Genomic DNA, 144,179 nt, shown 5'->3' on the forward strand with positions numbered 1-144,179 from the left:
GAGTATGTAATATATGAGCACATTTTTATGAAATTCTAGAAAAGAGGGAAATAATCTATAATGATAGAAAATAGTCTATAATGTTCAGTCTCATAAACAATTTTTTTTTAAAAAGGCAAAGTAAAACCACAATGGGGTATGGTTTTTTGACCTACAGGATAGCAAAAGTATGTGCTTTGAGCAAAGCACAAATCTAGATCAGAGGTCACAGGTGGAGTTTGGGAACTGACTGCAAAGGGCCATGAGGAAATATTTTGTGGTGACAGAAATGGTCTATCTTTCGAAATCCAACAAGATGTATACTTAAAATAGGGATTTTTTGTGTGTAAATTACACCTCCACCAGGGGAATTGGGAGTTATTGTTTAATAAGTACAGAGCTGCAGTTGGCGAAGGTGAAAATTTCTTCTTTTGCATGGTCACGATGGATGGGGCATAGCACGAATTAAAATGGAACAATGTAAATGTAGTTAATGCCATAGAACTGTACGTTTAAAAAGGGTTAAAATGGTAAATTTTGTATTATGTATGTTTACCACACAAAAAATATACCTCAAAAATGTGATTGTATAAAAATGAAAGAGAGTTTCCAAAATAGAAGTTTGAAAAAAAATGAAGTACAGTGTCTAGAAATAAATGTATAATGTTTGGAAATATTTACAGAGGGTGTGCTAGATGCTAGCAAGATGTTAGATGCTGTTGGGCTGTGAAGATAAAAATGTCAGCCATAGAGCACAAGGAGAATTGGAATGAAAAGCCGGAGTTCTTGCTCAGTGGTTAGAGCACTGGCCCCTGCACTGAAGGGTCCAGGTCCAGAGTTCCCGGTCAAGGGCACGTACCTGGGTTGCGGGTTCGATCTGGCCCCGGTTGGGGGTTGTGCAAGAGGCAACAAATTAATGTGTCTCTCTCACATCGATCTCTCTCTCTTTCTCTCTTCCCCACTGCCTCCCATCCACTCTCTCTAAAAGTCAATGGAAAAAATATCGTCATGTGAGGATCACCACCACCACCACAAAGCCGGAGCTCTAGCTCCTGTGTGGTGCAAGGTGTGGCCCAGTCATGTCGCTCTGCCTCTTAGAGCTTCAGCTGCCCCACCAGCAACATGTTGGGGATGAATTAGCTTGCACCCAAGGTCCCTCCCAGTTCTAACACTCCCGAGTGCATTTGTAATAATTATTTGTCTTAAAGAAGTCGTGCCACTTTTTTTTTTTTCCAGTTAACTTTTACTGTGCGTTCATGCTTTCTGTCCAGGCTTTCTCCGCCCCCCTCTGCTCCCCCACCCCCGCTCCCCTCCTCTCCTTACCCTTCCCTTCCCCCTTTTCTTGTGTTCCTCCTTCCCTTTCTCTGTTTTTTTTTTCTTTCTTGTGACTCAAAGGCCTGTGCATCAACACTCCCCAAACCTGCTGTACCAAAGGTCACAGTGACCTGCTTCCTCATTGCCTATTCCAAAGCACTCTTTTTTTTTTGTAAATCCTCACCTGAGGATATTTTTTCCATTGCTTTTGAGAGAGAGTGAAAGGGAAGGGGGGAGAGAGAGAGAGAAACAGCGATGTGAGAGAGACACATCAATTGGTTGCTTCCCACAGGCAAAATCGAACCCAGGACCCTTCAGGACACAGCCCGACACTCTAACCACTGAGCCAAACCGGCTAGGGCCCACAGCACTCTTAAATATTTATTTTACCTTAACTTTTGGCCAAAGTTAACACTGTTAAACCTTCCAGTCTAGTGGAACTTGCAGCTCCTTGCTTCTGAGGCACTCATCTATCTGTCTTATCCCACCTCGGGGACTGCACTGTCCCAGCCTCTTCTTTTTCTCTTCACCCCTTCCAGGGATCAGAAAACGTTTTCTGTAAAGGGCCAGGCAGGAAATATTTCAGGCCTCATGGGCCTTATGGTGCCCATGACATGTTCTTTGTTCTTTGTTTCCTTGTATGTTGCTGTTGTCTTAAACCCTTTCAAAGGCAAAAGCCATTCTCAGACGAGGGCTTCTGTTCTATGCAGTTTTCCCCTCTCAGACTGAGGGTTCTCCCTGGGCCACTCCACCCAAGGCCAGCACCCCAACACCCACTGTAACCCAACAGCCTAAATCTTACCATTTACAACAGCATGAATGCACCTAGAGGGTATTATGCTAAGTGAAATAAGTCAGCCAGAGAAAGATAAATACCATATGATTTCATTTATATTTGGAATCTAAAGAGCAAAACAAACAGGCTCATAGACACAGAACCAACTGATCATTGCCAGAGGGAAGAGGGGTTGGGGGGGGGGGCTGGGTGAAGGAATTAAGAACTACAAATGGGCAGTTACAAAATAATCCTGGGGGTGTACAGTACAGCATAGGAAACGTAGTCAATAATATTGTAATAACTATGCATGGTGCCAGGTGAGTGCTTGAAAGATCAGGGGACTACTTGGTTAAGTTTTTGATTGTCTAACCACTATGCTGTACACCTCAAATTAATACAAAATAATATTAAATGTAAACTGTAATTGAAAAATAAAATTAAAAAAAAAGAATTCAGCTGATCCAACAGGAGGCAGAGAAGAGAGATGGGAAGAAACCAACTCCTTGAAGACATTATGAAGTTGCCAGTTCACACCAATCCCAGTATTGTCTAGCTACCAAATCACAGCAGACCTCTGACCTTCCAGTAGTTGAGCAAGAGTTCCCCTTCTGTACTTAAGCTCATTTGAGTTAAGCTTTTCATTACTTACTAGGTAAAGACCTAAATGATACATATTTAAATTTAAAAAGTGAACTTCTCCCCACTTCCACATTAAAGAAATAACCACTGTAAACAGTTTGCCACGTGTCCTTTTTTACATACACACATGTATAGTTTTGTGGTTTTTTTAAAATATCTTTATTGATTTCAGAGAGGAAGGGAGAGAGAGATAGAAACATCAATGATGAGAGAGTCATTGATCAGCTGCCTCCTACAAACCCCTAGCTGGGGATGGAACCCGCAACCTGAGCATGTGCTCTGACCTGGAATCGAACCCTGATCACCCGGATCCTAGGTCGATGCTCAACCGCTGAGCCACACCCAGCCGGGTCACACATGTATAGTTTTTTTGGTGTGTGTTTTTTAATCAATTACACTACTCATGATTTTTACAACTTGCTTTTCCCCACTCAATTATATAGTATGGATAGTTTCTCTATCAGTACAAACAAAAGTACCTACTTGTGGCATAGTATCCCATGATATGGCTGTCACTTAGTTACCAAACCATCCTTCTAATTTTAGAATTTTAGACTTAGCCTCTATAGCATAATAATTCTATATGTATGTATGTAGCCTTGTGCACATGTGTGAGACATGTTAAAGGGAGTGATTATGTGTATGGGCTCGGGAATCAGACTGCCTGGATTTAAATCCTGGCTTCACTAATTACTGGCTGTGAAAACTAACTTCCCTAAGCCTCAGTTTCTCCTTCTGGAAAATGGAGGTAATTACAGGCCCACACTCAACAGGCCATCTTGTGAAAGAAACTAAGCGGTCCATGTACTGCAGCTGGCATAAGTACAGGCACATCGTAAGCGTTTAGTTAAGGTTAGCTTTGTCCTTACTGAAATCAATTTCTGGAATTGGCCTTTCTGGGTACAAGCATATTTACCTTTTAAATTTCGATAGATGCTGCCACTGACGTCCAGAAATAAACCAAGTTACCCTTTGCCCTGGAGTGCCCTTTGACTCCTACCTTGACCAACACTGGATTTTTGACAATCCAGGAGGCAAAAAAGTTACTCATTGCTGTTTTATTACCATTAATACTTGGATCACTGGCTTGCCATTTATTTGTTTGTTGTTTGTTTTTATTGTTGAGGGTATTACTGATGTCCCCCACTTGCCCCCCTTCCCCCTCTGCCCAGCTCCCACCCCACCCCAGGCCTTCACCCCACTATTCCCGGGGTCCATGGGCTGTGCCACAGGCGAGTCTGCACTTTCTGGCGAGCCGAGCCCTCTGATTGGCGGTGGACCACCTGTGTCGCTAATCCATCAACTGCTGCGCCTCTTCTTTGCCTCTTTCCCTTTTGAGTTTTGGAGATTTCCTCAGTGGTGTTTGTGTGCATTTAGGATCCTAACCCTTAGTCTAATATATACGATGTAAATGTTTTATTCTAGCCTGTCCTGCGTCTTTTAACTTTTTAAACTACCTTTTGTATTTTAGAGGTTTATATATTTTTAATGTAGTCAAATCTCTTTTTTTTTCTTTTTTCTTGTGGCTTCTGGGTTGTGGGTGTTTTTTTAACGATAGTTTCTGATCTACATTTGGCTTTTCTATTTTGAGCAGGGTTGCTGCTGAGTTTGGGGCATACCATGAGATTGTTTTCTGGAATAGTCTGGGCCTCCCGGACATGATTATAGGCTACTAACTTCTTGGTCTGAAAAAGGTTTATACTGCCCTGCCTGGGGTCTTGAAGCCATATCCACAGCGCCCCCTCCTGGGCACCACGGGACACCCAACATAGAACAGGCCTGAGCTGAGGAAGGGGTGGGTCTCTGGCCCTCAGTTTAGTATGTATTGAGTGGGGTGTTTAGCAGTGGGGTACAGGAATGATACAGAATATAGAAATCATATAGCTCCTGCCCTGGAGGTGCTTGGAGAAAACCAGCACAGAAACAGATAAATTCAGCTTTTCTCCTATGCCTGGTTACCAGTCTACCCTATCTTCACAAAACATTTAAATACAGGTAGTGATATTGAGTAGATTACTTGACCTAATATTACAGAATTATACTTTTAAAAAATGGGCCTAAGGAATTATGACCTAAGATTCCACAACAACCGAAGAATTACCTGCTAAATGAGACTAATAAAAATAGCCTGGTGTCGATGGAAGCCACTTGAGCAGGGTCAGTTCCTTGGATTCTCACCTGGGCTGTGCCAGGAACAAACCTCGTGATCCAGGGTGCTCCCTAAAGCTTCACACTTTGTCTTTTCCTAGTTGGCTCTCAGGATCCTTGGGTGAGGGGAATTTGGTAAGAGGAGGGCAAGGGAGGGCAGGGACACACAAGGATTGTTTTATTGTTGTTTTGTTTTGATTTTTAAATATCACATTGAAAAAAATCCTGGCTTTTAGATTATACTCATATTTGGTTTACAAAGTACTTTGTCATCTGCCCTTGCACCCCCTCCTGTTTCTGTCCCAAGAACAGCCCTGTGTTCTCTGGTCTCTGCAAAGCTTTCACATGTGCTTCCCTGGCTTTCGGCTCTGGCCTTCCTCCCACCACTTCTTCACACACTGTTATGGGGTACATTGTGTCCCTCAAAATTCATATGTTGAAGTCTTAACCCCCCAGTACCTCAGAATGTGGCCTTATTTGGGGAAAGGGTGTTGTGGATGTAATTAGATCAATTAGAATGAGGTCATACTGGAGTAGGGTGGGTCCCTAATCCAGTAGGACTAGTAATCTTACAAAAGGGAGACATCTGGACACAGAAACACAAGTCAAGAAATGCCAGAGATTGCCTGTGAACCACATAAAGCCAGGAAAGAGGCGTGGAACAGATTCACCCCACAGCCTTCAGAGGGAACAAATCCTACCAACACTTTAATTTGGAACTTCTGGCCTCCAGAATTTATAGAGACAATAAATTCCTGTTGTTTAAGCCACTCAGACTGTGACACTTTGTTACGGCAGCGCTCTGAAACTAATACATTTCAGGACTGCTCCCAGGCATCACCTAGAGGCCTTTCTTAGCCCCCGCCCCGCAATCTAGATAACTTTTTATAAGTAACTGATTTAGATGTGGTTGACATAAAGTTACATTTTGTAGACATTCAATTACTCATGTATTTGATATTGTCATTTTCTTTTCATATTTTGGACTTAATGTTTTTTTTCAGGACTCAAACATTTTTATAGTTCCTGGAAAAGTTTGTGGGTCTTAAGTTCCTGCCTATGGTGCTGAATGAATCAATCCCTCCTTAACATCCTGAACTTAATTCTGTTGCAGGACCTAGCACGGTGGGTGTGTGGGTGTAACCCACACGTCCTTGTAAATTCCTTGAGGGCCAGTCTCTACCATATTTCTCTTTGCCTGCCACCCAGCATGACATCTAACACACAGCTGGTTGTTCAGTAGACTCATTTAATGAACAAATGAGCAATTTTTTACAAATTCCACTTTTTAAAAGTACTAAGTGTGGTAACAATGAATATTTCTACTTTCAAGCTTATAAGAAAAGAATAACTACACATGAAATAAGGGAAAACCTAGGGCACATTTTTCACATGTGAGGAACTTTATACTATGAGGACTTTATGAGGACAAACCCACATCTCACAGCATGAGGACAAAACCACTGTCCTGTTGCTGATTCTAAAGGGCAGAGGCTAAGTGTTGGTGAGTAATCTAACCGGACTCCCATCTCTCTTGGCCTTTCCCCAAGGCCTTGGTTCAAGGAGGTGAATCTCGCATTGGGTTCCACTTAAGGGGTTAGATAAACGCTAGAGCGAAAAGACCAGGGAGTAGAAAAACACCAACATCCCAGGGGTGGGAATGGGTGGCCTCTGGAAAGAAGAGACACGCGGGGAAGGAGAAGGCAAAGTGGAAAGAGAAGGTTGTCCGTGTGATGATGATGCTGTGGATGAGATCACAGCAGGCGAGCAACCAAGCACATGCTGAGAGTTTACCGTTGCCTAAAACAACAGTGAGCACCGGCTGGCGTCGTCTCCTTCCACCCTCCTGACGGCTCTGGGATGCAGCTACCGTTCTCCCTGCTATACTGGTCAAGAAGCTCGGATTTAAAGAAGTTTCACTGAGGTCAAGGTGAAGGTCTTACAACCAGTGATGGCAGAGCTGGGACTTGGAGTTTGTGTGGCCCCAGAGCCACACACCTAAGTACCACCACCTCTCCAGCAAGTTGTATTTGTGTGTCTGTCACTACATTATGGGCCCCTGAAGGCAGAAATGTTATGTCCATTTGTGTTATGGTAGGTTTTCTGACTTTTTGAATGGAAGGATATGATAATTGCTTACCAAATCAATTGATTTTGATTGAGGAAAGCGCATCACACCCTCCAAATTCAGTTCTCTTGTTGTTCATCACAGTATTTATTTGAGGGCAATAATTCTTTGAATCAAGACCTATTCTGTTAAAGTTATCAAGCACCAGCAGTGCTTAATCTTTACTGGGCACAGTTCCACTAGCTCTGTGTATATTAACTCATGTGATCCTCTCAGGGACCTTCCAAGCAGAGCAGGGGCCCACAGTGATGCAGGTTGTGACCGGTGCCTCCAGTATTTTGTGGTTGTCAAATCCTGCCCAACCACAGGTGGTGGCTCTGCTGGTAATCCTTAATGTGCCCATTTTACAGATGGAGAAGCTGAGGCATAGAGATGTTCAGTGAAACAGTTTAATCAAACTCATGATAACTACATAATACTGTTCAAAACATGGTAAGATAAAACCTCATGAATTCAGCCCAGTTGCAAGATTGTGTGTGGAAAGGTGGTAGAATTTACGCTACTTGAAAAGTATATGAATTACAGAGCTACTCCTAAGGAAATTAGTTCTAGTACATTAAACTACACTTAACCATCGGTTAAGTACTACCAGGGTGTGTATCAAAAGCACTGCCATGTTTATTTAATGAATGTTATGTCTTATTTGCAATCAGGAATAATTAATGTACAAAAATCCTTAAAATTAAAAAAGGGGCTGGCTTTATTTAGACAGTTAAGTATTGACTAAGCTGTCAATTTACTTACTAAATAATTTCTTCCTAAGTCACCCAAAGTCTTCACCATATTTCAAATGAATGTATTACAACTCATAATTGAGTTTAACTTATTAAGGTTTTAGTATGTCATTAAAGACTGAGTTAGAAAAGTCTGAGGCAGGAGCTTCAAGAGAAAAACATTTTTAAACTTCTGATAGAGTAACTCTTAAGCCAATGGTAAAACAGGACATACACCCAGTTCATGGTCAATTCAATACAGATTTTTGGGGTCTAGCTTCTAGAATAAACTGCTCAGTTTTAAAAAACAGTCCACAGAATTTCAAGTAAAGTTTTCCTGTGCATATATTAATATTTGATACTGTCCTTATCAATCTGGCTTTCAGTATTGCACAGTGGTTTGGGCTTCAGTCTTCCCAGCCTCCCATGTGCTCAAGAATCTGCTGAGGATCTTATTACCCTGCAGATTCTGATCAAGTAGGTCTGAGGCGGGGCCAGAGAATCTACAGATCTAAAATGCTCCAGGTGACGCGGGCGCTGCAGCGTTCAGAACCCAGTCTTTGGGAGCCGGATAGCTGGAGCTAAATCAAAATTCTAGCTCCACTGCTTATTAGATCAGTGTCCTTGGGCAAGTAATTTAACCGATTAGTTTCCTCATCTGCAAAATGGGGTAATGTTAATAGTACGTACATAAGGGTGTTGTGAAATAAGATTCATTAATAAATGTAAAGCAATTCAAGCAGAAAAATAAAACCAACTGGCAGTGGACGACACGTATTTACTCACTTTATCCCCTTAAGGGTCCATCCTGAGCATCCGTATCAGTAGAATAAAACCTGCTCCCCTCTTTCTCACAGCTACAGAGCAATCCACAATTGGATATATCTTGATTTGCTTCATTCCAATGGACGTTTTTATTTTTTATATTGTGGTAAAATATTCGTAACATAAACTTCATCATTTCCACCGTTTCGGTGACATTACATACATTTACCCTGTTGTGCAACCACAACTACTCATTTCAAAAATTCTTCCATCATCCCAAACTGAAACCCTCTACCCATTAAAGCGTAACTCCCCCTATTCCCAGGCCCCGGTGCCCTCTATTCTACTTCGTGTCCCTATGAATTTGCCTATTCTTGGTTCCTTGTGTAAGGGGGATCACACCGTGTGTCCTTTCATGGCTCTGGTGGATTTCGAAGGACATGCTTTCTCAACGGCCTTCCTGCACAATCCACACCCTGCATCCTGAATCTGTGGAGCTGACGGTTGTCCCTTTCCATGGCCCAGGCAGAAATGAGGCCGGAGCTGCTGACGTTCTGTGATGCACAACCTCTGTAGGCTCCTGACTCTGTAATGAACAAAAACCAGTCACTTTCATTCCCTGAGTGCTCACCCTGGCCCGGCCCTGTAGTGGGTGCTGCAGCGTATTCTGTGACGTTGGACAAATGACCCCCATTTTGCAGATGCAGAAACTGAAGATCAGACAGGCTAAATGACCCGCCTGCGGTCAGTTTGGGGCAGAAGTGGGTTATAGTTAGGCGTGGCCCCAAAGCCCCTGCTACTGGCGAATGAAAAAGCAATTGTTCCCAAAGAATTTTCCAACAACCCTCAGATGGTTGGGACTTAAACGAAGCAAACCGGGTAACCGACGATTCAGAAATGTCCCCAACATAATTGGGGTGTTTGCTAAACAAAAGAATTCTCCACAGAACCTGTCTTGAGCCAAAGCTTCTCGTTTTTTTACCGTCTCTCAGATAGGGGATGTTTTACAGCATGTGTGTTTGAGTAGATCTATACCACCTGCTGTTACCCAGCCTCCTTTTTTGACGGGTCTCTCCCTCATCACGAGAGGACTGATAGTTAAGCAGACACAGGACTGGGAGAAACTCAAGAAACAATTCCTTACAGAGCTGACCGTCTCCTAAAGCCCTGCGGCCTGTCCCTCGAGCGCCCCACAGGCAGCCACTGCGCTGACGGGCAGAACAGTCCACATGCTCCATTGGCATCGTCAGATGCTCCCTGGCCAACCAAGTGGGCACGTGGGGGGTGTGTGTGTGTGTGTGTGTGTGTGTGTACACATGTGTATCCAATTACTTCCTAGAACTCCACTCAAATGTTCTACTTTTTAAAAAGCAACACAGATTTCTTAATTTGTTGGGGGGGGGAGCCCCTAAAAATGGCTAGCACTGTCACATCTGAAAATCCCATTTCTTTCTCCTGCGAGATGCCTTTGTCTCCTGTTTTTGCCAAGAGGCAAGAGCACTGTTTACGTTCTGCGTCACTCCCCTCACGTGCTCCAGTTCGGGTTCCTCCTCGGGGCTCACGTGTTGTGCTGGCAGCCCCCACGCATTCTTCCCCGCTCCCCCCCCTTAAAGGAGCCATGTTCAGGCGGCGGAGCTGCAGCTGCCACCCCGGCGGTGGTGGGACGGGTGCACTGCAGGTTGTGACTGTGGGATGTTACGCTTTGGGCCTGTTCCCATGAGCTGGAGTTTAGACCAGGGTGATTAGGGAAAGCTTATTGATAACATCACTTAAAAGACGACAGACGGCCCAGAGCCACTATCTTATCGATCACTCATCGTGAACAAAACAAGAAAAAACAATAACGAGAGTCTCCACAAGGACTCTTGGAAGGTGTACTAGTCAGAAAGTCAAGATTTTCCAGGTCTGATGTTTTTTAGTGACTTGGGTCAAACTGGTTAACAATTCTGTGATGCTGACTAACATCCACCCCCTACACAGTTACTGGGAATTTTATGATAAGACAAACAAACTTCTGAGTTGTTGTTACAAATAAGTCTGAAATTCAAATCAATCGTAGCCCCGTCTGCTGGAATAGCTTCGAAGGATCCATGAGAAACAACTCCCTTAAACCCCATGTCTGTGACACAATAAAAGACTGAGGGTACGTCTCATGCTGGGAAATTACTCTTTTCTTATTGAGGCAAAAGATGCTGCCTTTCTTAACTCAGACTCTGTATCAGACGATGATCTTAATCTTTGATCCTACTCTTTCAGTGGTTTGTCAATATAACCGGGTGTCCACATTCAGCGAGACTCCTCTAAAGTATGGGGCTTGTATTGTGTACAGGGTCCAGAAAAATCGGGGTATAGATAGATAAAGCTATTCCTCCAGTTTGATTGGCATGTCACTGACCAACCATTTGGGGTAGGTGAAATATGATGATGTGGCTTCTGGGGCCCATGTATCCTGGAGAGGTTGTGGTCACTGTAGTAACTGTGCTAGATTATAATTCAGTACACATTTACTGAACATTTCAATGCTATGCTTGCCTTCCGTCAAGAGTGAACTAAACAAGAGAACAAGAGACGAAATTGCTAGTTGGCCACCCTCCTGAAAAGGTTACCTCTCCTGCTCAATATCACGTCCCCACGCAGAGTGGCTGGTTTCAATCACTCAACGGGCATGTGAGAGACACAGGAAAAGATATAAAATATATATTCTTGAATGCTATCCCAAGGATATGTTTTTGTTGATTTTTTTCTTTTAGAGAGAGAGGAAGAGAGAGAGAGAGAGAGAAACATTGATCGGTTGCCTCCCACACTTGCCTGAACCAGGGATCAAACCCACAACCTGGGTATGTGCCCAGACTGGGAATCGAACCCACAAACTTTTGGTGTGTGGCATGATGCTCCAAACCATCGAGGCACCTGGCCAGGGTATGAAGCACATCTTTAAGGAACTTGCTGTCTAGTTCAGGAGAGAAGATATGCGTTCATAGGAGAACTAGAATCAAGCGCCAGAAGGTGGCCCCAGAGATGTGAATATGGGTTGGAACTTAAAGCGGGAAGAAATGGGTGGGTTAGGGTTAGACAGGGTCTTCTGTGGAAGAAAGAACCCCGCGAGCTGGCCCTTGAATGAAGCGAGAAATCAAACTAATGTCAAGAACAGAAAAGCGGGCATTTCAGACTGGACGATGGAAGAGCCCTAGCCAAGCTCAGAGGTCGAAAGAAGACTGTGCCCGCCTGTTTCCCTTCGTCTTTCCTTAATGTTTTCTGCTGCTTCACACATTAGAGCCCCTCCAACTTCAGCTAATAGGCTGCACATTGATAGAATAGCCACTTGCATTTTATGCCATCTGTTCAGGGAATGTTTTGTACCTATTCTCCCATCTTTGGGGAGAGGGGAGGAGAATTCTATTTAAAGTGGAAAAATGGAATCTTTAAAGAGAAGCTCCCTCTTTTCCTTCCTTTCCCTCCCTCCCTTTCCAGATGATTTAGCCCTAAGGCGTGAGAGGGGGTTAGCTGCCTGCGGTGTGTCAAAACCCCAGCGAGGTGAGGGCCCAGGGTCCAGGAGGGCGAGGGGCACCCACATTCAGGGCAGCCCCGCATGTGTCAGCGTCTGAGCGTGAAGACGAGGCATCCTCCTGACCGCGGCCTGACCGGGATGTCGGAGCCTGAGCAGACACGAAAGCATCTACAGGAGGGGAGGGGTGGCTGCGAAGATAAGAAATTGATCTAATAAATAAACATATGAGGCTTTTCACTGTCAGAGAAGGGGGCTACAAACACAAAAAGGGAGAAGACAAATGCACACTGCGGTCGGTGTTGGGCTGCAATTCGATGTAGCAGCACAAACCACGATTTTCAAAATAGAAAGATCAGAGATGATGGGTAACACAGAGGATGGACATGTAAACAGAGATGTAGCTACGTGTATATGTATTGCAGCAGACAGACGCGGAGGTGGCCCCCAACGACTCACTTTGGGAGCCTGGGTGTCCCCTGCCTCTGCCACTTGGAAAGGTGGGGCTAGGATGGCCCCCAATGACCCACACCTCCTCGCACTCACGCCCTTGTGTGATTCCCTCCCCTCGAGTGTGGCAGGATGTATGACTTGCTTCTGAATAATAGGATACAAAGCAAAGACAGTGGGGCGTCATTTCTGTGTTATGTTACATAAGATTGTAAGTCTGTCCTGCTTGGAGACGCTCTCCCTTGCCGGCTTGGGTGAAGCCAGCTGCTGCGTTGTGAGTTGCCCTCTGGCGAGGCCCACGTGGCAAGGAACTGAGGGCAACCTCCAGTCAAGAGCCAGTGAGAAACGGAGCCCTCAGTCCAACAAATCCACAAGGAACTGAATTCTGCCACCACATGAGCTTGGAAATGAGTCTTGTCCCAGCTGAGCCTGGAGATAAAAACCACAGCCCCAGATGAACTTTGTGAGACCCTGAAGCAGAGGAGCCAGCTGAGACATGCCAGGACTCTGGACCTCAAAAGCCATAAGAAAATAAATGTGTGTTGTCTGAAGCTGCTACATTTGTGGTGATTTGTTACCCAGCAATATATGTAGTATATACACACCTCAGCTCTCACCGAGAAGGCTTACGGGCAGCAATACTCCAAAAGCAATAAGCACACTCTGTACCCAGGTCTGGGCTTCAAATGTCATTTTGAACTAAAAGGAACCACGGCTCCTTAAAGAAATGACTGATTCCAGGGCTGCAGCATGGTGAATACAAGATGGATCTAGAACATTTTGTTGTGCCAGAAAGCAAGAAAGTGCTCGAAAAATGATGGGGACATATCAGAAGATCATAGAGACCCAGCTTGAAAGGGCTCCCACAGGCCAAATTTGGGATAATTTGAGCATTAAAATAGATGATTATAGTAGTGGGTTATGAATTTATGGAATAAAACAGGAAGCCACGAGTCCGTAGAGATATAAATAAATCATCAAATGAATAAACTGAAAGGTTGATAGGAAATGAGGTATTTAGATCATTGCAAAATACTTCTCCACAAAAGATTTATTAATTACAAAGAGGAAAAGGAGTAGCTTCCTAGTGGATTAGCCTGGCAGATGCCGCCTTTCCTAAATGATCGAGGTCAATGTCGTCATTCACGAGAGAGGCTGCAATCACGCAGCACCTGATAGGATGCACTGCGAACACGGAGACATTTATGTCACTTCCTGCCCAAGATGCATAACTTGAATCTACTCATGAGAAAATGTCAGACAAAGCCAAATTGGGGCCCTCTAAAAAACAGCTGGCCCATGACCTTCAAGTGTCAGGGTCCTGGAAGCCAAGGGGAGATGAGGAACTGTACCGTGGCGATGGAAACATGACAGCCACATGGGATATGTGGTTTTGAACTAGATCCTTTGGCTGTAAACAATGTTACTGGGGCGATTTGCAAAATTTGAGTAGGGTGTGAAGATTAGGTGGTAATAATGCATCAGTGTTCCTTTCCCGATCATGATGGTCATACTTTGGTTCCATAGAAGACTATCTTTTTAGGAATCCCACACCTAAGTATTAGAATGTGATGGGCATTATGTTGGCAACTTGTTCTCAAATGGCTCGGTAAAATAAAAAGTCTTTGTACTTGTTTCCAGCTTTCCTGTAACTTTGTGATTGTTTCAAAATAAAATAAAGTAATTAAAAAACGAAGAAATTTGAGTCCAGTGTTTCTCAGAGTAGTCCCCAGACTGGAAGCATCAGCGCCACCCAGGAATTTGTGAAAATGTAAATTCTTGGGTCCCATCCTGGATCTATCCTTCAGGTGAATCTGAAGCACTCTTAAAGTTTGAGAACCATTGTACTAGTCCATTTATTCAAAATATAAAATTCGAAAAGCTTTTTCTTAGCTGAGTGTACCTCTCACTGTTGAACGCAAGTTATTATTGGTCTTTTTGAATCGCTACCTCTATTTCCATTGATGATCCATTATAAAGCTGACAAAGTTGATACTAAGTAAAGAAAGTGGAATAATAGATTTTAAAACTGTTTCTAAAAAAGAAGAAAGGAACTGCTTTTTATGGAGAGCGTGTCATAGGCCAGCTTTCATGCTAGCTTCTTTCCAGTAGAAAAGAAAATCCATAGATTTTCAGGATATCCTACAGAAATTTAGAAAGTTAAAATGACCAGACTTCCCCACCTTAATTCACAGAATATTCTAGTTTTTTAGAAATCTATTCACCACTCATTCAACAAACATCTATTGATCGCCTACTGTGTACCCCACAGGGGGCAAAGCAGTGAAAGTTATACTGTAGCAGATTCATGCACACAGTATTTGTTGGTTATGACATAAACCTTCATAGTACATATACTGTTGGTAAAATAACAGCTTTATTGATATATAATTCACACACCACATAATTCATCCATTTAAAGTATACAGTTGAATGGTTTTTAGTATATTCAAAAGTTGCTCAACCATCATCACAATAAATTTTAGAACATTTTCATCACTTTGAAAAGAACCCCTTTACTATTAGCAGTCACTCCCCACTCCCTCCCCTCCTCAGCTCCTGGTATTTTCTGTCTCTATGGATTGGCCTACTCTGAACATTTCGTATTAATGGAATCATAAAAGTTCATCCCTGTTGCAGCTGTATCAGTATTTCATTTCTTTCTGTTGCAGAATGCTATTCCATTGTATGGATAGACTACATTTTATTCATCCATTCACCCATTGGTAGGCACTGGGATCGTTTCCACCTTTGGACTATTACTAATAATGCTTCTATGTGTATTAGTGTACAGGTTTTTCCGTGGGCCTGTTTCCATTCCTCTTGGGAATATTCTGAGGAGTAGGATTGGTGAGTCATATGGTAAATCTATGTTTACTTTTCTGAGGAGCCACCGTACTGTTTTTCACAGTGGCTGCCCCACTTTGCATTCCCACCCGCAATGTGTGAAGATTCCGACGTCTCCACATCCTGGTCAACACGCTATTCATACGTGTAATCTTGGCATCATAATAAAACTGTGGAAAGCAATATTCTTAGAATGAAAACCACAGGGATCGAGCATTATGAAATTAGCTTGTTTGTAGCATCAAGCAGTATTTAAGGAGTGCCTACAAGATGTAGGGCACTAGAATAGGAAATAGGCTTTAAGGTGTTTCTCATGGTTGTGTTAAAAAACGGGGCACCTAAGACTCAGATTGCCCTGGCAGGCCAGGAAGTATCTCAAGATCTCTAGATCTGGTCCTATAGGCACAGCAGTATGACTGGAAAAAAAAAAAATCTGCTGCTTCTAACCACCCACTGTGGGCAGAGGCAAATAGTAACAGTTTGGGGATCCTGGGTGAGCCACGCAGAGATGTAAGACAGCAGAGCACACTGAGGACATCTGTGATTGACCTGAATTTCCAGCTCTGAGTTTAGACCAGTCTCTAGGCCACTAACTGGTCCATTAGCCATATCTGAGCCACAGAAGTGTTTTGTTTGGCCCGTATAATATTTCAGACATCCCGATCTGAATTCTTTTCCACTCTCCAGGCTTTTACAGCTCCCACAGCTCCCTGTTGTTTTATAATACCTAACCTGGTTCGCTCTTTTCCATTACCTGTCTGGCTCCTAGAGGTATCTGAATGTGCACGTCCGGCTCAGGATGGTGGCTGAGTCATATGCCTGAAGCTTGGGCAATTAAGTACTTCATTAACATCATCAATAAGCAAATAGTCAGGTATCTACACTGCATAGTTAACAAGAAGCTGTTATTAAGCAGATAATTGTGCAACACGCTACACAGAGAACAATAAACAGATGTGACCTGTACGTACTGTAACCTTGCAGCTAAAGTAAACCACACTGACACATACTCGAGCAGTCAGCAGGCTGGACAAAGACGCGCGGGCTGCGAAGATAAACAGGGGGAGTCGGCTCTGAGCGCAGCGGCACAGCCCAGCTTATGACTGCCCCTGCCCACATGATCTCTTTACAAAAGACACTCTTCCCAGATTATGCCCATGGAAATTTGCAAGCACTTGCTGCTTATATCTCCATAACATGATTTACAAGATTGTGAAATTCCAACACTCTTCAATAATGCAGACAGGCCCTCCTTTCTTTGAGAGTCCTCCCACGGCAGAGGCACTCACTGAAACGAGCAGCTGTGGGATCAGGAGTGCCGCCTGAAGCAGGGCCCATGCACCCCCCATGCCCTTGGTGTCTGAGCAGTTCCCTCTACCTGCCCGTGCACCCAGCTCGGGCCACACCTTCTTCCAGGGAACTGTTCTTGCCTGAAGGGAGCTCCTGCCCCAGAGACACCCAGATATTATGTCCCCCAGGGAGGCAGGTGGTCTAAGGCTAGTGAGTGACTAACACAGGTGATAGAAGTCCTGGACTCCTGCCTAAGCTGAGGCAATTCTGCAGAGCCGTCCACTGCGGAGCTCCCCGCAGGTCAGGCTGAAGTCAGGCGTCACTGGGCCCTCCTCTACCTGGCTGCTTCTCCTGCACTAGCCTGCTCCCCTTAGTCACTTAAGGATTTCACTTGGGAGGACACTTTCTTTCTTCCTTCCTATCTTTTAATTTAATTTTTTTTAAGAGAGGGGGAGAGGGGGAGGAGGGGAGAGAGAGAGAGAAACAGCGATGTGAGAGAGAAACATCAATCGGTTGCCTCTCACTCACCTGGCCCCGGGATGGAACCCGCAACCTGGATACGTGCCCTGACTGGGAATCAAACCCAAGACCTTTTGACGTATGGGACAATGCTCCATCCAACCAAGACACAGCGGCCAGGGCAGGAAGATGTTCTTTCAAAAACATAAATCACTTGTGCAGAAGCCCCATCTCAGGCTCTGCTGCTACGAAACCTGATGTGAGATACCTAACCCAGTTTACAAGGTTATCCGTATGGGGTCAGATTATTAAAGCATAATACACTTAACATTAGGCATGTAATGGTTAAAAAGTAACAGCCCTGAGCTGTGGCAGCCAAGGTGACCCTGTAATAATGTCCTTAAGGCAGTTTTATGGCATTTATGGCCTCTGTTCAGTGGAAGAGCAGTTTCAGTTCATACCCCAATCATAAAATTATTTTTCCATCAAACCAGAGTGTTTATAAGCCCTTCCTTTGCTGAACTGTGGCCAGAACCCAGAGAGAAAGAGAGAGAGAAAGGAGGGAGGGAGGGAGGGAGGGAGGGAGGGAGGGAGGGAGGGAGGGAGGGAGGGAGGGAGGGAGGGAGGGAGGGAAAGAATATTAACGGAAATTATGAAGACAAGTAGTAAACCTAGATTTGATGTATGCAATTTATATGACTCAAAAGCTCTGAATCTTACAAAAAAGTACATTCAGATAAAAAGCATTGCAATTTTATGAGGGAGATGTGTTCACGTCTTGCTCTTGCTCCCACAATACATACACAGTATGCCTAACTTTAACAACTTTGTACAACTTTCGCTCCACAATTTAAAAATGTTTGACGGGTATGTGCACATTAGTATTCTGCGGCTGCCATAACAAATTACCACTAATTTGATGGTTTACAACAATAAAAGTTTATTCTCTCACCGTTCTGGAGATGAGAGGTCTGAGATCAAGGTGCTGACAGCGCTGCACTGCCTCCAGTTCTGTGGGGCGGAATCCATTCTTTGCCTCTTCCAGCTTCTGGTGGCTGTCCGCACTCCTTGGCTTGTGGCTGCATCTCTCTCTGCTCCACCTTTACATGGTCTTCTCTGTGTGCGCCTTCTCAACTGTCTGTCCCAAATCTCCCTCTGCCTCTTTTATAACGGGTGGGGAACGTCCGGCCCGCAGGCCATATGTGGCCCATGAAATCATTTGGTCTGGCCCTGCGGAAGCCTCACCAAAGAGAAGCAGTTCCAGCCATCACATTAGGGGTGAGTTAATTGTCTGACCAAATATAGCAGGCTAACTTTTAAGTTGATAATTTTGTATGATCCTCGAATGATGTTATAAATATCCAAATGGCTCTTGGCAGAAAAAAAAGGTTCCCCATCCCTGCTTTATAAGGTCACTTGCCACTGGCTTTAGGGAACACTGGGACAATTCAGGGTTACCTCATTTTGAGATCCTTAATTTAATTGCACTTAATCTTTCCAAATAAGGTCACATTCACAGGTTCACAGGTAGATATTTGGGGAGTCACTTTTGGGTCTACCACATTTGTGTGCTTATACAGCCACACCAAGATAGAGGGATGCACACATTTGAAGAATCTGATCGGGGAAGTATTTGTACAATTATACTCACATTGAATACCCAATCTTGACTCTTTTAAAAAATATATATATATATCTTTATTGATTTTAGAGAGAGGAAGGGAGAGGGAGGGAGATAGAAACATTATCAATGATGAGTTATCATTGATCGGCTCCCTCCTGCACACCCCAGGATGGGGAGCGAGCCTGAAACCCAGGCATGTGCCCTGACCGGGAATTGAACCACGATCGCCTGGGTCCTAGGTCAATGCTCAATTGCTGAGCCACGCCAAGCCGGGCCAGTCTTGACTCTTTAGAAGAGGGCTGGGGAACCTTTTTTCTGCCAAAGGCCATTTGGATATTTATAACATCATTTGAGGGCCATACAAAATTATCAACTTAAAAATCAGCCTGCTATATTTGGTCAAACATTTAATTAACTCACCCCTAATGTGATGGCTGGAACTGCTTCTCTTTGGTAAGGCCTTGGCAGGGCAGACAAATGATTTCGGCCCATGGGCTGGACATTCCTCAGTCCTGCTTTAGAAGGCAGCCAGAGGTTCTTGTCATAATTTTGGTTCATAATTTTGCCAAGCACAATTTAATCCCATGTGTGATGAGGTTAGTGCATTCATGGAAATATGCACTTAGTTGCTGAGTAGCCTAACCAACCAACCACTACCCCCATTTCAGTGTGGTTTTGTTCTCTAACCGTATAGATTTTCATTACACTTATGGAATATTAGGGGGTGGCATACTATGCTATAGAAATGTTTTAGGTCTCTTAAGAATGCCAAAGCTCAATTATCTATGAGAAGATTTCTAATGGACAGTGGCATACGGCACATTAGGGGAGGGAGGGGGAGGAAGGGGGATAGAGAAGGAAGGGGGAGAGGGAGAGAGAGAGACAGAGAGATGGGAGGGAGGGAGGGAGGGAGGGAGGGAAGGAGGGAGGGAGGGAGGGAGGGAGGGAGGGAGGGAGGGAGGGAGGGAGGGAGGGAGGGAGGGAAACATCAATGATGAGGGATTGAGAATGTTGGTGATATTAGGAGACAGAACAGGAATTCCATAGCCAATGCCACTCCTTTAAATAATTGATATCTATTTCTAAGTTAAATACTTGTAAGATAAAAGAATTGCAGATGAAAACAGAAAAATATTAAGAAGTCTGAAACAGCTGCTTTTTAAAATACAGGTATTCTGATATCTTTGAAATATGACAATTTGAAAAAGCCTCATATTGCTGGGCATATTTTTCCTTGCATATCTTGAAAGACACTTAAGAAAAACAAACAAAAATGTTTAAAATATTAATAACCAAGCATAAAACGATATAGCCATGATAAAATAATGAATTGTTTCACTAAATTACTTTTAAAATATTTATTTAGATTGCAAACTAGGCCTTACACCTTGAGGACCATCATGATATATGTATGTCTCCATGCTGTAAACTAGGTACAAAGAAACTTAAATTGAACAACCAATTCATTTGACTTATAACAATGGGTTAGACTGGGAGAATTACTTTTTTGGGAATATTAGAAAAATAGCCATGGGTCTTTTGTCTCTATTATAGCACGTTTCACACTCTACCCTGAAAAATTGGCCGTGTAAATAATGTTCTTTCCCACAAAACTATACACTCCTTGACGGCAAGGACCTTAGGTCCCTCTTTATTTTAAATGTCCACCTGCTGCCTAGCACTGTATATTGCATACAGTAGGCACTCAGTAAATCATGACCGAAATGCAGCCTATGTCTCAGGAATACGGGGCTAACCCCCGGTGCACAGGCAAACTGTGCAGCCACAGTGACATCTGGCCCTTTGGGGAATTACTCACCATCATCTTTGAAAGACACATCTTTTTTTCTTTCTTTTCCATTTTCATCTTTTATCTTCCTTTTTCTTGTCTCTTCCCTAACTTTGTTGCTATAGACTGAAAGTTTGTGTCCCCCTCATATTCCTGTGTAGTAGCCTAATCCCCATTGCGATGGTGTCAGGAGGTGGGCTTTTGGGAGGCCATTAGGCCATGATGATAGAGGTCCCCTGAATGGGATTAGTGCCCTTGTAAAGAGACCCCAGTGAGAAGACGGCCATCTATGAACCAGGGAGCAGGTGCTCCCAGACACTGAATCTGCTGGTGCCTGACGTGATCTTGGACTTCCTAAGCCTCCCGATCTGTGAGAAATAAATGTTTGTTGTTTATAAACCACCCAGTCTATGGTATTTTGTTACAACAATCCAAATAAACTAAAACGACCAGGACTTTGACTGCCTGGACGCTAGAGAATGCACTGAACCCATGGCCATCTCCCAGGCCAGCAGGTGGCATTGCGTGGAGCTCGGGACATCCTGGGGCAGCTTTGGCACCCATGACTCCATCGAGAGCCTTGCCATGCCTGCCCTACAACACCGAGGGGCACAGCGCAGAGGAAGTGAGTTTCTGCCATCGGATCCTTGTTGTTACTCCATTTTGAATGCACTTTTCATATTGCTGTAAGAAAACAAGAAAGAGGGAACATAAAAATCAGTCTGAAAGAAAAACGTGACTTTTGACAAATGAGTTATAGTGGACTAGAAAAAGGAGAAGGGAAATTTAAGAGGAAAATCAGGAGATAGCAGACTAATTTGTCAAATAATCGTTAGCTCAGATTCTTTGAGCCAAAATTGCAATTTTTGTTCAAATTCTTTTAGAACATGTTGATAAAACACTGCCTTCTAAGTGTAGTAACTTTTGTTTTTTCACATACATTTTATTAATGAACATTAAACTGTAGCCACTTTATTTACACATGAATATGGAATAATGCACGTATGTTATCCCATGTGATTCTACATAGTCTTTTCACTCTGAATCCTAAGCCCCAGAAATACTATCTCTTGGTTTTGTGGTTACAGCCAATACCACCTTCCCAGCCAGCCGGGCCAAGACAATATGGGAAGTCCTTCCCTCATTAGACTTTGTCTACCTGGCCTTGGACTCTTTGAAGCCTTTGTCTCTCTAAGTCCTTGCTAGTATTCAAAGGATGGCCCATGAACCAGCAGCAGTGGCATCACCTGGAAGCCCGTTAGAAATGCAGAATCTCGGGTCCCGTTCGGCAAGTCCCCGCTTTCAGGTTTTAGAAGCACTGCTCTGATTCATGTGTACCAATCTTGCCTCTCCAACTCTACTCTGTTCACGACAGGAATTAGGTTCCATACTGCCTTTTTCGTCTTGGTAATCCCTCTTCCCTCTTTTGCTTATTCCATGCCCAGAACCTAACACAGGGTTCCATACATAATAGGTGCTTAATAAATGCTGACAGAGCACTACCCCCAATTTGGACTTTATCCTGCTGTAGTTGCTTAGCATTGTTTGGCTGTTTGCCATCCATTTCAATTTACCACCCAGTAGCTGCCAAAATATCCTGACTCCATTCACATATGGCAGAGGCTTGTCTGGGACTCCAGGGTGCAGCACGCATTGTTGGAAATAAAATAAATTTACTGACTCCTGGGATTTTTTTTGGTGGGGTTTCATTGTCAGTGACTTGGTCTTGTCATTTAGTGTTGAGAACAGTTTATACGGAATAGTGATAAAATGGTCTAGAACAGGGGCTACAAAGTATAGCCTGTAGGCCAAATCTAGCCTGCTGCCTTTTCTTGTGATAAAGTTTTACTGGAATGCAGCCACATCCATTGGTTTATGGATCGTCTATGGCTACTTTTCATCCACAGTGGCAAAGTCACGTAGTTGTGACAGGCACCATATGGCCTGTAGAGCCTAAAATATTTCCTACTGACCCATTGTCAAAAAAGTTTGCTAGTCTCAGGCCTAGAGCTATATTTGATGTGTGTGTGGCAAGTGCAGTCTCCCTGGATTCACTGGAAGTTGCACCTACCCAGTGATAGACAGCTTTCAGAGACGGCCATAAGATCCTGCCTTCTGGTTTTCATGCCCTTGTAAAATCTTTTTCCCTAAATGTGGGCTGGTTGTCCAGCCTTCTGGCCAATTCTGAGAACCATACACTATCTTTCAAATAAGGTCCTGCTGCTTAAGAGATCTAGAATAGCATCCTTTTGTTGGCTACTGAGAACCTCAGCAGATAGATATATATCAGTATTACAGCAACACATGGTAAAGACTGAAAACATAGGTGTAAAAAGAGTGCAAAGGTCAAGGCTAATGGATTTTTACCACTTATGTCTCTATGTACAAATTTAATATTTCATAATAAAAACTTACTTTTAATTATGTATTGCAATTGTCCATTATAAAACTGTTTGGGATTTTCCTTCAAGTCTTTTTAGTAACAATTTTGGCGATGTATAATTATTGTGTAGCCTTGTTTCATGTAGCACATCCCAATCACTTTTCCATGTCTTCAGAACCATTTTTAAAGTGGCCATAATAGCATTTATTTCAGCCTGTGCCTGTGTAAGAGGCCTGGCGGGAGTGGGTCTGCAATTGAGTTCAATCTCCACTGACTAAGTCAAGAGGAAAAAGTGTCTTTTTTAAATTTGTTGGCCTCATTTTTTTGGCAGTGTCCCTGCCCAGAGGGGATGCATTAAAAAAAAATTGAGCAAATATGCTATATGTGCTCCTGCAGTCCTAAACCCACTGAAAGAGGTATATGATGCTTTCTTCAACTAGCCCCTCCATGCTGAGCATTTAGTTTGCATCCGTAATATAACCATCAGTACTTCCTGTTGAACATTTTTAGGCCTCCGAATTTTAGATGTTACTAGGTTTTGATTTTTTAGTGAGAATAAGTTAATAGGCATGAACATCTTCATGTTTCTTTATAAATACCACCAAATATATAGCTTTCTAAAATGACATTATCAATGTTCTCTGCCACCTTCATAGCATCTTCCCCAAAGCTGAAATCATTAATTTATTGAGATTGCTTGTTAGGAGAAAACCGGTGACTTCTATAAATAGCTTCCGACGAAATGTCAGATAGTTTTATTTTCTCAACCATTCCCAGCATACATAAAGTTCTAAATAGTTTTCCAAGTGTGCTGACAGAAAAATAAAAAAAAAAGTGCACCTTCACTAATAAAACCTTGATGAGAACTTTGAGAAAGTTAGGATGAGGCGTGGAGCCCATTTATTCAACTGTGGCTAGTCAACATTTAAATAGAGATTGGCTTACATTGTTACTGCAATAGAAATGAAAGTTCTAGAGCAAGTTAAATACTTGTTTTCAAGTGCATTGGCTTGAAAAAGTCATCAGACAATAGGTTGGAATTATCGAATATTTTTATCAAAGAACAGGGCACCTAGTTTTCTGGGTAACTGAGGGAGAAATTAGACTGCATGACTATCACTTCTGGCCAGATGCTGAGGGCCTTCCGCTAACCCACTATTTACCTGCCCCTCATCAAAACCTCATAAACACTGCTCCATTCAGCAAACCGGTCCTTGCTTATTTGGTCAAACAATTACCATCCTAGTATCTTTGGAAGCAAACGAGGTACCAGGATTTATGTCACGCAGTTCACACGTGTACAGTTTAACTTTGCCCGCTAAGGAAAGGATGGCATAAAGGGAAGTAGTGAAAACAAAACAGCAAGGCTAGGGTGGCGCAGGGAGCAACACTTGGCAACTTGTACCGAATTAGCGGACAAAGCAAAGCACTCTACTGGGAACTGCAAAGTAGGAAGTCCTATTTTTGACTCTGCTGACCTCAGTAAATATTTCCTAGTTTTAAAAATGAGCATAATTCTTCGCTACCTAGAGGCCTGTTATGAAAATTAATGAGTCTATAAAATGTTTTGACGTCTCTAGAAGCCCTTCCTAACTTACACGCTATAACCTTGTCTTCTGACTGCTTTCTTTGAAAACGCGCCAGGCTTTTTTAGTAGACCTGTTACACCTTCTACCACTATTAAGTTCATTTTAAGTCCTCGTAAAATTAAGTCCTACAATGCTCATTATTGCTGGAGACTCTGCCTTCAGAAACGGCCTCCACTCCCCCCACGGTAACGTGAAGGTGCCGAATGCCGTGAAGCGCGGAGTCGGTTCACAAAGGGGGAGGCGGCCGCCGGGAGCCCGTCCTGGGAGCCCGTGGGCGCTCCGCAGACCGCTCACCTCGCGAACCACGCGGGCTCCCGCGGCCCGGGCGCCCGGGGGGTGCTCGCGGGCCGTGCCCACGGCGCCCAGCGGGGCTCGATTACTCTCGCCTGGGCGAGCAGCCGCGCCGCCGCTCCAGCGGGAGCCCCACGGCGGGGAGGTGGGGCGACGACAACAAAAAGAAGTAAAGTAGGAGGAGATACTCCCGGGGAGGGCCCGGGCGCGCGGGCGGGGCCGGCGGCGGGCTCGCGGAGGAGGCCCCCGCGCCCGGAGCCCCGCGCCTCGTCCGCGAGCGGCCAGCGGGCCGGGGAGGGGGCCCCGCCGCCCGGGCCGCGCGCCCGCCCCGCCGCCCGGGCCCGCGCGCCCCACTCCCGCGGCCTGCTCCCGGCCGCCCGCGCTTCCCCGCCCCTCGCGCCGCTCGCGCGCTCGGTGCCCGCCCCCTCGCCCAGCGCCGCCCGCGCGCAGCGTCTCGCGCCGGCCCGGCCCGCCCGCCGGGAAACAGCCGCGAGAGCAGCGGCCGCAGCGGCCGCTCCCGCGTCTCCGCCGCCCGCGCTCCCGCCTCGCCCTCGCCCTCGGCGCCTCGGCCCGGCCCGCGCCCCGGCCAACGTTCTCTCGGGGCCTGCCCGGGCCCGCCGCCCGCTCCCCGTCTCCGAGCCCCCCCAACCGTCGCGCTCTCCCTCGGCGCGCGGCCCGCCGCCTGCTTCCGGGGCGGGCGGACTGGGCGCCTGGTGCCGGCGGCCGCAGCGACAGCGCCCCCGGGAAGCGGAGGAGGAAGGAGAGAAGAGGTGGAGGTGGCCGCAGGCTGAGTCGCGGCCGGGATGTCCGGGCAGCCGCCGCCGCCGCCGCCGCCGCAGCAGCAACAACAACAGCAGCAGCAGCAGCAGCTGCCGCCGCCACCACCGGCGGCCGTGGCCCCGGTCTCCGGAGTCGTTCTGCCAGCGCCCCCGGCCGTCAGCGCCGGCTCCTCTCCGGCCGGCTCGCCCGGTGGCGGCGCGGGCGGCGGCGGCGGCTTAGGGGCCGCGGCGGCCGCCCTGCTCCTCCACCCGCCGCCGCCGCCGCCGCCGCCCCCGGCCACCGCGGCCCCGCCGCCGCCGCCGCCGCCCCCGCCGCCCGCCTCGGCCGCCGCCCCCGCCAGCGCGCCCCCCGCGCCCCCGGGTCTCGCTGCGGGCCCGGGCTCGACCGGAGGCGCCCCAGCCCTGGCGGGCAGCAGCGCCGCGGCCCCCTTCCCGCACGGGGACTCGGCCCTGAACGAGCAGGAGAAGGAGCTGCAGCGCCGGCTGAAGCGCCTCTACCCGGCGGTGGACGAGCAGGAGACGCCGCTGCCTCGCTCCTGGAGCCCGAAGGACAAGTTCAGCTACATCGGCCTCTCTCAGAACAACCTGCGGGTGCACTACAAAGGTACTGGGCGTGTGTCCTGCGGTGGGAGTGGGGCCACTGACCCGGAGTGCCCAGCCGCCGCCGCCGCCGCCGACTCTCGACCCGCCCCCGACCCCCTGCCTCCCGGGGCTGGGCGCCCTCGGAGACGACTCGCCGCCCGCGCCGCTTCTCCGAGGGCGGGACGGGGGTCGCGGTGAAAGGCGCGAGGGCGAGGGGCCCGGTGCGTGGAGAAGGAAGGTGAGTGCTGCTCCCGGGCGCAGTGGAGCGGGCGATCCCGGGCTAGGCGTAGGACACCTTGAGGGAATCCAGCATGACAGGACGCAGCTCGCCTTCTGATTTCCCCGGAAGATAAATCTTAGGGCTTGGATGGAGGAATCCACGGGCTCGGAGTTGGGTTACATTGTTCTCCAGGTGGCGGTGGGTCAGGCGTGCGTTCTCTCCTTACGCTGGGGGAAGAGAGGCCCGATTCCGAGGTGTAATTTCTAATTAAGGGAGAGCGGGGATAGGTAGGGGGAGGAGTAATCAGTGGAGGATTTGGTCCAAAATTAGGCCAGAGATTGTCTAGGGGGACAAAAGGACAAGGGGCCCAAGTTTGCCATCCGTGTCTCTTGCTAAAGACCCAACTGGGAGGGTAAGAGAGGTGAAACCTCAGGAGTCCGTGTTTTCTTCCGGGAGCAGAAATCTACCGCTACTGATTGGAAATGCCCTATATTTACGTGTTGGCATTATACGAAGTCTGGTTGAAAACGGGGGTTTTTAAAAATGTGATTTAGTATTCTAAAGAAAATTGGCTTATGTTTTACACCTGCAGGTAAAAAGAAAAAAAAGCCTTAGGCTTGTGCTTGTCTCTCCTTCTTCCCTCATCTATGTTTACTATATTAAAACAAAGCTTTATGCAGATCAGTTTTACATAGAATTATAAATTGCAATGGGAATTTTTGAAATGTAGCCCAAATTAATAGCGTGCATCAAGTTTACTTGGGGGGGGGGCTGGGGGAGAGGAACAATCTAATATATCTGCCTGGAAACAAATCCAGTTTTTTAGGCCCCAAACCTGAATCTGGAGCTTTTACATTAAAAGCAGCCTTATTTTGATTGGCTACAAAGAGAGGGTCTTAATCAGATCTTAGTAACATAGATGTAGAGGGTATAAACAATCGTGGTGGTGAAATTCTTAAGGAATACAGGACTGAAATTTGAGGAGAGCCTTGACAAATAAGTTACTATTTAATCAGAAAGGAGAATGGCGACAAATCTAGGAAATGATTTGGCTGCAGAGAATCACGTACAAAAATAGGCCTTGTTGAATATTCTTTTTATCCACAGACCTCAAGGAAAGCTTTGCATATGCTTCTTAATTTAAATGGCTGAAAATTTCAAAATATTGGGCCTTTGTTTTGTCTTAAGTTAGGACATTTTGTTAATACCCTGTGAAGACTATTATTTAATTTGGTGTTTTAATTTGTGTGAACAGTGCTATGTTAGGAAATGTTTACTTCTGATCTGGCCACCAGAAAGCTTTTTGTTGGACTCGACAAAACTTTTTAAATTTAAGGTCGGTGGTTAATAATTAGCTTATAAAAATCAGAAGCAGAAGATATGGAAGATTATAGAACAAAGAGTCCTAGCTTTCCTGAGTTCTGCAATCATTTCTGATTTTAGGCATGTTACAAAACAGGGCCTCAGTTTCTTCCTCTGCCTGATGAGGGAGTTGAGCTGGATGGTTGAGAAGGAAATTTCCAGCTCTAAATTTCCATATCTAAGATTCATGATTACAACTTACTTAGCCCTGTAACATGGCTTGATTAGTTTTACTTTTACATGAAATTGATGATTTAGGTCAGAGAAAAAGTACATACTTGTGTGAAATTGTTTGGCGTTTGGAATATTTATGACACTGCTGTCTCAATTATTTTTCCTGTTGGCCTCTATTACTTTTTGTTGTGTAATACCAAGATTCACTTTCTGGAAACTTCACTCTTACAAACATAAACCATTATTTCCGGAAGAGCAGATTTTGTTGTTAGTTATCCTCTTGCCTTTTCTGTCCCTTTCTTCTATTTCCCCTTTGTCTCTCCCTTCCCCTGTGATGCAAACACAGTTCTTTTCTCCCTTCTACTGCCTCTTCCTCTTGTCTTGTTTAATTTTAATGTGTTGGGTGTTTTTTTCCCGTTTTTCTGTGTGCCTTCTGAGTGGACCACACCAAAAGTGCTGGGCAACTCTGTCCCAGTAATAAGGGAAGGGAGCAAAGGGGAAGTGTAGTAGGTAGTGGGTAATAAAACTTGGAAGTCCCAAAATAAGAAGAGTTAATTTTATTTAACTTATCATTGTGCTGCATTGTCTTCACCTAAGCATTTTGAGACACTTTAACATTTAAAACTGCTGTTCATGGTATTTTTTTATACTACAGGATTTTGAAGGGTTGATGATAATTATTTTCCAGAATGAGAATTTTCCTTACCTTTGAAATAAAAATATCTTGGTCTCTTTTGCTCTGACCACACTTTGTTTTTAAGAGGTTATTCTTCTAAGTTGGAATTACTGTTTTTGGAAGCAGTGTGTGGTTCCTTAAATGACTTGAAGGGATTAATGTTAAACAATGCCAGACAAATAGAAAAAGTTGTTTGGATTGCAGAGGAATAGCAGGGTGTGTATTCTATATGTTAAAACTTTAAAAAACCACACAAGGCCTTTTGCTTAGCAGTCACATACCAACTGTTGAAACAGGCATGTTTCTTTCCTTTTATTTTTACAATTCTTGTCAGCTTTGAGTAAATACAAATATGACAAGTTTAGACTTAGTTATAATGGTAACTTTTTTCCAACTTAACGCATTTCATGAATTTCACAATGAATTTGATTACTATAAATGTTTTCAGTTACAGATTTCATTTTTATATTTGTGAAGTTACCACTCTTTGGATACTTTACAAATCATTTTGGTAGAAGTAGATTTGGACAAGGTGGTGGAATTCTCATTTAAGATTTGAGAAAGTGGGGGCACCTAGAGGTTAGATTTTGCCAGTCATAATTAAGCCAGGATTGATAACTAATTTTCACTGATTCTAAATGTAGTACTCTTTCAACTATACCGAATTGCCTATTTCAGATTGTATGAGACTTAATTATCTCAGCTAGGTAAAGTTTATTGATCTCACGTTTAGAACTTTTTGAAAAATAGTTGACAGTAAAAGTACTTCCTCTGCGGAAAAGTGTTTACCTAGAGCACACTAATGCTGTGGAAAAGTCCAGACACCTTGATTATGCTAATTTAGGCAGCTTAGAAGAAACACAAGATAAGTGTGAGTTGGGAATGGTAGGAAGCAATGAAATAGCGGATTTCGCTTTTAATTAAAGCATTATTAACTGTGTCTAACCAAATAGGTTGAGCTTTTGGTATGCCTAATTCCCCTCCCCCTCAATATCAACAGTCATTAAACCATAAGTTTAATTGCTTATCTGATTTATTTCACTTCTTAAGGTAGAACAGAGATCTCAATAAATATTTGCTTGCCTGCCAATATAAATGTCTTATAAGAATTATGGGGTTTATATAAAATTGTTCCTCAAAATCAAGAAATTTAAAAACCAAACTGAGCTTTTCCCCAAAGGCCCCTTTACCAGATTTTTGGGAAATTTAGGTTTAAAAATACCAGAGGATAATTGAAAGAATCAAGTGAATCTAGTGATCATACTTGCAGTAAAATAGATAATAGAAATGATAATTTATTGAGCAGTTGCTGTAGGGCAGATATTCTATTAAACAATGTGTATATATGCCCTCCTCTCTATTTACATATTCTTTTTTTATTCAACAACCTTTTAGTGAATGTTTGTTTACATTGTGTAAGGTTCTGGGCACTCAAAGGTGCATGAGATACTGTCTTTGAATTCAAAGAGCTCAAAGGACATGAGTATAGTATAAAGGACGTGTTAAAAATGGGCATACTTTGGAGGACAGAAGGAGTCTACCCCGGGCTGGCATTGGAAGGGATGAAGTTGGTGAGTCGGGGACAGCTTTTAGAGGGAATGAGTCTAGTGGTCAGTCTTAAAAGATAAGTATTCTATAGGGGAAGAGGAAGGGCTAGGCATTACAAGTAAAAAAGCATAGAGAATTATTATATATATTTGGGATCTACAAGCATTTTGGGTTATTGGAATTTAAGTGTGTGAAATCAGAGCTGATGCTTGGGTTTCTGATTGTTAGATTCTTGCATTGAACCATGAATCAAATAATGATTGTAAGAAGTATTACAAATAATGATTGTAAGAAGATATATTTGAAGATAAATAAAAATGGGGATCTTAGCCATGTGATCTGACTTCATGGAAATCAGAAGAAACCAAAGAAGCAAGCCTTACAGAAAGAATAGGTCGTCTGGAGTTAAGGTGGCTCCAAGTAATCACAACAGCTGGAGTTCATGGTTTTTCACTTTATTCTCCTGCTCAAGTGACTCAGCTGTTCCTGGTTTTCTTCTCTTTTCTCCCTTGACTGGCTTATTCTTTCCTTCCTATTTCAGATTCCTTAGAGACTTAATCGAGTTGGCCTTGCTAATTGTCAACGTTCTTAGTTGGGCAGAACTTTTCATTATATGCTGTGGCGTGAATTGGTGCTAACCTGTGTTGAATCATCTGTGGGGTGTAAGGGTAGTTATGACATACAAAACGTCCTCCTGGTATAAGGATGGTCTGGGCTCCACTTCTCTCAGTAAGGACAGTGTGTGAGGCAGTTTCTCCTGGAAGATTGGCACAGGCCGTAATTGACCAGAGCTTGGGGGAGATCTAGGTTGTGACTGATTTGGGAGTCAACTCTTGGTGGTAGTTGGAACTCTGGGAGTGGATGAGAGAGTAAGTGCAGTGAGAAGAGCAGTCAGTCAAAGGTGGAACTCTCAGCAGCACTAACGTGAAAGGACTGGATGGATCCCAAAAAGGAATAGTTAAGAGGAACCTGGGCAGAGGAGAGCTTGGTGTCACAGAAGCTGAGCAGAGGGTGTAAGAAATGAGGAAGTGCTCTTTAGTGTCAAATGCAACAGAGAGGTGTAGTGAGAACGGCACAGGAAATTTTCCACTGAATTTCGAAATAAGATCATTGTGACCTTAGGGAGAACAGTTTGAATTGAGTGAGGGGGCAAAAATCAGAATAAATAGAAGGGACTAAGTAGAGAGAGAGTGAGTGTAGATTACTCTTGAGAAATGTAGATGAGGAAAGAGATGAGGCAGTGCCTAGAGGAGGGTGGAGGTTAAGGCAAGTCTGTTTATTTCAACGGCTGGCTGGTGGTGGAGTACATTGTACCTGGAAGTTAGCTTCTAATGTCAGCATGTAGGATGCAAATCCACATAATCCAAAATTATCCCTAAAATCCCCTTTAGAAAGACTGTGTTAGAGACTATTGTATCATTTCTAAGTAAATCTCATTTTAGTTTGGCTGTGTGGTAAAACTGAAGTGACATGTTAGATGAGAGTGTGATGTTAATCCAAGGTATGGAGTCCCAATAAATTATACAAAATTTAACATTTTAACAAATAAATAGTAACCATACCTGTTTTTATTACCATAAAGTTTTTTTAAAAGTTCATTATGCTCACCACCAACTCCAGTGCATTACTGACAGTGATTTATAGCACTGGAGCATATACAGGGTGGGGCAAAAGTAGGTTTACAGTTTTTGTGGAAAATAATACAATAATTAATGAATAATACAAGAATAAATTCTGTTTCGCACTACTATAAACCTGCTTTTGTCCCACTGTGCAGTTTATGAAGTGTGTCCTTTTTTCGACACTGGGCCCTTACAGACCGAGGAGAAGGAAGTGAAGAGGGAAGGGGTGAAAGTAAAGTTGAGGAGGCTGTAGATACGGGCTCAGGGGCGCAGGATGGCCAGTCTTGAGGAGAAGAGGAGCGTGTGCCATTCACTGATAACAGCGGGAGAGGTGAGGAATGTCATGGACACAGAGCAGCTTGTATTAGGGAGGTCGAGAGCGGAACAAGACCGCATGTAGCGGTGGAGGCCCATTTCAGTCTTGTCTTACTTCAGTCCCGTTTTATGATAAAGTAGGCAAGGTAGTGTGCTCACTGAGTTCGAGTAGAGGACTTAACGCTTAAAGCGAACGGTGAAAATGTTGACTAGACACGGGAATGGGAAACAAAGCAAACTAAAGGGTTCCAAGTGTGCTGTGGATAGCAGTGGGAGAGCCCAGCTGTCTTCTGGCAGCGGCTCTTTGCAAGATTATTGGACTTTATTCATCAGAGCCCAACGGCCTGGTGCAGGAGTAGGGAAGGGAGATTAGCGTATTGATCTGAGGCTCTGGTTTTGTTGGTTGGGTGTGATGGAAGGATAGGCATCTGAGGAAAATCAAGGCTTTTTGGGAGCTTTTAAGTGATTACCTCATAAGCCCCCCCGGAGGAGGGAAAAGGAAGGTAAAAACAAACCAAGAAAGGGTCCAGGGAATTGGAATTCCTTTGATGTTGGAGAGTAAGTATAGAAGTGAAGTCTTTTGAAAGGGGAGATGATGGGATGGTGTGTCCCAGGGGAAGGTATGGGCATTTCTGCTATAATGCCAAAAATGTGTTGCTGGAAAAAACCCCGTGCTTTCCACAGAATTGCTCTCTAAAAGTAGCAGGGCTTATGGAGAAAATAGGGCTGGGGCAGACCACCTAAAACCTGGGAACTCTGTAACCAGAGACTACAAAAGTAACAGTCCTAATAAAATAGAAGCCCAGTTAAATTTCCACTGGCATTTGTGCCCAGTATCACAGGCTGCTGACCGTTCACATCCTTACGCTTCAGGGTTTGGACCTCCTTCTGAGAGATGTGAGTGCCTGACAGTGCTAATCAAAATAAAAAGCTGACTCGGGATTTTGTGCCCCTCCCTCCCTCCCTCCCTCCCTCCCTCCCTCCCTCCCTCCCTCCCTCCCTCCCTCCCTCCCTCCCTCCCTCCCTCCCTCCCTTCCTTCCTTCCTTCCTTCCTTCCTTCCTTCCTTCCTTCCTTCCTTCCTTCCTTCCTTCCGAGAGGAAATACTTACCTTTAATTATTAGAATGGCAAAAATCCAAAGAAAACCTGGCAGTGTCAGTTGCTAGTGAGGGGGCAGAGCAACAGGAACTCTCAGACGTTGCTGGTGGGAATGCAAAGTGATGCAGCCACTTTGGAAGAAGGATTGGCAGTTTCTAAAAAGCTAAACATAGTTTCACCATTAGATCCAGCAGTTGAGCTCCTTGCTACTTATCCCCACACAAATACCTGTACATGAATGTTCATAGCAAGTTTTCTCATAATTGCCAAAAGCAAACAACCAAAATGCCTTTCCATAGGTGAATGGATAAATGGTGGTACATCCATACAATAGAATATTACTCGGTGATAAAAAGAATTGAGCTATCCATCCATACAAAAACAAGATGGATCTTAAGTACATATTGCTAACTGAAAGAAGCCAGTCTGAAAAGATTATATACTGTATGATTTCAATTATATGACATTCTGGAAAAGGCAAAACCATAGAGATAGTAAAAAGATCAATGGTGGTCAGGGGCTTGAGGGGAGGGAGAGAGGATGGGATTAGCAAAGCATTGGATTTTTTAGGTCAGTGAAAGTATTCTGTATGATACTGTAATTGTGGATACATGACACTGTATTTATTCATCAAACCCATAGAATTTTACAGCACAAAGAATGGGCCTTAATGTATGCAAATTAAAAAATAATTTAGAATGGAGTAGGGAAATCCCAGGATAGAATGTAGAATGTGACCACATAATCTTTTACAAATGTATAAAACAGCCTCAGAGAAGGGGAGGGGAAAGGTGCTGACCTAAGTAACTGGAAATCAGCAGAGTCTGTAAAACTAAAGGTAAAAGAAACTACCTGAGCACTAAACTCAATGATAAAGTTGTATTTACGGGGGGATATGAGTTAACAATTCTGATACTGCTATATACTTATACTAGAACTGAACAATTAATGATGGCACATGGTGGGAGCTAGGTTTCTTACCATGGAGTGGAATTTTATAGATAAGCAGAGGGAGAAGGTTAGAGTGATCCATGTAATAATGGATTAGAGTTGGAGACATCACCATGAACTCATGTTTAGTTTACTATCGACACAGATGATAACATGGAAATACAAATTTGTGTATATGCAGAGGTTTAATACACAAACATATATTTCCTTGCTCTTGTCAACGAGGGCACCTAAAAGTATTAACACCTCCATAACAACTAGCGCACTAATACCTAGAGCTTGGGTTATAATGCCATTTGCCAGAGCTCCTTGGAGAAATCGCTCATTTTAGGAGCGATTTTGGAGTAGGAAATATACTAGCATCTTGTAGTACCAGAATGTAACATAAAAAACACATCCTGGAAGTTTGTCAGAGTGCCAGAGGAGCCAACTGAAAAAACTCTGAATAGCCTAAGGGAAAACAGTTTGAGCAACAAAATAAATAAATAGTATTGGATTATAACCCATAGTATAAAATAAATATGTATGAGTCCATACAGATATAACCAAAGAGGAAATACCTTAGAACTTTTGATCTCCACTGCACTTGAGTTTTCCCCGGATGGCTTCATATAGTGGCAAGTGCAGCAGTTCCTGAAGCCACTAAACGTTGGACATTTACAGGAATGCATTTCCGCAGGAATCCCGGTCATCGTTAACTCAGGGCCTTTTGTATATTGCTAAACTTTTCTCTTTAATTCATTAATGTACTGGGGAAAGCTGTGTTATGAACTAGATAATTTTTTTATTGTGCTGACATCATTCCCACATTTATCAAGTGGATATGAACTAATTTGTATTCAAGAAATGTATTTTGGAGTAGGGCAGACTATGAGAATTTAATATTTCTGAGGTGGAATAGTTTTAGGAGATAAGAGTGTGGCTCCAGGAAGGACTGAAGTTAGGGTGTATGTCAGTAGGAATGAAAATGCAAAATGTTCAGGAATTAAAGTTTAAAAACAGTAAAATAATCACAAATAACTGTTAAGTGTGTTTATGTTGTATGGGAAAGATGCCTGTTATTATGAGGGGCATATAAAAAGGTGGTTAGACTAATTGCAAGGTTAGAGAAAGAGCAGTTGAGGAAGTACAGCTTGAACTAAGATCTGAAGGATGAGTAGGACCTACCCAGGCTGAGAAGGAAGGGGTAGAGCTTTCCAGTTAGAGGAATTGCTTGGGGCAAAGACTGGCCTGGTGAATGGAGCTGGAGCAGAAGTAAGAAGGGAGAAAATGCAGGGGGAGGGCGAGATCAAAAAGGTTTTCAGGAAGTTTTATCTTTGTTCTAGGTGTAACGGGAGGCTTTTTAGAAGGAATTTTAGTTGTATTGCGGGATAGTGGTACAGCGAAGGCTGATTTATATTTCCAGAAAGGCACTTGGCAGCATGTTGGAGAGTGGAAGGGGGTGGAGTGGGCTTTATTCAGATTCTTTCCATTTCAGCTAAATGTAGTCAACAGATTGACTAGAAAGAGCTAACCTTACTAGCCTTAGAGTTTTGAAGCAGCATATGTATTTTCTTGAACCATGTAGAAAACTCTAAATAGTGAAGTCTTTGTGTTCTTAAAAGTTTACACTTTAGTAGTGTGAGGTTGTATTTTGGTCACCACAGAATTTAAGGTAATAAAATTTCTGCTGATGAACATTATTAGAAATAGACCCTTCAGTCTGATAATACTAGTCTCACCTAGGAAATAGGATGAATTCTTTTTTAAAAAAATTGAATTTATTGGGGTGACACTGGCTAATAAAATTATATCGGTTTCAGGTGTACAATTCTGTAATATGTCATCTGTATGTTGTGTTGTGTGTTCCCCACCCCAGGTCAAGTCTCCTTCCATCACCATTCATCCCCCCTTACCCTCCTCTACCTGCCCCACTCCCTTCCCCTCCCTTTGCCTATGTCTATGAGGTGGCTTTTTGTTGTTGTCGTTTGTTTGTTTTTGCCTAGTCCCTTCACCATTTTCACCCAGCCCTGCAACATGAATCCTTTTAATCTGAACCTTTTCCTAAGTCTTTAAATATAAGTTTTGTTTAAAAATGAAACATTCTTTTAACATTTACAGAATTTTTCTACAGTGTGTTAGTAGAGCATAATGAATATAACGGAACCTTGAAGATATATGATTGTGTTGTTTTTTTACAGTTATTTTTGCATAATGGAAAAATGAGGGGATTTTAATTCATACATGGATTTAACACTTGAGCCTACTAATTTAGGGTAAGGTTATATAACCTCTGTAAGAATTTTTCCATTTTAAAAATTGAGGTTAAATAACACCTATTTCACAGATGTTGAATGAGAAAAATCTATTCAAAAGCACATAATACTTTGAGAGGTTGTTTACCCCAAATATTTTCTCTTTTCCCAAAGAAGTAGCAAGGATAGGAGAAGATGGGAATACATGTGAAGTGATCCCAGAATGTTCATTGTAACTAAATCCTTTGTATGGGTTCAAAGTTGCATTGGATCAGGCTTCTTGAATTTAAATCCCAGCACAAATCCTGGTTTGGAATTCTCACACAACAGCATAACCTTGAGCAATTTTCTTTATTTTCCCTTAATTTCCTCACTTGTGAAATAAAAATAATACCTACTTCATAAGTCGTTTTGAATGCTAAATAAGTTAATAAATATAATTCTCTTAGAACAATGCCTTTCACATAGTAGTAAATGTATGTTAACATGGGCTAATTTGCGTTACAAGTGTAAATAGTGAATTATCATTTGTTATTATTAAGTATGCCTTGAGATCACTTTATCTTTAAAAGTTTCAGTCATTTCCCTTCCAAAAAAACCAAAACAGGTATAAAAGCTAGTTGATTTAGGGCTCCAGGGTTAATCAGGGTTTTCTTTGGATTTATTTTTAACTGTCTAAATTTTTTAAGTGCATTTAATTTACATGACCTTTTCCCAGGCAAACCAATTATTGTAACATACAGTAAACCCTCTATTTTGCAGACCTCGATTTAATGGATTTTGGATTTAATGGACAAAATTTCCCGTCCGTATGTCATAGATGAAAATTAACACTATGGTAATTTTAAAATGCTTTTAACCAAAATTTGCTTATAATTAAATCAACAGGTTATTTTTGGTTATTAATTCACTGTTATTTTTAATAAATTTTGGCAAATAAGCCATATATTGGAAAAAACACTGTAGTAATTTTGCCGACATAAATAAATTATTATATACCTACAGCTATAGTCTACATATTTAAATCCAAGAGTCACTGCTCATAAACAAGAGTTCTTGGAATGATTAGCGAGCATCTTGCACAGTAATTGGTGTTCCTACTTGCCCTAAGCTGATGTTCCTACTTGCCCTAAGCCACGCCCCAGCCTTGTGCATTTGTTTACTTGCATTGACCAGTGAAACTAGTGAATGCACGAGTTTACTAGACCTATTCAATATAAATTTAAAATTATAGAAAACTTTTCTGTGAAATTAAACTTTTTATACATATTTCAATTACACAAATGTGTCTCCATAAGTAAAAACAGGTAAATTAACTAATTTGTCCGTTTTTAACATACACATTCAGAAAACCTATTTTATTATATAATGGACTTTTGGCTTTCACAGACACCCCCTTGCCCAAATTAGTCTGTTATATCGAGGTTTTTCTGTATTTTTACTGAAAAGATGTCTTGCCAAAATCATAACTTACTATATGTCTATTTTTAAAAAGTGAATGGTGTCATTCTGCAGATTTGTGCTTTTATTTTTTTTCCTGCTTAACTCATTGTAAGTCTATTACCTACATATGTTAAAGCAGTTTTAGGGGTAGCTGTATGTTGCTGCTTCCATTTTTATCTTAGGCAAGTTAATCACCTCCCTGTGGTCACTTCTCACAACACAACACCGTATATACTTAAGACATCTATGGATGCAAGTTTTCATGGTAATGAAAAGGAGCAGTTGAGTTCAATTTCTTTTGGGCCAACTAAACATAAGCTAATCTGCATTATGAGTGTAAACTTAACTGATCAGTGATAGGGTGTGCATTGGTAATTTGATGAAGTGTATGGTAAGGGAAGATACGATCTTACTGGTTTGTGATGGTTATTATATGGCTAAGATATAATTTGTGACTTAAGGTTTTTAGTTTTAAAACAATCATGGTAAATTTGAGGGGGGGAATTTCGCTCCCCATGAAGGTATTGTTATAGTATGGCTGAAAGATGAATGACATAGTGTGTATTGGGTGAAGCATATCTAACTGAAACACCTGAATAATGATTTAGAGTACTGTTTCTCATACAGCCTTTTTGGGGGTTGTGGAGACTTGTCTCACTCTCTTTGAGTACTTTTTGACCAGCTACTTCAGCTTCTGTCTTTATTTTTCTGTGGTTTTATGGGCTTATTTTCTCTTGCTTACTTGATTTTTGTTCACATGCTAGCTTTCAAGGTTAATTGTGTCTTGGACGAGGGATAGGGGAAGCGATTGTGAGTGAAGGATACCCTCTGGGATTCAGATTGAGGAGTGGCTAATTTAAGAAGTTTAAAAGCCATTATCTTAACATTTTCTAAATATGTAAGCAATGGTATGGTGTTATATTACTTTCTTTAAAAAAGAAAGAAAATACAACTAGAGATTAGCTATTTCTCAGGCTGTAATTGACAAAAACAATTTATAGATCAGCCTTTGTATAGAATTAATGATATAGAACAAAGAACAAAATTGTAAATTCTTAAAGTAAGAATGCTCGCTCTTTTGTCAATTCAAACTAATTGTATAAAATTTCACTTAAAAATATACTCTGTGATACTCATGCTTTTCGTTTAAAAAGGCCATTTGGCAAAATAGCTTCATTTAGGAATTTTATAAATGATATGCAAATTTAGATTAATAAAATAAAGATCATAGGCTTATCATGCTCTTCAAATGCAGCATTTTTTTCCCTTAAAAATATAGTGTACCCTACAGTAATTTAATTTTCATAAAGGATTGCTAGGTTTAGTGTGTTCAGATTGTAAAATTTTATTAAAACTAGTATTGTGTGAAGGTTCCATGGCTAACGGGCTATTTTGCATATTGGGTTACTAGCGATGATCATTGTCTTTAATTATTTGTACTGAGGGAAGCAGAAATGTATGTGTTATTCTATAAACCATATTTGTTCCTGAATTATTTGTTAAGATTCTCATTTGAATATCTCATTTGATTTTCATTTCATTTCTGTTTTGTATGCAGGTCATGGTAAAACCCCAAAAGATGCAGCATCAGTTCGTGCCACACATCCAATACCAGCCGCCTGTGGGATTTATTATTTTGAAGTAAAAATTGTCAGTAAGGGAAGAGATGGGTAAGTGTCAGTTGTGGTGGGAAAAATTGTTTGCTTTTCTTGGGTAATTATTTTTGTTTTAATTCATAATGTTTATGATGTAATTGGAAAATTGGAATCTTGTAAATTTTGGTAATTGGAAAGTGGAATCTGAGTATTTCAATATAACCGGTTGGATCTGGTTTTGGTTAGATACTAGGTGAAATTAAAGCTTGAATTGGTGAAATTAACCTAGTTTTTCTGGCAGGTTTGTCATTAAAATGAAGAATTGGAATTAAATAATAGAAACAGTGACTCATTTTTTCATGCCTTTTCTTACACTGTATTTTTCTGAATTCTGCTGAGAAGTTAAATCTTCTTAAAGCTAGTTAACCAAAGTAAAAAAATTCATGGCATTTTACAGTGGTTGGTGGTTACAATTTCAGGTTTAGATCACAGAAATGTATGTTTGTATGCTCTCATTTGAAGGCAATTCCCAGGGATTAGGATGTGGTTTAGAAACGTTCAGTTAGAACTCTGTGTAGATCCTAGAACCAACTTTTATATGACTTCTTTGCAACTTGGAATTGGTGTGTTTGTGTGTGTATGTGTGTGTGTGTTTACACCTAAGAATCACTTACAGGACTATTAAAAATATAGTAGTTTGGATCTTACCCTGGACATTCCTAAATCAGTATTTTTAGAAGTAGAGTTTGGACAAGATAGGCATTTTGGGAAAGCTCCTTGGGGAATTTTGGTGCATCTCTCTGGTTAAAGAAATAATTACCTAGAATCATTTGATGTATCCTATGGTATTTCCTGATAACCTCATTGTGGTATCAGCGATCCTTTAAAGCATCCGTAGAGTCATTTGTTCAGCTACCAAGATAAAGTGCTTGGGCTGCATGAGTAAGCTGATCTGTATTTGAAGTGAATCATTTAGCCCCTCTTACTGCTTCTTCTATATTTAATTGACAAAATAAATGTATTAAGTAGATGATTCTTCTTTATTTGCTGAATATTCTCAGTGTCAACAATATGGAAAGTAGAAAGTGAAAACTTGTAATTAACAATAACTTTATTTAACTTCCTCAGTTTTCCCAAGTGATCAACCAAAGATAAAATCAGAGAAGCCAAGGATAAAGTGGTTGAGAGACCCAGATTGAAATAGGCACGTGATTAATCATTTCTGTCTCTCCTGCTTCATACTCAGTAAGCTTGTTCCTTTTATACTCAAACTGTATCCTAACCCCGTAATGCTGGTGGTGTGCGGGATGGTTCCCAGGGTTCTCTTTACCTTTCACATTACATGTTCTGCCTTTCCATCATCTTGACCTTTTATTTTCATGACAGCAAATAACCTGATGAATCTCAGATCTAAACTACATCTCAGGCTGCACCCTGAGCTCAGGACCAGTATACCTAACCAGATGTTTACATTTGAATGGATATAAATTTAGCTTGTCTAAAATCTTCTCAGTGCTAGCTTTGTTAGTTGTTTCACTAGTGCTAGAAACTTCAGATATTTCCTGCTTTTACTTTCTTTGTCCGCCTCTGAAGCCTCTGCCTTAGTCAGGTCTTGGTAATTTATCCCCTAAATTACTGGGGTGGTTGGTTAATTGGTCTTGCAGTTGCTCCGTTTTCTTCCATTCTATAACTGTTGTTGGTGTTTTTTTTAATACAGAACTGAATTGTGACTGTCCCCTTCTTGAGACCATTTAGTCCACCTGTTGCTTTGAGGATAAAATCTATAACTTTGTTACTGAGGAAGGGCTCACTCCCTGACACAAATAGAAGGCTATACTATGCCACCAGATTTTAAGAAAAGAAAAAAAATTTATTGGACAGGAGGCAGAGCTCACATCTGCCTCCCTCATCCAGTTTTGGGGTGAGATTTAACAGGCTGGTAGGCACAGGTGCTCATGGGGCAGGCTTCTGTAGGAGGGATTTGGAATTTGGTCATTTATGGTAAGATAGGGTAGGGACTTCAGGCACTGGACCTTGTGGACAGCGGAGACTTCACTTCCGAAGGGTTCGGCTTGCTTGCATCCCAGTCACGTCCTAGTTTTTGGTGGGGGTGGGGTGGACTCTCTGGCCTTCCAGTGGAATGGGAGGTCAGAATTCCTCTACTCCTGCTTCTCCCCCATGACTTGTGGTTTTGTTCTGTTGTCTCTGAAAAACAACTCAGTACCTTGTTAGAAACAGGATAGGGCCAGTTTGAGGTGGTTTCAGGACTATTACAACTTCTTAGCAGGGTCCTTCATGAAGACTAACTCCTTTCTAGTTTTTCAGTCTTATCTTTTGTTGCCAGGTTGCCTCATTTTTTTTTTTTCTTCTTTCATTTTTAAAGTTAGGTATAATTTACATATACCTACACAGAGTGTAGGTCTCTGAGTTTTGATAGATGTGTACAGTCATGTCACTGCCACCACTGTCCCGATCTCCAGCCTCTGGCAACCACTGATTGGTTTTCTGTTTCTATGGTCTTGCCATTTCTGGGATGGTTTATACATGGAATCATACAGTTCTTGGTTTACCTTTCTGTTATTTCCTTTTGAAAATATAAGTAAATAATGCTAGAGAAAACTGAACATATATCACAGATAACTGGTAACAGTAGTTGCTTTTCTAGATAGGGGAAGTGGTTAGCTGAACATAGAGGAAACTTTAAATGTTTTTGACGCTTTTGAATCTTTTTGGTTTTTTTATAATGTGGTTTGAAATTTTCTTTGCTATTTTGTAGGTTAGGATATTTTTACATTTAGAGAGTTACTTTTGTACTAATACCTGCAGTCCCCTCCTTTTAAGATATTTTCTATTTTGAGCAGTAATGGAATTAGCTAGTAATAACCTCTTCACCTTCCCTTCCCTCTTCCATAGTATCTATATTTTTGGCATTTAAAAATTTATTACTGATTTACATGCAGTAAAATTCACTTTTTTTGGGTGGCATGTATAGTTCTGTGAATTTTGACAAATGAAATACAGTCATGTAATAACCACCACAATCAAGATATGGAACAGTTCCCTCACCTCCCAAAATTCCCTTTTGTTTGTTTTATATTCCTATAGTTTTTGCTTTTGAAACCAGAATGTCACATAAATGGAAATGTCATATAAATGTGACCTTTTGAGTATGTTGTTTTTTTACTTAACGTGATGCATTTGAGATTCATTTTAGGTAGTCCAGTGTATTAATATTTCATTCCTTTTTGTTAAACTCTCCCTGTCTTCATTTTGTTAATTGTATTATATCTTTATGTTGTAAAAGCACATCTTTTACCTCATCGTTCAATATTAGTTCTAAATTCAGTTTGTTCAACATCACCAGAGTTTGTTGCAAAGTTCTCTTGGTGTATTTTGATTGTCTGAAGCTAATTCTTTACTAGAGAGTTAAAGAAGAGCTCATGGGGACAATATTATTTAAGTTCTTTCTAGTTCATAACTTAATTTGTTTTTGACCATTACACCCATTATATTTGAAGGTTTGATTGGGTAGAAAATCCATGGTTTACGTTGTCTTATGAGCTCCATGGACTTGGGTATATGAAGTATTATTACCAAGGTCTTATGCCATTTTTTCCCCTTACATGACACTTGGTCTTTTGCTTACATGCCAAAAAGATTTTTATTTTTTTTAAAAGTACCAGTACTTGAGTATTCCTTGTCATTAACCTTCATGTATGGCCTTAAATAATAGGATCTTTTATTTCAGAAAAATTTCCTCATATGATAGTTTTCAGTATTTGTCCTGTTTCATTGCATAGGTTTCAGGGTGGGGAGGGGGACGACACACTTTGGTTATGAGCGTGTTAGGTCTTCTTTGCCTAACTTCTATATCATTTTGCTCACAAAACCTTTTTCTTTCCTTCTTTGTTTAAAAAATGTCCTCTATTCTATTCCATCTTTTCCCGTGGGGTCTGTTTACTCTTGTGTTGCATTTAGTTTGTCTTTATTTCTGATTTAACTTCTTTTTTCCTTTACAAAAACACTGTTTTCCCACTTACTTAAATTAAAAATTGGAGACTTCCATAACTATGAGAAAGTCTTAAAGATCCAATGTATATTTTAAATTATAACACTTGTGAAGAAAAATATTATTGAAAACCAAACAGTAAAATACACCCCCAGTCTCCATAATTTTATAGGTATGTGTCACTAGGTATGATGGAAAGTTTATAAAGTTGAAATTTGAAGCAGTTTCTTACTAACTTATTTGTATGATTTGGAATTGCTGCTTTTCATTGTTCATTAATTTTGTAGGGACATGCTAAAAAATAAGGATTTTAAATATGGATTGCAATGTAAAGAATTTTATTAAACAAAAATTTTCTTTTATTCGAGTCATAAATAACTTAAAGATCCAATGAAACATTCTTTGCTATTTTGCAGCTTAGTATATTTTACATTTAGAGAGTTACCTTTATACCAATTCCTGCAGTCCCCTCCTTTTCAGATATTCCCTATTTTGAGCAGCATGTTGGATCCATAATGTTATCGGTTGTTTCTCGTACCCTGTATTTAAGACTGTAATAGTCTACTTTAAAAAGTCAGGAAACCAGGTTATGTTTTTTAGAGGACTCTCAAACTAGAAGTATGCTTTTGTTGATCTTAGAGTCTTAGTGTCTTAATTATTACTTAAAAGGCAAGATAAATGAACAGGTACTTGAAGCCATTTTCGTATTATGTATTTATATAGCTCCTTGAGCGGTATGGGAGAATTACGCAGCTGACGGTTTGATGCATGTTTGTACTTTCTGGATGCAAGAAGTAGAGCCTGTCAGTTTTTGTTTTCCTTGATCCTTCTGCTTTGGGAGAAATGGGGACAGGGTGGTGCAGTATATAGAGAGAGAAGTAGCTGCTTTGCTGTCAGTGTAGAATTAGAATTGGAACAAAATTTTCTAGCAGACAAATCAAAATGCTCTAGGTTTGAATAGTAATAATGGAAAAAAATTCATTTTCTGTTACTTCAGTTGTAAATTTTTTACTTCAATTCTGTTGACTCAGATAATCATCTAGTGATTAGTCCTTAATTTGTAATGTTTTGGGTATGTGTATTCTTGAATTTTGTATATTAATAGTGGCTGTTCTATGAATGTATGTGTTGGATATAGTATCGTAAAGTAGTTGTGGCCACAGGAGGAAATCAGAATGAGGCTTAGAAGGAAGTTTATTACATTCACTGGTCCCAGAGAAGGGTCACACATGCCACTCAGGGTCACGGGGAACATCAGGTTTTGGACAGGTGGCAGAAGACAGCAGTGAGAGGAAGGTATAGGCCAGAGTGTTCATGGTGGTTTCTGAGGGAAAAGCAAGGCAGGGCAGGGTAAACAGTTTAGTACTGGCATGTTTGAATAATTCCAGTGGGATTTGGGCTATCGGGGTGGTCTCTAGATGTCTGGTACCTGACCCTGGGATAATTTAGGGCAAGAGAAATACTGGCTTGTGCACATGTGTGTGTGAGGTAGATAAGGAGATGGCTGGAGCTGTTAACTTGGAATTAGTTGGTTTGTATATGAGAGAGATGTTCCTGGCCTAGTCCTTTGCTATCTCTAAGAAAGGGTTAGCCTTGGGATGAGCAGTGTCTCCCTTAAAAAGAAAACTTTTTAAGATGTCTAAACATCATACACAGCAAAAAAAACACACATCACTAGTACAGTGGTCAAGTAAAGTTTTATCTGCTTACTTTGTCATATTTAGCTCTCTAGACAATTGCTTTCTGTTTGCTTTTTTATAAGTTCTTTTTTGTTTTTTTTAAATATATATTTATTTCAGAGAGAGGAAAGGAGAGGGAGAGAGAGAGATAGAAACATCAATGATGGAGAGAGTCATTGATTGAGCCCACAACCCGGGCATGTGCCCTGACCGGCAATTGAACCCCGATCGCCTGGATCCTAGGTCAACGCTCAACCGCTGAGCCACGCCCGGCCGGGCAAGTTCTTAAAGCTTTTTGGATAGCGGTTGCTTTTTTCTTTTAACCCTGAAATATGTGTGTTTTAAAAACCTGATTGCAATATTTTCACAGGAGTGTCTGCAACTTTTGATTAAATGTTTTTGGTTTTCTTTTATGAATCACCAGTTGAGTATCAGCAGTCCACTTTTAATGTTTGAATGTAGTTATATGTTCCCTCTTCCACATAAAGAAGAAATGGGTTTATGTTCATATCTTGTTTAAATGTTTAAGATTGGCAGCTTGTAAGTAACAGATAACTGTCCAGGTTCTAGTTATTTTCCCCACAAGCATTTTTGCTGCAAATGCTTTTGCTGCACAACTAATTGGCTGTAAGGCAATTTTGCCATAAAAAATACAAGAACAAAAAATAAAAGAGGGATGTTAAAAAAGACAGTGAAATTTGAAAATTATTAGAATTAAAAAGACTTAATCGCAAAAAATGAAAATACACTCTCTTGGAAGTCTCTTGATCGTTGTATACATTTTTTTTGCTTGTTGATTTGTCTCATTCAACATCATACTTTTTCTTTTTCGCTGAAATTTCTTTCCTCTTAAGAGAGGTGTCAGTGTCCAACCAAAGAACTGATAATGCTCTTCAGCACTTGTGAATTCTTGTGAATTAGTAGCCACCTCTTTTGTATTTGCCGTAGCTTGGTAAATTTTTGGCATTGACAGGTGAGAATGACTGCTCACCAGAGGTTTTGCAGACTGATACTTACCATTTTGTAGTATGGTATGTAGTTTGGTTTCACACTGTAGCTTTGCAGTCTGGCTTTATACTTGGTTGTTATCCACTATTTTAAGACCAGGTCTACTCTCGTCACTGTTTAGACCATTTGAGGGCTAAGATTTACATAATGTAAATATGGGAGTACTTCGAGAACCTCATCAATGGAGAAATGAAACCACACGGACAACCAGCTTAAATACATAGTCAAGTGTAAATCAAGCTGTCAACCAGTTATTTTATCTTTTATGGCAAAATTGCCTTATGACCAATTAGTTGTGCAGTGAAGATGCTTATGGAGAAAATACTGGACTCAAAATGAGAGACAGATACACACACACCACAGACACACACACACAGACACACGCACCAGTGTATCTTACAGTAATAATTATCTTTTGGTGCTCTTAATTTCTGTGTCATATCATTGTATTCATGATGCCATTCCACAGAAATAAAAGATTTTATTTCAAAAGGTATTAAGTAATCTTCAGGTCCTATAAGACAAAAAGATCCCTCTTATACCTTGAGTAACATGGAGAAACTATTCAGAATTTGAATATTTAAAATTAAACATTAAGCAAGGAATTTGATAGGTGACCATTATGCGCACTAGATGAATGCTTACTGAGAAGCTAACATTTAGTATAATTTGAAGTTTTATTTCTGAAATTTATAAACAGGTGTGTTAAATCATAATCATAAAACTGCTTTTGAGTTTCAGATAAGGTTCTGGTTAAGTGAATTATCTTGTAAATTAAAAGGTAACTCCAGTCCTATAGGTCAAAAATGTGTAGCTCACCAGTGTTTTTGAAACTGCTAAAAATTGTTTTATTTTATATCTACCTTACACATTTATCCTTTTGGAAAACATTGTTAGTTTACATTTCCAACAAATGTACACATTGTTTTGTTACCACATGCTTTCCCCCTCATGATAATCTAATACCTTTACATTTTATTAAATACTATTTTTATTGCAGCATTTATAATTACCATATAGGCTTGTGTTGTCTTTAAGGCTTTGGGGTTTCTAGCAGGGCCTGGCCAAAGTTCAATGGCTTCTCAGTTGCAGGGCCTTCTCTTCCTGTAGCCCTCCAGTTGGCATAGTGGACAGGGCCCGGTGGGGCCTTCTTGAGATGGGGGCAGAAGTGCCACATAATTTAAATGTGTGCTTGTACAGTGATTTACTGTTCCACATATAGATTAGCCCTGGTTTTTATATAACAAACAGCATTGCATTAAATGTTCTTGTAGATATTTTTGCATATACCCATGGTTATTTTCTTTAGGATATATAAGTGAAAAATGGTGTGCCATTTTAAGGAAAATGTCTTTGATTACTGATGAGGTTACATATTTTTCATGTTTGTTTTCATGTGAGGCTTTTTTTATTGGAGTATTTCCTTTTTAGAATTTACTTTAAATTAACATACAGTAAAATTCACCTTTTTTTCGTACAATTCTATGAGTTTTGACTAATGAATATAGTCCTGCAGCCACCACCACAATCAAGATACAAAACAATTCCATCACTCCCCAGATTTCCGTGAAAGGAAATGCTCTCTTCATTAACCATCCCTACTCTTGGAACTTCTGGCAGCCACATTCTTCTTCCGTATAGGGTTTCTTTTTCAGAACTGACATATAAAAGAATCTATGTAGTAGGTAACCTTTTGAGACTGACTTCTTTAATTTAGCATAATACATTTGAGATTAATACGTGTTGTTACCTGTACCAATAGTTCATTGCTTTTTATTACTGAGTAGTATTCCATTGTAAGGATGTACACATTTTCTTCATCCCTTCACCAGTTGAAGGACTGGGTTGTTTCCAGTTTACAGAAAAATTAAGCAAAGAGTACAGAGTTCCCTTGTACCCCTTTCTCTCCCCAGTTTTCCCTATTAATCCCCTGCATTAGTATGGTACATTTTTATAATTGTTGAACCAATATTGATACATTATTACTAAAGTTCATAGTTTACTAGGGTTTACTCTGTGCTAAACAGTTCTGTAGGTTTTGGCATAGCAAAATGCCATGTATCTATTATTAAAGTATCATACAGAATGGTTTCACTGCTCTAAAAATCCCCTGTGGTCCACCTTTTCCTTTCTCCCCACTCTACCCTCCATCTTCCAACTGGTAACCACTAATCTTTTTACTGCCCCCATAATTTTACCTTTTCTTTGAGTGTGATAATTGAAATTATATAGTATAATTCTGATTGGCTTCTTTCACTTAGCAATATGCATTTAAGATTTCTCTGTGTCTTTTCATGATTTGATAGATCCTTTTATCAGTGAATAATATTCCACTGTATGGATGTACCACTGTTTATCCTGTTGAGAAACATCTGGATTATTTTCTAATTTTTGACAGTTGTGAGTGAAGCTCACATCCATGTGCAGGTTTTTGTGTGGACATAAGTCTTCATCTCATTTGAGTGAATTCCTGGAAGCATGATTGCTGGGTCTATAATATGGTAAGATATGTTTAACTTCGTAAAAAACTGCCAAATGTCTTCCGAGGTGGCTATACTGATTTGGATTCCCACCAGCAATTCATGACAGTTTCTGTTGCTCCACATCCTCACTAGCAATTGGTATGTCAGGTTTTTGTTTTTTTAACCATAGTAATAGGTGTGTTACAGTATTTCATCATTGTTTTAATCTGTCAGTTCCATAATTGACATATTAAGCATCTTTTAATATGCTTATTTGCCATTTTGTAGATCTTTGGTGAAGTATCTGTTCAGATCTTTTGCCCACTTTTTAATTGGGTTGTTTGTTTTCTTACTGTTGAGTTTTAAGACAACTTTGTATATTTGGATTCAAGTCCTTTATCAGATACGTGTTTTGCAAATATTTTCTCCCAATATGTGGCTTGTCTTCATTCTCTTAACACTGTCTTTTGAAGAGCAGAACTTTCTAATTTTAATGAGTCCAACTTTCCATTTTTCTTTCACAGATCTTGTTTTCCGCTTTGTATCTAAAGTTGTAGCTGAACACAAGGTCACCTAATTTTTTTTCTGTACTATATTTTAGACATTTTGTAGTTTTGTGTTTTATATTTAGGTCTATGGTTCATTTTGAGTTAATTTTTGTATGTTCAGTTTTTCAATTGGATGTCTGTTTGTTCAGTACTACATTGAATAGTCTTCGCTCCTTTGTCAAAAATCGGTTACTAGCCTGGTTGGCGTGGCTCAGCGGTTGAGCATCGACCTATGATCCAGGAGATCGAAGTTCAGTTCTAGGTCAGGGCACATGCCCAGTAGGGGACATGCAGGAGGCAGCTGATCAGTGACTCATCATTGGTGTTTCTCTCTCTCTCCCTTCCTATCTCTGAAATCAGTAAAGATAAATATTTTTTTAAAAATCAGTTACTATATTTTTGTGGGTCTATTTCTGGGCTTTCTATTCTGTTATATTGATCTATTTTTTTTTTTGCTACCTTGTGGTATTTAAATACTTAATAGTATTTCTTGAAGTCCGTCATCAGTTCTTCAGCTTCATTCTCCTTTAGTATTGTGTTTGCTATTCTGGATCTTTTGCTTTTTTGTATAAACTTTAGAATTGGCTTGTTGACATCCATAAAATAACTTGCTTGGCATTTGATTGGGATTGTGTTGAATCTGTAGATCAAACCGACATCTTAACAGGACTGAGTCATCTTGTTCCTGAATTTGGAGTCTCACCATTTATTTAGTTCTATTTTTTAATCAGTTTTATCATATAAATCTTATACATATTTTGTTAAAAATATACCTGTTTCTCTTTTTTTTTGGTACTGATGTAATTGACACCATTTTTTAAATTTCAAATTCATATTGTTCATTGCTAGCATGTAGTGATTGCCATTTTTTCCCTTTTTATTTAATTTATTGGGGTGACACAAGTTAACAAAATTTATACAGGTGCCAGGTGCACAGAGTGATTGACTTCTGCATATCAACCTTGTATCCTACAACCTTGCTGTAATTCCTTATTAGTTCTAAGAGTGCTTTGTCAATTCTTTGGGGTTTTCTACATAGACATTCTTTATTTTTGTCTTTATTTTATTTTATATTGATTTTTTTTTTTTTTTTTTTTTAAAGAGAGAGAAACACCGGTGAGAGAGAAACATCACATTGATTGATTGCCTCCTGCATGCCCCCCACTGGGGATTAGGCCGAAACCCAGGCATGTGCCCTGACAGGGAATCAAACCAGCGACCTCTTGGTGAATGGGGCAGTGCTCAATCCACTGAGCCACCCTGGCTGAACTACCATTGACATTCCTGTCAGCTGCAAAAAACAAAGGCAGTTTTATTTCTTCCTTTGCAATCTATAATCCTTTTATATTTTTTCTTTGTCTCCTTGGATTACTAGGACTTCCATTATAGTATTGAATAGGAGTGGTGAGAGGAGACATCTTTTCCTTGTTCTCAGTCTCAGTGGGAAACTATCTAGTTTCTCACCATTAAGTCTGATGTTAACTGTAGGTTTTTTGTAGATATTCTTTGTTAAGATGAGAAAGTTTCCCTCTGTTCTTAGTTTACTCAGAGTTTTAATCATAAATGTGTTAGATTTTGTCAAGTGCTTTTCCTGCATCTATTAGTATGATCATAGGATTTTTCTTCTTTATCCTGTTGATGAAATAAATTATATTAATTGGTTTTCAAATGTGTTTGTATATGTGAGATAAACCCCACTTGTTTGTAGTCTTTACTTCTTTTTATATATTGTTGGGTTAGATAAGCTAATAATTTGTTGTGGATTTTTACATCTATGTTCATGAGAGATACTGGTCTGTAGTTTTTTTGTTTTTGTAGTATTTCTGGGATTTTCAGAAATATTATTGGTTTTTGGTTTAATTCCATTGTGGTCTGAGAGCATACTTTGTATTATTTCAATTTTTAAAGTACGTTAAGATTTGTCTTATGACCTAGAATATGGTCTGTTTTGGTGAATGTTTTTGTGAGCTTGAGAATAATGTGTATTCTGCTGCTCTTGGGTGAAGTATTCTGTAAATGTCAGTGAAATCCAGTTGATTGATCATGCTATTACGTTTGACTGTATTCTTACTAGTTTTCTGCCTGCTTTGTCTGGGAGATAACTGATGCAGGTTTGTTAGTGTCTCCAGTTATAATAGTGGGTGTTTTTGCCTTACATCTTTTGACACTTTGTTATTAGGCACATAAACATTAAGAGCTGTTATGTTATCTTCGAGAAATGACCTTTTATTATTAAGTAAAACTCTTTATCCCTGATACTTTTCCTTTTCTGAAGTCGGCTTTGTTTGAAATTAGCTAGTCTAGCTTTCGTTTGATTTGTGTTAGTATGGTATGCCTTTCTCCATCCCTTTACTTTTAATCTATCTGCATCTTTATATTTACAGTTGATTTCTTGTAGACAACATATACTTGTGTCTTTTTATCCAATCTGTCAATTTCTTTTAATTGGCATTTTTAAACCTATCTGGTTGAAAGTGACTTATAGGTGGGTTGATATCAACCCTGTTTGTAACTGTTTTCTATTCATTGCATTTGTTCCTTGTTGCTTTTTAAAAAAGTATTGTTTTCTTCCTTCTCTAGTTTTAATTGAGCATTTCATAATTGCATTTTCGCTGCTATCTTAATATGTCAATTATATTTACTTTAAAATTGTATTGGTCATTGCACTAGAGTTTGCAGTGGACAGTTTCAACTAATACAAGTCCATTTTCAAACACTACTTCATCACTTCAGAGGCAGTGCAGGTAGTTTGTAGCAGGTTCTAAACAACTCCCCCCTTAACCTTTACAATATCGCTCTCACGTGTTTCACTTTTTCATAAACTGTAATTGCCCGTTCATTGTTACTGTTATTTTTTGAACAGTTATCTGAGCTCAATTCAGAGTAAGAAAATGAAAAGTTTTTATTTTTCTAAACCTCTTCCTTTATGTAGATCAGAGTTTCTCACGTCTTTTCCTTGTCTCTGAAGAACTTTTAATATTTCTTGCAAGGCAGGTTTATTGGCAATAGTCTTTGTTTATCTGATAAAGTCTTTATTTTTCCTTAACTTTTGAAGGAAAATTTCGCTGAATATTGAATGTTAGGTTGCTGGGGTTTTTTATGTCAATACTCAGATAATTCACTCCAGTCTTTTTTTTTGCTTGAATGGTTTCTGAAGAGAAATCTGATATAATTCTTACTCTTCTTTCACATAAGTAAGGGGTGGTGGTGGTGGTTGTGTGTGTGTGTCCTTCAGCTTTTCAGGATTTTCTGTTTGACTTTTGCAATTTGAATATTATAAACCTAGGTGTTGATGTTTTCCTATTTAACCTCTTTTTGTGTTCTCTGAGTTTTCTGGAATTTTGGTTTGGTACCTGTCATTAATTTCCGCTTCTCTCTCTTCTCCTTCTAGTATTCCCATTATCTGTATGTTAGACCTCTTATAGTTTTCCCACAGGTTTTATATATTCTGTTCCCCTTTTCTTGGCCTTTCAGTTTGAGATGTTTCCATTGACATAGCTTCACATTCACTGATTGTTTCCTCAGTTGTGTTTATTCTAATGATGAGCCCATGGACAGCATGACTGATTTGTGTTAGTGTTTTTGATTTCTAGCATTTTCCTTTGATTCTTTCTTATAGCCAATAGCATATAAAACACGGTTTTCTTCATTTTTAGTTTGATAATTCCAAAATCTCTGCCTTACCTGTGCTGTCTCTTTAGAATGTAATTTGTCTTTTTATCATGCAGTGTAATTTTTTGTTGAAAACTGTATATGATTTATTGTATAATGGGAACTCAGGTAAATAGATCATTATTGTGAGGTTTTATAATTATCTGGCTAGTATTTATGCTGTTTAGTGTCTGCTAGGTGTTTGTGTTGTTTGTAGGTGTCCAAGGCTTCATTTTCCTCTCATTTCCTTGTGTTTCCTTGTCTTCCCTGTTTTGAGTTTCCCGAGAAACTCCTTAAATACAGTCTGTGTTTTGGAGCTCTCTCACGTGTCATCTGTTACTATAGTGTAACCTTGTTGCTGTGGTGATAAGGTATGGGGGAATGGAAGTGTGTTCTATAATCTTACGATTGAATCTCAGCTGTTATAGTGGATCAGCGTCCCTGGGTCATGGTCTTCGGAAGAGGTTTAGTATTCTTTCCTCCCCCTTGAGTCAGGAAGGCTAGCTGGAACTGGAGTTGTCAAATTGCCCTAACTCTAGGTCAAATAGGGCTCTGGTGAAGTAGTTTCCCTTAGAGGCAGGTCTTTGTTAAGGAGAACAGATTGCCCTGGGCATATCCACTTTTCCTCTCCCTCAGCCCAAAACTGGAAAGAATTTTTTTTCTGTTAATAATCTGGTGGAGTTCCTGAAGGTAAAATTTGTGAATATGTGGAAGCTTTTTTAAGATGGGAAGGATTTTAAAGCTCAAGCTAGTTTACATATAGCCTCCAGCAGTTTATCAGTTACCTTTAAAGTATTCCCACTAGTAACTGTCTTCAGAGGCTCCTGCTCCTGGTAAACTCTGATTCTCTTTATTCACTGTCTCTTCAATTTTCCTAGAGGCATTTTGCCATGTGAACTCAATTTTCTGATAAAGTAGAGTTGTTGATTTTCAGTTTGTTCATCTTTTTCCTTGTTTTGTGAGGCTAAGAGTGACAAAATCCAAGCTCTTTACATATTGGAGCCTAAATCAGAAACCCTCTGGTTTGTTTTATTGACAATGAGAGTTTCATTGAGATGTAATTCACATACCATAAAAATTTATCCTTAAAAGGATACATTTTGTTTCGTTTCTAGTGTATCTCAGAATTGCGCAACCCTTACCACTGTTTAATTTTAGAACATTTTCATCACCTGAAAAGGAAATCCTACACCCATTAGCCCAACCCAAGGCAGCCACTTACCTATTTTGTTTTTATAGATTTGCCTATACTGGGCATTTCATATAAAGGGAATCATGTAATATGTAACCTTTTGTTTTTTACTTATTTATCTTTGCATGTTTTCAAGGTTCATTCATGCTGTAGCGTTTATCAGTAATCCTTTCCCCATTGTTGCAAACTAATATCCCTTCATAAGGCTATATCACATTTTGTTTACCCATTCATCAGTAGATAGAAACACTTTCTTTGGCTATTATGAATAATGTTGTTACAAACATTTGTGTAACAGTTTTGTGTGGAAGTATTTTCATTTTTTGTGGGTAGATACCTAAGAGTCGAATTGCTGGGTCTTGGGGAAACTCATTACAAGTTAAGAGTTTTTCTTAGAGGTTGCTCTGGAGGATTACTCAGATGATAACTTAAAGCAATATAATTTGAATGAATACTTAATTGTAATAGTATGTTAAACTTTGGTCCATATTATCTTTATTTTTTTATCTACTTTTTGCTGTTGTCATAAAATTATATCTTTATACAGTTTAAGCCCAGAGAGTTATAATTATTGCCTTATATTCTTTAAATTAGAAGAAGAGTTACAAACAGAAATACATTTCTACTGTTTTTTATGTTTGCCTTTCTCGTTATCTTCCCTGATGTGCTTTATTTCTTTGTGTGGATTTGAGTTACTGTGTGGTATTTTTTCTTTTCCACTGTACTATTTCTTACTGTGCAGTTCTGCTAGATACAAATTCTCTGTTTTTGTTCATTTGGGAATGTCTTAATTTCTCCATTTTTGAATTACAGCTTTGCTGGATATAGAATTCTTGGTTTATGGTTGTTGTTTTTATTTTAACACTTATAAATTGTCATGCCACTGCCTTCTGTCTTCATGGTTTCTGATGAGAAGTCTGTTGTTAATCTAATTGGGTTACATAGCACTAACAGTAGAAAGCAGTAATAGTAACCTAATTCCTATCTATAATAGGAATTAATCTAACCTAGTCCTCTTAGTTTTGTTATTTGATATTTGGCACAACTATTATATACTTAATAATGCTAACAAATGTGTAATTTGAAATTATCTGTGTTGATACATTGTTCTGAAGAATATTCATGACCATTTCCCTTTCTAAATGTGTAGTTACCACAATAATAAATTTCTTGTCCATGTGCTTAAATCTTGTCACTCCATCAATGTTGTTGAATTTGCCTTTTTTTTCCTTTCTTTTTTTTAATATATCTTGATTTCAGAGAGAAGGGAGAGGGAGAGAGAGATAGAAACATCAGTGATGAGTCATTGATTGGCTGCCTTTTGCATGCTCCCTATTGGGGATCGAGCCCGCAACCCAGGCATGTGCCCTGACCGGGAATCGAACCTGGATCTCCTGGATCCTAGGTTGATGCTCAATCACTGAGCCACGCCTGGCCGGGCAGAATTTGAGCTTGTTTTTATATGTTACGCAACACCTCAAACATCTACCACCTATTTTGGTTCACTGTTATAAGCCACACACATGCACATCTGGTGTTACAGTTTCTCCCTTCTTAAATAACTTTCCTTCCACCACTTTGAAATAATTTACAAGCTGCAATCTATGTCACCCATTTCCCCAAGTAAACTTCAGGTCCTTTTTGGTGTAAACTGCCAAGTTTATTGTAGTGTTGTTGTTTTTTAAAACAACATGTGTAAAACTTTTTATTGAATTTTGAGTTCTCTTTTAAATTGGGTTCTTATCTTTTTTTTGTTTTTTATGTGTTACTTAAGAAGTTTTGGAATGCTGTGCTCTTACCCTCATTTTCCCCATAAGCACTGTGGATTTGTTGCATGATTTTGTATAGTACGGTGATTTTAAGGAACTTAAATGTTGTGATCTGGCAAAATTGACTAATTGCTTTGTCTCAAATCTATCTATTCCTCTGTCCATTTGTTTTTTGATGCATTTCAAAGTAGACTTCACACCTAATCACTATAGCATGCATATTAACTAGAATTTGATATTTGTTCACCTTGTTTTTAAAATTGTAATATTTATGTACAGTGAAATACACAGAAGTGTACTATTTGAGTTTTGCAGATACATAGATCTGTGAAATGCAGACAGCTTTCAAAAATACAGAATAATACCATCATCATCAGAAATGTCCCCTGTGTTATTTCCCAGTCAGGCCCTGTCCTTACCCTCTCATTTTGCCTGTTTTTAGAACTTCATATAAAAGGAATCATACTCAGTATAACATTTTTTAAGTCATCTATATTGCGTATATCAGGAATTCACTTTTTATATATAGATATATATATATATCTATATATAAAAAGATATATATATATCTTTATTGATTTCAGAGGGAGGAAAGGAGAGAGAGAGAGAGAGATAGAAACATCAATGATGAGTCATTGATCGGCTGCCTCCTTCACACCCCAAGTGGGGATGAAACCTGCAACCTGGGCATGTGTCCTGACCAGGAATTGAACCTGGATCTCCTGGATCCTAGGTCAGTGTTTAGCCGTTGAGCCACGCCCAGCCAGGCCACTTTTTGTTTTTTAATTGAATTTATTAGGGTGACATTGGTTAATAAAATTATGTCGGTTTCAGGTATACAGTTCTATAACACATCATCAGTATTATTGTATTGTGTATTCACCACCCCAAGACAAGTCTCCTTCCATCACCGTTTATCTTCCCTTTACCCTCTTCTAACCCCCTCCACCATCCTTTCCCTCTGGCAATCGTTATACTATTGTCTTCGTGTGAGTTCTGTGGGGTGTTGTTTTGTTTGTTTGTTTGTTGTTTGTTTTTGCTTAATCCCTTCACCTTTTTCACCCAGCCCTCCAATACTCCTTCCCATTGCCAGCTGTCAGTCTGTTTTCTGTATCTGAGTCTGTTTCTATTTTGTTTGTTATTTTATTTTGTTCATTAGATTCCTCAGATGAGTGAAATCATATGACACTTGTTTTTCTCTGACTGGCTTATTTCACTTAGCATAATGTTCTCCAGATCCATCCATGTAATCGCAAAGGGAAATAATTCCTTTTTTATGGCTGTGCAGTATTCCATTTTGTAAATGTACCACAGCTTTTTTATCCACTCACCTACTGATGGGCACTTGGGCTACTTCCAAATCTTGGATATTGTAAATAATGCTGCAGTGAACATAGGGGTGCATATATTCTTTCGAATTTGGGTTTGGGGTTTCTTTCGGATATGTTCCCAGATGTAGAATCACTGGGTCCCATAAGGCAATTCCATTTTGAATTTTTTTGAGGTGACTGCATACTGCTTTCCACAGTGGCTGCACCCATCTGCATTCCCACCAACAGTGCGGAAAGGTTTCCTTTTCTCCGAATCCTCACCAACACTTGTTTGTTTACTTATTGATAATAGCCACTCTGACAGGTGTATTGAGATATCTCATTGTGGTTTTAATTTGCATTTCTCTGATGATTAGTAATGTTAAGCATCTTTTTATATGTCTATTGGCCATCTGTCTGTCCTCTTTGGAGTAGTGTGTTTGCTTAGTTGGTTTTGAGTTGTATACGTTCTTCATAAATTTTGGATATGAACCCTTTATCAGATGCATCATTGGCGAATACATTCTCCCGTTCTTTGTGTTGTCTTTTCATTTTGTTGATGGTTTCTTTTGCTGTGCAAAATCTTTTTAGTTTGATGTAGTCCCAATTTTTTATTTTTTATTTTTTATTTTGTTTCCCTTGCCCTAGGAGATGTATTAGAAAAAATATTGCGAAGAGAAACGTCAGACATTTTACTGCCTATGTTTTCTTCTAGGATTTTTATGGTTTTGAGTCTAACATTTAAATATGTTTATCCATTTTAAGTTTATTCCCGTGTATGGTGTAAGTTGATGGTGGTTTCATTTTTTTGCATGTACCTGTCCAATTTTCCAAACACCATTTGTTGAATAGAGTATCTTTACCCATTGTATGTTCTTAACTCCTTTGTCAAATATCAATTGATTGTAAAGGTGTGGGTTTATTTCTGAGCTCTCTAATCTATTCCATTCATCTATATGTCTGTTTTTATGCCAGTACCATGCTGTTTTGATTAATATGGCCATGTAGTACAGTTTGATGTCAGGTAGCATGATTTCTTCAGTTTTATTCTTATATCTCAAAATTGCTGTGGCTCGTTGTGGTCTTATGTGTTTCCTTATACATTTTTGGAATATTTGTTCTAGGTCTGTGAAATACTCCATTGTTATCTTTTTTTTTTTTTTTAATTCTCACCGAGGATACTTTTTCTATTGCTTTTTTCAGAGTGTGTGGAATGGGGGGGGGGTGGAGGAGAGGTAGAGGGAGGGGAGAGGAGACATTGGTGTGAGAGAGACACATAAATTGGTTGCCTCCTACACGTGCCCCAACTGGGACTGGGGAGCAAGCCTACAACTGGGGTATGCGCTCTTGGCCGGAATTGAACCCAAGATCATTAAGTCCAGGGGCCAACGCTCTGAGCACTGAGCCAAACCAGCTAGGGTATCTTGATAGGAATTGTGTTGAATCTGTAGATTATTTTGGGAAGTATGGACATTTTAATGAACACAGTATATGCTTCTACTTATTTGTATCTTCTTCAGTTTCTTCAGTGTCTTATAATTTTCTAAGTATGGGTGTTTTATCTCCTTGGTTAAATTTATTCCTAGGTAATTTTATTTTTTGATACAATCACAAGTGAGATTAATTTTCTTAGTTTCCCTTTCTGATAGTTCATTATTGTTGTATAAAAATGCAACTGATTTCTGGATATTTATTTTGTTTCCTGCTACTTTACTCAATTCATGTATCAGTTCTAGTAGTTTTTTGTTGGAATCTTTAGGGTTCTTTCTATACAGTATTGTGTCATCTGCATATAATGATATTTCTACTTTCTTTCCATTTTGGATGCCCTTTATTTCTGCCTCTTGTCTGATGGCTGTGGCTAGGACTTCCAGTACTATGTTGAATAAGAATGGTGAAAGCAACATCCCTATTTTGTTCCTGATCTTAAGGGAAACACTTTTAGTTTTTGCCCATTGAGCATGATGTTGACTGGGTTTGTCATATATGGCCTTTATTACCTTGAGATATGTTCCCTTTATTCCCACTTTGCTGAGAGTTTTTATCATAAATGGTGCTGGATTTTATGAAATGCTCTTTCTACATCTATTACGATCGTGATTTTTATCCTTCATTTTGTTTATGTGTGTATCACACTTATTGATTTGTGGATACTGTGCCAACCTTGCATCCCTGTAATAAATCCCATTTGATCATGGAGTGTGATCTTTTTTTTTTGAACTTTTTTTTTTAATATTATCTTTATTGATTTCAGAGAGAGGAAAGGAGAGGGAGAGAGGGATAGAAACATCAATGATGAGAGAGAGTCATTGATCGGCTGCCTAGCCCGCGACCCGGGCATGTGCCCTGACCAGGAATTGAACCCCAGTCGCCTGGATCCTAGGTCGATGCTCAGCTGCTGAGTCACACCCAGCCAGGTGGAGTGTGATCTTTTTAATGTATTGCTAGATCCAATTTGTGGATATTTTGTTGACAATCCTAGCACCTATGTTTATCAGGGATATTTGCATTTAATTTTCTTTCTTTGTTGTGTCTTTATCCAGTTTTGGAATTAGGATAACATTGACTTCGTAAATTGAGCTTGGGAGTCTTCCCTCCTCTTGAATTTTTTGTAATAGTTTGAGAATTGTATGTGTTAGTTCTTCTTTGAATGTTTGGTAAAATTCACCTGTGAAGCTATCTGGTCTAGGACTTTTGTTTGTTGGGAGTTTTTTTATTACTGCTTCAGTTTTTTAGTTGTAATCTGTCTATTCAGGTTTTCTGATTGTTTCTGATTCAGTTGTTTGTTTCTGATTCAGTTGTGGAAGATTGTATGTTTCTAGGAATTTATCCATTTCATCCAGATGGTCCAGTTTTTTGGCATTTAGTTCATAATATTTTCTTACAGGTTTTTGTATTTCTTTGATGTCAGTTGTTACTTCTCTTTCATTTCTCATTTTATTTATTTAGGTCCTCTATTTTTCTTGATGAGTTTGGATAAAAGTTTATCAATTTCGTTTATCTTTTCAAAGAACCAACTTTTGGTCTCAGTGATTTGGTCTTTTGCATAGTTTTTTTAGACTCTGTTTTGTTTATTTCTGCTCTACTCTTTATTAATTGCTTCTACTCTCTTTGGGCTTTGTTTGTTGTTCTTTTTCTAGTTCCTTTAAGTATAAAGTTAGATTTTTTATTTATGATTTTATTTCTTGAGGTAGGCCTGTGATGCTATGAATGCCCTCTTAGGGCAGCTTTCACTGTTTTCTATAGGTTTGGGGTTGTTGTGTTTTTCATTTTCATTTGTTTCAAGGTATCTTTTGGTTTCTTCCTTGATCGCATTGTTAACCCATTCACTGTTTAGTAACATGTTTTATAGCCTCCATGTGCTTGTGTTTTTCAGTTATTTTCTTGTGATTGATTTCTAGTTTCATACCATTATGGTCAGAGAAGATACTCAATTTGATTTCAGTCTCCTTAAATTTTTGAAACTTGTTTTGTGTCCTAATGTGTCTTTCCTGGATAGTGTTCCATGTGCACTTGAAAAGAATGTGTAGTCTGCTGCTTTGGGGTGAAATGCTCTGAAGATATCAGTTAAATCCATCTGATCCAGTGTGTCATTTAAGACTGGTGTTTCTGTGTTGATTTTCTGTCTGGAAGATCTATCCATTGAGGTCAATAGGGTGTTAAAATCCCCTACTATGACTATATTATTGTTGCTCTCTCCCTTTATGACCGTCAAGATTTGCATTATATATTTAGGTTGGCTGCACAAATGTTTACAAAGGTTTTATCCTCTTGTTGGATTGCTTCCTTCAGCATTATGTAGTGTCCTTCTTTGTCTCTTATTATATATAAACTTTTATTTTAAAGTCTATTTTGTCAAATACATCAGTGATGAGAGTATCATTGATTGGCTGCCTCCTGCATGCCCCCTACTGGGGATTGAGCCCAAAACCTGGAAGTGTGCCCTGACGGGGAATCGAACTGTGACCTCCTGGTTCATAGGTCGACATTCAACCACTGAGCCACACTGGTCAGGCGGGTCTTCTTTTTTTATCCATTCAGCCACCCTATGTCTTTTGATTGGAGCATTTTAGACATTTACATTTAAAGTGATTATTGACAGGTATATATTTATTTTCATTTTATTTGTAACTGTGTTTCTCTCTCTTTTTCTTTCTTTTTCTTAAAGAAAACCTTTTAACATTTCTTGTAATACAGGTTTGGTGGCAACAAACTCTGAAATTTTACTGCCTGGCAAGCTCTTTTTTTTTTTCTTTTTAATCCTCACCCAAAGATATTTTTCCTGTTGCTTTTCAGAGAGTGGAAGGGAGAGAGAGCTAGAGAGAGAGAAAAACATTGATGTGAGAGAGAGAGAGATTGATTGGTTGCCTCTTGCACTTGCCCTAACCAGGGACGGAGGATCAAACCTGCAACCCAGGTATGTCCCCTTGGCCGGAATCGAACCCCAGCCCTCTTTAGTCTGTAGGCCGACACTCTAACCACTGAGCCAAACTAGCTAGGGCTTTAGCAAGCTCTTTATTATCTCCTTCAATTTTAAATGGTAGCCTTGCTAGAAAAGTAGTCTTGGTTGTAGGTTTTTGCTTTTCATCACTTTGAATGTTTCATGCCAATCCCTTCTGGCCTGAAATATTTCTCAGAAATCAGCTGATAACTTTCTCTTGTTGCTTTTAAGATTCTTTTTTGTCCTTAACCTTTGCCATTTTAATTATGGTGTGTCTTGGTATTGGCTTCTTTGGGTTCATCTTGTTTGGGACTCTGTGCTTCCTGAGCTTGTGTGTCTTTTTTCCTTCACCAGGTTAGGTGAGTTTCAGTCATTATTTCTTCAAATATGTTTTCAATCCCTTTCTCTGTTCTCCTTCTGTTATCCCTATGATGCAGATGTTGTTTACTTCATGTTGCCCCAAAGGTTTCTTCAACTATCGTTATTTTTTAATTCTTTTTTCTTTTTCCTGGTCTAATTGCGTGTCTTTTTCTACCTTGTCTTCCAGATAGCCAGTTTGATCCCTTGCTTCATCTAACCTACAGTTTATTCTTTTTAGTGTATTATTTTTTCAGATATTGCATTCTTCATTTCTGACTGGTTAATTTTTATGGTTTCTGTGTCTTTTTTTTATATGATTTTATTGATTTCAGAAAGAGGAAGGGAGAAGGAGAGAGATAGAAACATCAATGATGAGTGAGAGTCATTGATCAGCTGCCTCCTATACTCCCCCTACTCGCGATCGAGCCCACAACCTGGGCATGTGCCTTGACTGGGAATTGAACCTCAGTCTTCTGGATCATAGGTCAGTGCTCAACCTCTGAGCTATGCTGACTGGGCTCTGTGTCTTTTCTCCTGCTGTTGTCGTTCTCACTAAGTTTCTTGAGCACCCTTATAACCATTCCCCCCCCCCCCCCAACTTTATATCTGATAAATTGCTTGCCTCCATTCCATTTAGCTCTTTTTCTAGAGATTTCTCCTGTTCTTTTATTTGGGGTATGTATCTTTGTCTCCCCAGTTGGCTGCCTTTTTGTGTTTGTTTCTGTGTATTAGGTAGATCTGCTATGACTCCCAGTCTTGATAGGGTGGCCTTATGTAGTAGGCCACTTAGGGGACCCAGTGGCGCAGTCTCCTTGCTCACTTGCACTGGGTGCTCCAGGAATGTCCCTTGTGTGGGTTATGTGGGCTACCCTGTTGTGATTGAGTCTTGATAGCTATTTGCCCATTTGTGCATGAGTTCTTCCTGCAGGCTGTCTGACTCTGAGGATCATCCCTGACCACTGTGTACAAGCTGCTCTGTGCAGGTGCTGACAACACGAAGCGGAATTTTCTTCAGTAGGTTCTGGTGCCTGCCTAGATCTCCCTTGGATATGCCCCTTATGAAGCTAATTTGATCCTGCCCTGATGTTGTCTGAGCCTGGCTACTGTGTGTGTTGGTTCTGGGGCCTCTCGGGAGGGACTCTGGTGCGGGCCAGTGTCAGATGCTGCCTGTGACTGGCCCTGGGCAACCTGTTTGGGGCTACAAAGCCACAGTTTGTGGCTGCCTCTGCTGAGCGTGCAAGGGAAGGACCAAGTTGTGTACCAAGGCTGGCTTTAACAGCACTGAGCCAAGGGGGCAGGTTGGCAAAATTCCCAAGATACCCCCAGATCTGCCTCTGCCTGCCCGCCGGCTGTTAGGCTCTGTCAATGAAAGAACCTCTGGCTTCACTCAAGCTGTATGAGGTAGGTTGTGAGTGAGTCATCAGGTAGAGGTGAGTGATCACCAGTTTGATACAGGTTCAAAGTCCCAGGGTACACCAAGTCTAGGTGCCACTCATGGGGTGCCTGCAGACCTTTGTGGTGTGGCGGGGTCTCAGGGAGTTGATAGGGTGAGGCCAGCAGAGTTTATCAGGCTCAGAAATATCAAAATTTGGCCATGTAAAAGGAGGGCTCTACACTGTTCAGGCATGCAAGGGAAAAATGGCACCACACATCTCTGTCTCAGATTCTGCCAGGAGCCTATTTTCATCAGGGCAGAGCCATTAGGTGTGGGGATGGTGGGGCTAGATCTCTGGTGAGGGGGAGGCACCAGTGAGGTTCATGGGAAAGTGGGGAGAGTGTGCCCCACCCCAAAGCCATACAAGCCACTGACACCCCCTATGCCCAGAACTCTACATCCTGTCCCAGGCAGCTGATGACTCAGCATGGCATGAGTTCTGTAGGATGGGGTGAGAGGTAGTGCAGAGGGTAAGGCTATTGCTTTTCCCCAGGCTAATCCTTAGGAGGGGAGTGCCCCACCCAAGGAAGATGGCATCTCTGGTATGGGAGAGGGACTCAACCTCCTTTTTATTTCTGAATAGAATATACCACAACTTATGTATCCGTTAGCTTGTTGTTAGATACCCATGCTGTCTTAGGATTTTGCCTATTGTGAATAAAGTTGCTGTGAACATATTTGTACACGTCTTTAGGTTGGACACATGACTTCTTTTCTCTTATGAGTGGAATTGCTTGGTCTTGGGGTAGGTACATGTTCAGTCTTAAAAGAAACCGTCAGCCATATTGCAAATATGTGGTACCATTTTAAATTCTCTCCAACAATGTTTGAAAGTTCTTAATTGTGTCATATTCTTGGCAACACTGATGTTAATCCTTTAATTTTAAACATTCTGTTGAGTGTACAGTGGTATCTCAGTGTGGTTTTAATTTTCATTTCCCTGTTGACTAATTGTATGTAAGCAAATTTATGTGCTTGGTTATTTGCATTATCTTACTTTGTAAAGTGTCTAATCTTGTTTGTCCATTAAAAAATGGATTGTCTTACGTCTTTTGAGCAGAAGTTTTTAATTTTGGTGAAGTATAATTTACAAGTTTATTGTTTTATAGTTCTTGCTTTCTGTGTCCTAATAAATCTTTGCTTTACCCCCATATGATTAGGATATTTTCACATGTTTTATTTTAGAAGTTTTATCATTTTAACTTTAATATTCAGGACCATGATCCATCTTCAGTTGACTTTTGTGTTTTTTGTGAGGTAGAGGTTAATGTTCGTTTTTTTCCACATGTATATTTATTCTATCACTTTTTTTTAGAAAAACACTAATCTCCCTTTTGATTTGGCACCTATTACATAACATTAAATGACTGAGTATGGGTCTCTTTTTGAGTTCTTTATTAATTTATTCCATTGACCTATTTGTTGATCCTTATGCCAGTGTTACACTTTGTTGATTACCCTGTTTTATGGTAAATCTTGAGATTAGATTGTGTAAGTCCTATAACTGCATTTTTTTTACAAAAGTTTATTCCTATAACTGCATTTTTTTTACAAAAGTTTATTCTTTTTTTTTTTTTTTTTTTTTTTTACTGTATCTTTATTGATTTCAGAGAGAGGAAAGGAGAGGGAGAGAGAGATAGAAACATCAATGATGAGAGAGTCATTGATTGGCTGCCTCCTGCACACCCCCTACTGGAGATGGAGCCCACAACCCGGGCATGTGCCCTGACTGGGAATCGAACCCCTATCACCTGGATCCTAGTTTGAAGCTCAACTGCTGAGCCACGCCTGGCCGGGCATAAAGTTTATTCTTAAATATACAACAGGCTCCTAGACAACACTTCATTCTAGCTATAGGTGGCAAGAGATGTTATGATGGAATCCAGATGTTAAAACAGGAATGGAATTAAGGATCACCATTGCCCAATGCGCAGGGAACAGCTCACTTTTTGCCAGATTTCTTAATTCTACCTGTGGCCAGGGGGCCCCTCCCCGAGGCCTTCACTTTTTAGCTCCTCAAGTTTCTTCTGCTCCTCTTTAGGCTTCTACTTGAATACCTTATCTTCCTCTCCTGTCTCCTGGCCTGCTTGGACTGCTTCAGGGGCTGCTTCTTGCCACCTTCACTGTCAGACATGGTGCCTTCCACCCCTTTCCCAGACCCCTCTACTATATTCTTTTTCAAGCTTTCTTTGATCCTGTGCATTTCTATGTAAATGTTGGAATCATCTTGTCAGTTTTTACAAAACCTCTTAATATGATTATGATTTGGATTGCATTGATTCTAAAGATCAATTTGAAGAAAATTGCAGCCTTAAAAATACTGTCTTTTAGTCCATAAACGTGATATCTCTCCATTTATTTACATCTTCTTTAATTTCCCTTAGCAATATTTGGTAATTTTTAGTAGAGGTCTTGCATGTCTTAGTTTCAGTTTTTAAAGTGTTTTATATTTCCTGGTGTTATTGTAGATGCATGTGATTTTTAAATTTTATTTTCCTAGTGTTTGCTTCACTGTATATAAATACAATCAATTTTTTTATAGTAACCTTGTATCCTGCAACCTTGTTAAATTCACTTAAGTCTACTGATTATTCTGTAGATTCCTTAGGGCTTTTAATGATAAATGGTCACGTCACCTACAAATAACATTTGTTTTATTCCTTTTTATTATTTATACCTTTTAGTTCTCTTTGTTGTGTTATTGAAATGTCTAGGATTTGCGGTACAATTTTGAATATAAATAGTAAGAGATGGCATTCTTGCCTTGTTCTTAGGGATTAGCATTTAATATTTTACTATTAAATATGCTAGCTGCAGGGTTTTTTGTAAATGTAGGTTGAGGAAGTTCCCTTACATTTCTAGTGTGCTAAGAATTTTTATTGTGAATGGGTGTTGAATTCTGTCAGATACTTTTTTTGCAACTATTTAAATGATTGTATGTGTTTCCTCCTAATTTGGTAAAATACATTGACTTGGTGGTTGAATTTTAAATCAGCCTTGCATACCTGGGTTAAACACTACCTGGTGTTTATATATTATTATCATTTTGATATATTACTAGAATTCCATCTCAATTTACCTAGTGGCTTTTTCACTATATCTTTTTGTAGTATTTTAGTGGTTACTCTAGAGATTTTCACATATATATACCTGTTTTCATAATCTGCTTAGAATGTTGTATCATTTCACATAAAATGTAGAAATTTGCAATTATATAGGTTCGTTTACCACTTCATCTTTGCCTTTTTGCTGTAGTTGTCATGTAATACATCTACATATTTTATAAACTGCATAATACGTGTCATTTTTCCTTTGAAGAGTAATGTGTTTTAAGAAAATTAAGAGTGAAAGAAGTCTTTTATTACATACCAATGTGTGAGTCAGTTCCAGTGCTCTTCCTTCCTTTCTGAAAATCCAAGTATCTGTCTGATGTCATTTCCTTTCAGTTTGGCAGACTTTCTATAGCATTTTTCTTAGTGCAGGTCTGCTGGTAACACATTCTGTTTTTCTTTTATCTGAAAATGTTTTTATTTCACTTTCATGTGTTGGCATGGGTCCCCCACTTCCTTTTCTGTACTTTTGTATATTTTATTCCACTGTTTTCTGGCTTTCATATTCTCTTGTGAAAAGTCAGTGAAATTCACCTTTTAGTAGATTCTGTAGTTTTTTTGTGTACAGAATAGCAGCAACTAAAAATAAAGATTATTTTATATCTTCTAATATTTTTACAGGTAATTTAGTTTTCTAATTTTATTAAATTATCTATAACATTCAAAACAATGTTTAACCATTGTAGGCATCTCCATGTTTCTGATTTTAATAGAAATGGCTTCAGTATTTCACTGTTGAATATCTTGCTTGCTCTTAACACATAATGACATGTATTATGCAGGAAAAAGTGTCATATTTAAGTAGTTTCCTTTTATTCTTATTCTATTTGGGTTTTTATTAGGAATGGTAGCTGAAATTTGTTAAATGCCATTTTAAATCTTGATACAGTCACAGTCAATTAGCTTTTTAACAAATTGGAATCATTCCCAGCTGGGTGTAGCTCAGCAGCTGAGCATTGACCTAGGATCCAGGAGATCTTGGTTTGATTCCTGGTCAGGGCACATGCCTGGGTTGCGAGTTCGATCCCTAGTCGGGGGCATGCAGGAGGCAGCCAATCAGTGATGACTCTCTCATCATTGACGTTTCTCTCTCTCCCCCTCTCCCTTCCTCTCTCTGAAATCAATAAAGATATATTAAAAAAAAAAAAAAACAAATTGGATTCAGTTGCACTTTAGATTTTCTTCTTGTATTAGTACTTACAACTGTATTGCTTTAGACTTTTCTTTTTTTGAACTATCTTTATTGGGTTTTATTAATATAACCTTTTAAAATTAATTGCATACCTTAATAATTACCTTTTCTTCTTGTATTTCTTTTGTGGAGATAATTTTGTTCTTGTTTTATAAATTAATAAGAGTCTTATGTTTAGGTGTTTTGTCAATTTTCCAAAACTTAAAAAAGTTTTAGAGAGAGGGGAAAGGAGAGGGAGAGAGAGAGAGAAACATCAGTGAGAGAGAAGTATCAACATCGATTGGCTGCCTCCTGCCCATCCCCTGCCAGGGATTAAGCCTGAAACCCGGGCATGTGCCTTGACTGGGAATCAAACCAATGACCTCTTGGTGCATTGCTCGATGCTAAACCACTGACCACACTAGCCAGGCCCAAAACACTTCTAGAAAAACCAATATATAGATATCCTATAGTATGTACTTTTTAGTGTAATTTTATTAAGGATTTTAGATGTTTTTGTATGAAATTTACATTTTTTTCAAATATATATCTATGTTATTTTGTGTGGTTGTGTGGTCTGGATTTTTACTGTGCCCTTTTGAAACACTTTTTTTTTTAATTTAACATCTTTTTTTTCTACCACAAGCCCCTCAGTACTTTTTGTTAGAAGTCTAAATCTTAAATATGTGTAGATAAGTTGTAAGATTTTTATTGTTGTTAGTAGAGTGTATAAGTATTACCAATACTTTGGATGTATTTATGAATATTAGAATTTACTGTGATACGGGTTTTATTGTTACTTAATATTGCCCTCTTTTGCTATTTAATGAATTGCAATAACTTTTTGTAACTACCCTATGAATTTCAACTTGGGCTTGGTTCTGATAATAATTGAGAGTGTTTGGTAATTTATACATATATGATTATAATAATCTGCTTTTCTTCTTTTCTTTTTGTTTTAAACAGTTACATGGGAATTGGTCTTTCTGCCCAAGGTGTGAACATGAATAGACTACCAGGTACATTTGTAAAATAAATTTTAATTTTTTTGCTTTTTGACATAACTTATAACATATATACCATGCTTTTGTTTTGTTTTGTTTTGCCTGTTTTGTTTTTTGGTATTTTTAACTTATAGTACGTAGTCATATCAACTTTAAATATTTTACTGTGGTTGGTTCTGTCTGCTCCCCAACACATTCTTGGCTTTTAACCCATTTTCAGTTGTTAAATATTCTGGTAATATAGGTCTGCTGTTAAAAGTTAACTAAGGAAGGTGTGAATTCAGATGCAGAACTGTTTCTTGAAACCATGAGTCACATGAAAGTGATACTTGGATTATATATTCTGGTGTTCTATTTACTAATGTTTAAAATAATTTTGGAGGGAACTTTCTGAAACTAGAAAGTAAAATAGAAAAATCTTCTCTTTTATATTAAACTGTGTGTATGTATGTGTGTATTTGTGTGTGTTTAAACCAAATCAAAGCGAAATTCCTTTGGTCTATCAGCAAAGGAAATATGCATGGGAAATGTGTCTTGGTGTTTTTTGGGGTTTTTTTTGTAGGAGTTCTCTCTGTTTAATACATGTTTGAGTGTACTGTGTGCTGAATTTATTTTCCTTAATGTTGTAAACAGTATTTTAATATAGAAATTACATAGTGTAATTGTTGAGAATTTAAATGTATATTTGAGAGATTTATCTCTGTATATTATCTGTTGTACCCCTGCTTATTTTATCATAATCTTAGTGAATAGCTGTAGCGCAGAGGAACTTTACATTTCATTGTAAATATCCTGGAACTTTCTCTTTAGGTTGGGATAAACATTCATATGGTTATCATGGGGATGATGGACATTCATTTTGTTCTTCTGGAACCGGACAACCTTATGGACCAACTTTTACGACTGGTGATGTCATTGGCTGTTGTGTTAACCTTATCAACAATACCTGCTTCTACACCAAGAATGGACATAGTTTAGGTACTAAGATAATGTATTGCATGTAAAATGACGAAATATTGTGATTATCGCATGATTATCGTACTTACGTCATGTGGTCATAGTTATTATGTAATTTTCCGTTATAAATAGATGCTTCTGGAAATTGTTTCTTTGTTCCTTCTAAGTGAAAGTTGAGAAAATGGTGAAACATTGTATTCTGTGAATTCCACATTGTGTCACATGTATAGGAATAACTATAGAAATAATTCCCTTGCTTATTCTAGTATAGAAGTGCTAAGTGTTTTCTTTTTTGCTTTGAATAAAGCTCTTCACAGTGTGATTCAATTCTCTAGGTTAACAGGTGCTAAGAAAAAGGGGCTGTCAGTTTTTAGTCCAGCATGGGGATAAAATAACGAAGGAAAAGCTTGATGCTACCAACCAAGTAAAGGGCATTGACACACTTAAAAGGTCATGCCTCCTAACAAAGATTGATAAAGGATGATGGCTATAAGTTAGTTCTGCAACAGGGATCAGAATTAAAACAAGCAAATAACAGCAGAACTTCTAAGAATAAAAGACAGGTAGGTGATTAAGAAATAAATAGATTAATGCAAACGTGAAGATACCTATCCACTGTAAAACTAACAATAGAAAATTAGGGTTTTAAAAATGTCTCTGAGTCATAACAAATTATATCTGATGAGATAAAATAAAAGGAGGAAAAAACTAAGTAACCCAGAAGGCAGAAATTTCAATTTGTTTATAAACAGTATTTAAGAATGAGACTGCAAGTACTATGCTTAGACATGTAATAGATGTTCTTTAATATAATGCAAAAACTATTCTTTGTCACTTCATAGTAGAAAATTCTAAATTTCTGGCTGCATTGATAATAGTTACTTTTTTCTTAGTGTTTCAACATATTCCTAATATAAAGTTAGTGTCTTTATATTTATATTCGGCTTAAAACTTTTCCTCCTGATTACTTATATTGATTCTGAAGTCCTGTGTTATCTGACTTAAGATTGTCTCCAGTCCACAAAAGATCCTTATACACAGTTGACCATTGAACAGGTTTGGACTGCATGGGTCCACTTATATGTTGATCTTTTTCAATAAATACATATAGTACTGTAGATGTGTTCTCTCTTCCTTATGATTTTCTTAATAGCATTTTCTTTAGCTTTATTGTAAGAATACAGAATGTAATACATATGATGTACAAAATATGTATTAATCAACTGTTTATGTATTGCTGAGGCTACTAGTCAACATTCGGCTTAGTAGGTAAGCTTTTGGAGGGAGTCAAAAATTTTATGTGGATTTTCAACTGCACAGGGGTCAGTACCCCAGTCCCTGCTTTTTTCAAGGGTCAGCTGTATTCTTAGCAGTACAAGAATGTTTAGGATGTCATGACAATGACATATTTGTATTTGTAATTTGATTGTTGTGGCTAACTGGTTTCTAGGAGGATACAGCCCCTTCAGTTTATTCGTTGTTACGATTCTGGCTTTGACTTATCAAAATGAAACCAGACAAACAATGGGTCTGGGCTGCCTGTCACTCCTTGAGCCAATTAAGCAGAGACAAGGTTGAATCGTATATAAGTGTTTATTCTAATAATGCCAACAGTATGGGAGAGCAGCAGGTCATCCACAGAAATATGCTCTACCCCCCATAAGCCAGCTGCTTATATTATGGAGAAGGACAAAGATTACATGGGGAAGTAGGCAAGGTACAATGGCTACAGGTTATAGGTAGTTCCGGCTGGGGGTGGCATAGGTTGGGCACCTCTGGGACTCCATTGTTTAGGCAATAAGGTTGTTAACCTTTCTATGACGATAAGGAGAATGGACTGCATTCCGAGGTTAACTCTCATGCCTTGGGGCACACAACTCTCAGCCAGGTCAGAATATGCTTTCTCTAATCAGAACAAAACAATCATGGTTAACAGAACATGATTAAAATTTCTTAAAACTATAGCTAGTCTTCACTATCTATTTCTATGCCTTTAACAAAAGGAGAAACGTTTCAATATCCAGGTTAAATTAACTTTAAATTTTTAAACTTAGTTTTAATGAGTATTATTCATCAATTCACTACTTTTCAAAAAGCCTCTTAACAAAGACAAATCAGGAAATTAGAAATATAAAAAACTTGCTTTCTGTGTATTTAAATAATTATACCATCTTATTAAACTGGCATTGTTTTGTGGTGCCACTGCGTATAGGCTGTGGTAGCTATATTTGGCAGTAGTCAAAAGAGATAATCTATGAAATTAAGTTGGAGTCTTCATTAGAGTGTTTAGTAAAGAATAGAGTTTTCAAGAATTAATGGCAGAAAGGATTTTTTGAATTAAAACAATATAAATTTAGGCAGTTTTTGTTGTAAATAGACATCTTTGGAGAAAATGATAAGGTTGCTATTTTATGAAAAATGGTAAAGATATTTATGGCAATATTTTATTGAAATATTTATTGTGTATTTTCTGTTAAAGTTTTCTAAAATTTTTAGAATAAATTTTTATATTTGTTTTGCCTATAGTCACTATGCTTTCTATTTATGAATGAAGCTAAAAGTAATCAGAATATTTTATCAGAGTGGTAGCGCATGAATTTACTAGGTTTTAAAAGGACTTTAACTACAAAGCACTATTTTTGCACATTTATTTTAAAACATATATAGTAGAGCTTTTATAGTCAATTTGTCTTTTAACTCTAGTACTTTCATGAATAGAGTCAGTTTTCTGATGGTACAGCACAATTAATAGAGTCAAAGAATCTCAAGTGGGAAGATAATTTAACGGAAATGCCCTCACTTTTTCAGTGGTGATCAGCGCTGGAGGGGTAGTGCTGGTGTGGTCTTTAGTTTAATGTATGTTTAGAGTGGAAGATTTGAGATTAACAGACTCACCAACATCACACTCTGCCGTTACTCTAGAACTCAGTCTTTTTAAACATATGAATAAGGTCCTATAGAAAACATTTGGTTTATTATCTGGTTTTCAGCTAAGTAATGTATTTTAATATTTTAAGGGAGATTATTAAATAATCGCTTTGGGATTTGAGGAGACTTATTCCAATGATATTAACATTGTTCAAGTGTATTTGGAACATTTCTATTTTGAAATTACTGTCAGAGGACATTCAAGAGGAATTCTCAACTGAACAAATCTTTATGCTTTGAAAGGGGAATTTTTTTTCAGAGTAGTCAAAGGTTATTCAAGAATGTACTTTTATAAGAATTTTTTTTTTTAAGGAACCAAAAGTAGTGTATTTTCCATTGTTTACCTTTTTATTGCAACAGAAAATCTTTCCCTTTTTCTCAGAATTACTTAAAAGCTAAATCTAAGTGAGGAAGTCTAAATGATACAGCTGGATAAAGCACCTTGGGCATTGGTCAAAATTCAAATGTGACTGTTTTGCAACCAATTTTCTTTATGATTTCTAACAGAGCTTTGAGGATATATCTGAAATCATTTTTAAAATCCTGGAGTCAATAGCAGTCTCCCCAAAATAAAATTGGTATGTGACTAATAAAGGTGATTTTGAAAAAGGGGTCAGCATTCTATCTGACCTTTTAGTGTTATTGAGAAAAAAATTACTTATTTTATACTTAGGTTTTTAATTTTTTCCCTGCTTTTGCCATTCTTTTTCTTCATTTTAATTAGAAATGTAGCTTGTCACCATAGTCTGCCTTTGAAAAACAGATTCTAATGCCCCCTCTTTTTTTCCTTCAGGTATTGCTTTCACTGACCTACCGGTAAGACATAATTTTTTTTAAAAGCAATTTTGCATTGTTAATTAAGGAAGTATAAAGAAGCTTGTACTATGCATGTTTAGAATGCATTCTTACTGACATTCAGTTTATATGTCATGCATAGAGTAGAGATCTTTCTCTAGTCACTGTTGGTGTGGACCTTCAGAAATTAACCTCCAAATTGCACTGGACACGGTTGCACAAGGGAACTTTGTTGTAGCTAAAAAAATAAGTCAGAATTTATTATTAAAATACACTTTTTAATGTCACTATGCGTTTATTTGAAATATGTTTTGTTGGTATTGGACTTTTCAGCAAAACTGCACAGCAGTTCTAGTCATTTATTACTTCAGTGTGTATTGCATGCCTACTGTGTGGCAGGTCCTGTGCTTGGATACATCAGTCAAAAAAACAGGTAAGGTAAAGGTCACTGTCTTCTTAGAGTATAAGTAAATTATAACATTTTTAAAAGTTTTAAGTACTTTTCAAAGAAAGAGAAAAAATAGAGCATGGGAGTACCAAACACAGAACATGGCATGTACAATTTGCTCACCTTTGCTCAAGGTGAGATTTGAGCAGAGGCTTTTGAAGTGAGGGAGATAACTAAATGGATATATAGATCAAGAATGCTCTAGGCAGAGGGAGCAGTTAGGGGAACGGCACTAAAGTAGGAGCATGTCTGGCATATTTGAAGACTAGCATGAAGTGAGGTAGAGAGACATAAGAAAGGCAGAGAATAGTAGGAGATTAGTCAGATGATGAGGGTTGGGGTGAGCTAGCTCATCTGGGCCACAACTTCAGTTTTTAAAGGATCACTGGCAGTTGGGTAGAAAAATTAAATGGGGGGTGGGAGTAAGGGTAGAGACAAACAGACCTTCGAGACGCCATTATAGAAATTCAGGCAAGGGATGATGGTGACTCACATCACTAGAGGTGTGAGCAGTGTGATTCTAGATACCTTATTTACCAAATCTAAGGCTCTATCAATTGTAATATGCATCACCTGTAACACTGGGGGTGGGCAGGAAACTAGCAAACTCTGATACAATACTTTCTCACCGCTTAGAATTTTTATTTTATACTTACTCACCAGTCTTTGAGGGTATTTAATAGATTTTTAACCAGTATCACTTGTTGCACACCTAAAAATGATGAAATAGCAATATAAATTGATTAAAGTGTTCCCCAAACTTCATGTTCAGAGTCCAACATTTTAAAACACTTTTAGAGTTGATGTCTGGTTTTCTGCATGACATTGTCTTCTATGTCATCAGGAACATTTCTTAGGAGTTCTCCATTATGTCTCTGGCATTTTCTTCCCAGCTCCTGATTGCGTTGTGCAGATTTTGTTGCTGTCACTTAACATTGCCAGAAAGTGTTATCCAAAGGTTTTCTGACAGTAGTCAGGACTCTGGTATTCCTTTCTTAGTTGGCTTGTTGACTAAAATGTCTTAGGGGTTGCAGTTGTCCAGCTGTGTGACCAGGAAAAATAGTCAAATCCCAGAGTCCTTTGTGAGCTCACTTCTAACAAATGCACGCCTGCTCCGGCAGTGATGCTGCCTGGCCAGGTGTGAGGTGCCATCGATTATAAGACACATCCCAGTTTCAGAGATGTTTTGAGATGACAGGAGACTCAGAGGCAGAGAATAGATATCCAATGTATAAGTTATTAATATTCCTCAAGGAAGATCCTAGGAAAACAGAAGAAATCAAAGTTATAATAGAAAAAACTTTGCTAAGTCAAAGAAAATTCAGAGTCTACAGATGAAAATTGCTCAAGAAGCATTACTTACGTAGTGGTGGAATAATTGTTTATATATTTTTTGAAAAATTATATTATCTTAGAATTTTGTTTTATATTTATACCACAGTAAGTTCCAGATGGATTAAAGAGTATTAATAAAGAAATAATAAATACAATTTTTAAAAAAATGCACTGAGAACCAAGAGAATTTTCTCATGAATTGGATGTAAAAATGTGAGAAAGAGGACCTGACTTCAAGATTTTGGGCCTGAGTCTCTGTCTAGGTGTCTCATTTGATTGGAGCATCATCCGGGACACCAAAAGGCTGCAGGTTTGAGTTCCAGTCAGGGCACATGCCTGGGTTTTGGATTTGATCCCAGTTGGGGTACGTACGGGAGGCAACTGATTGATATTTCTCACATCGATGTTTCTCCCTCCTTCCCTTCCCCCTCCCTTTCTTTAAGCATATCCTCTAGTGAGGATTTAACAAAAAAAAAAGCATCTGTGGTGAAGGGGGTGGGTAGGGGTGGTGGAGTAGGTGTGGATGCTGGTAGGTGGGTTGATGTGGTTTGGTACCGTTGCAGAGGTTTTATAAGTTTCACTTGGAATTGGTTGAAGGGCTTAATAATTGTTGTTGGGTTTTGTTTTCTCTCTTTCATGGCACTAAGTAAAATCAACGTACCAGAGCAAGCAGATATTTTTGTTCATTTTTGTTCCTCGTTGGTAGATAGTGGTGATCATTTATTTGTAAAAGGCTTAGCTGATTGTGGACATGTTGACTATTTTTATGTTACCTTCCATTTTTTGTCCTTCTGTAGGATCATCAGTTGTACTTTGCCTTGTCTGTAATTAACCAGTGGTGATGCTCAGTTTTTAACAGTGCTTCAAGAGGTGGTTATGGAGATTGTGGTTTGGAGAGAGAGTTCTTTGTTTTTATGACTGAGATTTTCTGGGTCTTCCCCATGTAACATATTCTTCTACTTAAAAAGGAAAGAAAAAGTCTTCCCCTTCAAGGGACCACCAAACAAGGATTTATATCTGTCTGTACCTATGATCTCTCACTCTTTAATTGTAGCAGTAAATTCTAGTAGAGAGCATATTTACAGAACAAAAAGTTTACCTAGACAGTATTACAGTGGTCATGAGCACAGGGTGTTTATACAGCTTGAAAACCTTAGCTCTCCTTCAGAATAATGTTTCTTCCCCAGCTTACCTCACCAGTTTGAGAAATACCCATCTATAAACTGACTAATTCATTGTGGGATTAGTAAATTCCTTTTGTTATAGAAGCAATTCTCATTTAAAATGATGCTGCTTTCCAGTTCCTTACACTGATTTGAAATCTTTCTATAGATGCATTATTTGCTTTTATTTTCATAGAAAAAATCTTTTAAATATAATAGAACAAAACTATGCTATTGAGAATATGATTTTATTATGTATATTTAGCTTTTGAATAGTATTTTTAATATCTGACTTTATTTTTTCCTAAGGTAATAGAAATAAGGAGATCTATATTTCTGTTCGCTTCATAGAGACTTAAATTCTCACTTCTAATTCTACATAGGCAGGAGTGTTTTTTTTGGTTTCTTTTGAGAAAGAGAATCCTGGGAAACATTGTTTTACATAAATCCATAATCAAGATACATGCTACAACATGGATGAACCTCAGAAACATTATGTGAAATGAAAGAAGCCAGTCACAAAAGACCACACATTGTATAATTCAACTTATGCAAAATGTCCAGAAAAAGCAAATCTGCAGGGTCAAAAAGTAGATTAGTGGTTGTCAGAGTTACAGTGACAGGGTCTGGGGAGTGACTGCGAATGGGTAGGGGTTACTTTTTGTAGTGAAAATGTACAATTTGATAGTGGCTGTACTACTCTGACTAAACTAAAAATCGTTGCATTGTTACATTCTCCTTTTAGAAATCTATAATCTTGCAAGTTAAAATTTCTGTTTTTTAAATTTATAGTTTGCCAGTTAAATGCTATGTCCTTTAATCCCTTTCCCTCAGATTCTTCAGTTTTAAGGTCAAGTAAATGGTATAAAAACTTACAGTTAGTTACTTTTCATTGAGCCCCTCCTGACTATTGTTTTTAATTTATCACTTTCTGATTATAAAAGTAATATAGTGTTAAATATTCAAGTAAGAGAAATATTTAGAAATACACAAATGCGTAAAAGAGAAGTTCCTCAAAACCCCAGCCTCTTAGATAAGATGACTGTGTTAACTTTAATGTATATCCTTCCAAATCTGTTTCTGAACTTATGTTGGCTGGTATGTTTATTATGTAAATGTTTACAGGTGAGTTGGGATTATAGTTTATGCACTATTCTATAGCTAGCTTTCTTCATTTATTAATACATATTGAGCATCTTTGTCAGTATACACGTTTTTACTCTTTTTTGCTTATTTTTATAATTTAACATTTATGAAATGGGATGCATCTTAGGATCTATGGTCTGTCAGAGTTTAACAGCAGTGTTTTTTCTTAGACATAAAATAATGGCTGATCATAATTATTGAATTCTGAGTTTTGATGAACGTGGTATATATACCACCTATAAGTGGACATTCTTTTTAATTTTTTATTTGCAATTACAAACAATGCCATAGGACATATATCTTTATATATGCTTGTTTTTCTGTAGGATTAAATTCTTTCTTACAAGTGAAATTGCTTTGTCAATTTTAATAGGTTTTGCCAAAATTTAAAAAATATATATATATATATATCTTTATTGATTTCAGAGAGAGGAAAGGAGAGGGAGAGAGAGATAGAAACGTCAATGATGAGAAAGTCATTGATCGAGCCCACAACCCGGGCATGTGCCCTGACCGGAAATCGAACCCCGATCGCCTGGATCTTAGGTCGACGCTCAACCTCTGAGCCACGCCCGGCTGGGCAAAATTTCTTCTTAAAATATGATATCAGTTTGCATTTCTGTGTACAGTGGATGAGGGCTTATTTTCTCAACCTTCATCAACACTGGGTATTCTCTGTCTTTTAAATCTTAACCTGATGTGCAAAAAAAAATAAAAATTGTTTTTATTTGCGTTTTTAAAAATTGAGTGAAGTGTCTTTATATTGTAATTGAACTAGTTATCTTTTGTCTACTTGTATTGTGAGAACTTTTAATATTTGGAATATTGATCCTTTCTCACAAGTGTGGCAGATTTTTCTATAAAATCCATTTGCCTTGACATTTATGTCAGGTTTTGCCATAGGGAAGTTTCAAAATTTTTTTTAATCTAAAATGTTTTCGTTTTTGAACTTTGTTGTTGTTCACACTATTACTGAAACTTTTTTATGGCATATTTTTATCAGAGGATTCATGAATGCTGATTTTTCTTTTGTAGTGTTGATACGAGTTCCTTTCCTGAACTTGTCAAGAAAAATTTAGATTAGCAAACCATTTTAAAAGCATCTCTGTTTGTTTGGACATTGCTGAATGTCAGAATTATAAACTCTGCTTAATGAACAGGATTGCATTTTTTCTTTTTATATTCTTATTAAGAGTCTTTGACTGTATAGACTTTCATTCTAAAATATGTCATAATTTTTTAATGAGTTTTAATGGAAAGAATACTATGCTAGAAGTAGAGAGACATGAGTTTTTTTTCCTGTTTCATTAACAAGCAGTGTGCTATTGGATAAATTCCTTAAACTCTTTAGGTCTATTTTCTCATTGGTGAAATGAGAAGGTTGTAATACATATTTCACTTGTGTTTGGCTTAAAATTCTATTAACTTGCTAGTTTTGTTGATTATTAAGAATCAGTACATTTGTGTACATTGCATTACCATTTTCCCCCCTAATCCGGTGCAACTATATTTCTCAATATTTTAACACAGTACTCTTGTTTTTTATTTGGTTGCTTGGTTGATCAGTTGTTTTTAAACACATTTTTCTAGTTTGGGGCTGTGAAATCTGTTTAAGCATCTTATACACAAATTATGCTCGTGCCATCTTTACCTAATTTTGTACAGAAAATATTTGTGATAACCATTAAAGCAAAGAAATAAGATATAAATACAGAGAATGAAGACGAAATAGGATTTGGAGTTCTAGGAAGAAAAACTGAGCTTAGATTTGGTGTCAGATAAACCTGTTCCAGTCTCACCGCTGCCATTGTGTAGAAAGACCATGAGTGAGTTAATTGGCCCCTGAGCCTCAATTTCTGTATTTTTGTAATGGGAATAATAGTAATTGCTTCAGGATTATTCTGATGATTAAACCCTACCATCTATTAGACATTCAGTAACTCATTCTCCCTGAAGATGTAACAACAAGTGATAGAGCCAAAAGGACTGTGCTATTTTTTTGTATATTTGAAGCTCTTCAGTCGCTTGTTTAGCCTCAGAATCTGGGAGCGCATCTGAATGTGTTTCACTACGAGTCTGAAATTTTAAGTCATCCTTTAAACTCTCGAAATACGTTCATTCGAGTCTTTTATGTAGAGAACCCTACTCTTGATGCTCTGTGTTTCTTACAGTCATCACCGTCCTTTTATAAAGCAGCCCAAGTGTACAAATAAGGAAATTAGTAAACTTAAAATAGCTCTTGCCCAGTTAGGATTGTTCTCCTATGGTAACTAGCTTTTACCTGCACTTTCTAGAAATGCATCACATGTATATAAAAAGATAAACCTGAGTTATATGTGTATTCTTGAACCTCTGTAACTACTATATGACATTCTTTTTTTTTTTTAATCCTCACTGGAGGACATGCTCATTGATTTAAAAAAAATTTTGAGAGAGGGGAAGGAGAGTGGGGAGAAACATCGATGTGAGAAAGAAACAAATGATCTGTTGCTTCCTGCATGGGCCCCGACCAGGATCAAGAATCAAACCCTTGACCTTTCAGTATATGAGACAGTGCTCCAACCAACTGAGCCACACCAGCCAGGGCCTATATGACATATTCTTAAGAGCAAGGATTATCTCTTTATTTATTAAAACTCTGTTTCCATGTGGTCTCTGAATAAATAGGTACTGAGGTGGTTTCATATTTTTTTGATGATTAGGTTACAGGAAATGGTATTTTCCATCTCGTATAGATTGTATTTTAGAATATTTACTTTAGTCTTCCTCTACTAGTTTTAGATTGAGATTTTAAAATATTTACGAAGAAAATTTGTAGTTATCTTAGAGACAGCATTTGAAAGAATGAATGTCTTTAACATAAAAGAGATAGATACTTAGTGAACTGTGTTGTCTTACAGCCAAATTTGTATCCCACCGTTGGGCTCCAGACACCAGGAGAGGTGGTCGATGCCAATTTTGGGCAACATCCTTTTGTGTTTGACATAGAAGACTATATGCGGGAGTGGAGAACGAAAATACAGGCGCAGATAGACCGGTTTCCTATTGGAGATCGAGAAGGAGAATGGCAGACCATGATACAGAAGTAAGTGAAGAAATTGGAATGGACATTATTCCAGAGTCCTTTTTTAATAAAGTATTTTGTTCTTTTGGTACAAAAGAATATTTGTTGAAGCTTTTTAATATATTCATTTGCAGCCTAATAATTTTAATGTATCAGTTGTGTTTCAATCTCTATAAAAAGAAATTCACTCTACTTAAACAAAAACAATGTTTGATTTGGTGGCAACATACAAAATAGTATATTAGTCTGACTTAATTTGATAGAAGAAATAAAGTGACATTAAATCGCTTAGGTTAGGGCAGTTCATTTTCTATCATAATAGGATTTAATGATTTCCTTAGGTTACAGGATTCAACTGTCAATATAGTGCTAGTGCTGCAGAAGATAAATTCAGAAAGATAATTTAGATCGTATAATTCAGGATCATGTTTTTGAACATGAATTCGGCTTGTTCAGCAGTAGTTCAATATTTGTGGGGGAACAGTTACTGCTCAGTAAGAGTAAGCATCAAAATACTGGTACAGTTTACAGACTGGGATACAGACTTAAAATGTACATTGGACTTTTCAACATCTGGCTACATTTTTCTAGTGAATAGGGTACTCAGTAGAATAATGTCAGCTATATTTGGTTACTAAGTTCCCTTTTTTGCTAAATGTTTATTATTTATCATGTAGATTTAGGAAGGTAATAATTGTCCTGTTCTAAACAGAAAAATCTGGCCAAAAGTCTTACTAATTATTTTAATGCCGTTTACTTGTATGTGCTATTATTAGCCATTTAAGAGGAGGTAAGGAAATGAAGCCAAGGCACAATGAACGTGCAGTTAGGGTTCCTAAGCTCAGGATGAATATTGATGATCCAGTAATAGCAGGGTGGGGGATGGGTGGCAGCAGGAGGGCACAGTGGATGTCAGTGAAAGTACTGGGAAATGGACACTCTTTCCCTCAGCTCATTTTTTTACCAAAAAATTTCAGTGTGTTTTATTGGGGAGTTTTTTATGAAAAAGTAGAATTTCATAATGGAAGTCAGCAGGAAAACGTAATTTCTATGACAGTCACCTTTTTGGACTATACTTTTGCTGAAAGGCTCAAGATGACACCAGATATCAATAGCACTAAATGGTAACTCTTAAAGCTTGAAATAGTATAGACTGAAAATGAAACAAATATCTTTAAGTTTAAATAGTCATTTTCACTACTGTAACCCAAGAAAATGACGAAGGCTTTCAGATACATCAATCTGACACAGCTCATCTTAAACGCCTTTATAATTGTTTTTGAACAATCTGAAATTTACAAATCTAATAAAACTTTTTGTGTGTACTTTTTGGAGGAGATAATGATTGCAAGATATGTTGATGGTTCTGAAAACATGCTCTTTCACTAGAGCTATTATCATCAGGTATTGCAGAGAGTTTACACTAGTATTTTTGTCCTGCAGTTGAAAGAAGAGTGAACCCTGACTCGGAATCTCATAGTTGCCCTGAATTAGAGCTGGGATAAGTTGCTCCCCGGGGGTCACATGCCTTTATTTATTTATTTTTATTCTCACCAGGGGATATTTTATCCATTGCTTTTCTTTTTTTTTTTTTTTAAATATATATTGATTTCAGAGAGAGGAAGGGAGAGGGGGGGAGGAGAGAGAAACATCAATAATGAGAGAGTCATTGATCGGCTGCCTCCTACACATCCCTGACTGGGGATCGAGCCCACAACCCAGGCATGTGCCCTGACCAGGAATCAAACTGCGAACTTCTGGACCCTAGGTCGATGCTCAACCGCTGAGCCACGCCCGGCCGGGCTGTCCATTGCTTTTCAGAGGGGGGAGAGGGAGAGAGAGAAACATCATTGTGAGAGAGACACATTGCTTGGTTGCCTCCCACACGTGCCCAGCCCAGGGCCAGGGCCCGAGCCTGCAACCAAGGTATGTGCCCTTGGCCAGGATCAAACCCTGGACCCTTCAGTCCAAGGGCCGACGCCCTAACCACTGAGCCAAACTAGTTAGGACTCACCTGACTTTAATGCTTTTAAAAGGGTCACATTGAACATCATGGCAGGGTAGTAGTAGAGGAAACGTTATCTTGTCCTGTAGCCAGAGTTCAGCGATGGCCCTGACCACAGCCCCTCCTGGAAAGTTTATTTTAAAAGATTCTCCCCTACCTCTTAAATTAATTCGAATAATCAGATGAAATAAAGTGAAAAATCTGTTTCTTAGATACCCCTTGGTCCATCCCCCTTTCCTGAACCACTCTTCCTACCATTTTCTAACAGGTCTTTAGTAGTCCAAATGGAGGCAGGTTTAAGAGGTGAATATTTGGCTGTATTGGCTATTTGTGTTAATATTGCTTAGTCTGCAGTTTTTCTAACATTTTGTAGTTAGATGTAAATATATGTTTTGACCACTTGGTGGCTTTTTAAAAAATAAACTTGTTCTTTGGAAGTGTGTCACATATAAATCACATTTGAGTAATTAATCTCCTGTGCACAGCCATACTGATCGATTTAGATTAGAAGGCCAAGTTCTCATTGATTAGTACTATCACCCTCATAGACTTCTTTCTGGAAGATTATTGGGTTCACCTTATTTCTTGTGTTTACACCTTGTGATCCTATCTAATGTAACTAACAAATTAAAAAGGGTTGAACTCCAGAATACAAGGAGTTAATCTGTTATTTTAATTTGTTTTATTTTTCAAAATGACAACACTTTACTGGGATAAGTCATGATAAAGATGAAACAGGAATTACGGTGAGTAGGATTAAATACTAGGATGGGAAATTACAGAAAGGACCTGGAGATAATGGAATGTCCTTGATTCTCTAATAATAATTTTTAGGAACAGTAGTCTCAACATAGCATTTGTATTTATGTTTTTGGAAATACTACAAGAGAATAGAATGATTTTTTGAACTTTAAATTTGAGGTTATTAAAGCCGTAATTATTTCAAGGGAATAGTCTAGTTATGTAATACCAGAGTAGACCTTGTAATAAATTGTAGTATGAATCATGTATTCTCTTGTCTAAAAGTTATGTGTTTCTTCTTTTTATTTTAAGAATGGTTTCATCTTATTTAGTCCACCATGGGTACTGTGCCACAGCAGAGGCCTTTGCCAGATCTACAGACCAGACCGTACTAGAAGAATTAGCTTCCATTAAGAATAGACAAAGTAAGGACCTATGGTGCATGGCTAACACTTGTTTTCAGATTATAGGTTTGATTATATCGATTTTTAGAAATTGTATTTTCATATTAAAATTTTTTTAAATAGAGTTTAAAATTGATGCCTCTGAAATTTTTCATTGCCGCTTTTGAAGATTACCTTTAAAAAATTCACATAGGACTTTGCTAGCGTTCTGGATGTAGAAAGATACAATTTTGGAGAATATTTTTGTAAGAATATTTACCTTTTTTTCTTTAAAAAGGTTTTATTGAGGTTTTAGGAAATAAGCATTTAATAAAATGTTTGGTTTTTTTATTAGTAGTAAAGTAGTCCCATGATTAGATATATTAGTGGAGGTAATATGTGAAAGAAATTTAAATGCCTTTGCATTTAACTTGCTGTCTAAATCTAACATAGTTTTGATCTTAAGTATTTATGGCTTAGGTTCTAATGCTCGTGGCCAGAGCAAGGGCAGGTCAGCATGATAACTGGCCCATAGTCAGCCACCCTAAATTGGAACAGTCCCTTAGGGAGGGTATAACTTGGTGATGAGAGTATAGGCATAAGAACAAAGCATGATGGGCGAAATCATGATGGATGAAAAAATTTTTTTATAAGTCAAACTGCTGTATCAACACTGACTACATTGTGTTGTAGCTACTGTGTGTTTTTTCTCACTATATTGCAAGCTCTGGTGAACAGGACATGGTCGCTCATTCTTTGTATCCTCACCGTCTGGTTTAACAAATACCTGACACAGGAATGCTCATCGAGTGTGTTGGATTCAGAACTCAAAGTCTAGCATTCTTTTAGTATTAGGTTCAAAAGATTATCATAATTGATAAGACATTTTGAATATTATTTCTTTAATGTTTCCTATGGTCTTTTTAAAAACCACTTTATCGAGCAATGGTTGACATATTAAAAGTTGTACATATTTAGTGAATGTAATTTGATAACTATCAAATTGGAGGTTAGCATGCATGCATTCCATCACCACCACGTATGCCTAAATTTAGCATCTTTTTTATTTTAATCCTCACCCGATGATATGCCCATTGATTTTAAAAACGGGCAGAGACAGACAGACAGAAACTTCAGTGTGAGAGAGAACATCAATGGGCTGCCTTAATTGCCTGCCCCAACCAGGGACTGAACCTGCAACCTAGGTATGTGCCCTGACCAGGACTGGAACCCACAACCTTTTGATACACAGGGCGACACTCCAGTCAACTGAGCCACACCAGCCAGGGCAAACATAGCCATCTTATTATTTTTTTTAAGATTTTTTATTGATTTTTTAGAGATAGCGGAAGGGAGAAGGTTGAGAGAGAGAGAGAGAATCATTAATATGAAAGCGAGACATCAATGTATATTTTCCTACTGTTAAAAAATTAATCCTTTGCTCTCTTTTTCTAAATAGGAATTCAGAAATTGGTGTTAGCAGGAAGAATGGGAGAAGCCATTGAAACAACACAACAGTTATACCCAAGCTTACTTGAAAGAAATCCTAATCTTCTTTTCACATTGAAGTGAGTTTGTTTAATAAAATATGTTATAGTTATGATATATGTGTGTTATATGTAACCAAAATAATTTCCATGTTTTAATTTTTGTTTTACCTTTCAAATATTGACATAAAATTTTGTAATACAGCACATTTAAGTAAACAGATTATAATATAAAAACACTTGTGTTGAGGAATATAAACAGATGGCATCTTTTGCTCTGTGTTTGCTCTTCTGTCATTCTGTGTTTTCAAATGTGAAAATGTTATTTAGAAGATAAGAATCTATTTTTCCTTCTGCAGAGTACCTTATAGTAAATTGTGGCATTTTTAAAAATTGTGATAAATATACATAACATAAAATTTGCCATTTTTACGTGTGCAGTTCAGTAGTGAGTACATTCACATTGTTCAGTAACCAGTGCCAACCATCCATCTCTGGAACCTTTCTAACTAAAACTTTGTACTCATTAAACACTAACTCCCCATTTCTCCTCCCCACCACCTCCTGGCAACTGATTTTTGAATTTGAATTTGACTACTCTTGGTACCTCATACAAGTGGAATCATGAAATATTTGTCCTTTGTAACTGGCTTATTTTCCTTAGCATAATGTCCTCAAAGTTCATCTACGTTGTAGCACCTGTCAGAATTTCCTTCCTTTTGAAGGCTGAATGATACGCCATGGTATGCTTATACCACATTGTGTTTACTCACTCATCCATCATTACACATTTGACTCCCTTCCACTATTGGATATTGTGATAATGCTACTATGAATGGGGTGATGGAAAATCTGTTGGAATTCCATCATGTTCTTATATACTATCTGATTTGCTACCAAGTGCAAATACTATTTTGATTAAATTGTTTGATTAAATTATTTGAAAAAAGGAGTCCACTTTGATTTTGTTTCTTATAGATACAGATAGATTTTCATTTTCTTAGTAAACCTTGATTAAAGGACATACAGCTTTTGTATTATTTTTCTGGAAAATCTTAAATTTATTCTAACCAGTATAGTATATGAAATCATAATTAGTGTTTTTTAGAATACTATCTAAAGGCCGAAGTTATTGATAAATACAAATTCTTAAAATACCTCCTTTCAGAATCTGTTGCTGTTAAATAAACGGCTATTTGAAGATTATCTAAGTAATTTTCCCCCCCTGTTTTTAGAGTGCGTCAGTTTATAGAAATGGTGAATGGCACAGATAGTGAAGTGCGATGTTTGGGAGGCCGGAGTCCGAAATCTCAAGACAGTTACCCTGTGAGCCCTCGACCTTTCAGTAGCCCAAGTGTGAGCCCCAGCCATGGAGTGAATATCCACAACTTAGCATCAGGCAAAGGAGGTGCTGCACATTTTTCTGGTGAGATTTAATCTTATGATATTATCTTTATATTTATATTTTTGCCCTTCTTTATAGTTTTGAACCAAAATAAAAATTTAAAATATCTAGACATTCCTGTGTAGCAGTTTTGCACATCTACATACTTGATCCTCAGGATAATCTGGAAGAAAAATTGTAGTTGGATCAAACATGTGTGTTTTTAGAAGATCATAAACAAAGGCTAACATTTGAATTGTCTTTAGAATTTAAATCATAGATATTTGGTGATGAAAAGATAATTGTATGTTTTAATAAAGTATAAATGTAAAGGCAGTGATGTGGCTGTGATGCCACCAGTCGCCACACCCAGCTAGGCCGCCTGCTCTCTCATCCTTTCTCAACCAAGCTTCTTGTAGGAGTTCACTGCCCAGTTCATTTTCTCATCTCCCTTTTTTTGACTCACCAGTCTTGTTCTCCAAGGCTTTTGGTGTTCTCTTAATCAGAATTCTCTCCTTTCTTGGCTTTTATGATCATTTCTCCAAGTTTATTTCTGATCCTTCTTAGTCTTCCTTCTTTGCTTGTCTCTTTCATTCTTTTTCCCAAGGTGTCATCTTTCCTCTGTGCATTTAACTTTCTAAGACAAAATTCAAAGGCTTTTCTTTTCATAGAATAGAGTAACATCTTTGCTTTTTCTCAATCAGCATACACCTTTCTACATTATTATCTCTTTTTATTATATCACCATCCTGTACCATGCAGATGATTCTCATGTTAGTATCCTTAGCCAGTACCCCTCTTGAATATCATACAGTCACTTCAGGCTTGGACAAATTCTTAGCCTCAGGAAAATGGGGGTGACGATAACACTGCCTTCACTGAGGGTTGATCCATAATGAAGCCTTCAAGAAATGTTAGAGGAGATGATAACTATAGCTCACAAGTATACTTATATCCTCTCAAAGAAGTTAGTTGTTTGTTTACTATTTAAATAGTCCATTGACTTTATTTTAAATATAAAAATCAGAATGTGGGTCCATTATTTATAACCTAATAATAAATTAGTGTGTGTTTCTGTTTTCATGACCTATCTTTTTCGTCTTCTTTTCCAGGTTTTGAAAGTTGTAGTAATGGTGTAATATCAAATAAAGCACATCAGTCATATTGCCATAGTAAACACCAGTCATCTAATTTGAACGTACCAGAACTGAACAGTATAAATATGTCAAGATCACAGCAAGTTAATAACTTCACCAGGTAAGTGATTTCTCTAGGTTTTGCATTACTCTAAGCCACCTAATTACAGGTGTTATCATTTTAATAATTTGGAAATTTTGAGTTATATGGCCAATAATGGAGGTCTGGGAATTCCCAAGCCCCAGAGGATAAGAGGGGTGGGAATGAGTTCCCACAGCCTTTCGGTCTCAGTATGCGCATAGGTTCTTTTCTGTGGTTCTTATTGCTCTCATTCCCTCTGCCCTTATCCTGGGGTTATGAGGACAAATCTAGGGCTCTGCCGTCTACTCTTCCACCACCACAGATCCATACAGAGGACCACATACATGCCCTTTGTTATGTTTCCAAGTTAAGTCACAACATTGTACTTAACCCCTAGTATTAGCATGATACATTTATAACTATTTTTTCTCTGTGTATTTTCTTGGTGGAATGTTTTCTGGCTTCCAAAAAACTGATTTTACAGAGACTCTTATTTGAGAGCTTACGTTTAAGTAGTGTGGTTATAGCAGATGTGGTTAAGTCATTTAGTGAACATAAAGCATGAGGACAGCATTGAAGACCTGTTGGATGTCAGCCATTGCTGGGCAGGAAGAATGCCTCTTCTGACATCAAAGAGCTTTGAGAGGAGAGAAGACTACATCACCGTACCTGACATACTCAGGTTTAATGTTCATGAGCCCTCCTAAAGGCTCCTGAAATGTAATCACCTGAATTGAATACTAGTGTGTGAAAGCAAGTTCTTAGGAACACAGCCTGCCCAAATCATCTAGCATTTGAATCTCAGTTTGGTTTAGAACTTGTGTTAATGACCGTGGCTGTGTGGCTCAGTTGGTAGAGTGTCATCCTATGCACCAAAAGTTTGCCCATTTGATTGCCAGTCAGGGCACATGCCCAGGTTGCGGGTTTGATCCCTGGTTGGGGTGCTTGTGGAAGGCAACCGATTGATGTTTCTCTCGCTCTCCCTCTCCCTCTCTCTCTCAAATCAGTTTTTAAAAAATAACATAAAAAAATGATAGATTTTACCGATTTGATGTTGGTTTGGTCTTATAACATGAATTGGTTGGTTTTACTGCATTTTAAGGGAATGTTCATCAGTGCAGAATTTTTTATTAAAGGAGAGAGAACCTAACTTTCATCATGGAATCTTAATGGAAGTATGACTCCATAGAAAGAAGTATATGTAAAAATCTGTATTTGCAGATTTGGAGATTTGTCAGAATCTCCAGGTTATCTTATCACAAGTGACAAAAATTTACCGAAGTAATGGTGTTGTGCTGTACAGGTTTTAATGGAAGTCCTCAGAAGTGTATGAGAAGAACAGCAGAAAAAGTGACTATCTTTTGCTGAGGAGGTCAGGGTAGTCTTTGACAGTAGAGGTGACATACTAAAAATATAAAATTAGAATATTGTAGTAAAAATTATGTGTGGGAATTTTAAAAGGTAAGCTTTTAGTGCTTTATTATTGATAGAGGGTTCTGCCATTTTTTTAAAGGGTAGGATTGCAATCAGTTCATGAGTTTTTCCTCTTAAATCCTGTCCTCATGGCAGGAAGTTGTTAAAGAGACCTATTATTACCCAAGTTCAGGGAAGAAAACTTAACAGAAGGGATTGATGACACAGCATTCTCCTTTGTGTTCAATGTAAGAGAAGAAAGTAAGCTTTTAAATTCCCTTAAACTGTTCAACAGTAACAGTTATTTTATAATTGGTAATGGCTTTCCTTACAACAGTATTGTGAAGTAGGCAGAGATGGTATTAACTATTAAAACCATTTTACAGATGTAGAGCTGAATACCCAAGAAGTAAATGTGTTTTTGGTTTTTTAAGATCAATAATTAGTAGCTAGTAAGTTGCAGAACTGAGACTACTTCCCAGGATTTCTGATTTCGAGACTTGTGCTTTTTCCGTTATATTTACCTCCATCTGAAATTCTCTTCTCCATCCTAACTTCTGTTCTAGTTAAAACTCACGTTCAGATGTTACTTCTTCCAGGATTTTTGCCTTGATTTACATCTCCACCAAACGCTGAGTCACTACTTGTGATTAACTTTTATCATAGTACTAATGCTCTGCAATAGAATAACTTTATTAGCTTTTAATAGGCTGTTTGCTCTTACAAGGCAGAGGCTGTTTCATTATATCCTATAGCACCTAATGTGGAACATGGCTCAAGGGTTCTTGAATGTGTATTGAATTAAAGAATCCCTCTTAAATACTATATTGAATTGTGTTTTTTTTTTTAAAAAAATGGCTTAATATATTAAAATCACTAAAAGCTCTGATCTGAAGGATTTCTATAAAACATTTTTAAAGTTTGATTTTTTTTTTTTTAATCAATTCTCAAAGTTCACCAATATAGTAAACAGCTCTTCTGACGAAGGAATCCTAATGCCATTACTCCCTTCTTCCTAGATCACTCTGTCTTTTTACCAGATAGGTTTTACTGATAGAAAGAAATGTGCATGCGCCCACGCACTCACACTTAAACCATACATGAAAAAGTCACCCCTGATGGCATTATGTATAGAGTGCTTTTTGTTCATCTGCATTCAGTGTTGTTGTTTTTCCTAAGAAATGAGTGCACCTTGCTTTTTTAATAGAAAAGGTTGTTTTTATTTAAATATTTCCTACATTTTCATCAAGTGTTTCCTTCCAGGCTGTGTAATCATTATGTAGATCTTCACAGGAGAATCTGAAAGATTAGGCATTTATTGTTGCTTGCTGTGTGGATGGATCTGAAGGTCCTACATTGACAACTGCAGTATGTCCAAATATAGTTATTGGCACAGTATGTCCAAATATAGTTATTCATTCAGTAAATGTAAAATGAGTGAAAATTGAGAACACCCTAAATATCTACATCAGCATTTTAAAAATTAAGATTTGTCAATACTTTAGCTTTCTTAGCAAGTAAGAAAGCCTGTGGGAGAAAGTAGTGTTGGGTGTTGGAAAGTTATGAGTAGATGAGACTGTATAGTTTTTAAGATTATTATTTACCTTTGAGAGAGGGTATCTTTTAAGTAGTGAGGACAGATGCCAAAATGTCAAGACTATTAAAGAAAAAGTAGTCCAGAAGTGAGTTGAATGTGAGGGCAGAAAAGGGTTACGTGGGCTCCAGGAGTAGTTTGTTTGGACAGTGAGATTTTCCCCTTACAGGCTAGAAGTGAATGCTGGGGCAAGGCTGGGTTCTGGAGCAAGAGCTGATTAACAAAGAGTGAAGTGCAGATCTGAGTTTGAAAAATAGTGGGAAGTCTGTGCTGAAGTATGATTTCTCCATATTGATACAAAGTCATGAATCCACTATATTTTAGTACATGTACTTTATTCCCCCTTATCTCCAGGAGTACAACTTTGTTAAAACTCAGCTGCATTTTTGGCTTTGAATACGATTAAGATTTAACCGATGCCGCCTTAGAAGAGTGCTATTGCCTTATGAAGTCATTTTATAAGTAGGCTATGTAGTTAAGTAGTAGTTTATTTTAAACTAAGCTGCAAGTATGCGATTTCTAAAATTAGGTTTGTTTTTTCATTTTCAGTAATGATGTAGACATGGAAACAGATCACTACTCCAATGGAGTTGGAGAAACTTCATCCAATGGTTTCCTAAATGGTAGCTCTAAACATGACCACGAAATGGAAGATTGTGACACCGAAATGGGTCTGCAGTGATATTTCTTACATTTTTAATAAAAAATGATGACTACAAGGTTATGTTTTTACTTGTACTGATTTACAGCTGATGAGCATAAATCAGATTTAAAGATGTGCCATTGGATTTGACAGTAATACACATTACTGCTTTTGAGAGTGGGTTGCTAGACAGAGCAGAGTTACTTTACAGTACTTTCTGAAGTCAAGTGCTACAGAGTTTTCTTTGCTGAATTGTCTGGGCTCACTTTAGTGCTGTTATTGGTGCAGCAGTACCAGCTTATTAGTAAAGGTTTTATACTCATTTTACTATAGCCAGTTAAGGCCAAATGGGTAGAGATTATTTTATAAATTCTTATCAAGCAGAATTTCTATGCATAGTTTCAGTGCCTGGCACTTAGTAGGTGCTTAAGTATGAATCTACCTCCTCTCCCTCCTGAATTGTCATGCTTAATTTTACTTTGTTGACAACTTGTGTAGTAAGTTATACCATAAAGTTGAACCATCAGCAAACTTTCCCATCAATTGGAAAGTGAAAATTTTTTATTTAAATTCTTTTTTGTCAGAATTCCATGGCCAACATTAGACTTCCTAGTATTTTCAAGTTAAAAGGTATTTTTTCAAATTGTTATGAGTATATATAAGAAACTACTTTCTAAATGTAAAGTTATTCTTTTATTACTTATACAACCACCTTATTGGGGATTATGTATTCTAATGTATAATTCATTTTTTCAAGCAAGGAGTGATTAAAAAGGCAGCCTAGTTTTATTATATCAGATAAGCAGCAACCTCAACATTCAAAGAGTAATTTGAGCATAGTGATTAAAAGCAGGAGTTCTAGAGCCAGATTACTTGGATTCAAATTCTGCAACTGCCACTTACTAGCTGTGTAACCTTGGACAAGTTACTTAAGAGCTCTGTGCCTCGGTTTCTTCATCTGTAAAATGGGTATTATAACTGCCTCATAGGTCATTATGAAAATTAAGCTAATCTGTGAAAAGCTAATAGCACAAAGTGCTTATTAAATATTAAGTATTATAATCATTTGTGATTATGTTATTAGTAATTTAAATGGTTACATTATTGATCATTGATTATTGTCAACCAAGATATATGCTATAAAATTATTTTCTAAAAGTAGTATTTTTCTAAAAGAAGTGTAATTAACCCTTTTTTATTAGTATAATATGGTGTCTTCTGTGTTTTTGTTAGAATTATTTAGCCTCTCTTAGCGGCCAGGTATTGTTAATTGTATCTCTATTCTATGGCAGTTAAAATAGCCTGAGAGGCAGTTACTAACTTTTTTCTTTTTTTCTTAATGTTGCTTAATATAGTTTTAGAGAATTGTGCTTAACTTTTTATAAAATTTTCCTTGACATATAGGTACATCCTAACACTGAAAGGTTGTCACCTGTCCAACTGCATGCTAGATATTGGAGCCTAGACTCTTGAGACCTAGATAAAGCATATCTTTTAGCTGCAAAGTTCCATATTAAATTAAATAAATCTGCATATTTAGAGAAAAATACTAGGTAATAGTTACTAAATTAAATATATAAAATGTTATAAACCATTTATATTCATTTCTCCATTGCACTCCAGTACAGTAGTAAAATACTTGTTTGTTTGGGTTACAGAAGTTGATTCAAGTCAGTTAAGACGCCAGTTGTGTGGAGGAAGTCAAGCCGCCATAGAAAGAATGATTCACTTCGGGAGAGAGCTACAAGCAATGAGTGAACAGCTGAGGAGAGAATGTGGCAAGAACACAGCAAATAAAAAAATGTTGAAGGTAAATTTGTTTTCCCTTGAAAAATATACACTATATGTTTCAAAGGAACTAAATTATAATTTTGTAAAACATTGAGTAGAGCTAGAAATTCTTGTTGGACATGCACTCCTCCCTGGCTCCCTATTTGAGAGTGAAAGCCTTCGATGTGTTTGGGCAGCTCTGCTCTACTAGAAAGAGCACTGGACTAAAGGAACAAATAGGGATCCAGTCCCAGCTGTGCCACCTGTCAGCATTGTGTGCACTTTGTCAGCTTACTTTCTTAGTCTTCTCAGCAGTAAAATCGGCAAAGTTATTAGGAAAAATGTGAGTATGCTGTAAAACTATAAATTGGAGATATTTTTTATTTTAGTAAACATTGCTCAGAGTTGCAGCAGATTACAGGTCTAATACATGGTTTTCAACTTTTTTTTCATACTAAAAAAGTCCTACCAACCCTGACGCCTATGAAACATTAACCTAGCCATTGTTTTTGGTTTTTTTCCATCCTGTATTAGGTTTGTTATTGGAGAACTGCATGGGTGGAATTTCTCCATTGCTAGTGGGAGTGGGGTTCTTATGATCTTGAGAAAAAGAATTCTCTAAGAGTGGCATGGGAGAATGAGATGAGGTAGAAAGGTTTATTTGCGTGTAATTATATCCCTCAGTTTGCAGAGTCCCATGTCCCTTAAACCAGTCCTAGAAAGTGTGCAGCTGGGGATTCAGCAGTGCTAAAAGGAAAACCAGTGTCCAAAGTTTCCGTTCCCTGAGAGAGTCCAGCAGAGCATCAGGCTAGTTGTAATTTATTGGTCCATTGTGAGGGGTCCATGTGGCCGTGAGCCATGTGGGCGAATGCAGAGCGTGCCCCCTGCAACAAGAGTCCCAAGAGAACGAGAGCCAAAAGGGAGGAATTCCTTTCTTTAGAGGTTTAGATATAAAATCTTCCTGCACTTGCAGTGGCCACACCTATTCTGGCCAGTGGCTTGTTCCCAGGTGTGATTGACAGACAAGCACATTCACATGTCACCCAGACCTTATTGTGTCTATTGTCCAGTCCCTTCCCCTAGCGATATGCAGGGAACAGACCTGAAGAGTATTAAACTGCAGCTTCCTGGCAAAACTGTACAAATGGCATGCCTATATTATCTAGGCTTCCCTTTGCTCCTTTCCTGTTATAAACATTTTATCATGAATGTTTTGAAAGTTCAAAAAACAAAAGAGAGGCGCATGTAGTGATACTTGTATATTAATATACATAGTAGGAAAGGGTAAGGCTCCTGCCATCCCTTTCTGACACAAACTGAGAGTCAGTGCACCAGTAGCAACACCTGGTAGCACTGAATATGTATAAAGTCAGCAAAAATCAAACACCTACCTGCATTATAGCCTCAGTACAGATCTGTGTAGACAGAACATGTCTGCTTGGCCTAGGATGGGTTAAGGAGACACCTATATACACCTTCAGTTAAAGGCATGCAGTCTTGTATTTTCGGTATCTGGGGTGGGAAGACAGGTGTATTCACCATATTTAGTACTTCATCTACTGGATAACAAACTGCTATTCTAATAGTGAGCGTCAGCTCTAAAGAAAAAATGGTTAAATTACAATTTTATGCTAAATAAAAGAAAATTGGTGGATTATGTATGTGATTTAAGCTATTTTTTGTTTAAAAAGCCAAATCATTCATTCACATACTATTAGGAAAATGGCTGCCTTGCTCTATAAGATTAAGAGTTCTTTGAGGTCAGATGAAGTCTTTCCTTAACTCCCCTCCCCTTTTAAGTATGTCTTACGCATATAGTGCCTAGGTATTCAGTGAATGTTTATTAAATTGGGATTGAATTCACTTGAAAAGCATAACTGCAACTTTGTAGGACCTTTTCTGATATCAACAGTGTCAAGAAGAAACCTATTTCTTGGCCTTTCTTAAGTTATTTTAGGTATCTAAAATCATCCATTTGGGAAATTGATTACTTCTTTGCTAGATACCAAGGTTCTCTTAGACACCTTAAGAAACTATTAATTAAGATTCCCAAAGAGTTTATTGATTTTACTTTACTAAAAATTAGAAAACTAAAATTCATTAAAAATAACAGTAATTCCATTAAATAAAATTTATGAAAGGTAACTGTCTTCCCCAAAATGGGGGAAAAATGAGAAGAGTGGGTTTGCTTTACATTTTCACAAATCTTTTTCATGCTAGGTTTAATCAAGATGAGCTGGATTCTCATGTCTACCTCTGCATCAGTCTGTGGTGGTTGGTATCGCACATCTTGTAGCCTGTGGAAAACTCCACTGTATGGTTGTGGGAGGGAGAGAACGAGAAACAGAAGTAGCACCTCAGGGTTATGGTGAAAATAGTTTTCACTTCACAAAACCCTCTGGCAGGGTCTTGGACCCAGGTGTCCCTGGGCTGTACTTTGAGAATTGTTTAAGGGGATATTTGGGAATATGAGGTGTTTTTAAGAATTCACAGACTTTTTTTTAGGGCAGGTCATCTGCTTTCATGCTTAAACCTCATGCTAATTGAGCATGATGAAGGAACGTGTGATTTCTGCAGTGCCTTTGAAAATTTAAGATTTCACTCAACCTGCTCACTGTCCTTGATTCCGACTTTCACGAAGCTCAGAGAATGGTATTACATGGCCTATTCTCAAAGATATTCCTTGATTATATATTGAATTACGTGAAAGTGTAATTCATCTTCATCTAAAGAATTAGATGCTTTGATTTTGCGTCTTTGACTTCTAAGCAAATGCCAGCTGCCCTAAGAGACTTCCTTAACATTTGAAGCTGCTTTCCTTGTGGTCCCCAAGCTGTTCTTGACCCAGGTAGGGATGAGCAACTGATCTCACTTGCAAGTGGGAGCAAGGCTGGAGAAGTAGAGGGCAGCGTGAAGAGTAAAGGGTTTGCCATAGTTGAGAAGATTTAGAAAGTACCCCTTTTCCTTTTATTCCTCACTTCAGATCACATGTGATGTAGTGGGGTGTTTTTATTTTCAATCTTTTTTCTGGTTTTATTTAAACCTCTGAATCATACACATATAGAGAGAATGATTTGGTTACAGTCGAAGGTCAGATCTCCCTAAATGCTTTGCCATAGGTACACGTGTACAGTATTTGCTTCCCCACAGTTGTGGAGCGGCCGGCACATTGCAGCCCGCGTAGCCTGCCCATGGTAACATGGTAGGGAGTCCCTGCAGCAGCCCTGCTCCTCCTGACCTTTTTTCTGGTTTTGTCAGTCAGTCTTCCTTTCCTCTTCCCCTGTTGTCTTTTTGTTCCTTTCCTGCCTGAGTCTGCCAGAGGCTCCCTGGAGAACTACCCGACTTTGCTCAGCAGCTGTTCATTGAACTTCTGCAGTGTGGCGAGTCAAGGGTGCAGGAGCAGCCCCAGCCAGGGGGCTTTTACTCCAGTAACTGAAGCGGAGGTGGAGCCATTTAGACTCACCCTGTTTAGGAACTGCTGCAGATTTTAAGCCAAATATAAGTACAGTTTGAGAATCCTACCTAAATGATGTCACATTTCCCTCAGAAATTATTCCCACTGAGGTGATTTTTTTTAAATAAAAAGTAACTTAATGCCATTATATTTCACAGATATTTTCAATTTTGTTCTTTAAAATCTTGTGCATATATTTTACCTAGTTAGTAATTTTAGTTACCCTGTTCTTTATATTATTTATTGTCATAAAAGCTTCCAGTTTCTATACATTATTTACAATTAGTTTTAAATGGCTACATGGTATTTTACTATGTTGCTATATCAGTTTATTTAAGCATTGCTCTCGCTAGATTTTTTTTTAGTTGCTTTTATTCTAGTGCTTCACTGAACACCTTTTACATATATCTTTATTCCTTAAAATTATTCCACTGGGATAAAGTCCTTAGTTACTGAATCAAAGGATATATTTATTGTGGCTCTTGCTACATATTGCTGTAGTGTCACTTCCCAGAAACCTGCCAGCTTATCAGCAGTGATGATGTGCCAGTGGTACTGCTACTTTAATTGCACTCTTTTGGGTGCCGTCACCAATTAAGTTTTACAGCAGGATTTAAAACGTTGAGGTTGCTTTGTTGATTTCATTCCCTTTGTAAAGAAAGATAAGGTTCTGGGTATTTATTACTGGGAACTTGATGCTGTAAACCTTATTTTTTAAGGTTTTATTCGTTTTCTTACAGCCTCACTCTGCTTCTGAACTGTGTTTTGTAGTGTTGCTGTGTGATCCTTCTATAATCAAGTCTAATCCATGCCACTCCTATATTTAAAACTCCATTGCCTTATTGAAAAAAATTCAAGCCTTTTAGTGTGCCTTTAGAGATATTTTGGGATCTAACCCCCTACCCATGATTCTCTTTTCGCTCAGCCTCGGTATCCATGTAGCTTGAGCCTATTTCTGTGATTGCATCACATGACACAATACACCGTATGTTCATAAGCAGTACCAACACACTGTATGTTATTTATGTATATATGTCTTCCCCACAAGACTATGTGTCCTTGAAACAGTGACGAGGTCCTGGTGATCGGTGTGTCCTCAGTTGTCTAGCAGCTGTGTCCAATAAATGTTTGTTCAATTGAATGGAAAATAATAGAGCAGAATTTTAGACTTTTTTTCCTCTTAAAATTTAGATTGAAAATAAAAAGGAACTGTATCTTACTAAAAGAAATACATTACTAGCTGTGTGATCTTAATCACTTACTGCCTCAGTGTGCATCCCTGTATGATGGACGTTATAGTATCCACCTTGTAAGGTTATTGTGAGGATTAAATGAGATGATCCATGTTAGTGCTTAAAACATTGCCTCACACGGTGCTAGCGCACAATAAGTTGCTACCGTCATTATCATTATGTGTTTTTGTTTTAAGTACTAGAAGGTGTAAACAGAAGAATGGTCCTGATTTGAGATTTGGGACATTTCACCTTTTGGTAGCATGTCCCCATATATAGACCAAAGAGAATAGTTTTGTGCTTAAAGTTTTTATGTACCAATTATTCCTTGGACAGTTCCTCAAGTTCCATCTAATGGTACCTCATTAGATGGTTGTGGAGTAACTTAAGTCTTGAGCCGAGCGCAGTCTTTAGAAATAATGTGATTGATTAGAGCTAGCTTTATTGGATATTAGTATTCTTTCCATCAATAAATTTGGATTAGGGGCACTCAGGAAGTACAACCTAGTTGCTTTATGGGATGCGTAAAATATCTTAAAAACGGTAAGAAGCAGGTCTTGTGTTCAGCAGGTGTGTAAAGCTTCTTCCCTGTACCAAGCACCTGTGAGTAGCTGCAGGAGATTTGAAAAGTGTAAGTTTTTCAATCTTCAAAGAACTTTCATTATAGTAATTGGGGCAAAAGTCTGACTTGAAATACTTAGCAGGAATGACAGTGGAAGAGCCGCATGTGTTTAGAGACATGTATTCCCTGTCTGGTAGCCGCGGACTGACTACACACCTTTGCTTTATGGACAATTCTCTTCACAATGTGGACGCCAATTTGGATGAGAAAGGGCAGTAATACAGTTGACCAGGGATGTTCCTGAATGGGAGTCAGCCTTTCCTCCACCTCTGCTCTCAGAACACTAGTAAGATCATTAGAGGAATGCTGGAGTGTACCAAGGAGGTAGTACAGTATTCTTTAGGAATTTCAGTCTTCCACACATCCATAATCAGCATTTCCAAGTTGTTACTGAATTCACTGATTTCCTCAGTACCTCTCCATGTATGTCTTCTGAATTGGGAAGCTGTCCTATATCTCACTACATCTGGACTATTTTATAATATTACTCCAGATTACGGCATTGCCTTTGGCAAAATAATGAAACGGCATTTATTGACAGATTAGAATGAATCGACATTGCTCATTTCATTTAGCTCAGTTAGTCCTCATGACTGTGCAATGTGACCACCTATAATCCCCATTACACAAATGATTAAACTGACTCTTAGAGGTCATTACTTGTTAAAGGCCATACTAGTGATGCAAGCTGGTGGTTGATGCCAATGTCTGGGACCACTGTAGTATATGCCTCCCATAGAAAGAAGAAAAAAAGTTGTTTGAAGACTACTATGTATGTGTCAGCTGCCTTAGGAGGGGTGGCTTGAGGATGGTTGGAACTATTGAATGTTCCTGAATGGGAGACAGTTTAACTTTTTGATTATTGAGTTTGAGAAGATGACATCCAACGAAATGTGTCCAATTACCACATCCACTTGAAAAATAGATACAAGCAGTCCCTGTCCTTTTTATGTCAAATTCATATCAGTGGTAATAAATTGTACAGCATCTGAATGTTTTGTCTTCTTCTTTACCTGAACCAGTATTAGCCCATTTCACAGGAATTTGTTTTTTCGATTTTTCATATTCTTTCCTGCTCTGTATGTATTGTAGGGATAGGGGGAAGATGATGAGAATGTGTTTACGAAAAGAATGAAAAACACATGAGGCTTTGCTGCATACTCTAGTTGTTAAAATATATATAGGTAAATGGGTTTAAATGTCACAGTAGCCTAGTGCCTTAAAGCATATTTTATCAGTCTCTCAACTTGTAACCATGTGCTCACCATGGTTGAACTAATTGAATTAAAAACCAAATTGCTATGTTTTCAATAGGATGCATTCAGTTTACTAGCTTATTCCGATCCTTGGAACAGCCCTGTTGGAAATCAGCTTGACCCAATTCAGAGAGAACCTGTGTGCTCGGCTCTTAACAGTGCAATATTAGGTAAGTAAAGCCAAAAAGCACAACTCCAACTAGATTCTTTGAATATTTGAGATGGCATTTGTGCTGGCATTTTATATTTTGGTAAAATCATAAGGGAAAGATTTTCTACATTTTAAAATTAAAATTACCTTAAAATATAGAAACTTTCATTATTTTAAGTCCAGATTAAATGGATTCAAATGAATTAAAAACAGTACATTGGGATGCATCTGGGGAATTTTGGAAATTAGAAATTTTTGTGTGCATGTACATAAACATTTCTGGCCTGATGAGTCACCCATTTTACAGCTCCCACCATGCTTAAGATAAAGGCACAAGGGGCTTCCAGGTGACTTGGGAATGCCCCATCAATACTAACCCTTGAAGTCAAATTATATTTGCATTAAAGCATATTCAACTGCATGCCCTTACCAAATAAAGAGGGTATGTGAGGAAGAGAACAACAATTGAAATAGGCTTAGCCAGGGGTGAGCATTAAGTGAGAAAATGGAATTTGCTGTTCCCCTGGTTGGTTGCCATTCCTATGAGCAACTCACTCCAGAGTACGGTTATAATGTTTATATATTGAACAAATACACTTTTTATATGAAGAGGGTTCCTATTTGAGACTTAATCTGGTTTATCCCTATAAAGTTCATTTTTAATTCATTATGTGTAAAGGTCTCATACTGAAGTTTTAGAATAGGAGTAATATCTTTATGTTATAGTTTTCTTAAATTTAGAATTTGTATATAATAAAAAATGTGAATTTTCTTTATGTGTTGTTAAATTGTGTTGTAATTTCTTTGGTTATGAAATGCATTTAGCTCTATTGGTAAAAATAAGAGAACTTAGTAGCAATGCTGGGATTATAGGGCAAATTGTGGTTTACTATACTTGTATTTTTTAAATTACTACATTATTAGTAATCACGAAGCCCTATAATTGTTTTGTATTTATGTAACACTCAGACCTGGAAAAAAAAATTGTGAAGCAACCAATTGTTTACCAGTTTTTTTGTATCTTAGATTATTCAAGGGGATTAAATTTTTAAATATTAAATTATTTGGGGCCATTATCCAGTAAAATATGTATCCTTACATATTGTACTACATATTATGTAGGTTCACCCATAAATAGTGCTTAAACTTAATAAGATTATTAAATTGCATTGGGGGGGTGTCTGCATATTTATAAATACTAAATTATATAATTTATAAATAGTGCTTAAAGTTACATTAACTGTATGTAATTCTTGCAAGTTTCATATCCAAAATAATTTTTAAATGCTTATAATCAGATGCCCCACTTGGTCAAAATAAAATTGTAGTAAAGTAACTTTAGATGCTTAACTTTGAGCAAGGTTAGCTCTCTGTAAACCTGCAGGAGACATTCCCTGTTGATTTTGTATAAAAAATTATTCTTCATTCAAATTAAGGCACAATCATTTTAAATTTATAAAGTCAATCATGCTTAGAGTTGGCAAAGAAAAAATTTATCACTATCAAAATTTAGCCAAATAGCATCTTGCCACAGGATAGCCAGTACTTTAGTAATCTTAACCCAGACTACTTTTCCCACACCTTCTCCCTAATTTGTGTATCCTTTTTTGCCTATTTTTATATTCTTAATCCTATTTTATGTCCTCTTGTACTTTAAATCCTGAACTTGCTTCCTCATTATTTTTGCTTCACTCCTTCTAGAACTTTTCTCTGAGATTACCACCTCTGAACCAAGGGTGGAATTAAATCATATGGAGCCTTACCAGTCATTTATGCCCTTTGTTGTCAACTATGTCTATGAAGGACTGATTAGTAATTTTATTAATTGGGAATCTGCATCAACTTAAAATTCAGACATCTACTCACAAGGAAAAATTAACCAGCTTCTAAAAGTTTGGCCACTTTCACCGTTAGTTCATTTTTCATTTCTGGCAAAGAACAAATTTTATTAAGTACATTTGTACTACAACTGTCTGACAAATTTCTGGTATGTGGGACCCTGAATATTTTATTGGCAGTTTTTAAAATGTTTGACCTATCAATTGTAAATTATCCCTCCAAAATTATAGAGTGATTTTGCTCTATCATTTCTCATGGTCACCGTCATCCCTTGCTCCCTGCCAACTCAAATAACATTTACCAGTATGGCTTGGAGACAATTAGGCAGCCTCAGTTGTGTTCTGTCCCCGTAAGAGGAACATTGGTGAAGCTTTTACTAAAAACCTAGTGCCTTTTTCTACTGTCAACTGACCTTGGTCAAATAGAAGAGAAATACTAAATATTTCTTATGTCTCCATTTAAATATCAGTCAAAAAGTTATATCTTTCCCATCATAGTTAATATGGAAGTGAAAGATTTAAGAGTACCTAACACTTTAAAAATCTAAATTCTGCAAGAATTTCTTACAGTTGAATACCTAGTACTATATGACCTCGTCAGAGTAGTACCTCCAGGGCATTAATCATTTGTTTAGAAACTACCTTTGCTAGTCAAGAGCGCTGTATGCATTGATAATTTTGTAAGTAATGCAGTATTTTCCTGAAGAGATTTTTTTTAAAAATGTCTTGCTAATTGCTATTTCCATTTTTAATTATTTTTCCTCAGAAACTCACAATCTGCCAAAGCAACCTCCACTTGCCCTAGCAATGGGACAGGCCACACAGTGTCTAGGACTGATGGCTCGATCAGGAATCGGATCCTGCGCATTTGCCACAGTGGAAGACTACCTACATTAGCTATGCATTTAAGGAGCTCACACTTATATTGTGGCATATAGTCAACATGGAAGTAGACCAGCTCTGCTGATTTGAAATTTAGATTTTTTTAATTATGTACTGGGGACAGGTTTTTGTCGCTTTACATTGCTTCCTAGTTTACAGCATGATGCAAATGATTTTCTAACTTAGTGTTAGGAGAAATTATTTTCCATCTTTAACCTCTTAGTTGTCTAAGAGTTAAATATTACTGAATCTCAGACATTCAAATTTATCATCACAAATCCTTTAAAACAATTACCTAAAAGAAACCAAAAAATCCTGCCTTCTTTGTTGGGGGGGAGAGGGGGGAAGGAAATGGAACAAGTTGTGTTGTGTTAGCATGTGGGTGATGTAAACTTCAAATTGGGAGATATTCCGACCCCCCACTCCCATATAAGCATTCAATCAGTGTAACTTGCAAAATGCATAAACATCTGACAGTTTGAATTTATAGTGTTGATGGAAGAAATCATTTTTAATGTGTACTGTAAAACTTGAAATACTCAGGAGCTGAGTGAATACGTTTGTTGCTACTTACAATCCCGACCTGTTAGTCCCAGTAGTTTTGTTTTAACATGGTCTTTTCAACTTTGTTTCCTGTTTAACTACCAACGAATTCTGTTGTAGACTCACAAGTTTAACTTGTATTATAACAGTATTATATGTCAACGGTGTGGTTATGACCTTTATTTATATAAAAACCAAATATTTAGTCAATTTACCGTGTCTTAATTTAATCTTTGTACACCTTCCATTTTTAAGTGCTTAAATGAGTACTATATTGCAATAAAAATGTAGTGATATAATTAACCAGCCATTAAAAATTTACTTCTACAGATATTAGTGTCAACTGAGTTTATATATTAGGTACTTAAATACTTATGATTAATATCAAATTAGAGCAGTTAAAATTAATTTTACTATAAAGCTGAATCCTACAACCTAAAACTGTTCAGTTTACTACCCTCCCTGTATTAAGGTCAAACCTGATACTGTGGCTGACACAGAAAGAGAAAAATCTCCTTATTTTCATAATCATAAGGCATGTTACTTGCCAGTAAAGCAAACCTCCAAACCAGTTAAAAGTAAAATGTAAACAAGCTGTTTGAGAGGATGACCATATCCTTTGGTTGACTATTATTTTGTACATTGAGGCTTACCTTCAGAAAAGTAGGTATTACCTACACTTAGGTACTGCACTTTCACAGCTACTCTTTCTCATGCCGTATTTTATGAAGCAAATTCTCATCAGTAGCACCAAAACATCTGAGACTAAGGTATCTGAGAGCTGTAGCTGGAAAGACTTTTCCTGGATGTCCATTTTTCCTCCTCTGCCCTGCCATTCCTGCCACACCCCCACACTGTGGGTTAAGGGGAGGGGTAGAAAAGGTGCCATTACTGGTGGTGTTTATATTCAATTAAATGGATAAATACTTATAAAAATAAATGGAAATAATTCCTTTTAAACTGCTATTTCTTCCAGGACCCTAAAAGATTAAAGGCGCAATTGTATTCAAGAATGAAATGTAATGGGGTACTTCCCCAAATAGATTTGAGACTTTTGTAATGATCCTTTTACAAGACTTATAAATGATTTATTAGATTTTAAGACAAATTAATCTTCTAAACTAAATAAGTTCCATACATAGAAAGTTCTCATTCTTCATTTAGCTTTGATTTACTTAGAAGTTTTCATCTTTCTGACCATCCACCGTCTTTTAAACCTCTTGGCATTTTGTTTTTTCTGGGTTCCTAGAATAGAAAGTATGTGCAGTAAAAATATTAGAGATACAAAATTCCCAAGAAAGAATTCAAAATTTTTCAAGATCCTCTATATGAATATAAACACTAAAATGAGGTCTATTAAATTAGCTTTTGTCAGATGTACAGACATACTACAATGATGTTTTTCAAAAGCAACTTAAAAATATTAGTATAGAAGCTATTATAAGAAAAAAGATAATTCATAAATTCGTAACTGAGTATTTACTATTTCCTTAAAAAACATTATTCAATATATAATCAAGTATCAGAACCAAGAAAATGAAGCTGGACCTTACCCCAACCGCTATTTAAAAACTGGGCTGCAGCTTTTTTCACTGGTAACCTCTTATTGTCAAGAGACAGGAACTTATTTACTAGAAAAGAGAATTATCTATCATTTTTTTGTTTATTTGTAGTAAAAAGTGAGAAAAACAGTCCATAATGTAATTACCAGTAGTTCTGTTGGTTCCTGGACCATACAACGAATTTTGTATGAAGGCTCTGGCTGCTTGTTGCCTTGAATCTCTCAGATCTTGATCTTTTAGCCTTAGAGCCAAGTAGCTTTTATTTTGGCTGATTAATACAAAAGGTGAAAATGAATGAGGTTGACAACATGCTTAAAATAAAGTACTTTTGTTAGCTGCCTCAAAAAGTGAAAAAAAAAAATCCTTATTTTGTATATGCACAGATACACTAATAAAACTAAATTATAGAGCTATTTTATAAGAAACAAGCTAATATTTACAGTTTAGTAGAGCAAATACTTTATAAGTACCACAACTGGTTTTCCTACAGAGGATCCAATCTGAAACTGCTACTAATTAAAATATTTTTCCACACAGCCAACACTTTCTCTCAAAAGGTTACCTTTATATCCTACAACATGGAATCTTCTTACCCAATAGACTGTACTTTCTGTATTTTCTCTTTAGCTTTCTTGGAGTCACTTTCTTTTTCACAGTCTTCATTTTTCTTCTGCAAGTTAACTAAAAAATTTAATTTTATTTGTAGTTAGCACTTATGTAAAAATAAATCAAGAACATTTTCTGGAGTTCATGTTAAATATCCACTCGCACCAATTTGGATGCAACTTTTATTTGTAAGATACAAGGCAGCAGGCCCAAGCTAAACTTGGCCAGTCCTATTCCCAAACTCTCTTAAGGGCCAGTAACATCTGACTACAAATGCACTTGACACTTTACATGAGAAGTTATTTAAATTAGAATAGTTCATACCTTTTTTTAACTTTTCTGGTGATTTCTTTAAGCTAAAGGAGAACAACAAAGACACTGATTGGAATGGCAGACAGCAAAGATTACTCAACTTACACAATTAAACCTGGTTTTACAAAGAAGAGAACCTCCTTTCATTTCGCCACTCTCAGTTTTGACTCAGGATCTTTACTCGATTTGGAAAGCAAGTCACCCCCCAAGTTCACAGCCACCAACTCCCAGTCAGCAAACTAATAAATACTGGATGGGAGTATCTTCTCAGAATTTAAATTGAAAGCATATTAGCAGGCTTTCAAAGAAGCAGATTGCTGTGGTTAATGGAGTTAAAGTGAAAGACTTAAGAATGAGCTATATAATACATCAGCTGAAATAGGAAGTGAAAGGTGCTAGGCCGGCCTCATTTTATTTGGAGAGATCACAGAGGATTAATTCAACAGGTTAAGCATAAGAGACAAGAAGGAGACAAGGACTAGCCTTGAGGAATCTGGTCCGAAACAAATGAAAAGTGACAAAACACTATGAGATGCCTACACCGTGCTAGAAAACCTATACAAAGGAGGAAGGAATGAGCTGACTAGTGACAGAATGAACAGGTGATATTTGAGTTTAGTTTTAAAGGATAAATCTGCCACCAAATACATTTGTTACATTTAATGTATTTGGGATCTGAATAACTCTTTGGAAAAGTTCTACAGAAAATCTGAGAATCAGGTCAAAGATAAAAGGTCTAAGCTTTTGAACTTAAAGCCTTAAGGGGAGATGAGACAGAGAAAACATTTTGATGTCAAAATTTATTTTTTGAATATATCTTTACTGATTTCAGAGAGAGGAAAGGAGAGGGAGAGAGATAAAAACATCAATGATGAGTCATTGGTCGAGCCTGCAACCAGGGCATGTGCCCTTATGGGGAATCGAACCCCAATCACCTGGATACCAGGTCGACGCTCAACCGCTGAGCCACGCCCAGCCGGGCTGAGGTCAAAATTTAGTAAGGTTGGATTGAGCTCATGGGACAGATAAAGAGGATGCCTATAGCAACTGCTTTAAACATTCAGTGGATGGCAAAGCTCAGCTGGCAATGGAAATGAACAAAAAGAAATGGTGAAAGACTGACAAGAAGTAAAACACTTCGATCTTTCCCACCAAATTCAACTATCTACTCTGTAACTTTTTAAAAAATATATATCAGAGAGAGGAAAGGAGAGGGGAAAAAGAGAGAGAAACATCGATGATGAGAGTCATTGGTCAGCTGCTCCCTGCACTCCCCTTACTGGGGATCGAGCCCGCAACCTAGGCATGTGCCCTGACCAGGAATCGAACTGCAATCTCCTGGTCGATGCTCAACTGCTGAGCCATGCCATCCAGGCTTTTTTTTTTTTAAAACCCTCACCCGAGGATATTTTTTTCCACTGCTTTTTGGAGTGAGTGGAAGGGAGGGACAGAGAAAGAAACATCGATGTGAGAGACATTGATTGGTTGCCTCCTGCATAGGCCCTGACCAGGGCTGGGTATCAAGCCTGCAACTGAGGTAAGTGCCCTTGGCTGCAATTGAACCCTTCAGTCTGGATAGGGCTACTGTTTAACTCTTAAATTTAGGCTTTATTATTTCTTCAATTATATGGATTCAAATAAATGTATTCAAAGACGGGTGTATGTAAGCAAGTAATATAAGATCCATTACTTACTTTGTCTGTGAAGCTGTAGTTAACTTCTCTAGAATGGTGTCTGGAAGGAGTTTCCTTTTCTTAAAAAGATTTAAAAAGAACAAAAAGTGAGGTGCATGACAATATACCCTGGGTTGCTTCTGAAGTTACAGGTTTAGGGACAGCTTTATATCCCAGGCGAATAAGTAACTTGGGCTGACCACTGCCTCCACTATCTCTAAGCAGTGGGAAAATTGCGATCCCAGAACTCAGAACCCGCTCCATATCCTTTGGAAGACCTGGTGCACACTGGTAAGGGTGCCCAACCCTCAGTCACTGTTCTACACTGAAAGCAGTCATGTCCTGTCCCTTTAGAGTCAGTTCTCTGTGGCCCATCTGCCGAGCATCAGAAAGCAGAGCAATCACACTCTAGGTTGGTACAGCCCTTCGTTTACAAAACACCTCATTTAATACTAACAGCAACCCAGTGACAGATTACCTCCGGTGAGGACTGACGGAGGTGTCCCGGCGAGCTGAGAGTCAGAGGTGGGGTTCAACCGTATGATTTCAAATTCACCACTCATCCCACTCCCATTTTCAACCGGTGGACAAGCAACGAGCGCGAGTACCTTTGTTTTCAGAATCCTACCCCAAGCCGGTTTTCGAAAGGAGACGCCCCCCCTACACTCGAACCTTCTGTTCGATGAACAGCTCCTCGCGTCGCTTCCTCTTCTCCTTCAGCAGTGTTTTATCCCTGGGAGGAAGGGAGGCAAGTCAGGGCGAGGAGGGACAGGTGGGGCGGGGAGGGACGGCTCTCCGGCCGGGCCGCGGGCTCCCAACCTGCGCACGGTCTCCCGAACTCGCCGCTCCTCTTCTCTCGCCTCCGCCTGGGCGCTGGCGAAAGTCAGTTCCTCCGGGGCCTCGTCGTCCAACTCGTCGTCCCCGTCGTCGTCTTCCTCCAGCGGCTCGGCGGCCGCGCCGCTGCTGGGCTGCCCGAGCAACAGCCCGTGCTCCGCCTCCTCCTCCGACGCGGGCTGGCCCTCGTCCACCATCGCCGACGCCGACGCCGGGGTCCTGGACGCGCGCGGCCGAAGCTGCACCATGGCCCACGCCGCGCCGGACCGTCTGGCCTCTGACCCGGAAGCAGCAGGACGCAAGCCGAGCGTGACGTGAAGAGCGAGCGACACGGGTTTCGTCGCTCCCCGCAGGTTCGGAAGCTCCACCGAGAGACGGGAAGCGGAAGACCGCCCGCCGCCAGTGGAGGCGCGTGCGCAGGGCGGGAGGGGCGTGGCCTGCGGGAAGCCGGCGGTGTTTCCTCCCACCCCGCGCCGGGGCTGCGCGGCTGCCGGGAGCCGGCGGCGAGAGCGGCCGGGCGCCGAGCTGGTTTCCGGGCGGCGGAGCCGGGCGCTGCCCGCTTGGCTGGGTCCCCGCGCTCCCCGAGGCGGCTGGCGCGGGTGCCCGGAAACTCAGTGACCGCAAGCCCCGGCAGTCCTATCGCCGCCCTTTTTGGCCGCCGGGATTCGCGTGGCGATGCCGTTAGTCAGTGTTTGTAGATCGGGCTCCCTTCTCTCCGCAGCGTTTCAAAGGGAAGAGACGCGCGATCGCTGCATGACCTGGCGGTCCCGCCGGTGACAAGCTGAAAGGCAGGCTTCCGTCAATTCTCTGCACCAAATGTGTGCGGGGCGGCTCGCGCGGCCGTCCCGCAGGCTCCCCGCACTGCCCCTGCCTCTGTGTTCGTCACTGACACCTTCCGGAACAGGTGACTGTCTGACCCCCCCCCCCAGGTTAAGCCCCCACTCAAATGTGAGCGCCGTGGGAGAGGGTGGGGCCCCGCCTGGCGCCCGGACACTGGCCAGCGCACCGCAAATCCTGGACCCTGTGAAAGAACGACCACCGTTCTCGGCGAGTGCAACCCTGGTACCTCTTCTTTTTGCCTCCCAAGTACATTTCGTTTTGCGGCACACATGGCGCGGTGACCTGTGCTGATCTGCCACCCATTACACAACGCTGAGTGACGCGCTCGGCATTCTCCGAGCGCGCGAAGCTGTGCCACACTCGCCACGGCTGTACACGCTGTTCCCGCTGCGGATCCGCACTCCCCCGCGCCCAGCTATTTATACCTCGGAAACGCGCCTGCTGACCTCCTCCAAAGGCCTTTCCGGCACCTCAGCATCTACCCATCCCCGCTGCCCACCTCTGACTGCATTTCCCTCTGCATCTTGCACAAATCTCTATTACTGCAGTTTCCACGCTGTGTAATAGTTTACATGGCAGTTGTCCCAACCGTTTTGTCACCTCCTTGAGGGCAAGGTCCATGTCTTACTAATTTTATTTCTAACGCCATCACGTGGCAGGCGTTCAATATTATGAACCTGAATTGAAAATTTTCTACCCCACATTTTGTATTTTCAATTCTCCCTTCATTTTCTCTAATAAAACCAAAACATGAAAATGATAAAACACACACACAAAGCTGCTGGTACCAAAGGCCCAATTTCAGAAGAGTTGCAAAGAACAGTCCTGAAATCCTGGGCCTTGGTCAGATAGAAATTAAACATATAATCAGACTCTCTGAGACAGCGTGCTGACTCCCATCACTGCTAACACTAGGAAAATGTATAAAGTAACTGAGAAGCCCGACCACAAGCCTATTAAAAGAGAACAATGGTATTTTATGTACAAAAACTGCATTACAAGTATTACAAGTCCCTTCAGTGTAGGTGTGTTGAACCACCCATGTGAAGTGTGAATTGAACCCTAAAGGTCGGCCCTTCAGACTCCTTGTAGGTTACGGGCATCCTTCTCACCCATGCAAAGGACCTTTGGGATTTACCAAAAGGTATGACTTGCAAATGCAGTACAAAGTTTTGTGTGATAGTGTCTTATAGTCTGTTTGCACAAAAGCCAAGGGTGAAACATTAAATGCAATTTTTTAAGGGGCTGAGGTGATGTGACCAGGTGTGTGATCACCCAGGAAGCCACCTTTTCCAAGAGCCACTGTTATGTACGACCTTCCTATAGTGCTTACTAAAGGCCACTCCTCCCAGTCAGGCCTCAGATGCTTGCCCGAGAGCAAGCAGGCACTCCAGGGGCCCTGGGTGCTGCGTTAGGTGGTGGGGCTTGAGGTGAAAACTCTGTTCTTGCTGCTCTACTCCAAGGTGACATCCCATGGAAAACATTCCCTTCAGAATTCAGTGTCTGGGAAAGGTTGGCAGAGCCCGCAGGGACTGTACGCTTCTTTGCTTATAATATTAAGAAACAGTCAACCATCGCCTCTCCCTTTCCTTCTTGGCTGCTCATAAGGCTAGTACTGCTGGGCTGCTGTGGCTCAGTTGACTGAGCATCTGCCACATGCCAGGAAGTCTCAGGTTCTGTTCCCATCGGGGCACATGCCTGGGTTGTGGGCTCAATCCCCGGTAGGGGGCGTGCAGGAGGCAGCCGATCCATGTTTCTCTCTCATCAATGTTTCCCTCTCCCTTCCTTTCTCTCTGAAAAATCAATGAAAACACGTTTTTAAAAAGGCTTGTACTAAATTTTAGGCAGTTGTGTTTACCTTTGGATGCTATATATTTGCATCATTTGGGGGTGGGGGGAGGGACTCATCCCGATTTTCTACCTTGTTGCTACTTTTTTCTTTCTTCCTCGCTTGAGGTCCTGTTTAAGCTTTCCTACATACTTTGAGATAAAGCAGCCAAATGAGGTGAAAACAGAGAAGGTAGAGTCCTCAACAAAGATCTCTCTTGGGGGGGGGTCACATCTTTATACACTAAATTATCTACTGTAGAGAGTGACTTTATTTTCCACCAAAACTTGTAAAAAATCAGAACTATCAAGGTTTTTACCTGTTTACTTCCATCTTTGCCAAATAGCAAAAATACAATTGGGATAATTACATTTTTAAGACAATCTTAATTAGAATTTTCCCCCTCCTAATAGCCAACCAAACACATCAGAGGTATCTTATGTTTAAGTTCAAACCAAATAACATGCATTAGCTTTACAGTTCTCTGACTTCTTGTAAGGACATTTGCTGTTGTTACCTCTAAGGCCCTACCACTTATCAACAGGTTGGATCCCAGCCGGGAAATCAGGGGATATTTTTAGACCTTCCACTATTCAGCTCCCCATCTACGAGACTGTGTCTCCTCTGTTTGTGGCCTGGGACTTAGATGTACTATAACTTCTTCCTTCCCCAGGACAATTAAGAAACCGTTTCAGTTTCATGAGGAGCCAGGGCTTCAGGAAGAGTCTTACCACAGGGCCCCTGGAAATGAAACCTGAAACAGAAGGACAAATACAGCAGAATTAGGAGCTAAACCAACGTATACTTCAGCAGGTTACACATATCTTAATTAGACCCAGAGTAAAATCCAAATTCTCACAAATGTGGCACTATGAGATTTTGTGCCCACTTCTTTCATCTAGTTTCTGACAACTCAAGATGTAGACATTTCACTATGGGTTGGCCCTTGTGATCAAGAGAATTTAGGAAAGGAAATGCCTAGAATTTAGGAGGTATAAGTAAGAATTTTATTTTAAGGGGCAGGGGGAGACATGATTATAAACTATATTTTGTGATTGTATTGCCAAACTCACAATTGAAGTTGTTTTTTTAAAATTGATTTTAGAGAGAGAGAGGAAGGGGGACAGAGAGAGAGAGAAACATCAATTTGTTGTTCCCCTTATTTATGATTCATTGGTTGCTTCTTGTATGTACCCTGACCAGGGATCGAACCCGCAACCTTGGCGTATCCAGACAATGCTCTAACCTACTGAGCTACGGGGCCAGGGTCATAATTACAGCCTTTAAGTTTTACAGTGCCTATACTACATTAAAAGAGCATTCATATGGACTAAGGACAAGAGAAAACCTCATGCCCCATACAGACCATAAGGAATTTAGGTGAGTCAACAGGCCTCTCCAACTATCTGTTGGACTTTACGATTAGCTCTGATTTGTCGTCAGAAAGGAGAGAAAAAGAAAAAGAAAAGAAAAAAGAGCAAAGAGGAGGGAGAAAAATCAATGATTTCTGCTTCCTTCTAGAGAAATCACTTAGGACAGGAAAACACCCCAAAAAACCCCAAGTCTCAATAAGGAAGAAAAGCAAGGTTTTCTTGCGTATGATTCATTAGAAAACCAACTGAGCACAATTAAAAACGAGACAAGCATTTGCTCAGCGTAATTCATCATACTATTTAGTCTTGACATAACAGAAATCGTGAAGACCTCGATTAACTGCTAATCTCTCCCGAGTGCCACGGACGGGCCTCCCTGACCAGATGGCATCTCCACTCCTGCCGCGCAGTGTGCCCAACACTGGCCGCTAGAAGGCCCCTCCCAACGCAGTGGCCACAGTCCCTTGAGGACTTTCCAAGAATTGCAGAGAGCTTTTAGGGAATTCCCATACCCGCAACCCCACGCGGTCCCCTTCCTAAGAAAGTGACTCTCAAGCGCCCCCCTCCTCTGCCCCCCCTTCACAGAAGCAAGCTGCACCCTTGTCCCCCCCAAATCTCACCACGGTGCCTGAGCCCAGAATGTGAAACCTAGGGGGTGCCAGCTAAAGAGACCTTTGAGCTATCGGTGTAGATTAACAAAAACAAATGACTTCTGGAGACTGGGCATGACATCCTTGTGCAAGGAGGGCCGTTTCATTCTTGCTTTGAATAAAACAAAGAGGGTCTGATAGAATTGTCAGTTAACAGATAACAAAATAAGATATAAAATTGCTATGGTATTTTAGCATGTAAAGGAAGGAGGTCCCATATCTGAGTGGCAGTGCCACAGGAAACTCCTTTCATGTCAGGGTTTATGTGGCCCATGTCTCCCAGTACGTCCATCTCTAAAAAGCAAAAGCTAAGAATTACACTTGACATTGAAAAGGTAAAACTGAGCTTGGCGGGTGAAGATCTGCGCTGCCAGCCCTCGACCCTCAGTCGGGGTGAGACACAGAGAAAGCTGCGGAGTGAAGAGGAAACTAGGTTTCCCCGCACAAGCTGCCAAGAATCGAAGAATCCTAACCACTCCCTTCTTTGAGTAACTGTATTTTGTTACTCACTGAGGCATTTTGCCCTCTAAAACCATGAGGTATTAGAAACTTCTCTGTCTGAAATGAAAGCAGTAAAGAATGAAATATTGCCTTGTGCCTGGAGGGTCTCGGTCACTGCCATTGACACGCAGCCTTGATTTCCCACCCAGGGGCCGAGCTGCAGTTAGGAGGTGTCTGGCACAGCCGTCCATGTCTCCCTTTACTTCGTCATTTCCAAGGACACCGGACCCTGAGTCCACTTTGCCAGCCAGACTGACTGAACCCCTTTTCACAAAACCCTGCCAGCTGCTGAATGCATCAAAAACTGCTTCATTTAAATTTCACCTAAACCCCACTCTCCCAACAAATCCTGTAATTCCGCCTTTCCTTTGGGGACATGCCCCCGGGTTCCTCTGAAGCAGTCTCCCTCGTTACATTCAGTCAGTAAGCCTGTCACCAACTATAGGTTCATTTCTGGTGACCGAGGCTACAACACGAATTCTGTCTCCGTCTAACAATTCGTACTATTCAGCCATGGACACATGAACTAATTCAAAAAAATGCATGTCCCATGCCTCAATTAGGAGATGCAGTTCCAATAACATTTTACTTTTATGGAAGTATTAGTCAAATTTATCATTGGTTTGTTGTTTTAAACAACTGCATACTACAAGTTGCTGTAGTGACAAATTTACAGTAGAAAAAAATTTTAAGAGAACATTTAAGTTTTAAGGAAATTGAAAATAAATAATTCATCTTATATTTTGTTGCAGAGTTATAATAGGGTAGTCCACAAAAGACTTTGAGCATAAAAATATATTTACACTAGTACAAATTTCTGTGATGGAAGTAGAATGGAAATAGAAGTTCAGAGTCGAAGAGAAAAACTGTGAAGGCTCCAGCTGTTAAAAGGGGCTGTGTGCTTTGTAAACGGCTGGTGGTGGCTATCAAGCACTTGTGGCGTTCAGATTTGCCTGGATATATTTAAGACACGATAATGGCAGTTCTATTTTAAAATGCCAGTGTTTTATTTCCAATACTCTTGGAATCACACCTTTTTTTCATGATTTTGATGTAAAAATTTTAGATGTCAAGTTTACAAACAGGGCAGAGGTACGTGAACAAAACTGTTTGAAGACCCCTGTTCTAGCGCCCATGCACTGTCCCCCTGCCCTCCAGTTGCAGAATAACCAAGACTGTTCCAGAATCTGTCCACGCCATTTTTATTGGTTAATGTAATTACCCAATTTAATTTAAAATGATGTAATAAACTGCAAAAATATAGCTGTTAAAAGAGGGTTATTTCTAGGAATAGTCATTGAATGCTTTAGAAACACACAGTGAGTCACTAAAAATAATAGTTAAATTAGCTGTAGGTGGAAGAGGCTAGGGGGAAGAGTGCATCACAAGCTTCTTTTAGTACATTCTTTCTCCGCTTAAAAAAAAGAAAAATAGCCCGGCCGGGCGTGGCTCAGAGGTTGAGCATCGACCTAGAATCCAGGCGATCAGGGTTCAATTCCTGGTCAGGGCACATGCCCGGGCTGTGGGCTCCATCAATGACTCTCTCATCATTGATGTTTCTATCTCTCTCTCTCCCTCTCCTTTCCTCCCTCTGAAATCAATAAAGATATATTTAAAAAAAAAAAAAAGAAAGAAAAGAAAATAATATATCAAAACCAGAAATTGTTTCCAGTGTTTTCCAAGATTTCCTAATGATAAGAATTGCCTGGATCACCCTTTAAATATACAAAAATAAGCAGTCCTCTTGCCCTGGTAACTCTGATTCAGGAAGTGTAGACTGGGGCCTAGAGGTCTGATTTTTTTGGTTGTCTGTCTTGTTTTATAAAATAAGGGCACAGGTGATTTTTATCTTCAGGGAAATTTGGGGAACATCAGGAGGGTTACGAGCATGCACATTTATGCGAGAAAGGTGAGCTCCAATCAGCAGATTCCTACTCAAGGAGAAGGCTCCTAGCTCTATCAAAAAGAAAAAAGAAAATGAATGCTTTAAATGAAAATAAAATATTTAAGGTATATGTGTCTTTCATAATTATTATTGCTTTAAGTGACTTTTTAAAAAATTAACAGACCACTAGGGGCCCAACTGCACAGACTAAAAGGGCCCCTACTCCCTGCCCTTGATAATCCAGCCAGGTAGGGAGGGCACTGGCTTTCCCTGTCAAATGTGGTCAACTGTGAGTGAGAAGTCGCCTCTCTATGCTCCTGATGAGTAAATACATAATAAAGCCACCTATGAAACCACACTCTAGCTCAGAATGACTTAATTTTCTAAACTCCACCAGTAGTTAGCTTTCGTTGGGGTCACTTGCTCCCCAACACAAACATGTTAGTTACTTCCCTACCTTACTGACTGCATCTTCTGGGACTCCCTCCCCACTCCAGCCACACTGACCCCCTACTGTCCCTCAAACCTTCCAGGCCTTCACTCTAGGTGGGCCCAGTGGCTGAAGAGCTCTTAGCCCAGGCAATCTCTTTAGCTAGTAACTCCTTCACCTCCAAGTCTGCTCAGATCTCTCCTCCACGCTGCTGGCCCGAACTACCCAACTGAATCCTTTGACCTCCCTGCACCCCATCCCCAACTCTACCTTTGCTTTTCTCCAATATCACCCACCTTCTCAGATGCTATAGAATTTGCACATTTATTATGCTTGTTGTATACTGTTTGTCTCCACCACTAGAGTGACATCTTCACATGGTAGATTTTTTGTTTTGTTTACTGATATATCCTATACTAAATACCTACAACAATGTCTAGAACATAGTAGCTACTTAATAAGTATCTGTGGATATCAACTAAATTCCAAAGTTTATGGAAATTAAAAGCTGAGCATCATGGTGGTTGCAGGGTGTGGAGGGCCCAGTGTGCCTGGAGGCCCTGCACACCAGCCCAGCGGGGAGTGTGAGTCCCATTTCTGCCTCAGCAAATGCACTGACCCTTACATGCCAAGGACCCCTGGGGTTGAGTGACAGTCAAAACCTTGAAGCCCAAATCCAAAGAAGCATAGTATCTAACAGTAATGGTTTACCAGAAGTTCATCCAAGATAGCTATCAGGGATGGGGGAAATGACAAAAACAAAACTGGAACTAATTAACACCTTGAAAATATTAACATATTTCAGTGGGAGGGAAATTCTACGACTTTGTCTCTAAATTAGAATTGGGGCAAAGAATCAAAAGAACTTGTGCAAGGTCTAAGGAGTCTTGTGAGATCCAAATTAAAAATGTAGGCAGCATTCTGGCTACCTACTTAAACAATACAGAAAATCAGGTTAGAACAAATATTATTCCAATTTTCATTTTTCTCATTAACTTAGAGCAGGGATTGGTCATTTTTAAAAAATATATATCTTTACTGCTTGTCAGAGAGAGGAAGGGAGAGGGAGAGAGACAAACATCAATGATGACAGAGTCATTGATTGGCTGCCTCCTGCACCCCCCCACTGAGGATCAAACCCGCAACCCAGGCATGTGCCCTGACTGGGAATCAAACAGTGATCTCCTGGATCACAGGGCGATGCTCAACTGCCGAGCCACACCGGCCGGGCGGTCAATTTTTTAAAAAATTTTTTTAATTGATTTTAGAGAGATAGGAAGGGAGAAGACAAGAGAGGGTGAGAGAGAGAGAAAAACATCGATTGGTTGCCTCCTGTATGCACCTCAACTGGGGACCAAACCCACAATCTGGGTATGTGCCCTTACAAGGAATCAAATCAGTGACCTCTTGGTGTGCGGGCTGACATTCAACCAACTGAGCCACACCAGCCAGGGCTGGCCATTTTTTCCTGTGAAGAGCCAGAGTAAATATTATACAGGCCAGACAGTCTCTGCTGCAACTACTCAACTGCTCATGCACAAGCAGCACAGACAATACACAAGCACACGGCCACGGCCGAGTTCCAACACAACTTTATTTACAAATGCAGGTGGGGCGTGAATTTGGCCTACAGGCAGTGGTTTGCTGGCCCTGACCTGGAGTAAAGTTCAGCCAAAATCTGTTGCGCGTGAGATGTAAGAAAAATTCTGCCATTGTTAAGCTGTGGGTTTAAACATGCCACTCCAAGGCCCTAGGCTTGGTCACTGAAATTTTGAAATTTTAAAATTTTTAGTAGGATGAGATGATCACCCTCACTTCTACATGTCAGCTTTGATGACGCCCAGATAAAAGCATTGTTGGCTTCACTGGTCAGTTATTCATCAGGGAAAATCCTAGACTTGGTGGTACAGCTGGCCTCAGCCCCCCAAAGAAGCCAACCAACAGATGGTGGTTCTTGTGGGAGGTGTTGGTCAACGGGCAGCTTGTCAAACTTGGCCCAAGTTTCTAACTAGCAAGTAGCCTGTCTGTCTGAACAGAGACAGCGCAGGTTTTTAGGATGTGAATCTGGAGAATTTAGGTTGAAGAACCGTAGCAGCTGAACCAGGTCTGGCTTTAGGAGGCCCGTCTTATGAGATGATATCATTACATGCCAAGAATCTCTTCTGAACCTGCCAGGATGGACGCCCAGCGCCTACTGGTCAGTGCAGAGCATGAGAGGCAGAGGCCAACGCGTATCTTGGGTTGTGGAAACACTGCAGTTTTTTCTTCTCCTTCCCTACCTGCATTTCTTACTTTTATATAATAATGGTTTGTTTTAATTCTTTATACTTATTTGAGATGAGCTGGAAACCAAATGACTGAAAATAAACCACAACGGATGAATGGAACTGGGATGCAGCTCATTTCCTCCTTCAGGAAGTTCATTCCGCCCACTCCTGAGGTTTTCTGATGCGCTTTCAAGCAGACAGGAGGCTTCAGGTACAGGGCCCTGATGTTACTTTGAATGACACTAACTAGCCAGGTGCTACACATGTGACACAATGCATATTAGAGGCCTAATGTCTATTTTTCAGTGGATAAGTTAGAAGACAAATTTGATTTTTTAACAGCTCTGTTGAAATATAATTCACATACAATCCGTTCACTTAAAATATATAATTAAAAATTTTTTTTTAGTATATTCACAGAGTTGTACAATCACCACTGCAGTCAACTTTAGAACATTTTTATTGCCCCCAAAATGTATCTGTACCTATCAGCTGTCACTCTCCATTCCTCCCTGCCCCGAGCCTAGACAACCACTAATCTACCTCTGTCTCTATTTTCATGTTGTAGATATTTAATACAAATGGAATCATACAATATGTGGGCTTGTGTGTCTGGCTTCTTTCACTCAGTATGTTTTCAAGGGTCATCCATGTTATAGCATGTATCAGTACTTCATTACTTTTATGGCTGAATAATATTCCATTGTATATATGCCAAATTTTGTTTATCCATTCATAAGTTGGTGGCCATTCGGGTTGTTTCCACTTTTTGATTATTAGGAGCAATGCTGCTAGGAACATTCGTGTACACATCTTGTGTAAACACATTTTCATTTCTCTTGGCTATATACCTACCAGCAGAACTGCTGGGACATATGTTAACTCTGTATTTAAGCTTTTGCGGAACTGCCAGGCTGTTTTCCAAAGAAGCTGCACAGTGCATGTTCCCACCAGCAATGTAAGAGGGGTCCAATTTCTTCATCAACACTGATTTTCTGTTTTTTAAACTGCAGTAGTCCCCCTTATCCATGGTTTCCCTTTCCGTGGTTTCAGTTACCTGCAGTCAGCCTCGCTTCAAGTGTATTAAATGGGAAAATTCTAGAAATAAACAATTCGTAAGTTTTAAACTGCACACCATTCGGAGCGCCTCACTTCACCTCATGATACAGGCACTGTATCAGCTACATCCTCACACGAACAGTACGGTACCGTAAGATAGTTTGTGAGGCCACATTCACATAACTTCTATTACAATGTATTGTTATAATTGGTCTATTTTATTATTAGTTATTGTTGTTAATCTCTTACTGTGCCTAATTTGTAAACTAAACTTCATCATAGGTTATGTATGTATAGGAAAAAACAGTCTATGTAGGGTTCAGTACTAGCTGTGGTTTCAGGCCTCCACTGAGGGTCTTAGGATATGTCCCCCGTGGATAAGAAGGGGCTACTGCAGAGCCATACCAGAGGCTGTTAAGTGCTATCTCGTCGTGGTTTAAATTTACATTTCCCTAATGATTAATGATGTTCAGCATCTTTTCAATGTGCTCATTGGCCATATGTATATATTTGAAGAACTGTCTGTTTGAATCTTTGACCCACTTTTTAATTGGGTTACTTGTCTTTTTATTATTGACTTGTGAGAGTTCTTAATGTATTCTAGATACAAATTCCTTATCAAATATTAGACTCGCAAATATTTTCTCCCATTCTGTGGGTTGTCTTTTTCACTTTACTATGGTGTCCATTGAAGTAAAGAAGTTTTTAATTTTGACAAAGTCCAGTTTACCCATTTTTCTACACTTGATCTGAAGGACCAAAAGTGATACTTTATCCATTTTTCATGTTACCTGTGATTTTGATGTCCTATCAAAAGGCTTTGATGAACTCAAGGCCATGAAGATTTACTCCTGCATTTTCTTCTAAGTGTTTTACATTTTTAGCTCTTCTACTTAGGCCTACAATCCAGTTGAGTTATTTTTTTTGTATATGGTGTGAAGGGGTCCAATTTCATTCTTCTGCGCTTGGCTATCCAGCTGTTCCAGCACCACCTGTCAAAAAGACTATTCTTTCCATCGCTGCTTTGTCTTCATACTTTTTCAAAAGTCAGTTGACCATAAATGTGCGAGTTTTTTTCTGGACTGTCAATTCTATTCCACTGATCTATATGTCTGTCCTTATGACAGTACCACACCATATTGAAAGCTGTAGCTCTGTAGTAAGTTTTGGAACTGGGAAGTGTGAGTTCTCCAATTTCCTCTTCTTTTTGTTTTGGCCATTTTGTTCCCTTGCATTTTCATATAAATTTTAGGATCACCTTGTCAGCTTCAGCAAAGAAGCCAGAAGCAACTTTGAAAGAGATTGGCTGAATCTGTAAGTCACTTTGGGGAGTATTGTCACCTTCATAATATTAAGTTGTCCAATTCAGATACATGGATGTCCTTCCATTTATTTAGGTCTTCTTATTTCTTTCAACAACATTCTATAGTTTTCAGAGTATAAGTTTTACACAGAGAGCAATTTTTTTAAAGGATGCCTTTCTAGTTCCTACCACTTACATAGAAGCAAAGAACTATGGACTGAGAACACAGGCTAGAGCTGATTAAGACCTGGAGAAGACTAGGACAAAAGCCAGCTAACTTGCCTGAAGAGGATCACATTAAAGTGTGTTTCCCATAGTCTGTGGCACACTTTTTATCCCAATGAAGACTCAGAACAGAGCTTCTCATCCTGGCTGCACATTAGAATCACCTGGGAAGCTTATAAAAGTCCTGATGCCCAGGCTCCACCTCAGACCAATTACATCAGATTCTCATGGGCGGTACCCACTCATCAGTATTTTAAAAATATGTAGCCGAGTTTGAAAACCACTGATTAAAGTAATGACAAGAGTTTCAGTGGCATTTTACAATTTTATTTATTTATTAGTTATTTATATTCCATCTTATTCTAGAAAGGAATTAAGCAGACTGACAATAATATATAAACTAAGTTAAAAGTGAAGACCAAAATAGCAGGGATGAAAAAAGAAAGGAAAATGCAGGTGAAGGCATGGAATGGGACTAAAATGCACACTGTGATGATCTACTCTTTCCACACAAATGAGGGAAACGGAATCAGTATCATAATCTGGCCACAAGTACAAATATTCTTGGCAATTAGACCAAAGAAAACTTGCCCAGGCAGCCTCACAATGAGAGCAGCCGATGAAGTTCTGCACGCGTGTCTCCCAGGCTTACTGGCTGAACCTTCCTTTGGCTCACCTGCGCCTAAATGCCTGCCATCACTAACTCTAGCTCAAAAAGGCAAAGGAGAGCAAAGCCTAAGGAATCAAAGAAGAGCTTTCACAATATGAAAAATAAAAGTCCTACGGCAAACCCCTTGTAAAAAGACAGAGCCACCTTCGTTACTGTTAACGATATTTCGTTCTGCTATAAAAGCAATCACAGATCAAGCATAACACAAACCCTTTTTAAAAAATTAGAACAGTAGGTAAACTGTCTTAAATGACCACATCCAAGCCTGCTCAATACCTTCCATCTCCCACCCTGGTAGTCCCTGTACCTGAATCTGTTCGTGGCTGGGGTGGTCTCCATGTTAAATTCGGCCACTGGCACTCCCCTGGCAGACACCTGGGGGGCAAACATGGCAGCAGGATAAACCACGGAGGACGTTCCCACCTACAGAGCAAACAGGTGGAAACAGGCCAATGACCACACTATGCAGAGAAGCAACATTTTTTTCAGAAAACCTCACATAAACCCAGGCAGGTTTGTGTTTGCAGGTGTGGGGAAAACTAAGCTGGATGAGATAAACGGAGAGTATTTAAGGGACAAACGGGAAGTCAGGAGGCATCTTTTTAGCCGATCACTGGAACTGAGAAAGATGTGTTGTGGAAAGGAGAGCTGTGCAAACGGAGAGAGTGGCAATGAAATGACTCATCGCCTTTTGGGGTTAGCTTTATTTTTGTTTCTGCTCTTTGAAGTGATGCAAATAATCCATGATCCTTTTTTTTTTAAAGTTAGATAATTCAAACAAAAAACAAATACATATCATTTATAATCCTACTACCCCAAAAGATAATCACTGTTCACATTTTGATGTATATTCTTTCAGGTTTTTCCCCTATGGATATAGGTTTATAAACATTCTTTACAAGAATGGGAAGACCAGCTGGCTCATTTCTTCCATGGCTCACTTCTTCTATCTCAGGGACTTTCTAAATAAACGTTCGTTTGTATATGAGTCTTGCCTCTGAATTCTTTCTTAGCCAGAACTCAAGCACTGAGGTTGCTGGGGGAAAAAAAGAATGGGAAGACCAGAATATATTTTACAAACCAGCTTTTCTCACCTAGCTGGCCAGCCAGCATGAACACTGACCCTGCACTCAACTTTGGGATGCACTCAGTAAATACTGGCTGAATGAGTATGCATCCCTGAGAAAGTGTCTCTGCTTTTAAAGATATGTTAAGGAAAATTTGAAATACGTCTACACTTTGGCCAGTTAATTCCATTTCTAGGAAATTTGTCCTAAGGCAGTAATTTTTTTCCCCTAAATGTTTTTATTGATTTTAAAGAGAGAGGAAGGGAGAGGGAGGCATAAAAACATCAATGACAGAGAAACATCAATCGGCTGCCTCCAGCATGCCCCCCCCCCACTGGGGATTAGGCCAAAACCCAGGCACGTGCCCTGACCAGGAATCGAACCAGCAACCTCTTGGTGCATGGGTCAATGCTCAACCACTGAGCCACACAAGCTAGGCCTAAAGCAATCATTTGATGAGCCTGCTAAGAGTTATGTCTGAGGCCCTGGCCAGGTAGCTAAGTTGGTTAGAGCATTGCCCTGATATGCCAAGGTTGGGGGTTCAATCCTCTATCAGGGCACACACAAGAAGCAACCAATTAATACACAACTAAGTAGAACAACAAACTGATGTTTCCCTCTATCTCTCTCAAAATCAAGCAATAAAAATTTTTTAAAAAGAGTTATGTCTGAGGCTATTTACCACAGCATTGTTTAAAATATCAAAATTTCACCCTGGCCCATGTGGCTCAGTGGTTAGAGTGTTAGCCCACGCACCAAAGGGTTACAGGAGGGAGGGGAGGAAGGGACAGGGGCAGGGAGGGAGGGAACATCAACCTCCACCCATCCTGGAGTTTCAGAAAATCCCCACCATCAGGGAAGGATGTGACCTACCACTAGACATAAGTCACAGAGGGCCAGCTCTCTGTCAACCTCCTCCAGGACAGCAGGATCCAGGCTTTCTCCAAACCACACTACATAGGGCCGCAGCAAGCCCCCGCACCCTGCCTCTTCACACCTGTAAGAACAGCATCCTTAACTCAGCCCTGCGCCCTGCCCGAAGGTCTGCCCAGGGTGACCAGAGGAAGCCCAGGGGCTGCTCCAAATCCAGCCATCCAGATAGGTCACTTCTGATACTCTGATCAACAGCCCTGCCCTCCCAGCCCATGGGAGCTTGTCCTGAATATGAAGTGCTAGCTTTAACTGCCTCATAAAGTTTTACTTTTGTCTGGATGCACTGGGGTGATTTGGAGACAAATGTGTTTCAGCCAAGCTTGACCTTCTCTTTCTTAAACAGTTTTCTGTTTCCCAGCGACTTCACCACACTCACGGGCATGACTGCGCTCAGTTGCACAGACCTGGGAGGAACACTGGACTCAGATTCGCCTCTAACACTCCAACCACCCCCTAATTTCATCAATGGCCTCCTTTCATTTTCTCTGAGAATCACATCTCTCTGGTCCTGTCTATCGCCAAGTTCTCCAGTGTAGATTACTAAAAATCCCTCACCATTTCCTCACTACTATCTTAGTCATTTTATATGTCCCTTCTCAAATAACCTCCCCCAAACATCATATTAATGTCCTATTCAGAAACCCCCCCGGATTCCCTGTTCTTTCAGATAGAAACTTTAGCATTAGTAATGAAACCCTTATTAAGGAAAAAAAGGGCTCTGTGGTTAAATAAACCAGTGAAATATTAACATATTATAACCACATTTTAGAGAGTAACGATGTACATTAGCATATGAAATGCTCTGAGAAGTCCTACAGTAAAGCAAACATCCTTTAACTTGCTTTAATGTAGTGTGATTTGAGCACATAACCTGTTCTTTTCAGCAATGCCTACGAACAGCACATGCATCTAGTGCTCTCTGAAACACTTTTGGAAGTGCTATTTTAACATCTGGCTTCGAAAAATTTTGACATCAAAATCCTTTTAGGTTTTTTTTAAATCTACAAAAATTGTTTTGGCCCTGTAATTTCATCTTTGCAAGACCGTTTAATGTCGCCATAAACCTGCATTAATGCCACTGACGACAGCGAGGAGGAGGAAGGTGACGGTAGCTAAGGGTTACTGACCAGCCACAGGCCGCCAGCCTCTGTGCTTTGTAAACCCTGGCCGGCGTCTGCAGCACAGCCGCTTGGGGAACTCTGCGGGCCTCGCGAGGCCAGGCCCTGCCGCTGTCCTGCCCCTGCCCCTGCCCTGCCGCGACACAGAGCGAGAAGGGGCAGGAAAGCAGCCCTCCCTTCCCCCGCTGGTTCCCCCTCTGGGCTTCCGCCCCTGGCCTCACAGGTCAGGGCTGGTGTTTCCATTTGAGGATTTAAGAGGCACCGCACCAAATGAACTTGCATTTTGATTCCTAATTTTCTTTGCTTGCAACCTGGAGCACCAAACACAGATTCAAGTTTTTTACCCACCGGGGAAGCTTCTCCACTGGGATTCTGGCATCTTGCGCTTCGGGATCCGGGGCACTGAGTAAACAGTATTAGGGAGAGAAAACGTCATGGGCACAATCACAGAACAGAGGGTAACATAACCCAGTGAGTGTGGGTATCTGCCTGGTAGGATATGGTACAAAGCTCCTAGTTAATACACGAGGCACTCGAAGAATGGGTCCCAAGGCATTACCAGTGGTTTCACCTCGAGGGGGGATTTTATGTGGGGAGGAGGTGGAGCAGCAGGTGTGCTAAAGGGGGAGCGTCATGATCTGCACTGTACATGTTATCATTTGAATCTTCTTTGATGACATCATGTTAACATATTTCTCATATCATTTATACTGATTTAAAATGATCAGGTAGATTTTTTCTCAATATTCTGAGTCTACTCTTAATTTCTTTCCCTAACTACAAGAATAGCACACAGTAATCACAGAAATGTTAGAAAATTAAAAAGGCTATAAAGAAGAAATCAGAATTACCTATCATCCCACCACTCCTGAGAACCACTGTTAACATTTTGCTGTATTTTTTTTCAGGTCTGTTATCTCTACACAGATACATCAGCATGGGGCGTGTGTCTGTGCATGTGTGTGTTTAAATACAAAGTTAGGATCATACTGTAGAGAGTTAGATCCTGTGGTTTTTCACTTAATCTTATAAATTGTGAGCAAAATATTTCCTTCATAATATACGATAATGTATTTGGTCCTATTTCTCATAAATAACCATGGGAATCTTAGGTTAATGTTCAATTTCCTCGCATTTATGTTCAATTTAAAAGAGAAAACAACACATACTCATTCTGCAGAGTAGCATAATTACCCTTTTCCTGATAAAGCTGCACAAATTGGGCTCTTGTAATTCTCAGCCACAACTCCACAAGAGGTACATCGAGTTTTAAATATGCTACCTGAAAAACACAAGTTAAGCAATACTAGCAAGAGTATCATCAAGAGCAACCGTCTCTCCCAGCCAGTGGGGCTTAGTGGTGGAGCATCGACTGTAAACCAGGAGATCTCAGTGCAATTCCCGGTCAGGGCACATGCCCCGGTTGGGGGCTTGATCCCCAGTGGGGGGGGGGGGGGTGCAGGAGGCAGCCAATCAATGACTCTCTCATCATTGAAGTTTCTCTCTCAAATCAATAAAGATATATATTTTTTTAAAAAAAGAGCAACTGTATCCAATAGGGTAAAAGTCATTTAGTTTTTATATGTTCATTTTAGCAAATGGGCCTACCTTAGGCATCATGGGAAAGGGAAAGGCACGCAGTACCACTGAACAAGCCAGGAGCATCTGCCCTCCTGGACTTTGTACTCTGGAGGGAAGAGACAGATGAAATAATCACTCATGACTAAGGAGCTCTCAGATTACTTGGAGTGATGTTCAGGCGGAACTGAGCTGCTCAACAGGGTAGATGCAGCCAACCAAACCTAAGGGCAGGCTTTACTAAGTACATAATTGATAAAGGTTCAGTAGCTTGGGATGTGCTTACAAATCTTAATTTCAACTTAATAGAGCGTGAATATTTTATCCAAAACCAGATCAATAATTAATCAACTAACAAATTTAGAAAATAACAGTTAAAACTAGCAATCACTTATTGAGCTCACTCGATCAAGGTGACCACAACTCACTACATGTTCGCCATGTGCCCAGTGCTGTGCTGAGCACGTCACACACTGTGGTGGACACATATTGTTGCATTCTGTCCAGTGTCGCTTTGTGGAGGACCCATCTCTCCTCTATCCCATGCCGAGCTGATGGAGCTGACAATCACATCCTAAACTACCAGCTTGGGCACAAGTTCCAGATTGGTCTAATCCTAGTAGCCTATCGCTCTAGAGGTGGTGTTTGGTCAAAAAGCAGGTGGGTTTACCTTCTGAGGAGAGAGCTAAGCTAGAGTGAGCCTGGAGCCACCAGAAGCTACCTTTGCTGGCACATGGAGGCGATCAACTGCAGAGGGAGAGGTGAGGTAACTCAGGGTCAGCACAGCTGAGGGAAGGAGGGGCAGGGAGGCAGAGAGAAAGACGGAGCCTGCTGCTGACGTCTGCTCCTCCAGGGCTCCTCCGTGTTGCAAGCCAGCGTCCCTGTTTTGTCAGTTTTAGCGTGGCCACTCTCCCCAAAAACATCTCTGAAATTCAGCTGCATCCTGCAGCTGCCACTGGCCACCTAACATGTGACATGGTTGTCACAGCCAGCACTTGCACAGACTTGTTGAAAAGAACACCAGTGACTGACATGGGCCCTGACTGGATAAAGGCAGCCTCTGCAGATTTCAGCCAACAAACCACTTTAGGGCCATTCGGGGAAGAAAATGAATCCTGGTTGTTGCTGGAACCCTTTCACTGGCACCTTTTGGTAAGATCACGAAAGGCCCAACATTGAACACATAGAATGTGTGTCAGCAGCTTGGAAGAGAAACCCAGGGATAAGAGAGGAGCGCCCTCTTAGGAAATGCTGCATCGCCGACCCCCTGATGGCACAGAGCGTGACTGTGGGAAACAGTCGCTGATGCGCAGAGTCATTCAGAAGTAACTCAGGAGAAATATCTTGACCATGTCATTTCACCCATGTTTGTTTTTTATATGCATGAGAATGATAGTTTTCAAAATGTGTATTTAGTAAGTTTTAACAAGCCCTTTCTATAAGTATAAGATAGCAATTCTAAGGGATAATAAAATAAGATATCATGGTTTGGGCAGATTATTTTCTTTCTAAGTATCACATTTAAAACATGATGCATCTTAAAACTGATGGCATCTTCAATTTGGTGCAAGGAAGGGATTCCTTTTAGTTTTACCTGAATTAGAAGAGAGTTCTCATCACCTGCAACCCAAAAAGTCCCAACTAATAAGCATCTTATTTAATCCTTAAAATAACTGGATTCCCATTTTATGCATGTGACATGGCAAGTGACACAGACTACATTCTGACACTGCGGAGAAATGGAAGAGCCACGTGGGAAGTGTCCCAGATCCAGCAGAAGAAGGTGCCAAAAAGACAGTAGGTGGCTGATGCTGTTGGGACACAAAAGAGGGATGGGATCCAAGTGAGCAGTGCTCAACTTTCACTATTAGGGTGACCAAAAGCCTAGACAAAAATGGACAACCTCATGGCATTCACACACACATTCCCCACTGGCTGACGGCTGCTGGAAATTCCAAAATTAGAAATGCATTCCTTGGGATTAAAGTTTTGTAGACTCTTAAATGCAAATGTCATTGGGGAAAAAATCTTTGCACGCCCATTGATGTTTCTGTATGAATGGATTTATCAGATTTTTGGTGAGAGCGGAGAGGGGAAAGAATTAAGGAAAAAAGAGGAGGAGTAGGCTGTGGTCAGGGCAGAGCAGGGAAGCCAGAGGGACCGAGGACAAAACCCACAGTGTCACAAACTTGGTGGGTTTGACACAGTGAAGGTCACTGAGCTGGCAGCTCCCCAAGGGCTGGAGGGCTTAGCAGAAGCACAGCCTCAGTGCACAGTGCCAACCAGGGGGCAAAGGAAAAGTAAATAGATATGCCCAGGAATGCCAAGGTCCCCCCATGCCAGATCCTGCTAAAGCCACAGCTGATCAGTGGCCCACACCTCCTGGCTCCCTTCAGCCCAGCTGGGCAGTTGTCTCCCAGCACAACCCCCTCAAGAATGCCCCCGGGCGGGGAGTGCAGGCAGCTGGGCAGAGCAGCGCTCCCGGCGCAACAGGTGCACCGCAGACATCGGGCCGCTGCCAAAATGCAGATTCTGTTTTAGTGGGTCCAGGTGGGAAATGGCAGGACACGAGCTTTAAATCTGGTTCCCCTCGCCCGGCCGGGCGTGGCTCAGTGGCTGAGCATTGACCTAGGATCCAGGAGATCCAAGTTCGATTCCCAGTCAGGGCACATGCCCGGGTTGTGGGCCGGATGCCCAGCGGGGGGCCTGCAGGAGGCAGCCAATCAATGATGACTCTCATCACTGTTTCTCTCTCTTTCCTTCTCCCTTCCTCTCTTTGAAATCAGTAAAGATATATTTTTTAAAAATCTGGTTCCCCTCCCCATGTGAGGCCTGGGGCTCTCACCATGGATTTCCAGAAGGTTCTTGGTGCCAGCCTTGCGGTGCAGCTCATCGATGTTTTGGGTGATGACCATGACCCGGCGGCCCTGGTCACGCAGCCGGGCCTCACACTCGGCGATGGCGAGGTGCCCGGGGTTGGGCTCCACGCGCTGTATGACTTCCCGCCGGTAGTGGTAGAACTCCCACACGAGGGACGGGTTCTGGGCAAAGGCCCCGGGAGTGGCCAGGGCCTGGGGGTAAGAGAGAAGGCTCCAGTCAGGGAGGGAAAGACACACCAATGCTCCGAACCCTGGGGGGCCAGGCACCGGGGAAACACTCGCAGGCCCCTTTTCCTCTGCAACAGAGGCAGGCAGCTTTGGGAGGGTGCAAGCTGGCACACGTTCACGCAGCATGGCAGACACAGGGCCGGGGCCTGTGGCCCAATCCTGGGCCTAACAAGGGGCCTTGGAGAAATCGGTTTTAATTTCCTCAATTATAACGCAGACAAAATGCAACCTGTCCCGTTTACCACTCAAGTAAGTTCTGAGCATGAAGTGAAGTGACATGCAGGGAGGTAATTTAGGTTGCAGCCCCAAAATGTATGATGTCAGTTATCATTGTCCAGGAAAAAAAGTGAAATGTAAAATGCCCAATTTGGGTATAATGGCCATAGTTGAGAAACTCAGGTTTTATAACTGTAATTATAGCTACACACTCACCATATGTATTATATGAACAAAATATATAAAAATAGATATGTTAAGGTGCGATGCCTCTTCTCGGTCAGACGGATGTCATCTATGGTGAACAGAGAGCAGAGAAGCAGTTGTCTGGGGCTGGAAGCTGACGGAAAATACACAAGGGACCCCTGGCGATGACCAAAGCATTCTGTGTCTCGATTGTGGCAGTAGTGGTGCCAGGCATTTTACTTCACTGTAAAGGTCCCCGTCTGCCCGGTAGTCATGTCAGCCTTCATTGGGGAGCGGATCTGCTACGCGGTGGATTATCCGTGTCCACTCTGCACTTCCTTCCTTCCTGCCCTCCACTTGGAGCACAAGTGGCCTGGCGCAGTTCGGAGGAAGCACATGAGCCTAGTTATGCAGGGGTGGGCAAAAGTAGGCTTACGGTAATTAATATATAACAATGCAAGAACAAACTCTGTTTCACTTACAACTGCAAGCCTACTTTGCCCCACCCTGTATGTGTCCTGGGAACACAGCTGGGATCAAACATATTCTATTGACTCCTTTGCTTCCCCACAAACTCAGCTGCTCTGACACGACCCACCACCCCTCCCTAGGTTCCTCCTGACACCAGCTGAGCCCCACCCGCTTCCCTAATGCAGGGGCTGCTTTCCTTGGCTCCTTTTTCCTGTGGCACCCTAATGGCCCTCCACTCTTCCTTCTCCGCTCCTTCACCTTTCAGGTGATAATCCCTGTCTACATCCCCTGGCATCGCCTGGAGGGCAGTGGAGAGGTAACAAAACATCCTAAACATCTGTGATCCTGAGACCTTTAATATAGGAAAGAAGGGCAGGTTTGTTAACCCTTCACTCAACAAGAAGTCACCTAACTACATTTAGAGGTCATATATGAAGTTATTATTTATGATTACCTTCATTCAACAAACAAAAATCTGTTAAACACTCAAATTGTCCCAGAGTTTGGGGAGCTGAGGGTGGAGCAATGAATTAAAACAGACAATTCCCTGCCCTCGAACTCAGGGATTTCTTGGGGAGGGGACTGACGCAAAGGGCCCCGAGGGAATAATCCAGGGCACAGAAATGTTCCACATATGATCATGGTGGCGGCTACAATACATATCATCTGTTAAAAGTCATTGAATTGTACACTTAAAATTGGTGAATGCTATTGTATAGACAATATACCTTCATAAAAAATCAATAAAAAAAAATCCACGCCCCCAAAGAACTTACATACTAATAGCCTTCGTATAAAGTTTTGAACATCAAGCCCTAGGCCTTCAATACTTCAACTTCGGTTTTAATATGAAATGTTCACAGAAACTTTTAAAATGTGTAATACTTAATTTCAATATCTATGGTAATGAATTATTATGCTAATCAACGTTTTCTGATTCTACTTTAATTTCTAGAAGAAGTCTAATTGCTCTCTAAATAAATGCAATCTATACATACCTAGAAAGTAAGGACAGTGGCTGCTTTGCTTACACCTCAGATCTTAATCATATGGACATTGTGTTAACACCAAAATGGACAGGACGAGAGTCATAGTTTCAAAACTTTGCCTTCTGGGTCAGGCCTCAGTAGGTTCCAACTCTGTTAGGGCTTCATTCAGAAGAGCCTCGTAATATTCTGGAAACACCACCAACCTGAGCTTGCCACTTTCTCCAGTAACCTCCGGCTCCTCTGAAAGTCGGGATCCCACTTTCAGCACTAATGCCAGCCCCTGAAATGATGACTATGTGCTTTGCTTTTGCAAAAAGCTTCCGAAAATCGGCCATATCTAAAGAGAGAATAAAATCTTTGTCAAGCCAGTGCACCATTTGGATACTCATATCCCACGTCAATCGTCTGCCTAGGTTTCCCCTGCTCTCTGAAAGTAGAGTGTTTCTATGAAACCTTGCATAAAGCGAAGAAGCAGCTGCCTTAGGAAACATTTGGCTAACGGATGCACAAACTAATGGATGTTCAGAGGTACAGTTCAAAGCTATGGTGCTTGATGCTGAACGTAGTTCCTAGAGGAGCTTGGGGGCCGCTCTCGCTGCTCGGGTGTGCGCCTGTCTCTGTATCTCGCTGCAAAACAAATGCTGAATGCTATTTTTGTTTTTCATCTTTTTTCGTAAATGCAAAAATCCTCTTCGGATTTCTTTTGGTTAGCAAAAACAGATCCTAATGTAGGTTTTTTGTAATCGCCAAGTGGTGCAGAGCAAACTTTGGAAAGCAGAGGTACCTGTATTTTGAAACTTGACCTTGAGTGAAACTGTACTTTTATATACCCAAATAAAAATCATTCCTGTACCATGAAGATGCCACCCATGCCCTTGATGTGTGAATGTACAACATCCTAAGAAAGAAGCAGGGCCTTCAGGAACACAGCACTGGCTCTGAATCTCAGCTCCGCCTCCATCCATTTCTGTGATCTTTTGTGAATCACTGACTTCTGCTATCCTGAGCTCCCTTGGCAATCTGATGGCCTGAGATAAAGATTAATGGATGGGAAGGCAACTTCCTTCATGAAAGTGAAGACAAGCTTGTGTCTGTGTTGGGGTGTGTGTGTGTGTGTGTGTGTGTGTGTGTGTGTGTGTGGACTGATCTTAGGCCCACTGGACCCCGAAGCCTTCCCTTCCTGCCCAAGTTGTCTTCCCTTTGCAGATCTTGCTAATTCTAGCTTCTCTCAGCATCGCTACCAAGGGTGAGGAGGAGGGCCCCTCCCCTGTGAACAAATGCTGGGCCCTAAACCTGGACACATGACTTTCTCCTTTACAGCTCAAACAAGAGTTGGACTTTTCAACAAAACATCATCAGAGACTTGGGGTAACAAAAGGGAATTGAACACAGAGAATACGTGGCAGCAGGTAATCGGGGTCACAGACCATGGCTCACCCTCCAGATCAAAGGCCTCGTTCTGCACCTCTGGGCATTCTCTCCTGGTCTCAGACCAACAGGGGCAGCAGCCATCACTTAGTGAGGGCTCACAGCACCCCAGGCTCTGAGCCAAGCACTTTACATGGATCACAAGGTAGAGCTTGCCCTTAAAACAAATGTCCTCTTCCCAGGATAAGAACAAGGAGCCAGACTTGGAAGTGCCACTGTGTCTTGGGTGGCAGAGATTAGGTCAGGGCCCAGCACACAGCTGAGAGCAACATCCTTCTCTCCCAGACACTGTGGCCCTGCAGGCCCTCGTGTGAGGGGTAAGTAAGTGCTGTGGCCCCAGCAGGTCAGGTGGAAGCCGCACAGAGCTGAACATAAGCTTCAGGGAGAAGAGAGATTTTCTCTCTGCCCTCCACCTGGAGAAACAAGAGCCAGACCAGCATTGTCTGGGGCTGGCGTGGGCCACTAAGCAGGCATCTTCTAGGAGTCGCCAACCCGTGCCAAGTCACTGAAAAATTTGGCAAAAATGGAATTGAGATCCACAGCTGATGGAGCAGGCTTTCTGGTCTTCCCCGCTGGAGGCAACGGCATCCGAGGTTAGCCCTTGGGCTGAATGAACACACTCTAAGAAATGGAGCCGGTGACAGACAGGATGTAGGAAAGGAAGAAAGATAGTGGGGTGGGGGCTCAGAGATAATCAACATGATTATTAAACGGACTGTGACTTCATTTTGTTCCCCAAGCTGGTAAGGAGGATCCTAAGTTTCTCATATTTATTGACTCCCTCTAGGCAAGGATACCACTTCCTCACCATCCTAAGCGCAGAACACTTCTATGGCCCATGCAGGACAGAAACTTTCAAAAAAGGCTCCATCTCCCCTCCCTTTCCTTTCTTCTCTGACTACTGGTAAAAATGAACAGAGAGTTGAAGCAGACTCTCAGAAATAAAGAAGCAGAGGCTCCAGCTCCCTTCCGGCCACATCCCTGGAGCTCTCTGAGATCACTTTTCTGGCAGCAAGGCTCCAAGGAATGAAGACGGTTCAGGCACATTGTTGCCTTTAGGTATAACCAGCCCAACTACCTGTCATCCATGCTAACACTTTGCCTACCCTCACATCCCTTTCAGAAAAGGACTGGTGTAAAAACAAGGCCTGCTAAAGCTGTCCAAACAGGAAGATTTCAAAAAAAACCCAGTCTGAGTGGATCAGAGTTTGTAGTGCAATCTATCCCCTGAAAGAACAAGATGCTAACTACATCTTGGAACTATTTATATGACTCCTGGGTTGAACCCTACAACCATACTTAAAGTTTACCCATAAAACTTTCTCCTGCTCTAAAGATGTTTTCTACCTCAAATGTAAAGTCTATCATCCTTCTGATGAACAGGTTCCCAGGTCAGAGTGACTTCTATTAAGGTCCCACTTTAAGCAACTTCTAGAAACAGATAAAAAAGTCAGCTCACAGGAATATCTGTAATACTTTCAACAGTAAAGATAAATTTTTTTAAAAAGGAGAAAAAAGTCAACTCGGATTTGGTTCTTAGAAGACAGGATATAAGATATAATAATGTTAAAGTTGTGTGAAATCTTATTATAGAAGGCATTTGCTAACTGCTAAAGGAAAACACACCAGCATGTTTTGCAGTTTCAGACCCAGATGGCCCACTTTTGGTCCTGCTTCTGGGTCCTGCCACAGCCTTTAGCAGCCTGTCCTGCACAGCTGTGAACACCCAGGGGCTGAACAGCTGAGTGGAACTGAGTTCTTTGGGTTCTTTATTGTTCCTGAGATTGGGCAAAATGGAAGGAGTCATTATTACAATTCAACAGACTCACAGTATTAGAAAAAGTTATCCAAAAGTTGAAAATGAGGCAAAAAGAGTTCAGCTTGGCCTTTCAATGCCACATTGTTTAACAGGCCCACCTAAGGCTCATTTATTATATAAATCTGTTAGACTCTATACCCACTATTGAGTAAGGGCCCAGATATGTTAACTTGTAGGTTTTTGTCAGTAAAAATTTACAGAGGATATATGAAATCTTATGCTAATCAACAAAAGAATCTTCTTGATTAAATAACATGTAATGAACAATTCTTCTCCCCAAATCAGGGAAGAGAATGTATGCCTTAAAACAAGGGCCTGGTTTGTCATGCTTGCCATAAACGACAAATTGTTAACAGCCTTTTGAGCATATTACAGGAACTAGCTTCAGGGAAGGAGGCTGACTCTAGCAACCAGACATTCTGGCTTTGGGAGGCCTGTTTACTCTCAACCATTAAAAACTGGACCTCTGCTTGACCAGTTTCAAGATAATCATCGGAATGGATTGTGCTGACTTACACATAGAGAACTTCAAACCCCACCTCCCCCTGATTTCTTTGTTCTGCTCTCCCTCTCTCTCCTGATAAAAACCTCTGCCTGCACTGAGATGTTAAGATGATCTTTGGGATGAGTGTCCCCCATCTTTTCAGGTTACTGGCAGTTGAATAAACCTCCTTCCTTCTTATCAGCACCTTTGTTATGAATTTGGCTTTCACTGCAGCAAGCAGCCAAACCCGTGTTCTGTTAGAGATACAAATAATTTCTGTCCAGTAAAAAATTTAATCCCATATTACCCTGTAGGACAATCATCAACTTTTCTCCCCTGTGGAGAGGTAAAGAGTTTAGAATACAAATCATGTGTGAAAGGCTTAAGTGCAAATATTTTGGGAGAACCAACAAAGTCTTAAATGGACTTACCTTAACTATTAAGAGATCATCTCTGACCTGTCCTGGAAGGGGCTTGCTTAAGGAGAAAAGAACAGAGTGGCCTTCTCCAAAATCTTGCCCAGCACCCACTTCAATATAAACATCCCCCTCAAAGTGTAGGAACTTTCAGGTACTTCAAATTCCATTGGAGATGAGGAGATGGCAGGCTAAGAAAGACCTACTTGAACTTGGACGAGCCATTGTTAGGCAAATCTTGGTTCCTGTGGCAGCTGGAGACTTCAGTCCACAATACAGTTGGGAAATTAATCGGCTCGGAACAATCTGGAAAGGTCTCATCAGGTTTTCTTTATAGCACTAATTCTTGAGATAGGCTTTAGAAAAATCACAAAAACAAAGAAACAATCAGAAAATACTTGTATTTCACAAATATATTTATGTAAGAAGGCCCTTAACAAAAATTTTTAGTGTCAGGTCTTCATGGTAGTCAGCTGTTTTCAATTTGTTCTCAAGAGCACCTAGGTGCCCTGAAGCAGCGGTTTTCACGTATGGTCCCCAACCCAGCAGCAAGAGCATCACCTGAGATCTTGTTAGAAATGCAAAGTCTTGGGCTCCACCCCAGGCCCATGAATCAGACACTTTGGGAGTGGGGCCTACATCTGTGTCTAGGTGATTCTGATGAATGCTCAAGTTCGAGAACCTGCCTTAGAGGCTTGAGAAGGGGTAGATGTGAGAATTCATTTGAAAAACAGGTTCAGCTGCTTTTTAAAAGGTGTGAAAACCTTTGGCCTCTTAATATTTGGTTAAAATACTGTTTCTATGAGAATGTAAGTTCTGAGAACTGAAGTAAGCAGAAAAGATATTATGATAACAAACAATAAAGATGACATCATGTCAAAGAAACTTGCGTCTTAAAGCACATTTAGTAAACCTTTAATCTATTCCTAAGAAATTTTATAAAAGGAGACACGGAGAAAGGTAATATTTGGATCAATGCCATCAAAATAGTAATTGGCAGAGATGATTTCTATCTAGCAGGTCCAACTGTTGGAAGAATTCAGGATTAATGGTCTGTGGATATAGGAAAAATAAAAATATAACATATTTTCCAAAACTTTACAATCCGTTTTGGAGAACTACCTATTAAAATTATAAATGCATTTTCCTTTTGACCTAGGAATCCTAAGTCTAGACATTTTTACAACAGTCAGATTTACATACATCCAAAATGACATATCTACAAGGTTGTTCTTTAGACCATTGTGATTAACAGCAAGCAACTAGAAACAACCTAAATGTCCATCTGCAGGAGATGAGTTCAATAAACAATGGAACATTCACAATATGCAACATGGCTACTATATAAAAGAATGTATGTATGATTCTACTTACATGACTTTCTAGACTAGATAAAACTATGGGGATAGAAAACGTATCAGTGGTTGCCTGAGCAGGGAAGAGTGAATACACAAAGGGCAATGAGGGCTTTTTAAGGTAATGGAATTGTTCTATATCTTGACTATGGTGGTAGCTACATGATTGTGCCTGTCAAAACCCATAGAACTCAACACTAAAAAAGGGTTAATTTTATTGTATGTAAACTAGAAAATAGTTTTAAAACCAAAAAATGGGTATAGGGTTTCAGTTTTGCAAGATAAAGAGTTCTGGAGATGGGTTGCACAATGTGAATGTACTTAACACGACTGAACTGTACCGTTAACCATGGTTAAGGTGGTAAATTTTATGTGTATTTTACTCCAATTTTTAAGAACCCACGTGAACAAAGTCTAATTAAATGTGATTCGCTGGTTGATTCAGTATTTATAAGCACAGAACTTACTGGCTTTAGAAGTGAGTGTTGGTATCAGCAGAGCAGAAGCTAGTAACAGAGGTTAGAAATAAGTGTCTGGAATATGAGGCTCAAAAACCTGTTAGTGTAAATCAGATTATTTAATCCTATAAATCATTCCAATATTCAGGCTTCACATGTTTTAAAAAAAAAAAACAGAATAAAGATATTCTCTCTAATCTGATAGAGGTCTCCCAAATATAATGTTGTGGGGGAAAAGTCAGGTGCAAATGGTGGTATGTGAGAGAAAGGAAAGGGGATATGAGTATATACCATAGTACTTATTTCCATTTCCATTTTTTAAAAATAGAATTCCCAAGAAATTAGTAAACAAAACAAAAAACTGGGGGTGGGATGAGAAATAGGATGTATGGAGACAAGAGTGGAAGCAGGATTTTCAGTATATGTGTTTATATATTGTTGGCATTGTCAATGCTCTGCAGAGAAAGACCAGGAACATGCTTGTAGCTGAGCAAGTTGCAAGGAGAGAGAAGCGACCATGAAGAACTGCAGGGTGGCTCAGGGTTTGAAAGGATTTCTTATAGGATTTGGGCTTGTGTTTACTAAGGTTGTGGGTTGTGGAGGGTTCAAAGAAGTGAGGCTTTATTCTGGATTGGATGCTGTTGGGAAACAGGATACCTTGATCGTATATTTTAGTGAACCTTATCTAAAGGTGAAAGGAGTGAAGTGAGGCTATAGCTGTGATTAGTCAGTACAGCAGGCCCTGGTATCAGCCAGGATAGGAGGATGTCTTGTCATTTTTGTTTTAGACATGTTCTTGTTTTTGTCTAGGTTTAGACATTATGGAGCTGTCTTATTTTTGTCCCAATTCACCATGGTCACAGGGTAGCCTTGTCTGATGTTGGTGTTCTGCGAAATTATTTATGGTCAACAGGAGAACACCAAGGTCTAAGAGATAGTGCTAGGCCAAACACTGGAAGCAAATCAAATGTCCATCAACTTATAAATGGGGAAACAAATTGTGGTCCATGCATACAATAAAATACTGTTAGGAAATAAAAGAACCAATTGCTAATATGTAAAACAACATGGATGAATTTTTAATGTATTATGCAACAGTAACCTGCAGTGGAAAAACCTGGCACACACTACCTTACCCAAGCAGTCAAAGTCAATCCCCAGTAATAAGACACACTGACTTCATGTACCTCCTGACAGGATGCAATGAGGAAGGCAAGACATCACTTGCATTGTATTTTTTCACCATTAGCTCACTTTAATTATAAGGAAACATTGGAGAAACCCCTGTTGAGGGGGCACTCTAAAGCAAAACTGGCCATACTCTTCAAAAAGGTTATCAAGGTTATGAAATATAAAGACTGGGGACTTATCCCAGGTTGGAGACTAAAGAGACAGGACAACTAACTGCAATGTGATACCTTAGACTGTATTCGAGACATGAAAAGGATCATTAGTGAGAGAAGCGGCAAAATGTGACTAAAGTCTGAAAATCAGGTAATAGTGCTGTGTCAAGGTCATCATCCTAGGCCAGATCACTGGACTGTAACTATGTCAGATATTCCCCTCAGGGAAACTGGGGAGACAGTATACGGGAACTCTGCGTACTGTATTTGCAACATTTTTGTAAACCTAAAAATATTTTGAAAGAAAGAAAGAGAGAGGGGGGAGGGTGGAAAGAAAGAAGAGCGAGCAAGTATCATGTTAAGTGAAAGAAGCCAGACCCCAAAAGCCACACACAGTTTGAGACCATTTCTGTGATATTCTTTTTTTAAAAAAACCATTACATATTTTTATTGAAAAAGAACTATATTTTCAATGAAAACAAAAATGTAGTGGTATTGCTTACATTTCTGCAAATCTCTTTAATGTCTGCTTAAATAGAGGATTACTCACTCCTCACATCTGTCTCTGTATTCAGCTGTTGCCCACTGCACCCTTATTTAGCTTCTGCTCAGGGCCTCTGTAGCTGATTTTCTTTTTGCCATTATGGGGCCCGTGGCCCTTTTCATGCATTACATCTCAGCTTAAATATAATTTCCTTAAAGAAGTCTTTTGCAACCACGTTTACATTTGCACCCTTTTGTCAACTTCATCACAGTGCCCTTTCCAACTTACGCTGTTGAGGGTAAGAAACATCCAAACCCACAGAGAATAAATATTTATAAGTTTATTTGAGCCAAACTGATGACATATGTGGGCAGCAAGATCTCGAATGCTTCCCATTTATACGATACTCTGAAAGGGCAAAACTGTAGGTACAGAAATCGCATCCGTGGTTTCCAAGGTCTGGGAAGGGAGGAGGCAAGGCGCCCTGGGGAACTTTTTCAAAGCAATGAAAAATTCTACGTCTTTATTTTGTGCTGGTTTTTCAAAACTCATAGAACTTTATACTAAAAAAGGGTGAATTTTACTGTATGTAATTTGTATTTCCATATACCTCACTTAATAACAAGAAGTAAGCATGTCAACAAATTTTCATTGTAACCTGTCTCTGCTGCAATAAAAAAACAAAACTGGACAAGAAGCTTGGGATACTTTAAAGGAAAACGGGGTAGTACTGGTCTCCAGGACACCTCAGGGGACAAGACCCTCTGGCTGCCTGGAGTCATTTCCTCGGAAGATACAGGTCAGAGCCAGAAGAGGCCCTTGGCTGACTGGCTGCCGGCAGGACAAGGCGGGTGGACTCAGCTGCCACACAGGCAGCCCGGAGGGCGACTGGGGAGCAGCTTGGAGACTAACAGCAACGCCTGGCCCTCGTGAAAGTCACCCCGGTGCTCGATGTAAAGGAAGCACCGGGGGAAGGAGCTTGGCACGGTTTTCAACCAGCATGGGCATGATAAGCTTTTGATAAACTTCAATTTGTTTGGAAAAACTAATTATTTGGATACCTCAGTAATGGACAAGCGAGGTATTACTATAGTTTATTTTTTAATTATGGAAAAATTAAAACATTTACAAAAATAGAAGTTATTTTCCCATCACCTAGCTTCAATAATTATCAAGAAAAGGGGGTTTTCTCAGATCCGCGAGACTTTAAGATATAGTCACAGATGATATTGTTAAACTTGCACATCTTGAAAATTATGAAGATTAAAAGTGCCCAATCCTGTCTAACTTTACTACAAGCTCCTTACATGTTGCACGAAGTTACTTACGCTATCATTTTGAGCTTAATATATACCTTTAGTTATTGCTTTCAGAGATGTTTGATTCCAGCCCTAGCCAGTTTGGCTCAGTGGTTAGAGTCAGCCCTCAGACTGAAGGGTCCGGGGTTCGATTCCAGCCAAGGGCATGTACCTCGATTGCAGGTTCAATTTCCAGCCCCAGTCGGGGTGAGTGTGGGAGGCAAACAATAAATGTGTCTCTCTCATATTGATGTTCCTCTCTCTCTCTCTCCCTCTCTCTCTCTCTCTCTCTCCCTTCTACTCTCTCTGAAAAGCAATGGAAAAGATACCCTCGGGTGAGGATTTTAAAAAAAAAAAGATGTTTGATTCCACTGTTGCTTTCGAATATGTTAATTAGGAAATATCCATTTGATCCAGAAAATTTTTTTCTGTTGATTTTAAATGTTAGCAAACATTCCAATTTACTGTCAAAGAATTCTGGATAACTCCTGAATAAACTGTCATATTTTTCCACAGACATGAAGGTAGGATTTTAAAAGTCATTGAGAATTTAAAAGAACTTAAAGATTTAAAGTCCAATCAACAGAGGTGTGGATGAAAAAGGAGTTCTAGGAAAGTAATCTCACACGGTGATCTGATCATAATTCCTAACTGGGCAGGTCATGATGGGCAGTCACACCGCAGGAATGTAATTTTTGAGAAAAAGATTTATCTTTGCCTTTAGCAAGCCCTGTCCATTGTTTCTGTGCACCTAGGTTAACACACCTTTGAAATAATGTAAACACCCCCTAGAGAGCACAAAATCTTGTCCATGTACTCTTCCATAGTTCCCTCCTTAATTTCAATGCATAGGAGAAACTGCAAAACTCATTCTCAGGAGAATTTGAGAACTGGCTTTCTGGCAATGCCATCAGTTTGGGCTAAAATAAATTTTTATAAAAATTCACTACAGATTTGGAGGCTCTTACGTGAGCAGAGGCCGCAACATAAAGCAATTGAGTATGCTGCTATACATGTATCTCTTCTGCATGAGGATCTAAATTCTAAAGGATGGGTCTTCTGCTGAATAGCTTGACAAGAAGATAAATCTTCATTCTCTTCTAAACATGAGTGTTGATAATTTGTTGATAACCTGTTGATAACTGCAAAGTGTCAAAAAATATTTATTGGATTGATTTTTGAGAAAGGGAGAGAGGAAGAGAGAAAAATATCCATTTGTTGTTCCACTTATTTATGCACTCATTGGTTGCTTCTTATATGTGCCCTGACTGGAGACTGAACCCGAAACTCTGGCATATCGGGACAAAGCTCCAACCAACTGAGCTACCTGGCCAGGGTCAAGAGTTGTCAAAAATTTGAGAATATTAAGGAATTGTTAATTGTAGGATTAACAAGATTAGGACTTGTATTAACTGGGTAAAATGTTACCAAGTTTTTCTACTCAAGTGTTTTTATTATTAGGTAATAATAATTACTTTCACCATAACTCTGAACTCAAAGTATGTAATAAAATAGAAAAATTTTTTACTTCTCATGTTTTAATATATTCAAAAATCACTAGTTTCTAGATTCTTTGCTTAGGCAATGCAATCAACAAGTATTTTATAAAAAGATAGCTTTAGTTCTCATATTATGTGAATTATAATGTCTAATGACATACGTGTTTTACATATATGCATGTATACACACACTCATGGATTGTATAAAATTAAAAATGTTTTCTAAACATGTCTTTTAATTTCAAATCTTTTATCATGTTAATTTATTATTAGTGGAATCTAAGTTTTCCATGTCTATCTGATGCAATGAATGAGTGAGAAAATTTTGGTCACCAGGGTTACAAAATCCATTTTACTTGCCTGTTTTATTAGTCAACATTTCACATGTTGTTGTTTTTAAATAAATGTGGGAATTGTTTTGCTAAATTTCCTGTTAATTTACAAGATGTTCTGCAAGCTTCTCAGTAAATGTGAAAACAAAGTCGTGAATGTAAATAAAATGTTCGCAATGTTTTGGGTCAGTGCCACCCAAAATTTATTTCCAAGATCTGAAATGCTCAGAATATAAGGCTATTTTAAAGATGTTAGCACAAAGTATTTACTGGAAGCCTGTCTGTGTGCCAACATATATATATATCTGCTTTCCTGGGAGAGTCGGAGTGGGCAGAGCTTATACACCTTCCACATGCTCACACCCCTGCTCAAGTGTAAAAGCAAGTTTCTGGAAGGAAAGGGAAAGGCCCACAGGGCACTGGAGAACTCAGGTTATCCCAGTCAGAAACACCCAGGGGTGAAAACTGCCCTGGGCGAAACTACCAATTATTCTGTCTTGATCTTGTCTTTAGGGTGGGAAGAGAAGCCTACCGGGACAACACAAACTCATTCATCAAACTAGTCACTGGGAGCTTTCTGGGGGCCTTACAGGTTCCCAAACACTGACATTAGTCGAGGTGAATGGCAGTCCCCAGTTGAACCAGGCTTTCTTGTGAAACCTGAAACTCACCTAGGGAACTAGGAAAAAAGAAAAATGTATGTTCCTTGTGAAAACAAAAAAGCGAGGGGGGGGGGCAACTTACTAATTTTGAAAAATATAATAAATGAAAGGTTATATCAGGAATGCAAGACAAAATATATTTTACCAAAAAAAAAAAATTAAAGTATGTGATAAGAGTATTGCAAAGGAGCTCCAAAAACTTACATCGGCGTTCAACACATACTTTTTAAACACAAGCAAAATTAACGCAACGCACCGGCCCTTGGCCGTCAACACCGGCAGACTCGGCCCCTCCCTCCTCCACCACGTGCTCTTGTCAAGGTCACCAGCGCCCTCCACCTGGGGAACCTTGATGTCGTCCGGCCTGGGACCCGCCTGATCTCTCCTCCCTGGGAAGCCCCTGCTCCTCTGGCGTCACCGCCTCCGCGGCCCGTCCTGCGCGCAGCATCCCCTCCACTGTCCGGCACTGGGCCAGCCCGGGCCGCGGATCTCCCCACACCCTCCCCGCAGGGCCTCGGGGCATCGCGCTCCCGCCCCGCTCCTCTCATCCCACGCCCACGGCCCGGCGGGTCACGGCCCTGACGGCTGCACCTTCCACTGCACCCCGACCCCGGCCCTCCCCCCGCCCACAGCCCCCGCCCAGGCCCGGCCCCCACCCTCTGCCACCGGGACGCGGCCGTGGCCGGGTGGCTCCACTCCAGCGGGGTGCTCTGCTCAGAGCCCCCCGGGCCCCCTGCACAGGGGCCCACCGCGCCCGCCGCGTGCTTTTCGGCCTGGCTTCCTGCCCCCGCCCGGGTTTCTCGGGCTCGGGGGGGCGGGCAGGCAGCGGGCCCGGGGCCGCCGCGCGTGCTGCTGCGGGGCCGCGGGGCCTCTGGGGCCCCCCGCAGAGGCCAGGCCCGCTCCCCTCCGCACACCCTCGCGCCCCCGTCCAACCGCCGACTCGGGGAGCCCCGGGACGCGCGGGAAGAGGCCGGGCCGCGCATGCGGGCTCCGCCCCCGTCCCGGGTGCGCTCCCCGCGCAGCGCGCTGCGGGGCGGGAGCGGAGGAGCCGCCGGGACCCCAGCCCGCGCGGAGACGCACCTGCGGGAGGCGGCGGAGGCGACAGCGGCGGCGAAGACTGCGGGGCGGGCGGGCGGGGAGGCGGCGAAGACTGCGGGGCGGGCGCGGGGCGGGGAGGCGGCGGGGCCGGGCGGGGCGACCCAGCTGCCCCGGCTGCAGCGGCCCCTGCCGGAGACCCAGGCCTGGCGGGCGCCCGAGTGGTCGGGGTCGGTCTTGCTTGTCATTAACGTCGGTTTCTTTGCGCTTCTGTCTTGGGGGGGCGGCGCCTGGCCTGGTCCCTGCGAGCTTCCCAGATGCGTCGTGAATTTCCGCCGCCTTTCCTCTCGAGCCTGCAGCTGGATCGCACTAATCGGGGCAGAGCCTTTCAAACGCTGGGGCTTTGTGTCAAACACCAGTTTCCAGGGATGGCTCCCTGGGTGCCCAGGCTGGCCACCAAACCTGAGCGCCGGTGCCGAGAGCCTCACTCGGCGCCCCTGCCAACAGTGTCAGGGCCTGCAGGGCTCGGGGACTTGAAATCGGGCCTCTTCTTCTTGAATTCGGGCTCACCTCCTGCACTGCTTTTCCTAGAATGTAGTTGCTTTGGGGCGTGCCGGTGGACGCGAAAGAACAGCGGTCTGAGAGCTTGGGCGCAAAAAAATGCTGCATTCACCTGTGTTTTCCCAATCCAACTCAATCAAACTTCAACCACTTCCCACAGTTTGGCTGGAAATTTAGCCCACTTTGGAGCCCCTCTTGCCCCTGTAGGTTGTACAGGCCCCTCAGGAGCTTAGGGAGTCCAAGAAAATTGGAGGAGGGCCTCACATCTGGCTGCTAATTTCCCCCTAACATGTATGTGGAGCTTACCTTGTGCCAGACACTTCTAAGAACTTCACATGTATTAACCAATTAAAATTTTCCCCACCATTTTATAGAACAGATTTTGTTATCCCTACTTTACAGGTAGGGAAACTAAGGCCCACTTAGGTCAAG

At 40.1% G+C, this 144,179-nt stretch overlaps 3 protein-coding genes and 1 pseudogene across 6 annotated transcripts; 1 reads left to right on the top strand and 3 right to left on the bottom strand.

Annotated features, from left to right (window-relative positions):
* Positions 1–25,479: 25,479 nt before the first annotated feature.
* RANBP9 (RAN binding protein 9) lies at positions 25,480–103,221 on the top strand. The gene is made up of 14 exons (XM_016217112.2): positions 25,480–26,074; positions 39,253–39,364; positions 68,401–68,453; positions 69,249–69,416; positions 73,117–73,139; positions 80,111–80,295; positions 83,333–83,445; positions 84,863–84,971; positions 86,126–86,316; positions 87,387–87,531; positions 91,049–91,170; positions 92,801–92,952; positions 99,535–99,646; positions 102,232–103,221. The coding sequence occupies exons 1-14, from the start codon at positions 25,495–25,497 to the stop codon at positions 102,360–102,362; spliced, it is 2,196 nt and encodes a 731-aa protein (XP_016072598.2). The 5' UTR covers positions 25,480–25,494; the 3' UTR covers positions 102,363–103,221.
* Positions 65,096–65,287, bottom strand: LOC148092501 (translation machinery-associated protein 7 pseudogene; annotated as a pseudogene).
* Positions 103,222–103,953: 732 nt separating the features above from the next.
* On the bottom strand, positions 103,954–108,247 carry NOL7 (nucleolar protein 7). The gene is made up of 8 exons (XM_016217114.2): positions 107,863–108,247; positions 107,716–107,776; positions 107,065–107,123; positions 105,383–105,414; positions 105,046–105,133; positions 104,599–104,720; positions 104,444–104,521; positions 103,954–104,135 (listed from the first exon to the last, which is right to left on the bottom strand). The coding sequence occupies exons 1-8, from the start codon at positions 108,123–108,125 to the stop codon at positions 104,062–104,064; spliced, it is 777 nt and encodes a 258-aa protein (XP_016072600.1). The 5' UTR covers positions 108,126–108,247; the 3' UTR covers positions 103,954–104,061.
* Positions 108,248–111,143: 2,896 nt separating this feature from the next.
* On the bottom strand, positions 111,144–135,283 carry SIRT5 (sirtuin 5). Of its 4 annotated transcripts, none has more exons than XM_016217119.2 (8): positions 134,927–135,283; positions 130,777–130,910; positions 128,450–128,675; positions 125,221–125,308; positions 124,375–124,428; positions 122,849–122,972; positions 121,216–121,331; positions 111,144–111,299 (listed from the first exon to the last, which is right to left on the bottom strand). In XM_016217119.2, exons 1-8 carry the CDS (start codon positions 135,039–135,041, stop codon positions 111,224–111,226), a joined length of 933 nt encoding a protein of 310 aa, XP_016072605.1. In that variant the 5' UTR covers positions 135,042–135,283; the 3' UTR covers positions 111,144–111,223. The 4 variants fall into 4 exon arrangements, with proteins under 4 accessions (XP_016072605.1, XP_016072608.1, XP_016072604.2 ...); XM_016217122.2 differs by lacking the exon at positions 134,927–135,283 and adding an exon at positions 134,736–134,877; XM_016217118.2 differs by lacking the exon at positions 134,927–135,283 and adding an exon at positions 133,628–134,277.
* Positions 135,284–144,179: the final 8,896 nt, after the last annotated feature.

This window comes from Miniopterus natalensis, chromosome 9 (genome assembly GCF_054644295.1).
Source record: "Miniopterus natalensis isolate mMinNat1 chromosome 9, mMinNat1.hap1, whole genome shotgun sequence".
NCBI lineage: Eukaryota > Metazoa > Chordata > Mammalia > Chiroptera > Miniopteridae > Miniopterus > Miniopterus natalensis.

Excerpts from the sequence above, each read along its gene's own strand:
- RANBP9 (XM_016217112.2), top strand. The coding sequence starts at position 25,495 with ATGTCCGGGCAGCCGCCGCCGCCGCCGCCGCCGCAGCAGCAACAACAA. Across the intron at positions 86,317-87,386 it reads AGGTGCTGCACATTTTTCTG|GTTTTGAAAGTTGTAGTAAT; the intron begins GTGAGATTTAAT and ends CTTCTTTTCCAG. Across the intron at positions 99,647-102,231 it reads TCTTAACAGTGCAATATTAG|AAACTCACAATCTGCCAAAG; the intron begins GTAAGTAAAGCC and ends ATTTTTCCTCAG.
- NOL7 (XM_016217114.2), bottom strand. The coding sequence starts at position 108,125 with ATGGTGCAGCTTCGGCCGCGCGCGTCCAGGACCCCGGCGTCGGCGTCG. Across the intron at positions 104,522-104,598 it reads AGGAACCAACAGAACTACTG|TAAATAAGTTCCTGTCTCTT; the intron begins GTAATTACATTA and ends TCTCTTTTCTAG. Across the intron at positions 104,136-104,443 it reads GTTTTTAAATAGCGGTTGGG|GAACCCAGAAAAAACAAAAT; the intron begins GTAAGGTCCAGC and ends TTTCTATTCTAG.
- SIRT5 (XM_016217118.2), bottom strand. The coding sequence starts at position 133,808 with ATGACTCCTTCCATTTTGCCCAATCTCAGGAACAATAAAGAACCCAAA. Across the intron at positions 128,676-130,776 it reads GGAGAAAGTGGCAAGCTCAG|GCCCTGGCCACTCCCGGGGC; the intron begins GTTGGTGGTGTT and ends TCTTACCCCCAG. Across the intron at positions 124,429-125,220 it reads GCAGCTTTATCAGGAAAAGG|TGCCCCGGATCCCGAAGCGC; the intron begins GTAATTATGCTA and ends CTGTTTACTCAG.